This window comes from Platalea leucorodia (genome assembly GCF_965183815.1).
Source record: "Platalea leucorodia genome assembly, chromosome: 4".
In the NCBI taxonomy this organism is placed as follows: Eukaryota; Metazoa; Chordata; class Aves; order Pelecaniformes; family Threskiornithidae; genus Platalea; species Platalea leucorodia.
In genome coordinates this window covers 111,708,171-111,821,124 of record NC_138826.1, presented here as the reverse complement: position 1 = coordinate 111,821,124, position 112,954 = coordinate 111,708,171, and the positions used below count along the sequence as shown (strand labels likewise).

The 112,954-nt window shown below is 39.7% G+C and overlaps 2 protein-coding genes across 3 annotated transcripts; one reads left to right on the top strand and one right to left on the bottom strand.

Moving 5' to 3' along the window:
• The first annotated feature begins 3,243 nt into the window (after nucleotides 1–3,243).
• On the top strand, nucleotides 3,244–28,563 carry ERGIC2 (ERGIC and golgi 2). Its single transcript, XM_082310618.1, has 14 exons — nucleotides 3,244–3,348; nucleotides 5,740–5,885; nucleotides 8,818–8,926; nucleotides 10,916–10,962; nucleotides 12,166–12,236; nucleotides 15,521–15,561; nucleotides 16,299–16,400; nucleotides 17,922–18,017; nucleotides 19,736–19,791; nucleotides 20,781–20,879; nucleotides 22,086–22,183; nucleotides 25,829–25,991; nucleotides 26,948–27,027; nucleotides 27,570–28,563. The coding sequence occupies exons 2-14, from the start codon at nucleotides 5,780–5,782 to the stop codon at nucleotides 27,633–27,635; spliced, it is 1,134 nt and encodes a 377-aa protein (XP_082166744.1). The 5' UTR covers nucleotides 3,244–3,348; nucleotides 5,740–5,779; the 3' UTR covers nucleotides 27,636–28,563.
• A 10,838-nt stretch (nucleotides 28,564–39,401) lies between these two features.
• Nucleotides 39,402–110,931, bottom strand: LRRK2 (leucine rich repeat kinase 2; the record flags this gene model as incomplete). Of its 2 annotated transcripts, XM_082310133.1 has the most annotated exons (51): nucleotides 39,402–41,019; nucleotides 42,962–43,036; nucleotides 46,311–46,519; nucleotides 47,284–47,436; nucleotides 48,838–49,022; nucleotides 49,854–49,926; nucleotides 50,218–50,411; nucleotides 51,442–51,636; nucleotides 52,290–52,390; nucleotides 54,258–54,428; nucleotides 55,241–55,401; nucleotides 56,076–56,266; nucleotides 56,441–56,541; nucleotides 56,871–57,017; nucleotides 57,744–57,935; nucleotides 58,089–58,235; nucleotides 59,268–59,422; nucleotides 60,352–60,539; nucleotides 61,521–61,609; nucleotides 62,233–62,434; nucleotides 64,668–64,886; nucleotides 66,145–66,272; nucleotides 67,305–67,534; nucleotides 68,066–68,247; nucleotides 68,634–68,820; nucleotides 70,691–70,784; nucleotides 71,749–71,897; nucleotides 73,152–73,402; nucleotides 73,916–74,136; nucleotides 74,599–74,668; nucleotides 75,461–75,582; nucleotides 77,047–77,235; nucleotides 77,462–77,717; nucleotides 79,454–79,624; nucleotides 79,711–79,839; nucleotides 81,268–81,407; nucleotides 81,713–81,857; nucleotides 83,500–83,633; nucleotides 85,283–85,407; nucleotides 86,571–86,700; nucleotides 88,378–88,484; nucleotides 89,268–89,347; nucleotides 89,916–90,040; nucleotides 91,218–91,337; nucleotides 94,216–94,347; nucleotides 99,216–99,350; nucleotides 100,912–101,046; nucleotides 102,543–102,631; nucleotides 106,126–106,232; nucleotides 110,590–110,675; nucleotides 110,772–110,931. In XM_082310133.1, 51 exons carry the CDS (start codon nucleotides 110,929–110,931, stop codon nucleotides 40,898–40,900), a joined length of 7,599 nt encoding a protein of 2,532 aa, XP_082166259.1. In that variant the 3' UTR covers nucleotides 39,402–40,897. The 2 variants fall into 2 exon arrangements, with proteins under 2 accessions (XP_082166259.1, XP_082166260.1); XM_082310134.1 differs by lacking the exons at nucleotides 39,402–41,019; nucleotides 42,962–43,036; nucleotides 46,311–46,519; nucleotides 47,284–47,436; nucleotides 48,838–49,022 and adding an exon at nucleotides 49,258–49,340.
• Between the last annotated feature and the right edge of the window lie 2,023 nt (nucleotides 110,932–112,954).

Genomic DNA, 112,954 nt, shown 5'->3' with positions numbered 1-112,954 from the left:
GCTGTCCCATCTGCGTCCTCCAGCCCTTACCGCTCGGCCCCCGGGACTGATTTTCCTCCCCTCCACCCCCTTTGCGGCCACTCCCACCCCCTCATCTCCATATTCGCCTTTGTGCACCTGTGTTTCCTCCTCCTGCTCCTGCCTAAATGCTACCTCGATGCCTCCGCGTTCCGGTAAAGCGGCTGCTCTCCTCCCCCCCCACCCCCGCCTGGCCTCGTCCCCTCCGCGCTGCTTCCACCCCCTCCCCGCCGCCTCCGGGCCCCCCGCGCCGGGCGGCGGCCGATCCCCGGTCGCTCCCGCTGCCGGCCCGTTTCTCTCTCGCTAACGGGTTCAAAGCGCCTTTTCAGCCGTCGTGAACCACCTGTGCCGGCGGCAGGAGCAAACGGTGGGGGCTTGGGTTTAGTCTCGAAATGCTTTAGCCAGGTTTTTAATTTCGTGTATCTTGCATACGTTTTCCAGCGTGGTAACACTGAAGCGTTGATATGCGGGTGGGGAATCGGTGCGTGTTTACATTTGGTCCTCTTGTTTGGTGTACCGGCTTCTCTGTTACGGACTTTGATATCAATGTGCTTCACAGCCTAATATTCCTGGGGTTCTTTTTTTTTCTGTCCTGCTTCATTTGTGGTTTGCTAAACTGTACCGCTTCGAGGCATCTTATGTGGTTTCCCCTCTTTGCACACATCAAGGGACTTCGTAAATCACCAGTGTTAAGAAGTGCTGGGTTTTTTGGCGAGGCAGTTGTATTTTTACATAGATGACTGCACTCAAGTCTCAGGGTGCTTTGGGATCTTGTTAAATACCGTAGTGAAACAAATGTGCATAAGGCGGCAGCTGAGGGGCAGCCCCTTGGCTCGCCGGCGGGGCTTGCAGTTGACAGCTGGATTTCTTCCTCCTTGCCTGCTCCCTTCAGGCTCCCGAAGGTAATCTGGCAGGGGCTCATAGGCTGCCACCACTGAGGTGCGATCAGGAGAGCGTAAAACAAACGCGCAGGGGCATAAGGAAAGGAGCACAGTTTGAATTAGGATGGTCTGGTACTTGATGGATGCAGTATGATCACTGTTACGTTGCTTTAGCACAGCACAGTCAAATATATAGTGTCAGTGTAAGGCACCGTGTTATCACTATATAATTTTTTCCATTTTTCTCAAATTCTGAAAAACGTTTACTGTGTTTTCCCTCATAAAATCCTATGGAGACATCAGTAGTTAGAAATATGACCATAATAGTGCAAAGCTGCAAGCAGTTTGGTCCCATGCCACTTCTCCTCTATAAGAGGCATCTCAATGTGGCGTTGAGCACTAATGCCAACACTGTTCTTGTCTGTGAGCAGATTGGATTGCTTTAGTTCATAGCCTGTGAGGATGTCTGAGCATCTCTGATGCACGGCTAATAACCAGATCTATCGGTTGCTCTTTCCAGGCCTCAGTGCTGAGAGCATTTCAAGAGAAAATAGGGCTTAGCCAGCAAAATTCCTGGCTGCTGAATTATAACCTATGACCACCGACATGTCAATACAAGAGCTTTAAGTGCTTATAGCTAAAGCTGTCTGCTGTTTCCAAGATGAGGGAACGAATGTACAGATAAACGTATTTTCAGCCTGGTTATTTATCTCTTGTAGTATCGTTCTACCATCCCATTTTCTTTCTGACTCTCTGATCCAGTTGTTGTTATAGTTCCCAAAAGGATCAAAACAGACTGAGGAGAATTCAGTGAGAAATCGGCGTGTTGCTGTATCTTCCTTCCTTGAAACCCACTGCCTGCCTATCCCTGAAAAGCAAAAAATACTCTTTGAATCTGTTCGTACTGCTTTCTCATTTCCAGGTTCCTTTTGTTCTCAAATGCTGTAGATACCCAGACAAACAGTTGTTTTATTCAAATTGGGTATAGTTCGGCATGCTACTTGAGACTCTTGTCACGGATCTACTTTTTCCTCTAAACCACTAAAAATAGTAAATCTGTATGAATGCTGTAAAACTCATAACTTTCTGTGTTTCTGGGGTGTGGGTTTTATTTTCTTGCCTCATTATCGAAAAATACTGGACTCTTCCATCTCTCTCCTTTCTGATCTATGAATATAAATGTTTGGCATAATCTTTTTTTTTATTATTTTTAAAAAATCTTACATGGAGCACTTTTCCTTGAATAATTATGATGTCACCTAAGACGTTAGTACTTCCCAAAAGATATCGGAGAGCTCCCCTTTTGGCTGTAGGAAGATGTCTAGGTTGGGTCAGCTACTTGCGAACGTGCAGGCACAGTAGCAGTAGCATAATGTAAGCCCACGATAATTCATTTTGTGAATCTGTTTTGGTGGCAGCACAGCTGTAAAGACTACAGGGGACACTGGCATAGAGAATGAATTGCTGCAATTGTAAGGAAAAATCTGGAGGTGAACTGTTACTAACGGGGCGAGGTTTGTGGTGAGGAGCAGTGCCTTTTTATTAGCTCCACCAACACAGGGAAAAGAGCAGAGATTTGGGGCATAAATGAGTCCTCTTACTTTTTTCACTTCAGGTCTGAAGACAGGCTTGTGAGCTTAAAAATCTGTCTTTCCCCACTATTATAGCCCACTGTCTTAAAGCCTTTTCCCTCATAGTTAACCTAAGAGAAGGTATTGCCTCTTTTCAAACGTTGCCTGTTTTATGTCCATAGCATCTAGAACAGTAGTAGCACTGTAAGCCAGGTTATGGTGCTTTTCCAGTTTGCTTTTGAAGCTACTTGATATACGCCACTTCACACGATCACTCGGTAACTCGCAGCTCCACAGACCCTTCCTGGTACCTGTTTTCCCCTCTTCGGAGCACGATGTTCCCTCTGTTTGAGCAGCACCGTGCTGGTGGCTTAGGACCCCGGCGCTGCAGGAGGCTGCCGTTCTCGGCAGCCCCGGGCCCTGGAGGCCCTGCTGCGGGTCTGCGCCCCGGGCTCTGCAGAGCCGCCGAGCTGCAGCCCGTAACCTGCGACGGCTGGAGGGCGCAGACCGGGCCGTTCCCGGCTCCGCTCTGCAGCCGGGGCTGGCAGCGAGGGGCAGCGCGCCGCTCCCCGCCGCCGCGCCTCCCGCCGGCCCGGCCCTGGCCCCTCCTCCCCAGCAGCCCCGCCGCCCCGGGCCGCGGCGGGCGGCGCATGCCCGAGGGGCGGCGAGCATGCGCGCGGGCGGGGCGCCGCCGCCGCCGCTCCCGTCCGCCCGCGCCTGCCGTACCTGCCGCCGCCGGGCGTCGGTGGCGGAGCCAGCCCGCCGCGGGCCGGGCGCGCTGCCATGGTCAGCGAGGCGGGCGCCGAGCAGGGCGTTGCGGCTCCCCAACTCGCTCCGGCCTCGCCCGCGGCGCTGGGTAACGGCGAGAGAAGCAAGAGGTAGGGGAGGGCGGGGGCGAGGCGGCCGGCGCGGCCCGTCCCGTCCCGTCCCGCGGCTGCCCGGTGCCCGGCCGCGGGCCTGCGCCCGCCTCAGCGCGGTGGCGGCGCGGAGCGCCCGCGGCCCGCCCAGGCGTGTGGGCTCCGAGCCGGCGGCCGGCCCCCGGGGCCTCCGTCGGCGTGGGCAGCCGGGCGGGGGTCGGGCAGCCGGCCGGCGCTGGGTGCCAGGCCGCCGGGGGGGATTCAGGCGTGGGTCCGCTCCGCGGGTGGGGGGGTGGGTGTTCAGACGCGCACCGGCTCTGGTAACGGCTTCGCTTCCACGTTGACCGGGTAAGGGAAAGCTCCCGAGCCCCTCAGGTGGGTCTGGTTGCAGGTCGCTTCGAGCGGGCGCGCTGGTCTCGAGAAACGTTTGCGCTATGTTTTTTCCTTTTTTTTTTTTTTTTGGCTTGTAATAACAATATTTTCTTAACGCAGTTGGCTCTTGGATTCATAATATGTTACTTTTGTAGCAACGGATTCCAAATTTTATACTTGGTGTTTTTGAGGGAGGTGTGCTGAGATGGGCCGGGGGGAAGGTATCAGACATCTGTCTCAGTTTGTACCAGAAAGTGAGTCTGTATATGTGGGATTAAAGAAACGAATGAACTAATTGGGTATTCTAGCTAGATAACAAAAATCCACATACTCACTGATGCAGGATGATTTAGAAAGTTTTTAGTAAAGTGCTCTCAGATTCTCTAGGTTTATCTTTTGCCGCTTTGCGGTGTGCTCCCACATGTGTCGTAGCAGAGAAGACACGGGGAAGATGAAGCGGTGCTCAGCTGACTTCAGTGCTGTCTGTGTAGGATAGCAGGCAGCCCCGTCCGGTGTTTCCTCTGTGCTAACCAATGTGATGGCTCCAGTCGCTGTGTCCAAGCAGCTGCTTTGCCTTACCTGTGCTCCTAAGTTTTCCAGCTTTTCCTTACGCTGCTCTGAGTGGAGTTGAGATAATACTTTAAAACACACTTACGTAGTGTAGTAAGGACAGGACCTTGCTTCCCTGATTTTTTTTTGGGGGGGGACGCTGTATAACTGAAATTCTGTTCCAGCCCCCATCTTCTCAGCCCACTTTAACTCTGGTTTCTTTGAATCCTCTGCAACACACACAGTATCATTTTGTTGGTCTCTGCAGGCTGACTTGACTGATGCTCCCGCCAAGTGCAGAGTCTGTATCTCCTTACTAAGGTCTGAAGCGAATTTGTGTAGTGAGGAAACTGCAGGCATAGATCGTGATTCTTCATGCGTGAACTTCCATTTCCAGTAAAGCCTATTACTTCGTCATGGCACAGTACGAAGCCTGCTCAGCACCAGGGAGGGGCAGAGCAGGGAATAGCTCTTGAGTAATTTCACTAGGACATGCTGGAGACTTGATGTGCTCTTGCAAGAGGGAAGATGAGCTAAGAGATTTTTCTGCAAGATGATGAGGACCATCTCACATGTTGGCAGTGTAGGTTAGCTTGCCTGCCTTGGTGTCTTTAAATGGGGACGATAATATGATGCATTCTCAGAATACAGTAAATGCAAGATGGTTTTCATAGCTTCAGAAATTCTGGGCAAAGTGCAGCATTTCCTCAGAAGGAAAACAGCAGTGCCAACTTGTTAAAACACGCAGCATATTGGCAGGACTGGATTGTGAGCGTATTTGCATGATTTGGAAACAGTTTAAGACAGTATTTCCTGGGCAGGCTGCTTCTCTCAGCATCCTGCTGCTTAACGTATCAACGACTCCAAGCGGAGCAGAGAGCATCTCGGGGACAAAAAGGATTCTGAAGGATGGAGCTAGAATTTGATAGTTAATTTCCTTTGGGGGGCATTTTTATAGAGGAAAAAAATGCTAATTTTATTATGACCATAATATTCTACAGCTATAAAGATATGAAATGCACTTTTTTTTTTCCTTTACCATATAGTATACAGCCATGTTGGCTGAATATAGGAGCCCAGAGCAGTTTGACATCCTCCCGAGTTTATGTAGCCTATTAGATATTCCCTGCTAAGTCAGTGACTTCCATGCCTTGTCAGGTCTGTGTAGCAAGCTTACTTCAGGACTGAGTTTGTTTTTTTAATTTAAAATTTGGTATATCCAATACCAATAAGAATTTAATCGAGAAAGAAATTAGTCATAGTAATTAAATGGTGAACGTGCTGGATGGGGCTGGAATGTAAGCAGCAGTGTCCAGGGCAATTTTAACAGTTTTCTTGAAGCAAGAGTGACCATCCAGTTGTCTAGCATCTCTTTCTTGAAAACATATTTCTTAATTTTTAATTGCCTTATTATTGCTTTATAATTATAGCCAGTTGGTTTGAGCAATATTGCTTGTGTCTTTTAATCACAATAATTTATTCTCAAATCAGAAGGAATATATGAAGGAGAAAGTGGAGGAGTGTGCTGAAGATGAGGCGACTGAATCGGAAGAAGACCTTGAATTTGATGAAAGAATTGGATGCCTTTCCAAAGGTTCCCGAAAGCTATGTGGAGACGTCAGCGAGCGGAGGCACAGGTAGGCCTTATTGAGATGCTGACGTGATTCACGTTGGCTGTTAGCTCAGTCTAGCATGCTCTGTGAATAGAAACTTCAACAGGAGGAAGACGGGCATCTGTGTTCATTTGAAACTAGCCAAAATTGGTTTCTTGATTTCTTCTGTGGACTGACAGAGCTCATCTCCTTCAAGTAAAGACAACAGTATCTTATCCAAATAGATGCATTCATCGCTCATCTCAAGGGAGATTTTTGCATAAAACTGGTGAGACTCAAACCAGTGTAAAGGTTCACTGTAAAAACTTCTAACCAGTTACAACTGGAAGTGCGCTGTGCTGAGGCCATAATAAAGCTTTATCATTTGTTGTCTCACTAAGCCGTTTTCTCTGTGTCAGGTTTCTGGGTGAGACTGTGTCGCATGAGCTGAAATGTAGGTTGGATTCAGCTCTATGCTTTCATAAAAGAGGAAAAACATTCTCCAGAGGCGTCTAAGAGCTGGCTAAGTTAAGCATCAGGATGAAGAGCAGCTTTCTAAAGCTTTTTTGTCTTGAAGGTGTAGTTGATTTTAAGAGTAAGGAAAGCCCTTTGAAGAACTAAACGCTTTACTCCAGGGCATGAGCTTGTACTGTCCTTATTAGTCACTTGAGCTTCTCTCAAAAAGCTGTAGCTGTAAGAAGTACCTTTTCTATATGTATCTGAACAGAGAATTGTGCCTGTAAGTTGCGTTGGGTTAGAGGTAGCCTGATCTGGAAATCGTGACTTCATCTGTTGGAGTGTTGGAATTGTTCGCAGTTAGATAGGAAACTGCTAGCAGTCAGTTTGAAACGGAGGACAAAAATCTCTCTCGTGTGTGATTGTCTGAAACTCAGTTGAATAAAAAGTACAAGAAGCAATTGCAATCTACAGATAAGCCTTTGAAGTCATTACGCCATTTGTGTAGCAGTAAGTATCGCAAGGATCTGTATTACTTTGCTGTGTTTCCTGAATTGCAGTGTTAATAATTAAAGGATTATTGTATATAAAGTAATCTCTAAGAGCTGATTAAATAACTCTTTGTTAATGTTAGTCCCAGTTCCTGAGAAAGCAAGTGAGGTTTTTTTTATGTTGTAATTATTAGAAAAACAATAAATACTTAAAAATTCCTTTTTTTGTAGTATAGCACCATCTTTCATGAGAACTTCACATTGGTGAAGGGTATCTTAAGGATTTCTCAACACCAGAAGTTACTATAGCGTTCGCAGTATACTATCGCAGTAACCTTATAAATGACAATATAGGATTGTCTTATTCTATGCCATTGTAAAATTTTAATATAGTATTCCTGTTTCATTGAGGATTAAAGTGCCAGCTTACTTTCTGGTGTGACAGGGATGCAAAACATACCAAGACACTATTCTCAGACTTCCGGTGCCTTAAAAACCATTGTAAAAATACTGCTGGTCTCTCAAATGGGCTGGAACTCCAGCGCTGGGGCTGGGAGAGCCTTCAGAAAAGAGGGTCTGTCTTTGGAAATTCTACAAGACTTTATTTTCCTGTTCAGATCCACAAATACCTTTGCTTAGAATTACCCAGAAAGCAGCTATGGCTCTAATTGTTTCCTTGTGTTTGGACAGACAGCATGGCTCCAGCTTTCCTATGGCATAGCTGGGGTGAGTCTGGCCTACTGGGCTCCAAAGGGAAATTGATAGCCAGAATAATTAACTGATAAGTGCATCTGCCTTCACAGTGTGCATTGACATGAAGGTTTTCCTATATATAATCGTTACATAGCTTCAGCTGAAAGCCAGAACTTGAAATGTTGCTGATCAATGCAACAGTCAATGCTGCAGCCAGTGGTTTCTTTTCTGAACCTGCAGGACAGTGCCTTTATGTCTCGGCTGCCGCCTCTGTAGACCACTGTGTCGTGAACTGAAGCCTGTCAACAGCAGCCTTGTTTTTTCTCAAGTTGCCCTTCACAGACTCCATAGAAATACTCCACAAAAGGCAGATGGAAAACATATACTGTCAATAAGCTGTACAAATCACTCCTGTGCTCCATAACGGAAGTTTTTTTCAACTTTACAAAAGCCATGATTTAATAAAAAAGGGCATAGCAGGTGCTTCTGTGCATCTGCTACTATGTTTCTGACTATGTGCAGCAGGATGATCTTCCCTTTGCGTTGTCCAACTTTGCAAGTGCGATGAATAGGCTGCTTTGGAGATAAGTGAGGCACATATACCATTAAAATATACCGATTAGTTTTCTTCCTAACAATAATTTCAAAACAGTTATTCACTTATTTAGCTGTTGGTAGAGTGGATAGCTACGTGTTGCTTTCTGCCAGAGGGAGAATTTTTTGAAATATTGGGATGGGAGTCCTGACTGTGCAGCTATACACAAGTAATATAATCGAAGCACCTTTTTCTAACTGGACAGTGCATATAATGCATATTATTTCTCTTGTCTGCTAGCTTCTTGGCTCTAAAACTAGATATAAAAAAAATTGTTGTAAAAACTTAGGTTGTAGACAAGTGGAGGCTTGAAGGGACTTCAAGGTGCACCTTCTCCTTTCATGCTTGAATGTAGGATTGAGTTTACCTAGACCATCCCTGACAGTGATTTGTGGGCATTTTGTTTTATGTGCAGAGGGGGATCTAGCCTGTTCTTAAATTTTCCATATAGTGATTTCACAATCTCCCCATCATTCTAGTATTTGGCTGTACTTAATGTAAAAAGTTCTTTCTTGGTGCAAAGGTAGGACTTGTTCTTTTCCCCTCCTATGTAAAAGCAAATACCGTGGATATGAAAAGATTTTTCTAAGAGCAGCATATGGGTTTATAAATCAATAATACCAGTATTGTACTGCTCAGATTCTGGAATGTTAGAATTTTGTTCTGCTTATGTTTCTGAAGAATGTTTCTCACAATCTAAATGTCTTTTTTTTTTTTTTTTTTCCTTCTTTTGACCACTCAGTTTCTCTGATAGCATTTACAACAATAGCTTTCCTGACTATAATGGAGTTCACGGTGTATCGTGACACATGGATGAAATATGAATATGAAGTAGACAAGGATTTTACTAGGTAATTTTTACTCATTATAATTGCTTTTAAAATTTAATTTGTCTGCATTTCAGGACAGAATAGATTTAAAATGTTCGTGTGACTTGCAAGCAACTTATGATTGAAATTAAAAATGAAATACTAGAGGGACTTGATTTTTCTTCTGTTGATTGAATTGGGTTTGTTCTTTTCGGGAATCTATGAAGAAGAGAAATTGAGGTTTCTGCAATGAAGAAGTCAAAATAGCGTAGGTTTGTTGGTGGAGTCCCCTGAGGAATTATTTGCTAACAATTCAGAGGACATTGTAACATGTAACTTCACATCAGCTATGTAAACGCACCAGATTCGCATGATGCTTACTCTAGTTTATACAGTTAGTATATTGTGTTGCTGGAGGTGAACCTTAAGCACTCAGAACTTTGACTACGTTATCTAGAGATTGCTACTGATCTTGTCTCCAGTTACGGCCTCCAAGATCGGCTGAAGATGCATTTGCTGTTGGTTTCATGTGCTTGTCTGGACCGTGTTTGCCTTTCTTCCTGAGGTGGTCAGGCACCCATGAGTCCGTGTGAAGTTAATGGAGATTTTGTGCACTGAACACCTTTAAATATCATGCGTCTGGAACTGAAATAACTTAAAAAGCTATTTGGCTAGTTGCTGTGGTAACAAGCTAAAGTTACATATATTAATTGGATGTCTCGTATGTTAGAAATACCAAAGGTTTCTGTAATGGAAACATAAAAATATGAGAAATTTAAGGGAGATGCATCAAAAACTCGAGTTAGACTAAACCCGTTCAGACAGATGGGAGTTTCACATTTAGGTCTTTGCTAAAGTAGGTTATTTCCCTAGTGAAGCTATCACATGGGAAGCATAGTCTAGCAGTTAAGAGACTGTTAAGAGACTTGGGAGATGTCTTGCTGCAGATTTTCCAGTTTGATTGTGGGCTAATCACTCAGCCTGCGGTTCTGTGACAATTTAAACCAATGGAGCTTGGTATCACTTTAACTGCTTTTCTCCTGTCTGCTGACCGTGTCAGATCCCAAGTTGAGCCAATGTTGAATTCCTTGCTTAAGTGATTTGTTTGTGGTCACCTAAGTTCCCAGAAGCAGCTCCGTGGAAGTGATAGGACCATATGACTATAGTGAGGGGATTTAGTCATTATACTTTAAATGACTTTTGTGAAACTAACACAAAAACCAATAGAAAATGCCCAGAATATTGGGGAATGTCACACAATCAGACTTTGGTGTTTTTTGGAGTGTTGGTTTTGTGTTGGTTTTGGTTCGGTTTTTTTTCCCTGATGGGAATAACTGTGCTTCACCTCCCCTTGTTATGGGAACATCCAGGATACAAGGCATTTTGCTATTACAATATGGGAGCATTTTTGAGAAAAGAGCTTTTTCCAGAAGCAGTGCTAGCAAAACCAATGATCCTTATGATATGGCAGCATTTTCTGGGAACTGGTTTTAGTAACTTCTCAGCCTGATCCTGCATGTGACTGTCCTGAGGAATTCTGATTAGGGTTGGAAATACAATGGCCTGTCTTAAGGACAAAACAGGAGGAAGGTGCTCAGATACTTACTCAGTTTTAGATTTGTAACTCCTACATTGTCCTGATCCACTGCATTCTGTGGTATTTATTGCACTGTTGTAGTTGTGTGGAAAAAAAAAAAAAGGTTTAAAATATTGAAAGCTATATATTCTTAATAAGAGTCTGACAAACTCTTGGGCCAGTAATATTTCCAAAAAATCTGTTAGGAGTTTCATAGTAAAATTCAACAGGGAAATCTGATGCTTTTTAAGTTACAAGTGGTCATCAGTGCTTTAATAATTAAAAGTACGTCTTGGTTCACCAAGACTTTAAACAGCTTAAGTTTATATTTATTGGTGTAAATTTCGTTATTTGACTGTATTTCTGCAAGTAATCTGAGAATTTTAGCAATATATCTCTTGATACTTGTACTCAATGTTACTTATTAGCTTTTTGCCTTTTTTTTTTCTTTCCAGTAAGTTAAGAATCAATATTGATATTACAGTTGCCATGAGGTGTCAATGTAAGTATTCCATCAGTGAAAGTTTTGAAACACTTTAAAGGGTCTTTAAAGTGTGCATTTGCTTGCAATATAGTTGGATATTGTTCAAAATATTCTAACAGTGAGATTTCTTCTGATCTCGATGGTGTGTAGTGATCGTGATGGCATTTGACTCACTGAAAGAATTGGTAGGAGATGTGAAGAAAAGTATTTATGCCATCTCACTTGCAGCTTGCAGAACTTTGTTTTGTCTGTCAGCAAAAAAAGGATCTGATGTTCCAGTCTCTTTCTAGCTGGTATTCTAAAAGCTCATTGTGAGACACAGCTCAGCAGCAGGAATTTTTCACAACTTTTATTTATTTATGAACTTGGCAAATATTAACCTGGTCTATTGTTTAACAATACTGGAACCATCAGGTAATTTCATCCTCCTGATGAACACATGGATGCCTTCCCATTTAAAGGCAATGCTTACTATTCTTTTGACATCATTTAGGTAATGAATCATTATGTGTATGGACTGGTTTTGGTTGTCCTGGACTGAGAAAGAGAGAGAATACTACTTCTACCAGGAATGCAAGCAAATCTTCAAGACTCATTTTTTTGGCTGGATTAAACCTTGCACTAATTGTATGGTGCATCAGTATCATACAATTCGTGTTTGTCTCACAAGTAGTAATGCACAAGTCATCCCTTCTTACTCTTAAAATTTATTTTTATCTTTTTCAGTTATTTTCCAGTTAACATAATTTTGAAAATTCTGATTGACATTTTTTTTCTTTTAATTTGGGAAATAAACAAAACTTTATCCTCTGTTTTGACTAGTCTTGCTTTGGATTTGGTGCTTATGAAACAGGAAAAAATATTTATGCATAGCAGATTCTAGGCAGCTTGTGTATGTGGTTCATACGACATCTCTGAACATCAGTGAGAAAATACTGCAAATCTGAAGAGTTTGTTTCTGGTCACTGTGCATCAGTTGATGATACTGTGCTATGATAGGTTGAAAAGTAGGATTCTGTGGTTTCCCCCTACCTCCCAGTAATCCGCTTCTTGCCAGATTTGTTTTTCTTTTGGTTTGGACTTCGTTAACAAGGAACAGTAAATTATACTGAAAGTTTACCCCTGTACTGTGAAACTTCATTTCAACTTGAACTTTTTGTTTGTTTGTTTGTTTATGATCATCTGCATGACTCTCAGTATTTTTCTCCCTGTTTAAAATAGATGTGGGGGCTGATGTTCTGGATTTAGCAGAAACAATGGTCGCCTCTGCAGATGGGCTAACCTATGAACCAGTAAGTTGATTCCTACCTTTTTATTTAAAAAGGAAATTGCTCTTTACTTGATGCGGAGCACTGCTGGGTTGGCTTGCTTGCTTGTATGTTTTTTCCCCCACAATTGGGCTGCACAGAACATCCCCAAGTATTGTCTGATCCTTGAATGAGGTCTGCAATGCTTACCCCAGGAATCTGCTAGGGAAAAGGGCTAATACTGGGATTTCTGCATGTTCATTCTCTGCAAATACAGCAGATCTGAATGCAGCAGACTCCCAGATCAGCGCTTCTTAACAAGCTAGTGATTTCTACAGCTAGTTGTTTTCACATGTGCAAATTCTAGGGATAAATGCTGACAGTGTGATATGGAAGGAAAACTATCAGAGCTCTCATATAAAAAGAGAATTGATGTAACTGCTTTTTAACTAGAAGAATACTCTGATTCTAAAAAGGGGTAGAAACTCACCGTGATATCCTTATAATATGGAATGGCATTAAAGATTGTAAATTGGGTTAGTATCCTTTTAATTTCTGTATTGTGAACTGAAGGCTCTGGAACTGTGTAAGCCTATGCTCTTAAAGTCATTTTGCTTGCATAATACAATAAGCTTTGAAGTAATTATGCTGTGTGAAAGTAATTTATCGTTTACAGAAAACCTATTAGAGAATGCAACTTTCTGCTGTAATTATTACATTCTCTGATAACTGAACCATATTCCAAATTATAACAGTTTTGTCCAAATTCCTACTCGTGTGTGAGCAGGAGGAGATGGCTCGGGGAGGGGAAGGAGCTTGGTTTTGTTTGTGTGCTCTCCTTGGAATGTTTCCTCTTTTCATCTGGACAGTCATCTCTGCGCTGCTGTAGCTGCTGCATGCTAGCAGTTGCCCCAATGGTTATAATCTTAGAAAGAGGAAACTTCCTGTACTTGATCTCTTTTGGCCATAGCTCTGGGTAGGTTTGAGCATTAATTGCAATTGAATTTACTGTCTGGAGTACATCAGTGTTAACACACAGATTTGAATTTGGTGCACAGGTGTTACTGGTAATATTCTTGCGGTGATTGAAGTATAGCAGGTCTGGTAGCTTGTCTTAAAGAAATGCTCAGTGTGGGATGACCCTAGAAATAGTCTGCACCCGGATCCTTGTCTTTCAAAGATTGCTCGTCTGCTTGTTTCATTGCTGTTTGCATCAAAACCACGCATGTCGGTTATATCACTTAGAATTCAGTTGCCACTCACTGCTGCTTCTAGCCCACGTTAGTCAAAGGCTAGAAGGGCAGAGATTGCTGACTCAACTTATGAGAGCTTTAGGAAAAGATGCTGAAGTTATAAATGCAAACACAGGAATAATTCAGGGGCAGGAAAGGGACAGAAATTTCCATACTTGAACACTAAATGTATTATTTAAAGTGCAAAGTCCTTTCATAAACTCCAGTCTGTGGTACCAAGTGTGAAGTTAAGGAAAGCGTACCCCCTCTGATGAGCAGTAGTGGCGAGCTGGTAACAACAGACGAGGAGAAGGCTGAGGTACTCAACAAATTTTTCGCCTCAGTCTTCACTGGCAATCTCTCTCCTCACACCTCCTGAGTCAATGGGCCATTTGATGGGGATCTGGCGGGCAGAGGTCCTCCCACTGTAAGAGAAGATCAGGTTCGCAACCACCTGAGGAACCTGAACGTACATAAGTCTATGGGTCCCAATGAGATGCATCCTGGAGTCCTGAGGGAATTGGCTGATGTAGTTGCTAAGCCACTCTCCATGATATTTGAAAAGTCATGGCAGTCAGGTGAAGTCTCTGGGGACTGGAAAAAGGGAAATATTGCAGCCATTTTTAAAAAGGATAAAAAGGAGGACCCTGGAAACTACTGACCTGTCAAGCCTCACCTCTGTGCCTGGGAAGATCATGGAACAGATCCTCCTAGAATCTACGCTAAGGCACATGGAGGACAGGGAGGTGATTCAGGACAGCCAGCGTGGCTTCACCAAGGGCAAGTCCTGCCTGACCAACCTAGTGGCCTTCTATGATGGAGTAACTACACCAGTGGACGAGGGAAGATCAACGGATGTCATCTGTCTGGACTTCTGTAAGGCCTTTGACACAGTCCCGCACAATATCCTCCTCTCTAAATTGGAAGGATATGGATTTGATGGGTGGACTGTTGGGTGGATAAGGAATTGGCTGGATGGTCGCATCCAGAGGTAGTGGTCAATGGCTCGATGTTCAGATGGAGAAGAGTGATGAGTGGTGTCCCTCAGGGGTCCGTACTGGGGCCAGTGCTGTTCAATATCTTCATCAATGACATAGAGAGCAGGATTGAGTGCACCCTCAGCAAGTTTGCAGATGACACCAAGCTGAGTGGTGCAGTTGACATGCCTGGGGGATGGGATGCCATCCAGAGGGACCTGGACAGGCTGGAGAGGTGGGCCCGTGTGAACCTCATGAGGTTCAACAAGGACAAGTGCAAGGTCCTGCACTTGGGTCGGGGCAATCCCTGGTATCAATACAGGCTGGGGGATGAAGGGATTGAGTGCAGCCCTGCCGAGAAGGACCTGGGGGTACTGAGAGACAAAAAGCTGGACATGAGCTGGCAACATGCTCTCGCGGCCCAGAAAGCCAACCGTATCCTGGGCTGCGTCACAAGGAGCGTGGCCAGCAGGTCGAGGGAGGTGATTCTGCCCCTCCACTCTGCTCTGGTGAGACCCCACCTGCAGTACTGCGTCCAGCTGCGGGGTCCTCAGCACAGGAAGGACATGGACCTGTTGGAGAGGGTCCAGAGGAGGGCCACAAAGATGATCAGAGGGGTGGAACACCTCTCATGAGGAAAGGCTGAGAGAGCTGGGGTTGTTCAGCCTGGAGAAGAGAAGGCTGAGGCGAGACCTTATTGCAGCCTTTCAGTACTTAACAGGGGGCTTATAAGAAAGATGGGGTCAGACTTTTTTTAGCAGGCCCTGTTGTGATAGGACAAGGGGTAATGGTTTTAAACTAAAAGAGGGTAGATTCAGACTAGGTATAAGGAAGAAATTTTTTACGATGAGGGTAGTGAAACACTGGAACAGGTTGCCCAGAGAAGTGGTAGATGCCCCATCCCTGGAAACATTCAAGGCCAGGCTGGATGGGGCTCTGAGCAACCTGATCTGGTTGAAGATGTCCCTGGCAATTGCAGGGGGGGTGGACTATATGACCCTTCCATCCCAAAGCATTCTATGATTCCACCCCTTCCCACACCCCAGTTCTCTTCTGGGTTTCATGGATGGGACTTCAGTGCTTCCTGCATGTTTTATTAGATGTGTTATTTTTGTTTCAGGTAGTATTTGATCTCAGCCCACAACAAAAAGAATGGCAAAGGTAAAGCACTGCGATGCATGCCTATGGTTTGTATTATTTGTACTGGAAGTGACTTTCAGGTACACCAGAGTCACATGACAGAACTATGTCTTGGGTCTAACAGCTCCTGCTTGTAATTTAAGAGTGCAAACCTGTGAAAAGATCTTAATTTACTTTGCTCTTCTCATGATTTGAGATCTCTGTTATGGAAAAAATTGGCTTTGGACCTATTTGTGGAATTGGGTCATGCAGTTGCAAGCCAAGATGTATGGACTCACTCAACTTAGATCTCCAAATGAATGCTTGGTAGCACAAGTTTTAATTATGGGTTCAGATGCGTAACACAGATAGCTTGATATCTAAATGTCAAAGCTGAACCATAGTAACAAATTGGCACGTTTTTGCGAAAGCAAATGAGTTTGAGTCTTTCATATAACTGAATTGACACGCTGTTTATCATTTAAATTGGAACAGCTTGGTTATGTGTGTGATCGCTATACTGATAGTCTTGTAATAGAACCTGAAGCTTATTTGGGAGTCTGGCTAGTTTTGGTATTTTGGTAACACATTGCTGTGAACACCAGAGCTTTAAGCTCTGTATAAAATACCATTCTCAAAATTTATTGTAACACTTTAATACTGACAAGAACCTTGCTAGCTTCTCGATTTATAACCTGCAACTGAAGCCGATAATTAATTGTGAAGTTATTTGTTGTTTTACTGTTGCATGCTTTCATACTTGTCTGTGTAATCTTTAGGATGCTGCAGCTAATTCAGAGTAGGCTTCAGGAAGAACATTCTCTTCAAGATGTGATATTCAAAAGTGCTTTTAAAAGTGCTTCTACAGCACTGCCGCCACGGTAAGAAAAATTGTGATGTTGTGTCATCATTCCCCTCTCCCCTGCCCTGTTTAATTAGGCTTCATATTTTACTGTGGTTATGATTTTTTTTTTTTTCCCAGAAGATAAGGTTGAAAGAAAAGAAGACCTTACTGCTTTTTACTGCATTTTAAAATAGTGTACTTGATACTTGCTTTGGAGAGCTCTTGTTTTATGAAAACCTCTGGGGTTTCCAACCTGGAGAGGGTTTCCAGGTTTTGTGTGCGTATTTGTAAGTGTGTATATATGTACATAATACACACACACAAATATGCACACACACCTTTTTAGTCCATTTTATCCGATGCTTCCTTTTTAATGTGAATTAGTAATGACGAAGCAATACTAAATGAGTCTTTTTTTTTTTTTTTTTAAATGAAAGAATATCTTTCTGTCCAGCAACTTTTGAAAAAAGTCCTGCTGTTAGCTGTGACTTGATACTTCATGGTTTTAAAAGAATAAACCTTCAAATAAAAAATGTGTTTTGTTAGTAAATGCCCTGGTCTAAGATAGCACTGTTAAAATTGCGTGGAGAAGCCTTGCTGTTTACACTTTATTCCAGCTCCCCACAAAATGCTGAGGGACTAATGCATAGAAGGCTTGGTCTGCCTGAATCTAGATGCCATGTGATTTCCACCACACACCCCCCTGCCCAGGGGAAAACGCTTTGTACATAAAAGCTGAAATTCCTTTCCTCTTAAAAGCAAACAAACAAACAAAACCCACACAAGCAAGCCATAAATAAAGCAAAACAAACACCAACAATGCTATATGCACTTTCCATGTTGTAATCTCCCTGTCTGAGGGCTAAATACACCCTTTCTTCCTAAGGCAAGGCTAAAGAGGGCTCAAAAAATCTTTTTTCTCATTTAGTTCATGTCTTCAGATTTATTAAGTCCTTCTGTGTCTCTATGATACTTGTTAGTGCAGTATTTGAGATGGTATTTATGCTTCAGATGTGTTTAAAAAAAATTTTTTTTTTCATCTTCCTCTAAGGAGCAGATTTGGAAATACATTCCGAGTTGTGGACATCCCAACAAGTGTGGGAAGAGGAAGGTTTCGTAAAATATAAATGTTGAAAGCTGTTCTTGCTACAATGTTGTTAATGTGAATAATATATTTTGTTATGTTCATTGTAGCATTAGAACTTCCCCAGCAAACCATTTTTGGTAGAAGTAATTGGGGGGAAAAAAAATCCCCAGGGCAGCAAGATATGCTTACAGTCTTATGTTTTCTGTTCACATGTTCAGGTATCATAAGTTAGCTTTCTAGGCCAGATCTCTGAACAGAAGTACGAACGAAAGCTTACTGGTTTCATCAGACTGACCTTTGTTGGATTCCTTCCTTTCCACCATCCCTGCTATAATTCCAGAAGAATACTGTAAGGAGAGATAGATGATAGTGCTATGTCTTTATGCTAGGAAAAAGAAATCTAACTGTACTGCTGTTACTTCTGTTAGTGAATATTCTCAAGTACTCTTTATGTTGTTTTTGTTTAAACAGGGAAGATAATTCATTACAGTCTCCAGATGCATGCAGAATTCATGGTCATCTCTATGTCAATAAAGTGGCAGGGAACTTTCACATAACTGTGGGCAAGTATGTTCTGTTCAATTCCTGAAAATAAAAAAAAAAAAAGAATTGCCTTCTACATTATATGTAGTGCATGCACGTATATGTGTGTGTATGCTTTTACACTTTTGAGTTAATGACTGGCTTTTATTAGCCTTCCCATACACATGCTTGGTATTATTTTCCATGCGGTATCTTTTCTTGCACAGTTAAAACCAAATTTCTTCGTAAGTTACTAAAGCAGTGCAGTGCAGTGTTGCATGCAGCGTAGTGGTTATGAATTCCACTGTCTTACAGGATGAAAACTCTTGAAAATAGGTCCTCTAAGTGTGTGACATGGAGTGGACTGCTTGTACTTGGCTCCATTCTTTGGCTTGTCCAAACTTCTCCTTTCTGTTAGTGTGCAGTTCGCTAACGTGGATGAAGTGTAGATATGTGCCATTTCAGTGCTGAGGGAACCTAGTTATAGAACCATAGTTAGGGAGCTAAATGCCAGTTCATCTTGATTTGAGGAGAGACTTTCTGATATGCTTCGCCAATGGTATTAACTGCATACAAACTTGCGTTTACTTGTCTCTGTGTTCTCCAGCTCTGCTGTCCTCACTTGTCTTCCTGCCACCTCTGTCACCAGAGATCTTGCCATGCAATCTGTACTCTCTAATTTATCCACATGTAATTCCAGCTGCTGTCTTTGTGTGGATGTTTCTCCAAATGTCACTTCTCTCTGCTCTTATACCAGATTTGCCCCTAGATGTCCAACTTCTTAAGCCCTGAGCTTCAGAGCTGATCACTTCATCCTTTCATCTGTACTGCCATCACTTCTCTCTTCCTGTCTCTAGTTCTACAACTGTGAATAATCTTTTCCTTTCCTTTGCTTCCTTTTGCTCATCACTACATTTGTACTTCTGCTAAGTTGCTCTTTGTCTTCTCGTAGGTTTCATTTTTTTATGGCTTTTCTCACTGGCCACCTTCGTACCTTCTTGCCTGGTTATTTATTGTAGTCCTGTCTTGACTGTTCCCATTGTCTTTCTCCACCTTCTGTTTGTCCTAAACTTACATGCATTTGGTAATGATTTAACTTAAGCTAAGTAGGGAAAGTTTCCTGCATTATTGGCTGGACTGGTAGGGATGAAGTGTGGCTGAGAGACTTTTGCTTTCCAGGCAGAGTTGCACTTTTTCCCCGCCTCTTCGCACTGTTACCAGCCTCTGCGTTGTACTTTCTTTGCAGGTCTACAGACAAGTGTCCAGACCTGAGGTTAGCTTGCTTAGTCAGGGAGCAAATAGAGAGCATAGTTAACTTGTCCCATGACTTGGCAAGTACAGTAAAGTTTTCATTAGTCACTTGAACAGTTCTGCAGCTTTTCACGTGGTAGGCCTTGGTGGCTCTTCTAGTAGCCTAGTGACTTGAAGTGTTTTTGACATTTCTAAAAATGCAAGACGCTAATTTTGCGTAAGAGGGTTTTCACGAGTCTAGTGTTCCTGTACCTTGTTATTCAGGCTGTCTGTACTTGGCAGTAATAAAAGTGTCTTTTTTTTTTTTTATATATAGATACACACAATTTTTATATATATAAAAGTTTGTAAAACATATATATGTAATATATATGCACATTTTTAATATATATATATGAAGTATTTATTGAAATAGAGCGGGAGAGGTAATTTTTCTGCATAGTCCTGTTTAGCAAAACTGTGTCTTTTGTGTGGATTCATTAAACAAATTTTTCATGTATTGCTTTCTTTAGGGCAATACCACACCCTCGAGGCCATGCACACTTGGCAGCCCTTGTAAGCCACGAGTGTAAGTTCTTTCTATCATCTCCATACGAACGAGTGTCATTTCGTTCAGACTGGTGTCTCCTAATTCATATGTTAACGTAGGTTGCTGTTGTAAAGATGTTCTAGCTGGGCAATTGCATTGTACAAGAAAGTGAAGGATATTCTTTGCAATGTTATGACTCAGTAGTGACTTACTTTTCATGTGTTTAACACTATTAGTATTATCTTTAGGTTGCTTCTACAGTAGTGATAACACCAGAATCTCAGATGTATTTTGTTGTAACACAGTTACCATACGAAGTTCCTGTATTTCAGTGCAAACTACCCATATTCTGCAAAATCTGTTTTTCTAAGGTTAAAAATTTCTGACCTTAGTCCTTAGAAACTTCATTTTTAGGTTATGAGTCTAGATACTAAACATGTGTTGCTGCCGTACTTAATGTGAGGCAAGGGTGACTTATTGTGAAAAATGAACTTGGTGTTGGTTAAACTTCCAAATGTCTGCCCATGAATTTATGTCAACACAAGTGTATAATATTACAAAGCTTAAATACCTTTGCAAAATCAGGCAATGTGGTAACTTGGTAGTTGCCTTATGCTTCCTCTGTACATTTCATTTATGAAATTTTAGTCTTTTTAATACCATTACATACAAGAACCTGAACCGTAGAATAACTTCAGTATTTGGCCAACTAAAAATTTCCTGTCATGAAATTTTAACTCTCTTCAGCTCCAGGGTTGACTCAGATAGAGTTATAATTTGTTTCAGATCTTTTCTAGCGAAATTGAATTTCTTTGTTAAATATTTTGTATTTGAGTTTTGTTTGAAACACGTACGTAGATGTATTGGTATAGTCACAGGCACAAATTCAATGAAATGCACACCAGTGTTTGAAATACTCTAACTATTGCATTTTCCAGTGTGAGAAATAGGTGCATCTTCTTCTCTGAGAAGAGTACAGAATCTCATGGTTTAAAAATGTTGTTTCATTCCTCTGTATTGTCTTTCAGCCTATAACTTCTCTCATAGAATAGACCATTTGTCATTTGGAGAGCTTATTCCAGGAATTATTAATCCTTTGGATGGAACAGAAAAAATAGCATCAGATCGTAAGTGTTGGGTGTTTAAATAAAATCGTGTTTTCTATATTTTCCCAATAATTACATCTAAAATATTATCATGTTTCATGAATGGTGTGATTTACAAACAGCATGTCCTGCTAAATTTGGTAACAAGCAATGCACTGTTCAGTTATCTACATGGCATCTTAAATGGACGATTTCTTTTTCATATCAGTTATCACTGTACTTTGCTGTTTTGCTGAAGTTGATTTGCAGTTTCTTCCAGATCTGTGTTACGTTGAAGTTACAGTATGTCTGAACATATTGCAAAGACTTTTGCGGCTGTGTGCTACAGTGGAGATTCATAGATCTGACTGTTGTCGTAACTGGGAAAAATAAGTCTGATTTGGTTTAAAAAAAATAGCATCAGGAATCTTGGACTCTATTCCTGTATTTGGTTTGTCACTTCCAGGGTGTATTTTGTGCGGCTACTACAGGAAGGGTTTGTGTATCACTTTGTTTCCTCACGTATAAATAAAGGAGTATAGTAACCTACTTTACAGAGCTACCTGTCTCATCCTCTGACTTGTGTTTCTCACGAGAGTGATCCCCAGAACCTCTAAAGCTGCTGTTGTCTGAGAGTCAGTCAGTCTGTTGGCTGTTCCAGCCAGAATGGTTTAGGGTAGTTGAAACAAATTGTTTTCGTCTATCAGTGTGTGTTCTCTTAGGGAACTGCACGAAGACAGAGCAATCATAAATACGTAAGCATGATGATTGCTCTAGAAGAATTCTCTAGAAGTTTGACTAATCAAGAGAAAAACTGTAACCAGTTTAGAAGGGCTTCCAGCATTGCGTAGACAATTCAATGGCTAAAACTATTCAAACCACTGTTGAGATGTACGTATCATGCAAAATGTGACTGTGAAACTTGTTCAGTTCTGGTGTCCTGGAAAACACAATCTGTGCATTTCATTTGAAGCTTTGAGTGGCCTGACCTTAATGAATCTCTTCATTACATGGGTAAAATGTAAATTTCTCTAAGTATAAATGTGACATAGGCCTTTCCCATGGAAACTAACTTGGTTCATGCAGATGCTGCTGAAGTAGTTTTGGCAATGCTAGGACTCCTTGAAGAATGTCCCTAGTGTAAATGGCTTTGGTGATTATTTTAGGTATTATTTGATTTATTTGCGAATGTCTCTGATGGTCTTTGACTCTGTACTTAATTCAACAGTGAGATTTGTTTTCTTCTAGACAACCAGATGTTCCAATATTTTATCACAGTTGTGCCAACCAAACTCCATACGTATAAAATTTCAGCAGAAACTCATCAGTTTTCAGTGACAGAAAGGGTAAGTTGAAGTAAAAGAAAACCATGCAGAGAAAAATCTAACAGTGATTGTTCTTAACAGAAGCTCAAATGTGAAAACGGAGACTTTGTTGTACCGTGGTTTTGAAAACTCCTCTAGCGCGAAGAGGCTCATGTTCCAAGTGCACTAGATTTATCTGTAAATAATGTAATGCTGATGGTAAAATATATGTGCTTGGTGACACATGCTAACTTCTTGTGTCAGTGTTTTGCATCTGTAGATTTGGAGTCTGATATTAGAATTAGTGATAGATCATTTGCACTTCACTGGATGCTAATAGTGGTGGTGGTGGGGAAATCCTGTAAGTTTTAGGTCTGTATTCTTGTGTGTAGCTTTACAAATATTTAATCCACCTTTAGTTTTTTATCCATGTGGCAAGCAAACCAAAAAAGGCAGCTCACTTGAATGTCATGAACTTGGTTGTGGAGTGTTAGAAATGGAAACAAAGGTAGTTTGTATGAAAAACTAATCACACAGAAAGCATCTCTGTCTCTCAGCTGTCTTGTTTAACCTTTGTTGAACCACCAACTTTAATTATTCTCCAGACTAGAGAGCTTCTACTTCTGGGCTTGGAGAGGGTTTTAATTCTGAATCCCTAAAGAAAGTAGTTATTGCAGCATAGTACATGGGCAACTCACAAGGTACTAATTTTAAAGACTGCTGTAAATAAGAAAAAGACCTTATGTGTACCAGTTACAGGTCTCATTTCCAGACACTGATCTCTGTTTTGATCTTTTATTCAAAAGCCAAAGAAAAAAATCTTTGTTCAATAAAAAATTATAGGTAAAGCAAGAGGTAAGAAGGAAGCCTTGGGTTGAAAGGAAATTCAAAGATTAGGATGGCAGTTCACTGTAATACAGTTTGTGGTGTTCTCCAAGGGAGAAAAATCTTTATTTCCTCACAATTCCGTGTTCTGCTTCTGAAAAATATATAGCTAGGGGAAGTAGGATAGAGGTGATGTCTTGGGGTTCGACTTGGGACATGCAGACCGCTGAAGGGAAAGGCTCGCTCTAAAACTCGTGAAAGCTGGAGTAAAGAGAGGAATGAAGAGGAATTTCGTAATGCAATATACTCCCATCTCCTGCTGGTCTAGCAATCTGCTTCTTGTTTTCTCTGCAACAACTAAGGCACTCCTTAAACTTCTGGACATCAGTCAACTGCTTATCTTACCCCTTATTGCATTTTTTTTGTCTTGTATTAAATTTTTCTCTGCTTCTGGTGTAAAGATGCTTTCTGTCAATTAACTGTGCAGTCTTAGTTAGCTCTTTAATTTTTTTGTGTGGATTTATTTTTTATGAAAGTTGCAACACAGTCACAGGTGGCTTAGGAGAAAACCTTGTGAATAGTGGAGGTAAAGTGGCGTTACATACTTGCTTGCTCTCGCTGTCTCAGTACGTAGCCCTGTTGCCTGTAAAGCTTGTTTGTGTTTATCTTTGGAAACCAAATACCCTTAGCAGATGAGCTGGGAAAGGCTATTAAGAGCAGTCAACACTGAACAACTTAGTGCATTTATTTTATAAAAGTAGGCACATATGCAGACCTGGAAAAAGACGGTCAGCTAGCCATGGCTAAAACTTGAATATATTGAAGTTTAATTGCCAGTGGTGAACAGACTGGGAAGCAGAGTTTGAAAGGTGTGGGCAGAATCGTCTCCACTATTGTTGGTGTTTGAGGTACTGTGTTTATGTATGTTAAAAAGATCTAATTCTAGCAAGGCTTCACTGGTATCTGAGGTATCTGATGCAGGGCTAGTTATTTTCATTAGGTTTTAGCAACCAGCTCTTAAATCTGCAGCAGTAGAAGCTAGAAGCAGACCAAAATGGTTTGCGGAAAAAGAATTATGTATCTTTTGAGGGTGGAGGTTTGGGCGTTCTGTTTAACTTTGTATTCTTTTGTCACTATTTGACCTCAAAAGACCAATAAGGCTTATGGAAATAATAGAGGAAAAGCAAACAAAAAATATTTTTCTTTTGTCCCTTGTCAGTGGCAAGGTTCTGTTTAACTGCATTCAGTCTTCTCTTCCTTCTTAGTATGCCTGATCATCCATCCTCTAAAGCTGAATGTTGTTATACTCTGGAAATATAGAAAGCATTCTGTACTGTTTTGGTTTTTGGTTTTGTTTTTTGTTGTGGTTTTTTTTTTTTAACCATTGCAAACTTTCTGTGACCTGTTATCACAACTGATACATTATTTTGGCATCCTTTTTACTTTGGTTCGGTAGCAAAAGAAGCAATATGGTTTATGTCAACGTTAGCTGACTAGAGAAGTTGCCTAGTCTGTATTTTCCAAAGTGATAGTCTGTTTTTTGCTTTGTACTGTGTTCTGCATGTTTTTTGAGCACAGACTGTTAAATCTACAGGTGAAATGGAGCTGTGATATATTGCTTTTCTGTTCAGTCTTGCTTGTCTGTCTTCTCTACTCTTATTAGCCTAGACATGGCTGACTTTGTCTTCAGTCAGTTATGTTCTCTTCTGCTGCCCTTGTATATTTTCAGCCAGACTTACCTGTGATGCATTTATCAGCACCTTTCACTAACAACAAAATGATAGCAAACTTTTGAAAGAAACTTAAGATTGTGTTGAGGTTTTTTTCTCCTGAAACTTTCTTGAAAAAGTAGAGATCTATAGTGGCCACACTCACCTCTTTGGGGTCTTTGGTTTAAGAATTTGGGCAAATGAGTAGAAACTGTAGAATTTCTTAGATTAGGACTGAGGCATCTGATCTGTTTAGAGTAGCCATGGCAAGTTAGTTACTGTTTTTATCAAGGTGTATTTCTTGCTGTGTGACTGTTGTCTGAAATGACCTGACTGACAAAAATTTTGAAACAAGGCTTGATACTGGTTTTCAGTTTTCAGACCCCAGAAATTTTGAAATTCTGATCTTTTTCCTTCCCCCCCCCCCAAAGTAATGGATTGTGGCATATGTGTAAGTGTGGACTGAGGGGAAAAAAAAACAGCAGTGGTCTAATTTAACTTAAGCTTCTGATTTTCCATTGTGGTATACTCTAGTTTAGGGTCTTCCTTGATACTTCTAAGAACCAGCAATTAAATCCTCTGTGGCGTGTGAATCTAGAGATGTGCTCCAAGGAAGAAGGAGGATGAAGCCTGATGAGTCTTAGATGCAGTATGTAGATTTATATACACCCTCTGGGAAAACTGCCGTAGCTAAGGCTGTTCAGCAATTTAGATGTCTCCTGAACGTCTCATCCTGATTTAAGTGATTAATAGTAGCGCATAAAGTAGGAAGAGTTGGGGCGCTGTATTATACCAGTGCACTCACTTGAGTTCACAGGTAGACCAAGACGGTGGCACTTATCCTTATAGGTACCAAAAGCAACCTAGTTATAAACATCCTTGTTTAAAGGACCATGTAAGCAAATCTTGAGAGTAGTACCAGAGCCTGATAGTGAACATTGATATGCAGCACAGAAGACCAGTGACCAGGAAAGTAAATTGTTATTTAATGATGTTTGACTTCTAGAAGGTACTGGCCAAAGTTATCTTGATGTTCCCTGGTCTTCTGTTGATTGCTAACTCTGATTAAGTAGCTCTTTGTCATCACATCTATTAAGATTGTTTTCCTTGTGACTAATAAGTGACTAACTTGTGTTTCTCTCTCTTCTTTCAGGAAAGAGTAATTAACCATGCAGCTGGCAGCCATGGGGTGTCAGGAATATTCATGAAATATGATATCAGTTCACTTATGGTGACGGTGACAGAAGAACACATGCCTTTTTGGCAGTTCTTAGTGAGGCTCTGTGGCATTATTGGAGGAATTTTTTCAACTACAGGTAAGTATCAATACTTTCCCTCTTAAGTTCTACCAGAATTTTTATTTGGTTATGGTGATTATGCTATGGATAAATTACAGGGGAGCCCTGAAGCTCTAGCAGATTTAAGACAGTGTCCATTTGTGTGCACTGAAATGTGCAATGAAAGCTACTCATTTTTGGTCTCCTAGTATGAAGTTTCTGCTGTTTCCTTTTTGGTGACTATAGCATAGTTTATTCTGGAAGAGCAAGGAGATACATATATATATATATGTATATATATACATATAGATATATAGGTTTTTGTAAAATAAATGGAGAGCAATATATGGATATCCATATATATATATGGATAGCTATATATATCTTAGACACACACACACACACATCCACACACTGTGACTTCTGATATTCTGTGTATTTCCTATAGTTGGGATCCAGTGCTAAATCAGTGCCAAGAGTTGAGATAAAATTTCCATCTGAAGTAATTGGGAGGATTTTCCTTGCATAACTTGTCAATGTACTGCAAGATTTGCTCCTTCAAAGAAAATAAACTAAGTTGAAAAGACACGATTCACTTATTGGTCAAGACACGATAGGGTATCTTGATTACAAGTGATTTCTTTTGTTGGCTTTCACTTGAAGACAGCATAGTAAAGAGACCTTGAACTGAAAAGCTCTCTTTTCAAAGTAGCTATTTTTGTCCCAGAGAATGTATTTTCACCCATGAAAGCCAGGCACAGGGAATTACATTTGCTTGGATAGCTTTGGTTTTGCTTTTATTGATGCATTTCAGAATGTTAGAATTCCCCCTGCCCTTGATGTTTCCTTTTTTTTATGTTGATTTCTCAGTGTTTTACATACCGGTTTACTGCACTGTATCCCGTTTAAGTATTGTGTAGAGTTTTGTTGTCATACTTCTGTAAATACTACAGTGTTACTACTTGTGACAATTTAAATCTTGTTTGACATTGCAGGAATTTTACATGGCTTTGGAAGATTTGTAGCGGAAGTTATTTTTTGCCGTTTCAGACTGGGCTCTTACAGATCCACATCGGTAAGAAAAACTTTCTCTAAGTATTAAATAAGTGGTACAGCTGCCTGAGGATGGATGATAAGGACAGCTCTGGGACTCAGTCCCAGCAGAATTTAAGATGCTTGCGATAAATCCTCCCCTTGACATGCATACAAGCGTGCTGCAGAGGTTCAGTGTTGCTACTGCCGAGGCTGCAGGCTACTGCCAAGCAGTGTGAAAGAGCTGAGCAGTCTTTACCTTTCCCTTCATTGGGCATCAGTAGGATTGCTCCTTTAGCAACTGCTTGATTTTATTTTACTTTTATTTTTCCCATTTAAGCCTGTAGGTGGCCTGTAAGTCTTCTGCCTTTCTCTCAAATTTGGTGCAAGTTTGCCAGCTGGCAAGGTTATGTGAGTGGGGGGAGAGGAGGGAACACCAGCAGATTTGTACCATTTTTGTTTGGGAGAGCAAGCAAAAGGCACACAAGAAATGCCCAAGAATAAAGAAGTGTGTGTTTTGGGGGAGGGAGGGGAGATTCTGTTTCTGGACAAGCCATTAATAACACTTTGTTTTTGTTTGACTAGGTCCCACTTCCTGATGGCCACACAAGCAACCACTTACCTCTAATTACAGACAATAGTACGCATTAGCCTCCTGAGAAAACTGTCTTTCTTCCTGCCTAATACAGATGACATTTTTTTATAATAAAGAAAACATTGTGCAATATGCTGAGACAGTGCTGATGGGCAGCAAAAAATGAAGCCTTTCCAAAAAAACCAAAACAAAAACAAAACAATTTGTGTAATTTTTGTCTTTCTGAGTGCACATGGAGTCATAGGAGGTTGTGAGACCAGTGAGGTGGACCATCTTCTGGAGATTAAAGGAGCGTTGTTGCCAATACAGTATTCACGGTCGAGCTGAACGTCTTTGTGATGACTGCCATTGACCACTGAAGCATCTTAGTGGTCTTGGTTGTGTGCCTGGGAAGGCCAGCAGGCTCCACGGAGAAACGAGTACAAGCGGGATGCGTGGAAGGGCCGGGCAGCAGGCAGAGGGACAGTAATGGAGCCAGGGTTTCTCTTAGGTGTACAAACTGGGGTTTGGCTTTTCTTGTTCTATTGTAATGGTGGGGCCGGGGGCTAAGATGCTATTCTTATAGGTAGGGAGTGATCCTAGAAAATCCTGAAGAAGAGGGAGACGAGAGAGAACTCGGGGAGTAAGGTGGAGCCCAAGCCATAATGTTGGTCATAGCCACTGCCTTTCTGTAGTCCCACCATTCCTTAGGGGAAGAAACGTAATGCAGAGGAGAGGAATTCCTCTGTGTTTTCACGCAGCCGCTTTGCCAACAGTGAGAATATGGCTTCTGGTGTTGATGTGGAAGTGCCCACAGACCCTGGGAATGGGCTCCAGTGTGCACAGGTTTTTGGCTTGGAATAAGAAGCCTTTTAAATAAGGCATTTGACTGTAGTTTTGATAAAAGGCAAGCCTCCCTAGCAAAAGATCAGGAAATCTTTGTACGCCTCTTTACTGGTAAAGAAATTGCTTTGACGGAACCTTCGTTGTACCCCTGCTGCTCGTATGTAAGCCATGGTGTGTAAATCCTGGAGACAGGGAGGAAAAAGAGCAAGAAGCTGCCTTGCTTTGGTTCAGCTAAGCACTGCAGAAGGTGGAATTCAGGGCGGGTGGGAGGTCTGCTAGCCCAGGCAGGGAGCGGTGGCGTTCGTAGTAGGTGACTTCAGGGAATCTGAATCATTTTGCTGCAGACGGGTGATGAGAAGGGATCTGCAGAATCAATCCTTATTGTTCATGAAGGTTTTTGTAGAATAAATGGAGAGCAATATCAGTTTTATATTGTAAATATGCTACTGAGAATGAATGTTGTTAATGCAGATGGTGCTTTGAGAAACTGAACATCCTCTTGCTGCTGAACTACTGGCATACACCTGTGGTTAAACAGTTACTCCACCAGGGTAAAAAATTAATAATATGATTTCTTCTCAGCAAAACTGATTTAACAATATATTAGGAGATGATGCCGAGCCTGGCCTTACCATGGAATGAATATTATAATTGAGAGGACTAATTACGGAAAAATGAAAATCTCTGTGGCGCTGTCAGATTTTGCTGACTTCCATTAATGTACTTTACAGGGCACTTGGATCTTGGTGATGAGCACGGTGTAAATAATGTAGCTGATTTGCTATGCAAAGCAAAGGGCTTCCTAAACTGAGAAATTATATGAAATAAAATGTGGGAAATGAGGAAAGACCTTTGTTCGATTCAACGTTTGAGAAAGACAGATGTTCAAGGAAGCCAGGTCCTTGGGTTTGACAGCCAGGTTTGGGGTTTTCTCTTTTGTGTTTGGGTTTGTTTTTTTTTAAACACTGATGAAAACTCCAGCAACTCGAGATTGTCCTCGGTCAGCAAGAAAATCAAAAGCTGTAAATTTTTGGTTCCCATTTCTCTTTGGCATTTCCCTCTGAGGTTTCTTCCCTACTTCTGCTCGGACTGGTTCTGCTTCGGGCTTTGTCCTAACACTTGTTTCTTATCTGCCTGGAACAGACTGTACTGGTGGGAGATACTGATCTCAGTTGACTTTCTGTACCAGAACATAAATGTTATTTTCTATTCTCACATAAAAGAGCCAAGCGGCTTGTGTGTCTTAAATCCTTGTGTGGCGTATTTGTGTTGTTCTGTCTAGAACAAAGCTTGTGTGATGGCTGGTTGCTAATGGAAGAAAATTGGGAATTGACTTCCAGATGTGAGACGCTGCATTGCAGAGTGAATACAGGATCAGCTGAACCTGTGTTGCTGTGCTGTTTGCTTTCTCTCCGCAAAGGGTTTGGTTGTTACAGCTAGTACCACTTACCCTTCTACCGCACGTTGTCTTTAGCTTAACCAGCATGTGCAACGGTGTTCCAGAGAAAATAGTAGTTTATTGCAGTGACTTTTTTCAGTCACGTTTATTTACGTTGTGTAAAAGTGAGTGTAGTATGGAAAAATGAAAGGAACGGGTGTCCCAAGGGAAGCAGAAACCCTGATGTTGATGTGATGTGTATTTTCTGAAAGGAGGGGTAGTAGATGAAAAACAGCATTTTCTGGGTCAGGAAAGATGGTCAAAATTACTTATTTTTACCTTTGGCTCTTGGACGATGCTGAAGAGAGAACGCATGGGAAGAAATGTTTAACCTTCATAAGGTGCGTTGATAGCACGCCATTTGCAGACTGCTCTGGCTCCCCTGTCCCCCGCAGCTGCCTTTCTGGGCAAAAAGCCTTCCCCGCTTCCAGCTGGCGCGGTTTGGGTTTTGCTCCGCTGCTGCCGTGCTCTCACGGGGTGTAGGCTGTGTTAGCAGGAGCACGGCCCCCTTGGCTGCCTCCGGGGCCTGGAGTGCTGCGCCTGGTGCGGGCGTCCCCCGGCTCCCCCGAGCTGCGCTGCGGAAGCCGGCGCCAGCCCCAAGCGGTGGCGAGGGGATGGGAGCGGATATTTCTCAAGTAACTCTGGTTTTTTAGGGCTCAAGAGAAAACACCAAGCTGGGTTTTTAACAGGACAGACCACCTTCGGCCCTGCTGCCTGCGAGCCAGAATCACGCAGCATTGACAAGCAGTGGCTGTAAAATGTCCGACTTAAGATGACACACTTCACTACTGTGTTTCTGGATGTATTTTGCAGAAGATTTCTAATTAGCGAAAGAAAAAGGCGAGGACGTAGCCAGCCCTGGCAGCTGCAGGAGTTCAGTAAGGGCGCTTGCTTGCTTTACGGTCCAGCAGAATATGGGGCGAGATGTTTCGGTGGGCAGGGGACCCTGCAGGGCAGGTGCCCGCTCTGCGGAGGAGGCGGCAAAAGCAAGCTGGCAGGGTGAAAACTGAAGGTGTGACCAAAACCCGCAGGCATGAGAGAGAATTCTTGGGGGGGAAACCTGTGAGCTGACATAAGGAGTAAATTCATGTCATTTATAATAATGCTGTCTTCTAGGCGAGTGATGTGCTGTGCTCGAGTCGTGTGAGATGTGCTGTGGTGGGTGTAGGTGAGCAGCGTGACGGGGGAGGCTGTGGAAGTCAGGCTGTGACGGATCCTACTGTACGTTGTGGCTACTGTCTTCGTGCTGTGTGTTGCTCTGCCTTTCTTACCACCTTCCCTGGTGTGTGTATTGGTGCCTATTGCAGGGCAGACCACGAGAAGGGGGTGAAGTGGGTGTAGGAATGGAAATTTCCCTGCTTCAGGCTCTTTTCGTTCTCCCCCCTGGCTTCTAGCAGATGTTTTGGGGCTCTTGCTGGCAGGGAGGTGAGGAAGAAATGCATGTGTGTCTGTAGCAGGAGAGGGGCTGGGTTAGCTGACGTAGCAGACTTTCTTTAAAAAAAGCAAACCCAAGCTGCTCCTCACTCCCTGAAATTCTCATCCTAGAAACGGGTGAATAATTTGAAAGAAAATTCAGCTCTTCCCATCTCAGAAGCACCCTGGCGGGGGCCTGCACTGAGGGCGCGGTGCCCGGCCTCCCTGCAGCTGCCGCTCTGCCCTGGGTGGTGGTTGGTGTCCTGGGCGGTCCTCGGCAGGACAGGGAGATGTGCCGGTGGAGTCGTCCTGCACGGAGCTGGGCAAGGACTCGCCCTCCTCTGCCTTGCCCTGCACGAGATCCTCTTAAGCTTCTCGGGGACCGATTTGACAAACCAAGCCCTAGGCAGCCAGCATAGTTGCTTAGGAACGGTCAGAGGCAGATATATATTTGGTATAAATGCGGCTGTGATTAACTGTACAGACAAAACCAAGGTCAGGGAGGCAGCTGTTGCCTCATCCTTTCGCTATCCCGTTCTCTGTGAGAAGATCCGGCACTAAGGATGTCCTGCGCAGCCTGTTACTGATGCAGTAACATTGGAGCAGGAGGGATGTGATCACCTTGGGCGCATCTCTGGTGCCACTGGTGATACCAAAACTCCCAGCTCTCTCTCTTCAGAGGTAACCAAGCACCACAGCTTTTTTCTGGGGAGATGGGAAATGAGAACAGCTCATTTGGGGATACTTGCAGAGATCTCCGTCTGATTTTAAAAGGCACCCCAGAAGGCGGGGGTGTGGGAGGATGCATCTACTATACACATCACTGGGATTGGTGCTTAGTTGCAAAGTTACTTCTCATAAAGACACTTTTCTTTTCCTACCAACACTCAGTTAATGCAAATCGTGTCTCGTTATTTGGCCTTGGCGGCGGTCTGCTGTTTAGAGAAAATATCCTTGCCTGCATATATAGTTAATGAGTAATAGTTAATGCTTCAAGAAGCCTTAAGGGACTCTGCCTGCTGCCTTTGGTGCCCTGGCAAAGGATTGGCGTTGTAGGTCTGTCCACCTTCTCCCCTTGCACACCTCGCTAGAGCACTGCCGTGCAATTCAGCTGGCTTAGTTAAAATGATATGAAATGCTTCGTTTTTTTCTTCTGCCATGGCTTAGTGTCCTTTCCAAAGCATTTCTGGTTGCTGCTGGCCCAGGAGCAAGGCAGTGTCACCTTTTCCTGTCTTCCAAAAGAGTTTTCTGAGAGCTGGTCCATAAATTCATTAAAGCAGAAACTTTTAAAGTGGGCGGTGCAGCGTGGTTTCTACGGGGGAGAACTGAAGGCACGCTTTGTGAATGTAAGCCTCTCCCTTCGACGTACCAGAATTCAAGCAAGATCTCATTGTGGCCTGTTTGTTTTCCTCTTTTTGTTTTGTACATGTAAATAGAAATGTTCAGAGTCCCAGGACCAGCAACCTGAGGTGTGAAAAACGGAAAGCCAGGCTGGGTTGAGTTCAGGAGGACCCCGGTGTGGTGTGGGGGCAAGAGGCGATTGCAAAGAGGTGCCGGGCAGGCTCGCGGCAAGCAGAGCTCCTCCAGGCTGCCGTGCCCGTGCCTCTGCCTGCGCCACCGCAGACTGGAGGTGTCACGGAGTGCTCCTCCGAGCGAGGGCCCTGCACTCCCCTGCCTGTACCAAGCCCAAAAGCCCTTCCCCAGAGAGCCCCGTGGGTGGGCTGGAGCCACGGGCAGCCTGTGGCTACTGTGCAGGACCCTCACCGTGGGCAAAGTGAGCCGGCTGCGTGTCGCTGGGCTGTGGGACCACGCTGCCCCATGCCACGTGGGTCTGCAAGAGCTTCTGCTGGAGCGGGAGAGCTCCCAGCTTTTGTCCTGTGGCTTCTCCAGGGCGGAGAATGACAGGTCGTCGGATGAAAGCAGGACGCTGGTATTTCCATCTTTCAGCTGAGTAGCAACAGCAATTTTACGCTTTGCTCTCCTGATGTCTTGGAGATGCCTGCGTGGAAGGGGAGCGGTGCTGCTCAAAGCTGACATGGTCAAAGCCCAAAGGGCTTTTAAACTAAACAGCAAAGTTTATCCAGGATAGAGCCTTTGACTGAAGAAACATGGCCAGGTGAGGTGGAGCAGAACTAGAACTAGTTCCCTGCTTGTGGGCCCTCATCTCCAGGCCTGGATTTAGGCAAGCTGGTGGCTCTCTGACCTCCCTCAGGAAGGACCGTCCCTGCTCCTCTCTGGGGCCAAGGCCACCAGCACCCTCCCAGCAGGAGCCTCCCCCGCACCCATCTGCCTGTGCCTCTCCACCTGCTCCTCCCGGCCCCGGCGTGAGCCGCACCGAGGGGCGGCGCGTCTTGCAGAGCCACCCAGCCCGGGCACCCGTGGGCTGGGAGCTTGCAGAGGCAGGGCTGCGCGGGCCCTTGGTATCTGGCGCCGGTTTTATTGGAACTGCAGATGCTGAATATTGATTTTTCTTCCCCCCCCCCCCCGTTCCCTCAGCTCCAGCAATGGGGATTTCAGACTCTTCCAGCAGGACGGATTGCTCTGCACCAGCTACTTCTGAGCCCCTGCAGAGCCCAGGTGTTTGTGTCCCTTCCTGGGTTTGGCTGTAATAGCTGTAAATACAGGAAATTTAATGTTTTTGGAGGTTTTTTTCCTTGCAAACTTTCCTGTAATTACAAGGTGGGAGCGTGTTTTGCCATGGGATTTTCCAGTTGCAGAGTGCTCAGCACATACTATTATTTTGGAGGAGGAAAAAAAAAAAGGGGGGGAGGTGAGTTTTGACACATGGATAATATTTGAAAATTACTGTTTACCGAAGCTTAATTACCTGGCTGCTAGGTAGCTATTAAAAGTGAGTATGAACAACCGTGGTGTTTAAAGTGAGGACGGCTGCCGAGCAGGGCCGGGCAGCCCGGGCCTCCGGCTCTGGGCCCGTTAGGGGCTGCTGTTGCTCTGCTTCAGCCGGGAGCGTGGGCTCTAGCAGGGGACTCTAAAGAAAAATACTGAAATTCACTTCTCAGATTTTGAACTTTTTTGCTGTAATAGGAAACCCATTCAACTTTTACTTGTGCGCGTGTGATTCAACAGCATTCTTTGAGTTTTGCCTAAACCTGACAGTGTTAGACTGATGCAAAAGAGTTGTCGCCGTAGCAGTCTGTGGAGCCGCGCGGAGAGGGGGAACGTCTTCCTTTGGGTGGCCGGCATCGCTGCAGGGGCAGCAGGCGGGCTTTTGGTCCTCTGTCAGCAGCACTCGGGGAGGCCTGGCTGGGGTGGAGGAGGTGTCAGCCCTGTCGCGTGGATGGTTTCCCCACAGAGAGGAGGGCTGGGGGACATGTCTGAGCCCTGGTGGCCTGTCCCAGCACCCGAGGTGGCCTCCCTTTAGTCCTGGAAGATGAACCACGGGTGCAAGTGGAGCACCTCTGCTTTGCAAGCTGCAAACGTTGCAGCCGCTCGTCCAAGGGCTCACAGCTCTGAAGCTTTTTTTTTTTTTTTTTCTTTTTTTTAATTTATTTATTGTGACCTCTGATGGTAACAGTGTGAAGCTGACATTTCTGAGCCTCAGCCTTAGCTCGGTTGGTTTAAATTCCAAATGGCAGAGCCGAGGAGCCCGGTGGGTGGTGGTGGGGGCGGATGGTTCTTGCTGCCTCCCAGAGAACAGATGTTTTCAAGGCAACCGCCGAGATGTCAAGGCAAGAAAAAGCAGAACTGAGCATCAATGAACTAAAGTTAATGTATTTGCAGTGCAAAGAGCTGGGTGCTTCCACTACCGCCGTATGATTTTTCTGTCTACGAGATAAAGGCTTGTCCTGCCGTGCTGTGCCGATGGTCCTGCACGGGCTGGGCTCTGGGGGAGCCGATGAAACTTGGAGCAGGGGAAGAGGTGGCGACGCTGGAGGTGTGTGACCCTGTGAGCTGAGCCACTGCGCTCCTGCCACCGTGTCGGGCTGACCCGGGCTCTGCAGGGGAGCCCAAGGCCTCTCCTTTCCCTCTGTGACTGGTTCTGCCTTGTCCTTCCCTTGAGAAACGACTTAAAATGGGAGCTTGTCACAAAATATTTTTTTCCCTTTTGCAGCCTCATGACTAAACAGGCCTAGGCAGAAAAAAGATGGTGCAAAGAGGCAGCCTGGCCTCGGGGTGCTCCTTGGCCGGAGCTGTGGCCTGCGGAGCCTTCCCCTGGGTGTGGCAGCCCCCGTGCCCCACACCAGCACCCAGCGGGCGCTGGTCCCTGAGCCCTTCCTCCCTGGGCGGGTGGTTTTACTCTTGAGCAGTGCAATAAACTACCTCCAACCACACGCGAGTTGGCTGGTTTGCTGCCCGGTGGGGAACCAAAGCTGATTTATGCTTTTTTTTGGGGGGGAAACATCCCCTGGGGCTGTGACTGGGGAGCGCTGCCTCAGCGGGTGCAGCCCCGAGGATCACCCACCGCCATGACGGCGCCCTGCGGGCAGGGCCGGGCCCTGGAGGGGCGTTTGCTGGGCAGCCCTGTGCCCCCAGCCCGCTCCCCTCCCCGCCTTGGTGCCTTTCCGAAGGAAGGCAGAGCCCCGGCTCCATCGGGCGCTGCACAGCCACGTTTTCTTCCCTGCTGGGCGTGGGATTCGTGGGGTCTCAATGGCAGCACCGAAGTGGGGCACCCGGCCCCCGCAGTGGGAAGGGTGCCGGGCTGGGCTGGCAGCGGACTGTGCTCTTCAGCACTGTCTTCTTTCTTTTTTTTTTTCTTTTTTTTTTCTTTTCCTTTTCTTCCCGCCCTGCCCCAGACTGCAAAATGGTTTCTGTGCTTCTCGGCTGGATGGGAGCGGGATCAGAGCCCAGCACAGCCAAGGAGGCAGCGCCAAGCGGTGGCACGGGAAAAGCACGGCAGAAGGCTGAGATTTCTCTCTCAGAAAAGGAAAAACACTGCAATTGCCACAGGAGGAGATTTTAATTTCTTTCCCCTTTTCTATCCACTTTTAACTTTTCAGGTCATTGCCGCTAATGGGCTGTGGTGGAAGTGAAGTAAATAATTACATACGCCAGAGACACAGCATTGATTTTTAAGTCTCTTTGTGCTAATTAGTGACAGCGTTTGTGGGGAGCGACGGCAAGGCCTATCAAACCTGACGGCGCCCGCCTGCTGCCTTCTCAGGCTGCGAGAAAACTCAAAGCAGCGCAGGAGAAAAGGAAAAAAGAAAAAGCCTTAACTTGCTTTTACTTTCATTTTGGTTTTAGCAGAATTGTCTTAGGCTAGTTTTAAAAAATTCGGGTTTTTTTTGTTGACATATGGGTGTATTGTAATTTTAAATACCCTCTTAAAAATAATTCCAGTTTACTGCTCAGTCCAAATAAACCATGTAAATGGTAGGTACCAGTCAGCATAAGGTCACTGCAGGGAAAAAAAGTTGTTTCACAATTCGATCATTCTTGTCATTTTGATACTTAATTGAACAGGACCTAGGGTAAGTACTGAGGAGTCCCTGGGGTAAGTAAGTACTGAGGAGTCCTGCCGAGGTGTCTGCAGCTACAGGAGCTGCGGTCTTCATCCAGAACCCGCACAGCTCACAAATACGGCAAAGAGCCTTCCTGAAGGTGGAGGCTGGAAATTTCACTTGCATTGGCTTCTAAATTTTTGCTAAACTAGGTTTCCCTTTGCTAATACAACAATAATACATCTTGCGGGTTGGTGTTTTCCCCCTCTTAAAATCATGAATTTTAAAATACAGATCTGCAATAAGTATGATTCTCAGCTCTCATGTGATTATGCCACTCCGTATTTATAAACTAATAAAATTGTTATAAAGATGCATGCCTATGTAACAAATAAAAAAAAAGATTTGGAAAAGTTAACAAAACGGTACACTGGCCAGCCGATAAATGTAGTTTTTATTTATACTTGTTCAAAGGCCTTGACGAAGCGCCTGGGCAGGTCAGGACAGTCCTGGGATGAGTTCAGAATACGGATGAAGAATTGATTCAGGCAGAAAAAACAGAACAACTGCTAGTTCTGGTCAGAAAATTTGGTTCTCTTTAGACAGGTAATGGGAGCTGGGTTTAGCTTTCTTAATGACTGACTTAAAGGCCAGAAAATAAGTGAGAAGAGGAATTGTTCATACGCTTTTCTACTTGAGAGACTGATGATAGAAAAATATGAATGTTGTTGTTGACTTTTCCTCGTGCACTGAGCCTCATTCTTTTCCCTTTTACTGCTTTCTCGTGTCGCTGGTATCTGAAGAATTCATCATAAAGTGGATTATTTGTCGTGCTGGCTCCAGGTAGATGGGTGCGGTTGTGAAGTGGCAGTAATGACAAATGCCCGTGCTTGGGGACCAACTCGCGTCCAGGAGGCCTCATTCTCTCTCCTCCATTCCACGTCCCAGTTTTGCCCCAAAGTGGTACATAAAGAAGTGGTAGGATAATAATAAGGGACACAAGAGGACGTACGAGATTTCAGAGTAAGAGGAATGCCAGCATATAATACAGAAAGTACACGAAATCGGGCTGTATAACTTGTTTACAGTGGGGTTAACCAGGCGCTGCTTGTAAAAGAAATAAGGTTAAAATTAATGTACAGATGAACCAGCTCCGTGTCAGAGCAAGCAACCAATAAAAAGAATGACCCTAATTAAACTCAGTAGCACAGGAGGGGAAGGATACTTAAAAAAAATAAAATCAATAGCGAGTCAAGCATTCAGCTCACGCTGTGGAGTTTATTTCTTTGTCTTTAGGTCTAAACCCCAGCATCCTTTAGCTGCACAGGTCTGAGAACGTGGAGTTAATGACGTGTTCCAGCTCGGGTGTTAAACCACAGCCAAACCTTGCTGCTTGTTTCCCATGAGCAAAGAGGCTCCTTTTTGAAGTAAGGGTTGTCCGTCTGTTTTCGGGTGCTGGAGGTTACCCTAAGTATCCAGGAAGCATTGCATCTGGTAGAGCTTATACTCTTAGCTGATCACAGCCTACTGGTTTCCAAACAGCTCCACTGAAACCAGAGGGAACACAAAGTCATGGATCTTCTTTTTCCCCTCTTTCCTTATAGTTTGTCAGTAGAGACGTTTCTGGGAAAAGGTTTCCTAATGGAAAGGTTTAAATGGTTGTCGTACGGAAGCGCTGTTCTTCCCCTTGGTGCCATGTCCCAGCTGGGAAGCGGATGCCAGTCCCTGAGCGCTTCTAAATCAGGCCTGCACACTTACTGCCTGCCAGCTTCTGGCCAAAGAGTTTTGCAGCCACCTCCTTCCCCAGCTTTCCCACACTCAGGAAAGAGACGGATGCTGAGGGCTGTCCACCTCGTTTGACAGGCTATGCCCTGTCACTACGCTCTCCAAGGAATGCCACCCTCGGCAGACAGGCAGCTGTGCAGCGTGAGCTGAGCAGGGCTGAAGGTGGCCAGAGATGCGCTGCTGGACTCCATCACATGGAAAAGAACAACAAGAGGCACCAGCGCAGGATCTTCTCCAAATCCTTTCTTACAGTACTGGAAAGTATTCGGGGGGGACGCAGCTGGATCGCGGTGCTCCGTAGGAACGAGTGCTAAGCAGTCACAGTGGGTTACCGCTGTTGCAGAATTTTACCCTCTCACCAGGGATGATTCAGCAGTGGCCAATTGAGTCAGGTTTGTAACGACCTCCTGTCTTTCATTTGGTCGCTATCATCTCTTTCGTTCTTCGCTATCCCTGTAATACCTGCCATGCAGGCTGGATGCAATCTATGGATCATTCTTTTCCAGAGGCTCTGGGAAGAGGTGCCTAATGACCGCAAGGACAGTACTGCTTACGGTCACCTCCCAGCTCTGGGAAAGGCTGCAAGGAACACGAAGCAGAAAACAAACTGGGGAATGGAAAAGGGCTCAAGACGTGCGCTATGGGACAGAGAAAAGTGGGAATGCAGCTGAGTCAAAGCAACCCACAAACTGGGATCTTGCGTCACGCTGGTGTAAGGGATTAAGCTCCACAAAAGCTCCTCCTTGGAAATTCAGCGATCAGAAAGTAGACTATGTTATTAACAAAGCACAGTTTTAATAAAAAGGTTTAAGGCTTACATCTCAAAATGACTTATAAACAAACATAATCACAATACATATACTCTATTTTTTTAAAAAAAGTATTCATTATAAGATAATATATATTTTCTGAGTTATAAAATCCCATATAAATAGCAAATTATTCTCAGTATGCAGATTACAAGAATACATAAAAACTGGGGTGCATATCTGAAAGAAATCCTGAGTACGCACTCAACAAATGGCAGAAACTAGAACAAGGATACGGCTGGACACAATCAATGCTGTTGTCCTAGTATGTAATTTCTCCAAAACTGTAAAAATGGGACTGAGAACTTTTTGGTTGCTCAACCTTGTTCAGCTCCATGGACTCAGGAATGGCTCTGGATACTCCACTCCTTGAGATTTCAGGAGCGCCCTATGGATTCTTTTGGTATCAAAAAAAGAAAATGACATCCGTCTTCTGATGGAGAGAAGTAAGGCATGCACTTAGAGCCGGTCAGTGCAGGCGGTAAGCAGCAGCTTGGACTTATAGCCAGAGAGCAGCAAAAGGCATCTCTTTAGTGAAGATGTTTGGCAACAAATTCTGGTAGTTATATGCAAGAGGTAGCCAATTCTTACACCCCTCAAGGTTCCCCTGCTTACCCTCAAAATAACAACACAAATTAAAACAAGAATAAGTGGAAACTTTGCACATTAGAAACATCAAAGTGAAAGTTCCCTTTTTTTTTAAGATTGAGCTCAGCAAACCAGCAAGTTGGACTACGAACCAGCAGTCTGGCTACAGCAGCGTGCTGCCACCTTTGCGGTACAAGTTGTAGCAGCATCTGGGTCAGAGCTTTCACTCTGTGTTTTCTCTTGGCTTTTCAAAGTGAGCTGTACAACAGATAGAGGTGATTGCTAATGTTCATAGTGATGGGACTACGTCTCCTAGGACAAGGCAGACTGCAGTACTGCAAGGGGACACCAACTTGCAAAAGCCTGTCGGTGCATTTAAATTCTGAATTCTGAGCTATTTTATTGTAGCACAACTTTTTTTTTCTGATCATAACGAAAAAATGTCAATTATTCAAGGAAGAAATAAAGACTATTCTGCCTGTTGTTTTCAAGGAGTAATGTAGTCATTACATGTTCCTTTAAACACTGCTATTATATAAAATAGAATGTTTTCTTTCATATACTCAGGGTCATGAGCTCTGACTTATTACTAAATCATGAATCATCAGAGCAAACTCATACATGCAAACCGCAATACACATAGAGGCTTGCATTTTGCTTCTTATTACAGCGTCCACTCAGTAGAGATAATGAAGTAAATAAGAACCATTTATAGTCTCCTGGTTATTCCCAATTTAACTGGGACCAAGAACCGGATGAACAATGTTACACTGAAGTTGAGCCACAGTTGCTGAGAGCAGAACTTCACAAGTAAACAACAGATGCATGATAACACTTTAGATTCAGAAATTCTCAATAGTTTCGTGTCCTTTCAAATATTTATTACAAATAACTTATCCTTCTTTTTTCTTGATATCCTGTGAATACCAACTGCCTCTCTCATGGCAATTTTCTTCCTGGTTTTTGGTTAAAGACCTCAGCGACAAGAAGTCGTACATATTGCACAGTAAGTTAGGATGGAAGACTAGAAAAGAGAAGGGCACTTGCAGGGTGACTTTTCAGTCCAAAGAAAAGCTCTTCATTTTTTCTGCTAATTCCTGTCTCATTTCTATATGTTTTTTCAGGTTTTGCACTTCATGAGGCAGGTTAATGTCCCACACTGACACGCAGGATTGTAATTCTGGAAAAAAAAAAAAAAAGAATTGAAAACTACAACAAAACAACAAGAGAAGAATTATTGAACAATTAGAAGTGGTTTTGCTTATCTGCTTATTTTTTAATTACTCGTAAATTGCCTCAATGAAGCATGATGCTTAGGACCTGGAAGACAAGTTATATGACACTTAATGCGTGAGGTAGTGCAGTTACGGGTTACAAGCTGTTTGTACTTGCACAATGATTTGTATTCCAGTTCCTAAACTTAAAGTACACCATTTAAAAGCACTTGAAAAACCATTTCTTGCGCCTGTGGGCCATAAGGTACTGATCTGAGCTACAGATAATGCTAGTACTGAGGTGCCTGCATAAAATTTAATCTCTATTTTCCCCAGCAGATATACCCTAAATGCTTACAAGACTCAAAACCCATTCACTGTAAACTAAAAATGAAAACTGATTTTGTAAGGTAGTGAGTATACTAGGGAGCAGTCACTTCTTCAGTCTCCCTGCATGCAAGCAACTCTATTCATGGAGAATTCACATTGCTTTTAGTGGAATAAGGATAATTGAGAACACTTGCATGAGTAGGGGCTCACAAACTAAGGCCCCAAGGTTTCTGGGAGTCTCAGATTCCTCTCTGTATAATTAATGGCACTCTTAAATACAGTAAAAAGGCTAAAAAGACAAGAGGTGTTCTTATGGTAACAATCAGGGACTATCAGAATATAAAAACCATTGCTGTAAGTTTGATTCTTATTTTACTCCAAACAGTCAGCTCATGTACACTTGCCACCCTTAACTTTATACTGTCATTGCCACATTTTTAGGAGTCATTGAAACTGGGATAAGATAAAGGTGAAGAAGGGCATTGACTGGAGCACCAACTGTAACTGTTCTTAGAAAAACCCGCAGATGGAGATTTTCTGTCTTCCTATTCCAGCACTTCACTATCCTAATTGTCAGGAAGTTTTTCCTGATGCCTGACCTAAATCTCCCTTGCTGTAGCAGAAACTGGTTAGTCCTTATCCTACCCACAGGGAATACATAGAAGTCTTTATTCCCCTCCTCTTTATTTACGTATTTGAAGCCTATTATCATGTCCTCTCTAAGCTTTATTTATATTGAGCAACTTAACTTCCTGCAACATTTCCTCACAGGCTATATTTCTCTCCTCTGGACTATTCCTTAGTCCAGATCATTCAGGAATGTCCCAAATGGAGACGCTCCTCCAGCAGAGGCCGTTCAGCCCTCAGCAGAGTGTAAGAATTAGCTCATGTCTCACAGACACTGCTTTTCGACTGGTGTGAGAATGGTGTTTGCCTCTTCTGCAGCAACGTGACACGGTTGACTCATGTTCAGCCTGCAATCAATTATAACCCTTTTTCTGCAGCACTGCTGTTTAAGCTGATCATTTCCTCATGTTGGTACAACGGATCATTCCTAATTAAGTAAAAGGTCTTGCATTTGTCCTTACTGAATTGTATCCTATTTCCTTCCAGACGATTTGTTCTATTCGTCAAGGTCATTTTGAATTCTAATCCTGCCCTCCAGTGTGCTTGTGGCTTTGTCTTAGCTGAGAATTGTCTGCAAATCTGAAAAGCACATTCACTATTCCTTCATCCACATCATTCAGGAACACGTTGAGGATTCCTGGCCTAACACAGACCCCTCTGGAAATCCATTTGATACATTCTCCAATTAGACAATGACACTTACTCTCCAAATACAGTTTTCCAGCAAATTATAATAGTGGCTTCAAATAGTGGCTTCCTCTGATCCATTTTTGGAAGTTACTGTTAGTTTGTATGGAGCCCAGAAATGCAACAGACAACAAAAACTAATAATGATGTTTCAATAAAATTATATCAAATGATGATCATCAACTCTCCACTCTCAGTGGGTAGTCAAGCATAATAGCATCTGCTCCACTAATAATACAAATTAATAAAACACAGCTCACGTACCTTTGTGATATTTGTTGTCTTCGGTGTCGCTTTTATAGCAATATCCCAAAACCAGGACTGCATTCTTGAGACTCCCTTTTTCAAAGAAATAAAATGTCAAATTTTAATTTTACCGGGAACTTTGTAATTTAAGGACAGAAGGAGTAGATGACATCATGCCACTAAGAGGACAGAAAGCAGAGTTCAGTCAACCGGACCCTTTATTCAAAATCATTAACCATGAAAAACCCAGCCATGAAAACAACATAGTTCACATCTCCATTTAACGCAGGGGTTTACCAGGGTTCAAAGGCATGAGCACGGGATCGGCTGGCCAGCCTGCTGAACAAGCCCAGGAACAAAGCACCCCATTATATGCCACCAGCAGAGGTGGTAGAATCCCAGGAAACAGATGTCCCAGCGAAGGGACAGGCTGCAAATGAAGTCCCAGTGCACAGCAGAAAAAAGAAAGTGCCAGTCATCAGTTTGGTTATGAAAAAACCAAGCCAACCAAATATGATACAAACTAATGAAAAGTGTTCTGAACTAACGATGGCAGGTAGGTAGGAAAGGAGAGTTAGCAGGGAAGTAGAAATAAGGGATGGATCATAGGAAGGTGCCTACTGAATAATGCAAAAAAAGACGAGGAAGACAGGAGTGGCTGGATCACAGAGGTATAAGGTGAATGTGCCAGTGTTTCAATACCAACTTCCTGCTTATTCCCAACAAGATATATTAATAAATGTCTTGCAAGACAGATGGAAGCTGTGACGTGTTCTCCTGCCACGGCAGCACCCTGCCGTACTGGCAGCACAACGAGGGCAGCGAGCCCTTAGCTGTACGCTGGCAGAGGAACCCAGGAGCCAGCCTACGTACCTGGGTCGCGGATCAGGCCAGGGAAGGAACAGCCCCTCCGTGTGAAGACACCCCAGCTGCAGCACTGCGCCCCACACCTCCCCACACCTCTTCATACATGAAGTCTTACCCACTCCCCCAGAGAAAAGATGAGGAGGGGTCAGTTTCTGGGATATAAATAGACAGGAGTACGGCTTACTGTGAAAGCCACAGTCTTGGAAGTTTTGTGTGACCACACTTGAGTGTTCCCCTCACGATACGTTCCTTCTGAGTCGGCAAACATTTCTAGTGGGTCCCCCAGGCAAGGTCGAGAGAGATTTTTCGTGCCCTGTGGAGATCTGCAGTATATTCTCCTTTGATATTGATGTAAATCTGCTTACGGTAGGTGAGGGCTGGTGGAAACCCTACACATCTTTCATGCTCAGATTTTTCAACGCTTTTGTTTTTTCTGGCAACCAGTCCTACCCATACTCCATAAAAAAGTGACTGGAACTTATGTATAATGTTTCTTATTCAGGCTAGGCTCCCTTCTTACTGTATAGAAGTTTAAATTTTCACTTGCAAAATGAACTAGAGATTTACATATAAATCATTCTCTGTGATGTCTCATGTCTATTGTACGTCAATGTGTTAAGTGAGAGAATTAGAAAAAGACATTACATTTCCATATTCATAGATGAGCTACAGATAAAATTGATGTCTCAAAGTCTGGCAATCTCTTTTCCCTGAAATATTTACATCTGATTGACATTATATATTTTAATCTTAAACTATTTAATATAAAAATATTTCCCTCTATCTTCTCTCATTTCACACAAGCAATGCATTACTATTGCAGAATTGCTCAGCAGCCTCAGTGCCATCTTCATGGATTCTGTGAAAATCCCAGTAAAAACAAAGTCTTTGAATTTAGGAAAAAACCCAACCCTTATAAATAATTGCTGGGAAAAAATGATCAAAAGAAAAAAAGTACATATCAGACTGCCTGTATCAACCTTACTTGCCATTCTTGAGATTTGTGCAAATGCAGCTAAACTCAGTTTCTCCTGAAGTATTAGCTTTTCTGTACATAATATTCTGATTAAAAATGTTGAAATGACTAGAAACAAAGAATATGAGACTCAAGGCTTTTTAAATCACACTGTATTATTCTATACAATATACTTTCCCTATTGATGACAGTAATAGGTGAGGCAGAAATTTTGTTTTCATAGTGAGTATTCTTTACAAAATCCTAAAAATAAAACGTCCCTTTATAGTTCTAATGTTGTAGCTATCAGGACTAGAAGGACTGAAAATGCTGTGCTAGTGAATCTGGACTCTATAGCTGGCACTCTTTAACAGCTGAGGACTGAACAGACTGTACAAACTTGCTGTCTCAGGCAAAGGCAAGTCAGAGGAAGATGGAGCTTTTTTGACTCATACAACACTGTCAGCACTATGAGCTAACTGTAGTCTATGGATATTTCTGGTGCCAGAAAGGAAAAAAACAGCGCCCAAATTAAGTTCATGATGGTAATGAGAAAACATCCACAGCCTGCAACTATGAAGTTTGCTAGCAGGATTACAGTGTGTTTCTGAGTCCACAACAACAGCTTCAGAGTCTTTTTTTGACAGCAAACACACTTTAAATCACACTGACAAGGGAACTCCAGAGTCTTTTTCAAAACACAGTGGAAGGTGATGGGAATCCACGTGTTGTGCCACGGAGTACTTTTTGAAGTGATGTGTATTTTAAGTGTACCCACCACTGCAGTACAATGAACTCTTGAGTTGGTATGGCCTTTATCACTTTTGGGAGAGACGCAGGAAAGTGTACAGGTGAAGGAAGTTACAACAGCCAAGAAGTGCCCCATACTCAATTATGCTCCTCTGGCTGTTTGTAATTACCACTGAAAACCCACAACTAGTGTCTGCCTACAGCAGCTGGAAACAACTGGCCCTGGTGACAGCAACAGCACATATGTGCAAGTCTGCACCCTGAGTCCAAGTGTGCAGCACTTTCCCAGCTTTGCTGTGATCTGCCTGTGACTCAAACCTAAAAGAACTATTCCTGAATAAGGATGGGAGAAGAAAACTAGGCAATAAGCAATTAAGGAAAAATTATTAAAACCTAGCAAGCTCCACAGAGAGAGAAGTCAGAAGCATAAAACTTAAGATGGAGAAAGAACACAGGCAGACACAGATCAAGATGAAGACGACCTGACAGAAGACGGTGAGCGCTGTGCTGAGTTATGGCATGAGGACGCAGTGAAGGTGGGGTGTGTTCGTGTGCTGATCAGTGACAAGCCAGGGAAGAGCTGTTGTTTTACGTGGGCACAGGTATGACAGCCTGCTGTATTCAGCCAACACCGGAGTGTCTGGCCTTGACTGAAGATGACAGCAGTGGAATAGAATGAATGAACAAAACACGGAAAATGCTAATCTGTTCCTGGAACACCATGCCAAACAGGAGACAGCAATCCTAAACTTGGCACTGATTTCAAAGTACTCATCATTTGATGGTTTTACTTACCTAGCTGAGCTGTTATCATGACTCTAACAGAATCACAAAAGTTGTGTATAACTTGTACAGGACGACGTGTTGATAAATCAAGCAGCAAGATATGTCCTCCTCCTGTCCCTATCCACAGTGCAGTATTTTTCTGGAGGCAAATTGTCTTCACTCTTCCAGAATAAGCCAGTTTATGTTTTGATTCCTTATTTAGTTTTTCCACTTCGTCCCTATGAGTATGGAGAGAATTTGTATTAAAATCTTATGGCACACTATTCCGCAACTGCTAAAATGACTCTCTCAATACCAGCCTTTTAAACAATCATTCATCAAGACAAGCTGCAAAAATCTCATGCTGATCAGCTGATTGACTTGAAATGAACTGGGATGAAAACTACCGGACTTCTGAGACCCAACTGGTCTGCTTCAAAAGACCTTTAAATAGGAGGCAGGTATACTTCTCTGTTCTCTCCCGGTCTGCAGGAGAATAATGCCACTGCAAAGTGGGAGGAGCACACCTAGAGCTGCTCCTGACCTCACCATGAAAATGAAATGGACATGGCACATTAAGGGAGAGGAACAATTTAAATGCAAATGAAAATCACCGTCACTGTTAATAAAACTCTGATCTCCTACTGAATCTGTGCACTGGAGAGAGAAGACATTCTTATTCAGGGGATGCAGGAAGTAACTGGATGCAAAAGCATTAGTACCTGAAGGACAGTAAAAGACTTTCTTCTTTCTTGAGCAGAGTTAAATGAATCTTCTTGAAATCATAGACAAATTGTGAAATATAATAAGGGTCTTAAAAAATTGAGATTCTGTATGGGATATTCTGAAGTTCTGAGCCAAAAGAGAGGAAAAGAACTCCACATTTGCCCAAAGAATTGGGCAAATCCCTTACCTCCAGCAAGCTAAGGTACTATGCTAGAGAAGACAATCTGATATCCAGCTTTCGATGCATCAGGCCATCAATCTGAAATAAAACACTTACTTAAGAAAATGTGCACAGTCAATTAGTTCAGAAAGTTTTTCTGTCTTCTTGTCCCAGATTTCCACAAAATGGCTGTTTTTCTTTGCCAAGTAGATGGATTTGTCTATTGCTATTGAAATAATGTTTGCATCACTGTAAGCGTTATGACAGAACCTAGAAGAGAAAAGAACTCCAGTTAGATACACAGAAAATATCTAGTAGAAAAACTTGGGTATTATTAGTGGGGTTAGCTTCCCTCTAACTCTTACAGAGTCATTCAGCCTTAAAACTAAACTGGGCTAGGATACAACTGAAAGGGTTTGCTGTAATCTTCCTACAGTTCAACATAAATTCTCACAGTAATGGAGTTATGCTGATGATATCCCTGGAGGCACATTAATGCCCAAAAACCTATTAATAAATCTTTCCCATTTATCTGCTCAAATCACATATGCTCACATCACAGCAGGGCAAACTCCACCTTTCTCCTGCCACTCTTTCAATGTCTGGAGACACTCGATAGTTTTCACAGGGCCCACAAGACCACAAAGGGTCACTCAACACAAAGATGACTAAGCGTAAAAAGCAGCAGTGAGATTTAGTTCACCTTGCTCTGCTCTTGTTTCACTTCAGCTGACAGCCTTTTTGACTATTTTCCTCTACATACGAATTTGTCTGTCATGCCAGATCTGTGCCTGCATGTACCAAAATATTATTGGCCCTGCAATTTAACAGCATTAGCTTATTTCACTGACTCTTTAATTCATCTTGAAGAACAGCTCAAAATCACAGGTCCCTGACAGCAGACACTCAGTAATGTTACTTGCTTTTGACAACTTTAACTTCAAAACCATATACAGTTTTGTCTCCACAAAGCTCAAATTATTCCTGTGACATGTTTTGCATCTTGCCATTGAACTGCATTTTACTGAAGTTTTAGTTTCTTGCTTTATATTAACACATTATTTTCCAAAGCAAATTCATTTCCCAGAATAATGATCTCTACTAGCGTAAAATCAAACACTGCTTTCTCTGCTCAGGAAAAATTCCCCTTAACTTCAGAGCAGGATTTGCCCATGTGAGAATTAAATCAAACACTCCGAAAACTTCAGTCTCTAATCTAAATAACGAGAAGTCAGCAATCATACATGATTTAACTATATAGGGCAAAGATATGCACACATATCAAACTGACAAACACGTAAGGACAAATACTACGCTATTACGTGTGTATAATTCTAAATAAAGTAAACAGGGCCTGGACAAATGGAATTGGGGGAGAAAAACTCATCAGTTGCATTTATACATTTTCTGAATAGATACTGACTTCATAAATTCTTTATCTAGTAAAAATGCATATCCCTTGTTTAAAAGCAGCAATGAATACTTTAAACACTACTCACTGATCTTATTTTAATGCACATTGTATTCCACCTGTATTATGAAAGGAAAAGAACAGAAACAAGAGAACTGAAAGAACGAGCTCTAGAACAAGACATTACATCAAAGTACTGCCAGAAATCTTCAATGAAAATGATGAAAGAAACAATAACATAATTTCTTAAAAAAACTTACAGTTGACTTGTCTTTGTTTCAATGAGCTTTTGAACAGAGAAATCGCTAGTTAAGGCAATGATCTTTGTTCCACAGCCTCCCCAGATAATATTTTTTTCAGATAAGTATGAGGATTCGTTTAAGCACATCAGTGGTGTGCTAACATTTCCTATAGTTAGTATCTTCAAAGGTGTAGCACCCTTACACTGCAAGAAAAAAGATACTCTCCATTAGAAACATGGAGTATACAGACACTCAGAAACTGTTAAAACAAGGCCACACAGCCTGCTGAATTAAATTTACACAGCCAAATTTTCTGGTGTCTTACCAGAATGTTAGAGACTGAAAAGCACTATAGTCTCATGACAGATGTCTCATAGAAAACAGCCTGTGTGAGCGGAAACGGGACAGAGCTGGGACCGACACCTTCTGCAACCCCTGGTGCAGTTCACGAACTGGATGGAAAGTCACATCCATATCTTGGAGACATCCCACACTGGACCATATTCTAGTTCTGCAATGCACTGCAAATCCATAACTGCTCTAAATGGCATATGGTCAGGAGCTAACCCTCAGGAACCAGCTGATACAAACAACTCCCAGCACTTCTTTATCTTTACCTGTTCTGTGAGCAGAAGTCTGACCTACAGAAAATCTTAACAATATTGTCTTTTTTAAGACATCTGTTCTACGAAAAGTTAGTGTGAACGAAAAGAAAAAGGAGCTATGACAGCAATAAATAAAGGAGATTAAAACTCTTAGAATATTCTTAATAACAACCATTATTGTCACTCTCTAGTCAGTTTGCCAGGCCTTTCAAAGTCCTATAATGAGAAATAATTTCCCCCTCTTAACTCTATTGGTTAAAACAGATACTGTAAAACAGGTGCAGTTCCTCTAAGACTGTAGTAGAAAATTATTTTTAGTTTTAGAGAAGCAATTAAAAAATAAGCTGCATGAAATAAAGCTACTATTGGTAGTTGCTTTACATATTACTGAGAGTATTTTGTAGAACAAACAGCAAAGAACCAGTCTACCTTTACTGCTCTGTCTTCAAAAACTGCCAGTCTGCCATCAGCTGTGCCTACCAAGAAGAAATTCTTCTGTTTGCTGAAATAAAATAAAATAATGAATTCTAGAAATGCCTTAATCAGGTAAGAGGAATTTAAATGAGTAGCCTCTGGTATTTCGAGAGTTTCATTGAACACTAAAAGCAAATACAGCCACCTGTGGTCAAGAATGTAGTCTCCAGTTATGCTGGGTGCAAAATTAAGTGAAAGTACAGGCAAAATAAGCAGTTGTCTGAACAAAACTGCATGAGTGTACAGCTGTCATTTTCTGAACATCTCTGTTTAGTCATATTTTCAAAATGTAACCCAAAATATTTAAATTCATTTATACCTTTGCTTTGAAAGAGAATTACAGTATAAACAAGTGATGGAATCTGACATTTTCTGCAGACGATGCCTTCTTGTTTCATCTTCTGTGTTAAGTGCCCACAGAGAACCAGACTGGGTTCCTGCTACAATCCAGTTTTCTTTCTCAGTAGGAAGGGTCACTAAGGCTAAACTTAAGATTTTACTATCTGTGATATCCTGAGTCAGAAAAAAAAGGAAAAACAACCTGGTTATGATTTCAGTAAGGGTAAATGCTAGTAAATTGCTGGCAATAAAAATAAAGTACAATCCTCTCAGACCCTGGACTGGCCTAACCTCCCCATTAACAAATTTAATTTCCTATTAGCAGAATACATCTTCAACTGTACCATCTATCTTCAAAGTGCTCGTAAGGACCCTTCAAACAGTACACAGGAAAATCTCTAAGCTGAATGCTGAAAAAAAAGTTCTCTCTCTCTATTCTAATGAAGGTCTCAAAGCCATCAGAGAATTAAGCAAATAGAACTACCCTGCAATCTACATTCAGTTTAATTGCTAACAATAAAAGTACTGGTCTAATACTTCTTCTTCTCATTTTAGTTTTAGAAAAATAAGCCATATAGTTTATACCAAAGCTACAAATTCAAATGTATCACGGTCAACAGATGGCAGATGGAAATATAACTTAAACAACTTTGACGATGAATCACACTCAGTTCTGGCACACATGTTCATCACAGCACATCAGGCCTGGGTAAAACCTCTTCCTTTTTCTGATGGCACGGGACTGAGATGTACAAAAAGCAAATGAAAAGAACTGGAGGGTATCAGCCAAAGTGGCACAAGGAGGTGGCATCCATGGGAAGAGAGGAACTGTTAAGAGAGTAACTGGATTGTTAAGGGAGGCAGAGATAGGAAGGGCTGTATAACTGTTACTCCTTGTTCTAGCCTCTGTGCTAGAAATAGCTTCCATCTGAGGGGAAGAAAGGAACCCAGCAGTGGAAAGACATTATTACGAGAAAGTTCAGGCTGGATGGCAGGAAGAGAGGAAAAAGTGACTGCGTTTCTGCTTCATTTCTGCGTTTCTGCTTCATTTCATGGATACAATGATGACTCACTTATGAGCAATCTTTGTTCTCTCAAAGCTTAGCTTGCCAGAAGTAATATCCTAATGTTAAAATGCAATTAATACTTCTGAAATACATCTGGGTGCCAAAAAATTAGAATAAATGGCAACTTTCCCACATACCTCACAAGTATGTCCATCTGTATTTAGGTTAACAAAGGAAAGTTGTGCTTTTTCTGTGTTCCCATTGCCTATCCAGACTCCTGCCTTCTTGCAGCTTTGATTGGCAGCTACCATGCACTCTGCTGTGGACGTGCTGGGTATTGAAACATACCTCATCAAACAGAGAAGCTCTGCAGAATTCAGGATCTCATAAACCTACAAAGCAAGCCACAACATGCACATGGTAATAACAATGGCTTCTACAGTGATAAATAAATAACAAGCAGTGGATAACAATGTTTTCTGGAACATGGACATAGTATCCCAGCAGGTCTGCTCATTCGTATTACCACTATTAATGAGCAGTCTTTGTACACTGAGCACCTTTACGTTGACTCTTATTTTTCTGTTAAAATTTCAGGACGCCAATGGGGTTAAGACATGTTTGAAAATTTCACCCGTTTCAAAGATCAATGCGACGTGTGATACCAGACAGTAGGTTTCAGATCCAGACTGCTGTTCCCCCTCTCACATGCGTGGAGCGGTATAGGCTAACCACACTGGTACTGTATAACAAAGTCCTTTTTGCATAGCTCTAGTAAGACCATGAAGTTATCCAAATCCTGTTTTGCTACAATCACTATACAGCAACACAGGGAAAAACAGCAGGCTAGAATACATGGTTGGTAGATACAGTTTATCCCGGATGGCGAGAGCCGGCGATATTCCATGGCTGTTTCGCTTCCAGAAAAGAACAGAAAAAACCCTGCGCCTCTTACTAACTGAAATGTCCCATTCCTTTTTAGAAAGCACGCCAACTGAATTGTATCATCTACCACAAAAATACAAATAAATACACTAAGTAATACCTGTGAAGATGTTGGCCGTTCCTGAGGATTTTCCTTCAAACACTTTTTAATTAAATTTTCAACTTTAGGCCAGGGGGCACATCCATATTCTTTGACAGGATCTAAAACGTAAAATTAGACAACTTCTTAACTGGCCTTTACCATAGTTCAGAAATGAGAGTTCTGAATAACTTTCTTCTTATTTTAAGAATCCATCTAATTTCTTACAGAGCTGCTCTAAGAAATGTCATACTTTTAGGTAAAATGCCAGCATGAACAGCTTGGAATTGCTCATCTGCCATTAAATGCTAGAGCATGAAATGCTAGAGCTAGAGTCCTTTTCATTAAAAGCAGTTAAAGCAAATGGATTTTGCTTTAACTTTTTTTTAATGTCCCTGTAGCTGGGACTGAATCACAGATATGAGTGAGTTGATTTGATTAATGCTGACCATTCAAGGGCATGTCATTTCAGTCTGTAGTTTTTTCAATTCCTGTGAACATTTTTCTCTTCTGTGTTTGGGCAGAGTATAGGGAATACAGATGAACTTCCAATAAAATGTATAGTAATTTAGATTAACAACTCCATATAGTATTTATGAGATATGGAAGTTTAAACTCTCATTTAGTGCTTTGAATATGTATCTCATGACTATAGGTGCTGACCTGTCTAAGAACAAATCACTCATGAATAATGGTGCCTTTATTGCTTTTCCTTTTAGTTCATCATAATCCACAGCAGATATTCCACTCCTACGTTAGACAGAGGTAACATTAATGATAAATACCTGCAAATGAACATATTCTGTTCAGCAAATGATAGGCAGTGTTTACTTGTGAGGTCAGCCAGCCCCTTTTTTTGGTGGAAATATGAAAATGATGAGCATGTGCACTGATGGAACTGTACTATCTCCAGAAACTAATACTTCCGATTATTTCATAGGGCTCATAGTACATAAAACGGCTAAATGGACAGCTGCACTTAAGAGATAGTCATCAGTTCTTGGGATGGCCTCTTTAGGGAGGGGGTTTAAACTGTCTGAGCTATGAATTGGACTATTCTCCTTAACGAGTAGAAAATGTATGAAGTCTCTATCTCTCCTAATGGAGAAGCCATGCCAGATTAACTGGTACAGTTACTGCCCTTTCCTAGATGGACTGAGTTTCCAGTCTTAAAGAATGCTTCATGAGTACATCTGCTATTGCAGGGCAAAAAACAAGAACGCCACGCATTAAGCTTGAAGTACTAAAAACTTCCAACAGCTCTTTACACAGAAGTTGCCAAATACTGAGTTACACTGTCCAGCTGACTACGTCATGTCCAGCCTGACAGCCTGTCTAATCTCCCTTCCAGCAGCCAACAATTACATCTTGTAATGCAGATGGAATATGAAGAACGTTATGTAGCTGGGCAGGGACTTCACACTCTTGACAAGTTAAAAGGGAATTCCTATTTAAAACCTTTAGGGGTGGCTGCTCTTTTAAGGTAGTGGCACTTTTTTAAAATAAGATTTCAAGGGATTTTTAAAAGTTTTTAAGATATGCAGCTTCTCAATAATGGATTTTTTTAATGTCATGTATCACGATGAAAGAACAGAAGTGGAATTGTGTTTATCTTAGTGCATGATATGCATCACCACAGTAATAAGTAAGGGTCAAGTCCAGACATGCTATTAGAAGGTACCTTCAGCAACATCCATTTTAGCTAGGTCTGGATAAAGTCCCAAGTACACAAAACCTCTATTTCTTTAGAAAGTGAACCAGCTAGATCCCTTGAAACTGCAATGAAATGATAACCAACGTGATGTTGAATAGATGCCTGTTTCTCACTATTTCAGAACCGTGTGAAATTAGGAGAAGCTTCTAAAAATTGCTATTATGTAGTCTCCTCCTCTGATCACTGTCAGATACAACATAAAATATGAGAGGTCTTATTTTGGAGAAGGCAGGACAAACGGTCTGCTTTCATGTTAAAACTTTAACAAGGCATACCTGGTAACTTTCCTTGTATCGCTAATTCATCAAATTCATTTGGAAACTTCAAGCCTTCCATTATTCTGCCTCCTCCTGTTAAAATGTCATAAAGCAGCAAGCCAAATGAATAAACATCAGCTTGCTGATTGTAAATAACATTTCCTCTGGCAACCTCCGGTGCTCGAAATCCTGCAAATAAATCATTCATTAATAGTTATGATTCATACCAAGCTGAAGCCATCTTTATCCTTGTAAGAGCAAACACTTACTGATAAAAATGTCACAGGAAGTAAACCAGAAATGGCACACTATTTCTGGGCTGGCAATAGTTTGCATGTGGCAGACCTCCAAAAATATCAGCGATCAGTATAAAGGAAGGGGACAGTACATCAGTTACAGAGCTCCTGCACCATTACACGTAAAATAATTCATTTTGCAATGAATACTGAAAATGCAGGGCAAGTCTGCAGTCTTTACTGAAGGCCTAACATTTAACACTTGAAGTCACACCCTCATGGACAATTTCCAAGACCAAAAGGCACTTCTCAAAGTTGTTGAATTGTTCTGTGCTGTAAAATGGGTGCTAATATGTTCTCTCTAAAGTCAGGGAACAGTGCAGGTAATTGTTGCCTTTAAAAAAAATTAAGACCTACCTATGTATTACTGAAAGTTGAAACAACAAATAATTTTAGCAGTATAATTGCAATATCACAATAACCATACTAAAACAAGACAGCAAAACATCATCATGAATGCATGTAATTTGTTCTCTTTTTAAACCTTTAGTGCACTCCTTGATTCTTCTAAAAGGAGTTAAAACATGAATAGGAAGAAAGGCCGAGAGGTCTAAATCTGGTATCACAACTTGTAATATGATTAGGACTACATTTTGTGATTTTGACTAGAGTATAGATTTGAGTTACTTCTTACAGACTAAATAAAAAAACCATATTAGCTATTTTTTGACACAATGCACTGTAAAACAAAGCATTTTTCCATACCTGGTGTGCCTTCAGAGGTTTTTATTCCCATTCGGCAACAATACTGGGCAATGCCATAGTCAGCTATTTTTGCAATAACAGCTGAATTGGGATATAGGGTAAAGAGCAACACATTGTGAGGCTTTAAATCGCGGTAGATGATCATTGCTGAATGCAGGTACCTGTTAATCAAAAAGTATTTATTGAAAGCATTCATAATTCAGGGATGCATCTATACACACACATTGCATGCCTTATTCCCACAACAGTAAATCGTGCTTTCAAATGTTAAATATTGTGTTAAAAAAAGTCAAACATAACTAACATTGACACCGCCTTGCTGGATACTGACGTTAGAATTGTTCTGAAATACTATTTACTGGCATATAAACATTGCAGTATTTTAGTACCAAGTCTTATCTGAAGTGTCACTGGCAGGTTTGAAAACTGAATCTTAGAAGTTTAAGCTTCATTAAGGTCCCTCAGCTCCTTTGCAGGTTTTGTCATTTTACAATCACACTTCAGTAGCTCCTGAGGACCTTCATGGACTTTCAGAACTTTAAAAACGCACTAAATTAATTTCTTTGACATTTTAATAAGAAATCAACAGCCACATAGAAATTCCACCCAGAGCTCTTGCTATTTCTCTACTTATATGAGTGCCACTTGTTAGCAGAAAAAAATAGGTAACAAAAGTTTTTGTTATATATCAGCTAATCAATCATAAAAATACAAGCATTTGTCTGACCCAGGGAATATTCTGCTTGAGTTATAAGAAAATATAAGCTTTTCATTTGCAGTATATCCTACTTGCAGCTGTATCCTGTTTTTACAGGAATGTAGAAGTCACATTTACCTTAAGCCATCAGCTACATGTAGAGCTATCCTGTGCTGAAGTGTTCTAGTTAAACTTGCATTGTCTTGTTGAAGCAAACGATCAAGAGATCCTTTAAGGGCTAATTCCATCACCAGCATCCGGGGACGGATTGCAGCAGCCAGCAGAGACACTAAACTGGGGTGATGGAGGTGACAAAGCACTGCAAGCTCCTGTAAATTGTAAAATCAGATGAAATACTGCAAATAGCATAACCTCTGTAGCTCTGAAGTAAACTTAGAAATGTTTTGGAGTGAAGTCTTGCTCTTTATTTAAGCTTTTTAAGCTCTTCACTAGGGTTGGTATTCCAAGAGCAGCACTACAGAAAAAAAGGCAATATTTCTTACTTGTCTTAGGAGCCTGAGGGAAGTATGTTTATTGAAAATCTTTACGGCAACCTCTTCTCCACCATAGGATGCACGGTACACAGATCCAAACCCACCATCACCTTTTCAAAGATAAAATTGAAAAGAATATTAAAAACAAAGGGATATCAACCATTTCTCAAAAAAATAGCTGAAAAGGTCCAATTTTAAAACGTGTGGATCATCTACTGTGTTAAGCTTCATGATCAGTAATATAAACACATAAAAAACGGTGTCCTAGCATACAAGTTAATGGAAAATTGCAGCCTTAATAACTTGTAATTCAGAATACCTTAAAAAATTCATTTCCACAAAAAAGAAATATCTAAAATGTTTTCTGTATGTTGCAGAACTGACTTCAATATATTTGTTTACATAAGCTCTGTAAAAAACCCTACAAAATAACGCTTACCCAAGAGAAATTCAGGAGCTTTGTCAAATTCCAGGTCATCGTTGTTCAACATAATATTTCTAGGCAAATCAGCCAATATCAGATCAGGAGCAATCTGAGCTATTGGAATGGTATGTCTTGGTTGGTCGGGATTTACCAAAAGGTCACCTAAGAAAAATAAATGAGGCAATTAAAAAAAACAAGTAGTCATCATTCAAGAGGCACTGAAAGGTACATGGATCTCTGTGAGTGCATATGATCAATGTACCTAAATTTAAATTCCTGTGTGTGCGTGTGTATACATATACACACGCACACACAGACAAACATACATACATATCTATATATGGAACAGAACACTAATTAAGTTTGCCATTCAACTTAATGTATCTTACATGTTTAAGTATTTTCAAGTATTGTGATAGCAACTGTTGCTACATAACACCACCAAACTGACCAAGAGATTATTTTTCTGTCTATAAAAAGAAAGAATTCTGTTAGTATGTAGAATGTCATCATGAATATTGCCTTTTAAATTACTGTTGTATGTGGTCGAACCAAAAGATCTAGTATCAGTTTTACTATGTGCTGGATTCAATTCCATGAATGAAGCTGCATTATCGGTATCATGACGAAACGATTCTTTTCATTATTGCTTTTTATACATGACTATACAGAGTAGCTGTAATCTGTCCCATATTCTATATGTATACAGACAGCACTTACATAAAAAACCAGAACAAGTTGCTTTTGACTTACACTGTAATTATTTCTTACAGAAATGAAACATTTTTAAATGACATGAAGTACCCAAATGTTGTAAAGGGGATGTTGGATAATATTTATCTATATACAGGTATACCTCTATATACCTCAAATGGCATAAATATATACCTTCTTCAGCTTTTTTAAGTAAGTCATCAAGTAGTATTTTTTGGTGTTCTTCACCATCCTGAAAGCTGTACAGAGCCCATTTCTTCAACAGTGTTTCCCCTTCACCACATACATCTATATCCAGCAAACCTGGAAACCATTCTTCCATAAGAGAATCTATGTGATCCACAACTTGCCCCAAAATGATGCACCCTTTAAGAAACAAAAAGAGGGAAATTATAGCCTCAATCTGCCATACTTGTAATTACAAAGCTAAACCGTACATTCCAAAGGCAAAAGCACAACAAACCAAAATGCCAAGCTGCAATCGAACTAGAGCAAAAACCAGGCTCAGGAATAATTAACCTTTTCTGCAAGAAGGTGCCGTAATTTTCAAAAAACTGTCTGGACTGTTGTCAAATACTGCTGATTCCACTAGACAATAAGCTTCAGGAGACCAATTCAAGTAGATGCCTTGTCTCCAATACATTCTATTAGGACGAAGAGCTCGCTCTAGAAAATACAAAATTAGATTAAAAATCTCATCTCCAATATGAATGTCATATTTTAAAATATTCAGAATAATTCATGGTACTTTAAATATTTAATTATGATTGTAGCCTTATGCCTACCCAAATAACAAAACAAAATAAAGGCTTCAACTTTGCAGACAGAATAGCATCATAAAAGCTGAATATATGTCAACCAGTGTTCAGTTATATAAGGCATGTCCACAAACTAAATATTTAATCAGATGGTAAGTCATGTAGCAGGTGATGCATGTAGGGATTACAGAAATGCTTAGGTACATTCAGGTTCAAACACAGAATATCTTAGGCAACATATGAAAAAAAGTCAGTGATTTACATTTTCCCTCTATCACACACTCATGCAATAGCAAGATGTGACTGGAAATCTATGCTGAGGAGGAAACTGAATGCCAGGAGAGCAGGCAGTTATAAATCATGTTTGTAGAGCATTAGCAATGCGTATTTTTCATACTTTACTTGTCAACAGTATTCACAAATCACACATTAAAAAACCAAAGATGAATGAAATTGCAAAGTTCAGCAGATGATAGATCTCATGTCAAAGGATGGAATTATTGGAAAAAAAATTAAAGCCCCCCCCCGCCCTTCTGATAAAAGCAACGTTTTTAGACTTTCATAAAGGGAGAATCAATGAACCTGAAGAAAAGCAGTTTGTTTTTCTGTGTGGGAGACATATCCTTTCCTGTATTCTTTGTAGAAATGAATGGCAATATAGCATAAGTATAAGGATTTCCTCCATCTCGAGCATGTGAAGGAGAGAAATAGGCTGCTTACAACCTTCACTTTCTTTTGCACACCACTGTAAAGATCAGGCACTATCTGTTCCTGGATATTTCTAAGTTACAAAAATGACCACTGTTCTTTTTCTCACATTTGTGAAGTGGCCAAAAATTAGCTAAAGCAAAACAATGTTGGGGATTAGAGCTTTAACATGCAGGTGTTGGCATTCAAAGCAAACATGCTCACTACTGCTTTTGAAGATAAAGATTTGTACCTCTTCCTGACAGCATGTAAGGTGATATTTCAAGCAACCTGTTGATCAGCCTGGACCAAAATCCCATAGGAAAGTATGGCATCTCATAAAGCCTGACGATAATTTCTGAATTTTCACAGTGAGGAAGCTCTATAACAGGTCTGTGATCAGACAAACTGAAAGAATAAAAATATCAGCAGTATTTGATGATGTACTTCAGCCAAACTGACTAATGACATACATTATTTATTATGTAAAATGTATTATTTATTAATGTATGAATGATTCAAATGATCAGGGAGCAGACAGATAGTGTTTTTGCTTATTCTGCTTGCTTGTGCTGAAGTGATGTTCTGCTGTAATTTAAACCCAACAGAACCTCACTAACAATCATTAGATATCAAATGTAAATGTGAGAAAAACCTGAGACACATATAAGGCAGGTAAGACATTCAGATAAAGTCTTCTTATCCCAGGACTTTGAAGAACGTAGAAACTCTAATCAATGCAACCATACAACACTCTCTCCATTAAGCAAAATAAGTATTATTAAACACATTAGGGAAATCTGTAACTGAAGCAGAGAAACTGTGTTACCTGCTTCAGAGAAAGGAAAAAGATTGCATTCAAATTCATAACACTTCTTTGTCACCGCATTTAATAACTAGACTGTTTGGAGGAGATACTGCTGCTGCTAACTTGACTGTGATACTCACTCCAAGCAAATAGGCTGTAGAAATTCATGGTTATCTTTTATATTGCAATAAATATCGGTAATGGTGGCACACCGCAATGTAAAGCTAAATTATAATCTGCTGTAGTCTCAAAGCACGGTAACTGTAAAAGAAGTATTATCCTCATAAAGCATTTTATCATTTATACATTCTATTTACGCACCATGTTAATATGATGTAAGCTTTATCTGCTACAAGGTAAGCTTAACATGTATGTGAAAGCATTTACTAAAATGTAGTGTACTAAGTATATACCATGCTTTCATATACCAAATTGCTTTGATGATCAGTTAAACTAATTAGCCTGATGGGAGGTTTTTAGTTTGATTGATCTCTATGGCTCTCATTTGTGGGTTTAGCTCTTTGCTTACCTGCTTGGGATTAGTAGTTGATCCTCTCCTAATGGCAAAGCAATCTGAAACTTTTCCAGAAGCTTAAAGTATTGTGACATGTAGATCTTAGGAAACTTGCTCTTCTTTAAAAGGAATTTTTCCACATCTGAGCGCTTTACAATTCCCTTAGGATATTTAGAAAAGCCTTCCACTTTCACTGTCAGAATCTTTCAAAAAAAGTAAAACAATTTCAGGTGTACAGTCATCATTAGATTGTATTTTCCTGACAAACTTTGTTCCTTGAAATATTTGGTAGCCTATATTTTAGGGGGAAAAAATGGACTCTATTTCACAGTGAAACCAAACATTTTCATAATGCTAGCCAGCAAGAAGACAGCAATGAAAAAATTTAACCTGTCCAAGCCACTAGTGTGCTACCTTTCTTCAGTAGCTTTCACTGTACCATATTATATGGAAATTTATCCTACAAGTTAATTTGTGAAAGTGTTCTCTGAAAGGAGCCTATGTACAGTGATTTTTCATATCACTACTTCACACAAGCATATTGGTAGTGACAACATGATCTTCTAGGTCTTTTCTCACTCCTAATCTCACCAGCTTTAAAGGCTCAAACTTACATTTTTGCCATCCCATTTCCTGCACTCAATGAAAGGTAAAGTTTCAGAGGTTGGGAAATCTGAATATATACAAAAAATTTTGAGTGTTTCTAGATCAACATATCAATGATGGTTTCACTTAAGCAGTCAGTCTGCTACCCTCCCGTCCCAACATGTGAATCCATGTCACTCACTTTCCTCTGCCATCAGTACCAAGCATACAATGACCCTTCTTTCCCCATTCTTATGGCTTTAATCCAAAGTTCCACCTTTTGCCTCAACCTATCACAACATATTGCAGGATTACTTTGCATCCCCGGCGTTTTTCTATCCTACACGCATTTTTGTGTCCGGTGTAGTTTAAATGATATTGGACATTACAGTGTAAGCACATAGAACCACTGAGACAGACAGTTGTCTAGAAAGCAAAGGAAACAGAAAGAGCCAAGTAAACCAATCTGGGCCTTGAGAAAATTCTAGACCATGAAACAGTAAAGAAATGGTGAAGAAGAATCACTGATAAGTTACAGTGGTTTGGGACAGGGGAAAAATTTCCATGAATGTAGATACAAAAAGTAATCAGAGTCTAACCTGTGCCATGATTTCACATAGCCACTTAGGATCTACAAAATACAGATCTCTTAGCTGTAGGGCTGGGTCTTGAAAATGAAGGAGTACACCTGCGCAAAGAATATTGTAATTAGCAATGCATTTCTCAATCTCCATATTAAGCAAAATAAACACCCCACTCTGGGCTGTTTTTCTTATGTGACTTGATATAAGCAATATGAACAATAAATACAGCTATTGAATTTACATCACTATCTCAGGAGAGTAGAATGCAAACATGGTTTGTTCAGCTTTACCTTTATTTTCAGATGTTTTGTTAAGATTTGTAATCTGACTTGCTTTTTTGCCAAGCAGCTATGCTCTGTGTGGTTTATTATTTAATCTTATGAAGTCTGTACGGCACTGAGATAAACTGTTACATATATTCACCTAACCACTATTCTATTCAAGCTATTATAGCAATTGCATCTTTCTTCAGAAACTGTGCTGTCTAACCAGCAGCTATGACGTTTTCAAGGAGGGGTAAGATATATAAATTGTTACAGTAGCAATCCTTTATATCATGGAATTCCTTTATGACATAGCAACCTGTATTATCAAACTAACGTTGCTTAAGCATTTCAGATCAACATTTAGTGGCAACCTTGTGCGAGATTTAAAAATGCATACAGGTCTGTCTGCTGCAGATTTGCAACGAAGTGCTTACAAACATACACTGAAGATAGTATTTCACCTGATTCATTCAGAAAGTGAATCGCATGAGGGAGTTCATTTTCATCCAATTGTAACTGGCTTTCTTGTACCAGTTCCAGTAAGCGTTTCTGATCAATCACAGGAAATTCAATTGGGACATTTTTACGTTCCAGCAAAATTCTCTTCTCCAGCTCCAGGTAGCTGTCAGGAATTAGCTGACCAACCACTGGTTGATCTCTGATCTGTATAGTTAGGAATAATAATCTTAAATGTATTAATTTATTAATGTGAAATGCAGACAATAAAACTAAGATGTAAGGTGGGTATGTATGTCCACTCAATAGTAGCAGCAAGAAGGATCAAGAACACTCATTTATTAACTAACATGGCTTCTGAAAAGTGGATGTAACTAATTCTTCTTTCAGAATTATAATATGAATGTCTTTCTATAAATGAATACTCAACGAAGAAAATATTTCCATATTACATGTACATAAAAAATAAAAAATGATGTCTTCTGAGAAGTTGAAAGAGCAGCTTTGATTTGAAGTAAAATGAAAATATTCACTGTATGAACAGATGATGTCACACATCTCAGGTTAACACAAGACAATAGGCAAATGAACAAAAAAACCCCGATGCCTCTTGTAATCTGTAATGTCTTTAGATAAACTGGGGGAAAAGGGCAGTAGCTCAATTAAAAGTCTCCACTGCTGATACTCAGTGGATGAGAGGCAAGAAAGAAATAAATTTAGCCAGGTTAATGACACTTAAGGGAAACAGTCGGGTGATTTGCCGCTGTTTCCTGAGCCCGAGTTCCTTCCTGGAGACATCCTTTGACCTTTGGTATTAGCTAACACCCAACCAGGTTTTTCATTCTCTGTGGGTGCTGAGCTAGTCATTTTTTTGAGGAAATGGGAAACAATTTTCCCAATATTTCCAAACTGGCTTCTTAGTTTGTAATCTTCCTCTCAAAGAAGTTGGACACCAATGCACTGTAGCATTTTTATGTGTCAAAAATGTAATTAGTACCTTGTGAAAATGTAATTAGTACTTTGTGTAATTTCAAAGACTCAGAGTACTTGATGACAATGTTGAATACTTAACTCGCTTTGTCTAACTTCTAAGCAGGTACCTTGTAACACTCCTTTCACAAAGTGCCTACATTATTTATGGAAACTATCTCCTTTCCTTCAGGCTACCTTATATTTGTGTAGCAGTTTAAACATCAGTTTAAGTCATAGTCACAAGAGACGTGGATGTTACAGGAACAATTTTTAGGTACCTAAGAGTGAAATGTTTTCAAAAAGCAGAACTTCTCCTGAGTGTTAAAGAAGTGTGGTGAGATATAGGGCTACATATACCTTTACAAACACCAGCTCTATTCATGCCTACTGGATGTATGAGAAGTGGAATTAATCCATTCTACCTGAACAGGCCACCTCACTGCCGCTTAGCACTCATTAGCTATTCCTTGAACTGTGGAATGAAGTTAGGCAGATTATGGATGTGGCTAAGCTGGTAGTTTCTGAGAGAGAAACAAGAGGTGTGCACACTCTTTCTCTTCTTTGTAACAACAACAGCGTGAGGCTGGTCATAAATACAGCATTTGCTTTATAAAATCTTCTGAGCAGTAATTCAGAAGAAATTTGGGCTCTGCTATGATTTATGAAGTTCTGCCATTGACTTCAGTAGCACAGGACATCACCTTTTCTCTTTAACATGTTGTGACACTACACATGATTGATACTGTATAAATAAAAAAATAAAAATATGTATATTCTTTTTGCTACAGATTGGATCCTGTCTTCCTATAAGCTCCATGCTTGGGCTAGTCTCTTCATACTTGTCATTCACACCTAGACAGGGCTTCATAGTGTGACTAAGGAGACAGCAGGGAATGAGTGGTAGGGATGACTTTGGAGACAACAGAACTATGAGTGCATATTCTCCAATTTAGGAGGATCATTCAGTCCGAGAGTTCTTCTTTTCCTGCTTTAATTCACTTTCCTCTTTGTAGGAATAGTTTCACACTATGTAAAAGGAAATCAGTATATGGAGAATTAGTCGGCTTTCAGAAACCACAAAAACTTATTTCCTGGTCCCCTGAAATCTTGCAATACTTATTATTGCATTTACATGTTGCCATCCAACAAAAAACAGTTTTTGATCAGATTTCTTTGCAAGAAAAAGATGGCCTATTTTTAATTAAATATTCTATTTATGGCTCTAGTGTTTGAAAACAAAACTTAGCTGAGATTTTTACTAAGTTGATTTTTTGGTAGAAAATGAAATTAAAACAGACCTGGTGATTTTCCTTCATTACTTTGCTGTGTGTAACATTTTATAGAAGACAAGATGAGTTTGGTATCACACTAAAAATGTATTTAATTATGTGTTTAATTAATGTTTAAAAATGTATTTACTTAACTAAAACTAGGATGTTTTCAACATTACGAACAGTACGCAGCTTACCTTGAAATGAAGACTCTCCTTTATTATGATTTTCCGAAGTCTGATAATGGAATCAGACTCTTCTGTAGCATTCACAAAGTGATAATCTTGGATTGCTGGGAAGCCTCGCTTATTCAATAGCTCTCTAGTAATTTTACTCATGCAGGCCTTACGTTGCATTTCATCAGAAACATCTAAATGAGTGCCAACGAGAATGACGGGGGATGTTGAAGCTCGAGCCTGTTAGTAAGATCCATACAGTCGATTAGCTCAATAGTGAATGTTGTTATTGCTTTACATCCACATAAAATGTGAGCAATTTAGTCAAAACAATCAATACAATGAAAAAAGCAACTGTTTATCCCTCTTTAAATACATCTCTTTCAAATAAGTTTGAAATCTGAAATACTGTTTCATGTCTTTATTCAGAGTAAGTTTAAACTGCAATCCCATATAACAGTCTTGACTGGATAAGGCAGTAAAAATGCATCAGCCTATAAATACGAAACTTATTTTTCAACATACAGAGAGCAGTCTATTTCAAAATAGAAATATTAAAAAATCAGCTATTTCTAAAAGAAAGCAGTGTAGATCTGGATTTCATACTTTGCAGATTAATAACATTGTCAGTAAAATAGAGGAACAACTGTATTTTTCATTAAAAGCACCCAACAAAATGGAAAAGGAAAGGGTTCTCTGCTAGTTGTCACCGGAAGAGTGCAGCAATGAAACACCAGCAAGTACTGCATAGTAAAGGAGAACACATCAGAAATGGTCTTCATCAACACTTAACTGACTGTAACCCTCTGTCCCGTACCACTGCTCAAGGTGAAAAGAGTGAAAAAGTCAAGTTTAACAAACAGGATCAGTGTACAAAATGTTTATGTAATTGCATTGCCCAGCCACAGCTAACCATCATACAAAAGGAAAAGACAAGTAACACTCGCCATGGGGTGATTCCATCAAATGAAAATGAAACACTTAGAGAAAAAGAAAAATATATAGGCAGATTCTCAGACCAATTTCCCTGCCATAGTCCTGGAATCATTCCAATTAACAATAGGATGCTAAGCATACACTTAACAGCATGATTTCAAACCTGCATCTAGTCTGTTTTAAATTAGTCAAATTCTGATTTCCCCAGAATTTACAATGGTGTAAAAGAAAAAAGCAGGTTTCACTCGTCATCCCTTTAATACCACCCCTTTCTTATTTTTATCAGTCAATTCAAAATATTGTCAGAACATACAAACTATTCTTCTGCACATCACTCTGTACCATTTTAAGTACAAAATGATGCTGATCATGTCTTTGTATGTCCACAAATATTTTCATATCCAATATATGATGTATTTCAGCTCTTGTTTCATCTTACTAGCTTTGTTTGCTGAACAGCTTCTTTCCTCTTCCCTTCTCTAAAAATATTTGTGGTTAATTTGCTGTTCACCAACAGCTCCCTGGAAAGTGGAATTCCATTCTGTACATATCTATGGCTTACCTTGATGTTAAAAAGCCATGGCTTCATAGCATCCACCTCTGCTTGTCCTTTGCTGAGATCATAAACAGCAAGATATAAAGCTCTTTGGGTCATAAAATGAGGATGGGTACTGTAGAACTCTTCTTGTCCTAATGATAAAAAATTTCCACTGTTTAGTACTTCCCTCGTTGAACATCTTCAGATCACAAAAAGGCAGCAGAACACTTATTCTCAGATCACCAACTCACAAATGAAATGAATGCTTACAGAAAATTATCTAAATTGACAGGAAACCTGTAATAACTACGAATTTTAGATAGGTACTCTGTGATAGCTCATTGACTGAAGTGTAGTGTTGAAATCTGTAAGCTAGTTTTAAATCAAGAAGTGTAAGATTTGACAACTTTGGATAAACATTGGTGCTGCAAAGATAACGTGAAAGGTCATGATTCTTTTAAAACTACAATATTGAATTTCTCCCTCACTCCTTCCTTCCCATCCTTCTTTCCTCCCTTTCTCCTATCCTTTCAGCAACTTCAAAATAAGACTCCTAAGTTCACTTGATTAAGCACTTAAAATCACAACTGAAGCTGGACATTCAGCTTGAATGCTGCCCTTCTGTGCTTATCCATTGTGATATAGACTGTATTTAAATGATCACAGACCAATGTTTAAAAATAACTTCTCTATAGCCTAAAATACCCCTGAATTTTAGAAATGCTTCTGGAGTCCCCCAAACTTAGAAAGTTTTCAAAAAGCCCAAAGTTCAAAGACTCTCCCTATGTCCTTTATTTTCTGTGACTTTATGGAACAGTGATACTGTAGACCCTAGAGAGACCCAGATTATAAAAGGGAGAAACAGAATTGCGTGGAAGATGATTCTTCTGGTGACTACAAGCAGTTTCTTACTATTCTGAAATGATAGTTCTAGAGTGCTATGGTTGAAACAAGTGGTCAGACCATATCTGGTGATGAGAAATTCCTGAGGCTATACTAAATTTGAGGGATTAGCTGTCAATTTACAGAATTCACTAATTTATAAGTGGTCACTTGACTTTTGGTGTAAGTTTGCATGATTCTACTGTCCACAATTTGAAATTTCACAGGCTGACTCTAAGAATAACTAATGCATTAATATGTTAGAAAAGACAATACTAAAGGACAATAAGCTCTTGAAATACCTCCAAAATCCCACACATTTAATATAAGCTCTTTCTTCATTTTGCCTTTCCCTTGAATGATCCAGTCTTTTACATCGATGCCTACTGTAGCTTTTGGAGAGCCCAATTCTGTTCGTTTGCATTTCATTAGTTGTTGTAGCAGGGTAGTTTTTCCACTGCCAGTATTTCCAACAATCATGAGCTTCATTCTGTTATAAGGTACAGCCTTCTTCAGTCGTTGTTGAAGAAATCTGGCATTAAAAAGTTTGCAGAAATCACAGAAATGTGTAACAAAGAAAAATACCAACAGAACTCAAGACCAAGGAAAAGTCTAAAACCATACCATTTTCTTCAAATTTTCAATATCTGTTTGATATTACTGGGATTTTAACAGTCTATTCTAATTTCTGATTTGAAAATTAAAGCTGAATTCAGAATGTGTCTATCTTTGTTTTGTAACTACCCAAAAAATGTGCTCTGTGCAACGCACTTGGGAACAGACAAAACATACTAGAAATAATTGGCAAGCACCATTTACTGCATGGTTTATAGAAGCACCAAATTCAAGAAGTAATGCTATTATATTCTGAATTACTATAATCTATTTTATGTGTGTGTGTGGATATGATGCGATATGATATAAGATCTTCCGTAGAGTAGCATGCTGGATATCATACAACAAACCAGCATGTCTTTTTAAGAGGATATGTTGTTTTCTTAATGCTTACTGCATATCCCAAGACAGCAAAGCAAGAATATTCAAGAACAATAGGTCAACAAACCTGATAATGTCTCTGGCTTTGCATCCCACATGTTTGAAGTCTAAATTAAGATGGAGTCCTTCCAAAGGAAGATCCCAGATTTTGGACAGTCTTCCCATTTCATCTGGAAAGAATCTCAAATCGGGATTATGACTTACATCCAGAGAAGTCAAGTTCTCTAGGAAGCCAATTTGAGGAGGAATCTAAATAAAAGAACATTTAATGGGCAATTAAATGTTAAAAAAAAGTATGAGCATGAACACATTAAATATTTAACAAAACTAGGTATTACTTTTACTGCTGTAGTTTAAGTTTTTTTAATAAACAGGTCTAATATCCCACACTAAGAGACAAAGGACCTCATAATGAAATCATTATACAAACTGATTATATGACACATTCCAGACAGAAAAGTTTAATAGAATATGGTGATTTTCATTCACAGGAAGTACTATTTGCATTTACATACCATTTTACTAATAGAATTTACCATAATATGAGAGGTGACATGAAAATCAAATGAACATCGAAAAACTGCATTCAATTGAAAAGTCATTTCATTTTCTTTAGGCGGAATCTTACACTTTACCTCCTTTAACTTGTTGTGGGACAGGTGTAGCTTTTCTAGCCTAGACCATGCACACGCCTTTTCACTCAAGTCCAAGACGTCTATTTGATTATGATTAAATAATAGCTCCCTTAAGTTTAATGATTTCCAGTGCATTGGTCCAGGCAGGCTTATGATCTTGTTTTGGCTTAAATCTACTGATCGCAAACTAAAAACATGAAAATAAAAAAGAGAAAAGTTAGCAAATGAAAAAAATAAAACTGAGATTAACTGGAACTGTATTAATTTTTAATAAATAAACAAATGGATTAGATATCAGAACAGACAGTTTTCCAACAGGAATGTAGATAGAAGAAGATAGAGAATTACTGCTACAAACAAAAGAATTATGATGACATTATAAGTAGGTCTTCATTACCTCAGAAAAAACTATAACTACATATGGTCCATTCAGTATAATGTTCATTCAATGTATTTGTCTGTGAAAATAAACATCCACACTGTACTGTGTGTATATGTTTCAGATAGTAAATTAAAGAGTCACTTTAAATAAGCGTACATATTGTGACAATAGTCCACCTCCTTCTTCTTTCTACAATTTGCAGACATGCATGGCTCTGTTCGCATTAGTAGAAGACATGTAAATATGATTCACACTCCTGTAGTGCAAATATTCAGTAATTCAGCTGTAAACAATATAGTTAATATACATTTATACCCAGGTAACAGAGAATAGAGTTTAGCTCAGGATTCCAGTTACAGGTGGGTGCAGGATCATGGAGTACAATGTTACATGCAATGTCTAACTTACTAGAATAAATGTATTTAAAAAGTTAATTGCAATCTAACATAATACTAATATGTATTTTCATGTGTTTTTTTTATAGATTTCAAATTAAAAAAGGGCAATAGGAAACTTCCTGGTATTATCAACTTTGTAGAACTCAAGATTCCACTTATAAACTATGGAGCATCACTAGGTGATCTAAACTGCTCTCTTTCTTGCTCCTAACTTAGGAAACTAACATCAGATGGTATGGATACATCACTCTTCTATCAGAATGTTTCTATGATTATATGTTTGTATATACATGTATATGCATAAATTATATAGTTCAACTCCACATGTGTTTAAGAACCACATAAAAAAGAACATTTCATTTCTATAAGTCATCTGTTGGACAAATACACTGTTTATGTTACTGTGGAACATGAAGCATGCAAAAAATCCATGCATGCAACTCCTTATTGACTTGTCTGGGCTGGGAGATGTATAACTTGAAAGCTGTACCTTTTTCAACACATCCATTAAATTTGCTGCTGTGAATATAAACATTAGCATGCTGAAACAGTGTAATATCATGCTAATAATGACGTGCTCTATGTAAATTTGATTAACCTAAGTTCACAAATCTGTGTGGATCTGCCCTCCCCATGGTGCCATCAGCACGCACGTCTACCCACACCTATCAGATACCCGATCTGACCTTCCCTTCCAGGCACTCCTTCCACAATCTGATTCTAGCGACCTGTTAAGGTCAGTAACTTCTATAAAAAAAAGCAGAAGTCTGATTTTCACATGAGTAATGTTTTGAAGGTATAAAAAAACAAATGTCACATGCATCTTTATCACAATTCCATCTAGAGGAAGTGTCATTCTTTGAGAATAAATATCTTGTGATATTGGGAAGTGAAAAACTAATCTTAGTAGCCTTGTGCAAATGTCTGCAGAACTTCTTGAAAAGGAAAAATTGCCAGTATCTGTTTACTGTGGGTTTCCAGAAAATAATGAATTCATTCTGGTCTTCTCAGCAAGAATTGTCAGCTTCAGCAGTCAAGCAATATATTTTCAATAACAATGATTTGAATCTGAGGAACAGAATTTCTCAAAATAATGACGAACATGTGACTGATCTATCTTCAGTTAAAAGCTACTAAGTTTTGGATATAACCTGTTAGAGAGGATTTCCTGAAAATCAGTAAAACATGCAGAATTTTCTGCTTAACAAAGGTCTTGCCATCAGATTTTCTTCATCAAGAACTTGACATTAACTTCAATAAATAAAACAATAACTTACTGTGGTAGAAGAAGAATTGCTTCTGGAACATTAATAAAACGATTTTGGGACAATTTTAAGCTTGTTATGCTGGATGACAAGTCAGGTATTATTTCTAGGGCAGAAAAAGAGGTTAATCCTATTACTTTTCAGAACTGTTTAAATTATTTTTAAGACTACAATTTTCTAAAATCAAAGATGGGTCAGTCTGTTATCTTCTATACACAGGTCTTTGTACAAGCTACCAAAACCAGAATCTGAATCTTTTTTTTTTTAAAGTTTATTTAAAACCAGACTTCCAAAATGAAAGAAGTTTAGAACCGAGTTAATGTACTGGCTTTTATCACATTACATACTATTATACTTCATCTCATATTGGCATTAAACACTGAAAAAATCTTACTTACACTTTACTGTATTGCCAGTAGACATAATATTTTCATAATTCACCCAGTGAGTGGTGGGTCTTATGCACATAAAAGTGACTCTAATGGTTCAGCTGTGTTTAATGCAGGTATTAAGAGCTACCTTCCGAAATACTGTGACAATAATTTCAAAATGGAAGATTTTCTGTCTTTAAGACAGAAATAAATTCTGACAGTAACTTATGAACTCCTGCAGTATCATTAAAATCTCATTTATGTAATTTGTATTTTTTCATAGGTAAATTAATTTTGACAGGATGCTATGTATGATATGTATTTCAGTACAGTATTAAACTTATATTAGTACTAGATTTGCAAGCTAACTTCGAACGATTTCCTCTGCCTTGAACCTTCCCCAACAGTATGTACAATCTCAAGTACACTCAACCATTTTTATAGCATCCACTACAAATATAAAAACAAGATGCAATATGCCAAGTCAGATCAAACATCCATCACGCCCCATTGGAAGTATACTGCTATATATCACCAACAGTGATCAAAAGCTGATGCTTAGGGAACTGTATAAACAAGGACAAGTGTACGCGGTATTCTCCTTTTCCGTTCTCCCAAGACCCCAAATGCTGGCGGCTGAGGAATTTTGTGACTTGGAATGGTTTCTAGAAGGTGAATCCTATTTTCACAGATACTTACCAAGATCATTTATCCTGGCGTTGAACTGCTCCAGTTTTGTACAGCCCATGAAGACATTCTCAGCAAGGGATGAAATATTGTTCTTACTAATGTTTAAAATTTTCAGTTCTTTCAAGCATACGGGTGAACATAAACATAAAATTTTGTTTCTATGATAACAAGAAGGAAAAAAAAAAATCCATGTTTGATTCAGAAACTATTAGCTAAAAAGTGAAGGTAAGGAGTATTGATCTGACAATGCTATTCTTACACTGGTAAACCAAAAATAAGACTTGTATCTATATACAGACTGACCAGTCAGCAAAAATACTAGTACATGTGGCAACATGGAATAACATGACTGATATTAAGACTGTTTTAATTAATTTGGAGAGCAAATGTCAGAATGTACTACAAGGTGTCATTTCCTGATTACGTACTGCAGCTCAATCCCACACAAAGAGGACTGTTGCATTTGTGAGTCGTTCTAAAGCAGTTTACTAAAGATATGTGTTTGCAGGATTATAATCACAGAATGACTATCAATCTAAAACAAAGAATGGAATTCCATATAGGGGATACAATTCAGGATGAGTATATAATGTTACAAACAATGTATTCTGGGAAGAACATCAGAAAGAGAAAGAGACAAGATCCCAAAAACCCAGAGATAAAAGAACCATGCAGCACTGTTTTGCAAGGGTGATATTGCTAATAAAGTTCAAAATAAAGCTAATGAAAAAATGCAACAGGATCTTGAATTTAAAATATTGCTTTTGTAAATTTGATTCACATATTTCGTACTGCTTGCTTTAGTTACCTAGGTTGCTATCCTTATTCTGTGTGAATTTCTGCGTAAAAAATACCACCACCTTATTTAAAATAAATTATGGAAGATGAATAAGACAGTATCTGCAGTTTACAGAGCTATCAATAATAGCATTCTTAAGAATTCCATATAGGTAAACAAAAAATTACATATTTTCTCTACTTCTGTCATTTAAAACATATCCATACCAATAAATGCAATTCCACAAATCATACTTCCAAAAAACCTTTGGCAAATATGAAATACAGTGGAAACTGTATTCTGTATGCAGAAAACCTAGTTGAGTATGTTAGACAACACAGACAGTCCTGTGGATGAATAGCATGGCAGTAGAAAAATGCTGAACTACAACATTTTTAGTATGTTACTGAAACTGCAATGCTATTAGATTCTATCAAGGCCCACAGATATTCTTATGTACTTCGTCATACAACACTGAAAATTGTAGCAATTTACACATTTGGAAGATAATGTCAGTGTTTCACTGCTGACTAAACAATCCGTTCCATGCTATAGCAGTCATCATTCTCGACGATAAATATATTATTTTCTGTTATGTTTGTTATGCTACAGTCCATTTACTAATGCTACTCACCCTTCTAGCAATAGCTGTTCCAGATTTTCAGCAACATTTGTAAGAAATTCAGGAATGCACACCAGCTGATTGTATGAAAGATTAAGTTGCTTTAGAGTTGGACATCTGAGGTATGGATCCAAAGCAAAGAAAGGTCCAATGTCATTTCGAGAGATATCAAGATTTGCAATACAATTCATTTTCAGTAAATAAGTCGGAAAAGAAGTAAATCGGTTACTGTGCAAATCCAAGTAAGTCAAGCATTTCAAGTTCTGAAAGAAAAGGATAATTTGTCTTTAAAAAGTTAAATGAAAATATGAATTTATAGGTTTTAAATTGAGGTATACTTTATACAATTTATTAATTTACTTATATTTCTCTCACTAGGAAAAATAACAGAAAATAGCAATCATACCAATGTAACCCATAATATTTCTATTACAGAATAAAATATAAAGCATTCTTCAAAATTAATTAGATCAGTTTCATAAAATTTAACAGATGTGAATTGCCTGCAGTTCTCAGTTCCATTTACGCTATTATGTTACTCAATATAACACATCCTAAAGCAGTTCTCTGCAGTAAATGACTTAAAACACTTCCATGAAAATACTTTTATTTCTAGCTGAACATAAATCCACTGAATGAAAATTGAGTGAATGTACGAAGCATACAAAAATAGACAGCCATATTCATGAGTAGTATTGTTATGGATACATTGGTAGAGACAAACTATTTATTTTAACTAATCACAACTTCTATTACATAAAATGATGCAGAATTACTTCACACAGTTGTTCTGGAATGTTTGTAAGAGCATTTTGGTGGAGCTCCAGTTTCTCAAGATGTTCCAGATGACTAGTTAAGCAGCTATTCTGGCTGATGGCATCAATGTTCTCCAGATCATTTGATGAAAGATCGAGTGATTTAATATATTCTTTCTCTGAGATCAATGAAGAAAGACTGTCTGATGGTCTTATATGTGGTGAAAATTTTGAGATGCCTTCTATTAAAACAAAAACATGGGAAAATTAGCATGATTTCATTTATCATGGAATTAAAATTAAGATCAATCACCTTTGGATCTAAAGATGCAGAAGACAGTGAATGTTTGGATATTGGCTAAGATGCAAATCCATGAAGACTTCTATTAAGAGACAGAAATTTATAAGACAGTAGGGAAGAGATGAATGCTTATGCGCTGCACAACTGAAGTAGCTTTTTAAAGCTAATAAGGGCAGTTATGAAATTTCACTACCTGCTTAATTCTACATAAATTATTTGTGAAGCCCAGGAAAAAAAAATTCCCTATAGCTGCATTATTTGTACTCCACTGTAGTGTTTCCAAAATGTATCCTCCTCTTTGTAAACAAATATATAATCTGACTAAAATCTTTGCATGCTATGCTTGTGAAAGCATTAAGGATGAAAAATCTGTTATATATGTTAAACTGCATAGTTTACTTACTGGGGGATTCATCCGATGGCAAGAATTTTCTTTTTTGTTTCATTAATGGTTCATAATCTGAGCCAGGTCCCTGGAAAATCCCAGAAAAGAACAAAAAACAGTTATGGACCTATGCAGATACCTGAAATGATCTGAATTCAGTAAATTTCTTTTTATTGTGGTTTCTTTTTACGAGAACTTCCAGGAGGAACACAAAGAAACTGTACATTTCAATTAAAAGTAACAATAGGTCACATCTTTCTAAAACTTACTGATCCATGCAATATGAAAGAATAGTAGATTTAAAGTGCAATGGAAGTAGTGCATGTTTTGGCAACCTAAAATGACTTTCACTAGGGTGGGATGATAGGATGGAGCAGGATATTACAAAAAATAACTTTCTCTAGGGAAGCCAGTCTCTCCAGTTTCCCTTTACAGTCAATGGAAAGAAACAAGCTCCTTTCAAAGGAACCTGACTTTGATTCCACCGATTAGTCCTCTTATGTCTTCTTATGGAATCGGTCTCTCTTCATTGATCACAGTAGCACTCTGAAGATTAGCTTCACTAAGCGGTAGTTAAGTCTTTGTGAATAGGCCCACAGTTTCTGTATCTGCATTTGAACATCAGACCGGAAATTTGAGCAATTCACAAGAATGTGTACTTTTTATTGATCATAAATTTTTGCTGAAATAAACTCTCATCTGTACCGTGATCTGGAGCACAGTAATTGCACCACAACAGAAGGAAATATTGAATGGCAACAGTGAGACAAGAGCCCATATGGTTACATGACCTTTCCTAACACTTGATTATTAACAATTTTGCAGTAGGCAACACAGATGGACTTGTAAGAAGCCTAGAATGACTAAGGATCTGACTTACCACAGAGTAGGAATGTCGTGGCAAAGTAGGAGAACCTCTTTGAAATGCCATTTCCCTACAATATAAGTCAGCAACTGCAATGGAATTGGACTTCTTTTTTGTAAAAAGTGAACCTTCACTTCCTAGTACAAAACAATAACACAAGAGGACAAAGAAGTAAGAAAATGTATTTAAAGATGAAGCTCAGAATTCAACTGTAATATAGATGCTGACATACACAGGAGAGAGACATTTCAAAAGCATCAATATTGGCACGATCTCACTGGTTAATTGTGTGCGCAATAGGCCAAGAATTTTGTCAACGTGTTTTAGAGTACATGGGCCATACTAACCTGACATGCTCCAAATGTGACCTGCAGCTTGTTACATTGATGCTTTACGATTTAAAATTTCCAACCGGTTGGGATTGTTGTACATTTTTCGTAACACATCTTTGTGCTACTGCAGTGTAAATAACTTTTTAAAATAGAAGAAGTTTGTATTTTTGTAGATGAATTTGCACTCCCACATTTATTGAGAATGAAACAAAATGCCACTCTGGCTTTGGTGATTTAGAGTTATCTGGACCCATTTAGTGTTCCTCTTCCCAAAGCTACTTTAAAACTCCTAAAATCACTCCTGTTAGCAAAGCCTCTATTTTTTTACCATAATTTACGTATGACTTAACTTTTCTATGTGGGACAACAAATAGTACTTATCAGTATTATATGTCTGTGCTACAGTCCTACAGAAATGAAGAATGGTGCTGAATGATGTAAAGAAAAAGAATAAAACAGAACCAAAAATATTCTTTAGGATTCTCTGATTCCAAAATTCAAATTCTTCACCTGTGATGATTTTAAGTATCCAACAGTTCTAAAACAACAGTGACATCTGAACAAACAAAAGGCATGTTGTAAATTAAGGCCACTTACTCTTATTAAGTTACTGATATTATAGACAGAAATGCTGCTTTTTGTAAGTTAAAGGCATTCAGATTTCCTGACATGGTTACCAAGAATGATGTTGGACTGAACATAGACTCATCATTTACACTTTCTGATCAATTAGATATTTTTGGGATAGGGCTTGCTTCACCTACTTTATTTGTTAATAATATAGTCCTCTATCCCAGACTTCATTGTGCGCACTTTCTTTACAGACAACTCGGGGAACAGGGATTTCTGGATCACCATACACCTGACTTCATGATGAGACAAACTGTGCTCTTGAAGCACTTGCTTTTTGCTATTGACTATAAAGGCAGCATATGAAAAAAGCTCAGAAACAGACATTAAAATAGTCAATATCTAAATTTGGTTGGATGAATCCCACTCTTTCTCTCTACAAGAAACTGAATGCATGGAGAACTAATTTTAAATGGATAACTGAATAAAATGCTTTAAGGTCCTAATTTTGTAGATAAAGCACATACTTAGTCATCATAAAGTATTTTCCAATGTTACCACAAACAGAATTTTAGATAAAAGTACTTTTTTCATGGGAAGTGTTTTATCTCAAATACAAACAACTGATTTATGGCTATGGTCTTGCCCTGGTACACTAGATTGGGATTATAAAAAGAAAAAAGAAAAGAAAACAATTACCTTCACTATCAATATCATCACTCAAAGGAAATACGCTGTCCGCTAATGGGTCAGAAATGAAATTCCAATCATAGTTTTTATCCACTCCGTCTTCAGAGGAGTTTAGATCAGAGGAGGCTCTTGATCTATTTTCTGAAATATTCTTCATCTGGAATTTAAGCACCATTCTTGCCAGTGCAGAACCTGCACCTGTATGTATAAGAAACCAAAAAGACAGCATATTCTCCAAGAAATCCAAAGAGCTTTAAAAAAACCCCAGAAATAACTTGATTTATTTTCAAGATTTGGCAGTCTTCTTATAACCAGCCGAATGCTGTGAAGAGATCCTCAACTGAAGGTCTTGATCTAAAACACTTACATAGTACCATCAAGAGATATTAACACATTTTGTATAGCAAATTCTATACATACTCACTTTGTTTTCTTAATGGAGTAAGTTTATCTGGGAACAAAGGAATGAGCCAGGACGGTTCTAGTCTCCCAATACCAAATCCTCCAAGACATATACTGCTGTTGGCGACATCAAGGCTAAGCTTCTTTAAGAGCAAGCTGATGATTTGGCTATCTCCTCTCTTTATACTGATGGTTAAAGCACTCCGAACATCCTGCTCTCGAGCACCATTGGCTAATAGCAATTCCACCAATTTAGGATTATTTCCTTTCTCACAAACCTAACAGAGAAAAGCAATTAACAAAAATTATGTGAGGCACTCAAACAACAGCTCAGACTACATTAAGAGACTTGTCTCAAATTCAGATTCATTGTATTTTTAGGGTCATGTCTCTTTTTCAATTACACAACTCCCTACTCCTCAGAGCATATGTCTGCCTAAGGCATCTGAGTACCAACTCCCATTTTCCTGAAGTCTTTGCCCAAAATGTAACAAATGCCTGAGTTCTGTAATTGTAATTTCTGCCATGAGTGCACACAATTTCCAGGCAAAAATGAATGGTAATTTATGTAGTTTGGTTATTGCATGCAGTCTATGGCAACTCCATTTATTTAACTGTTCAGTGGAAAAGACACTTAAGGGTTATTTTGCCACATCATCTGGATATCAGATGAACAGGTAACAATGGTGAGACTCAATGAGCCTTGCCTAGTGCTAGAGAGCTCAGGTCTACTGGCTTTAGTCAGCTTTATTCATTCCAGTCTCTCAGCCTGCATTGCTACACAGAGCAGTGTTGATTGTGAATATTACAAATATTTTTAGAAATACTTCCAGTTACTTCAATATTTCCACTGTGGTTCACTAACACTGATTTGCCTACCTCAGACTCCATGGATGGATGGTCGGTTCCAAACTCAGCTGTGCTTTATCACCCAGCCACCTCTGCCAGCAGAAGTGAAGGCCTCCTAATTCACTTCAGGCAGTACTGGTGGAGTTATCTCAGACAATTTAAAACTTCGACACTGAAGCAAAATCAAGAAGTGCTCATACACACTGTTTCTCAAAAAAATTTTTAAAGGCAGTCACATTTAGCAAGGAGCACTTATAAGCAGGTGGGAACAGCCTCTCCATTGGCATGGCTGAATCCAGATGGGATGTTTGCCTATGGCCTTATTTAAGAGACCAACATAGTTCAAATAGTTGATGTTCTGGATGTGGCCACTGTCTGGATAAAGCTCTTCACAGCTAGTGTGACTGCAGGCATTCCAAGACATTTTATTACTTTAGCTGTGTTGATAAAAAGTCAGAACTCTAATCAGAACAGTTAAATCAGCACAAAAACTGATGACTATTAATCTTCAATTACAACACAAAGTAAAAAAAAAAAATTTCCATTCCAAGGCAGGCATTTTGAGCAAAGTCTTCTTTGCAGGTCTAGAAGAGAGTGGGACTAAGCACACTGAAACCTATCTATGCACAGTGCTGCCTGCTAGTCCATCTGTACTTTGGCCTCACAGAGCTTGGAAAGAGCTGAATTTGGAATATCAGTTCATGGGCTGGGCTCTAATCGGCTTGATGCCATCTACGCCTCATTAGTTCAGAAAAAATGTCTGGGAGTTTGCCAATCTTGAGCTTAAGTCTTCTTCCTCAAAAACACTCCAAAGCTAAGGCTAAGTCAGTACTTGATTGAACCAAGGTTTGCATGTGAACAAGGTAAACAATCAGAAAGCATGGACTTTAAAGTGAACTTGCATCAGAACTGAACTGGCAGAGTGGGCACATTCTAGGCGACAGTGACCCTATGAGCTTCAATAAAGTAGAAGGGTGTTTCAATGAACATCAGACCAAGCCTGAAGTCACTGTAAGTAGCAATGGTTAACACCACTCAGGTCACAGTTAGATTGCACCGGGTATTGCTGCTGTGTTCTGCCAAATATATGTTTGCATGAAAAGAGAAAGGAACCGAAAAGCACAAATTTTAAAGCAACAGAACTATATATATTTCCATATATTACCTGATATATCAAAGAGTTTGTCTTTGTCTTCTTATTGATATCAGCTCCCAGTAGAAGTAAACATTCAGCCATAATACTATTGCACTCAATACATGCTTTTTCCAGCATTGTATTTTTTAGATCACCATTTTCAGCTATTTTAGCAAAACATTTACAACACAGGCTTTGAAACTGAATGGGAAGACAAACAATCAAAGTTAGGACAAAAAAAGCATGAAAATTTCTCAGCTGTGGAGCTGTCAAAAGAGGGAAGATACCTGTCGATCTCGCTGGTCAGTGAAACACATAGACATCTGGTAGAAAACGACTGTGTCAAATGATTCATGTACCAGCAGTTTTGCAAAACAAGGTGACAAACCAAGAATTGACAAGATTGCATGAAAACCCTAAGAAAACAACGAGAAGACTGAAATAAGTACAATGTTTAAAAGTGTCGCTTTTAAACATTGCATAAAATGTTCATGCAACAAAATCAAATTTCAACCAAAAGATATGTGCTTTAATTTTTTTTGTCTTGCTTTTTAAACATGCAATAATTCACAAATTGGAGAAGATCAGGAGAGAAGGCAGAAACACCTGGTGTCTCTGTGCTTATATAGCTGTAGTTTCTGGTGTCTCTGTGCTTATATAGCTGTAGTTTCTGGTGTCTCTGTGTTTATATAGCTGTAGTTTCATGCTTGTTTAGCTGACCCACTTAAACAGATATTAACTGACACTTTGAAAAGCCAAATTATGCACCATAATATCTGACAACATCCTGCCTGGCAATGACAAATGCACTCGTGATTTCCTGAAAATATAGAGAGGAAACAATCTCCTAAGGATATGGGATGAAGATGCATTCCCTGTCCCAATGTGTTGCTCTGTAATCCTTGAATTTGAAAAAAATACATAGGCTAAACAAAAAACAGGTGTATCAAAAAATTAAAAAGAAATGCAAAATTATCCCGTGATTCTGCAAGTAAAGTTCACTTAGAAGGGTGAACTGGGTAAATTATGGACTTTTTGCCCAAACCTAATTGAGACTAAATCACATTAAGTAATTTCCCTATTCCACCACATTATTTTGATTTCTCGCTACACTAGTTGCTAAACTAAGCTTGGAAGGGTTGGGGGAAAAACAGCAGTAAAGAAGGGAGGCTGTACTTATGATATTTTCATATTGATCTGAAACAAAAGTACAGAAACTCGCACAGGAAACTGATCTCACAGGCAACCTCCATTCTGCTAGAAAAATGGAACTGGCAACAAACAGGGAAAGCTTCCGAAGCAGAGGAAACTTTCACACACAGAGGACTGAACGTGTGTTTGCAGACAGAATAAGAACTCTCCTTACATATTCAGAAGTAGATCCAAAGTCTGACACAGTATTCCAGTAATATCTTTCTTAAATACAGCATTCCTACCCTAAGCTTATTGCTGGTGACGGGGCTGGGAACTAAGTTATTTTCTATTAATTTTCAAAGAAGGGCAATCAATACTATAATGACGGTTACTTCATTAAATGGTTATAGATCGACTGAATGATGGACCATGACTGAGAAATTTGTTCTAGTTTGCAGATCTCAGAAGTCTTAAATAAACACTTAAACCCACGCTTACATATTCTGGATTGAATATATGCCTCCAAGAAAATGGTCTTTACAGCAAACATATTGGTTTAATTATAAAGGCTTATACTAATCTAGTAATTGCAATAAAATAAAAATGAAGTAATTAAAATAAGGAATTATACTTCAAATATAACTACATTAAAATAATTTTCTAAGGTTTTGCCTTTCACTTTCATCTTTGTAAGCAGAAATAACACATACATGCATCTGGATTTCAGTGACGTCTTTAAATCGTCGCAGAGTAGAAACCAGAACTGTTGACAGGACATGCATAGTTGCAATACACAAACTCTTTCTTGTAATCAAAGAGCGTAGAAGACTCAAACCCAAACACTGTATGTCTATAAGAAAAACAGAAAGACTAATAATGTTTATTATTCAGACATTCTAAGTGGAATAAACCCGTGACCTAAGTAGTGTTATATTACTAATATTCCAGAAAGTTATTTGCATAAGCTATTACAGGGCCACGCATAACTACACAGTGGATGAACCTGAGGACTATGCAGTACTGCAGCCTTTTCTTGCCATGTAACCTACATCACATCCAGTAGTAAAGAGTGTAATAGATAGGTTACAGCTTCTATGGTTAATCAGCCCCTCCTACTACATCAGTCACATTCAATTAATAAAATACCTTTCCTACCTTGTTCGTCTGGATACATCTGTAGGGTGTGAAGCACAGTGTCAGTAGCTCCTTGCTGGGTTAAAATTTCTAGTGCACCAGTGCAGTCAGCTACAGAAGCAAGCAGTTTTAATCCACGCTTCTGAATGCTCGGATTTCCAATAAACTAATGGAGAAATGAATATAAAATCAGATCAAGCTTGTTCTGCTTAAAATGGCAACAGAAAAGTTGCTTGTTCTTAAAGTTGTTCTTTGAGAACAAGCGATTGTTTTTCTTAAAGTATGTGAAATTACAGCTGATGTGACAATAAATAACAAAAATCACAATTTCAAAAAGGTTTCCTTTTCAACCACCAGTTTCAACCGCTCATAACGTCCCCAGATTTTCACCTTTGATTCTGAAAATATTCCCTAGCTGGCTTTCTAATGGAGAGTGAGACGTTTTTCCCTCAAAGTTTCAGTACAACCATTCACAAGTTCACACCATTTTGCTAGGACAAGGAGAGTGAGAATATATACTTCCTTTGTGGTTAAAAAGGAACAAAAATGGGGTTCTTTGAGAACTGGCACAAGTGATAAATATTGGTGGCAATTGAAAAAAATATGAAAAGAAAAAGACATGAAGCAGCATACCTATTACCACACCCCATCAAGGTTTTAAAAGCTTTGGGTTTAGTTATATAACAATTCAATAGGTTATTTGTGATTATTTTTTCCAATTTTCCCCCACTTCTAGATGGAGGAAACCTAGATGAGGCCTAGATCTGAAAATGTGCATAGCTGTCACAATGACTTGCAAATCTGCAAAATTATTTCAGTGGGGTCTTGCCCATCTTCCTCCTTATTTCTTCGCTAGTTTTTCATTAAAATATGTTAATTTCTAGCCCTTTTGGTTGATATTGTAGTACCCCAAAACACAAACCAGCTGGGTCAGAAAAAGCAATCAGGATGGTCACAAAGCACTGGAGACTGTAATACATTCTGAAGTAAAAATTGTTTTGCCTCCCTTGTTAACTCCTATATCTTCAGGCCAAGAAATGGCCTTTAAACACTCTAGCACTCTTTTGCTGATACATTATTTGGTCTGACTTTTGTAATGAATGTAAGAGACACAAATTTCCTTGACTGAAGGTGTTTGGCAAGCCTAAAATTGTTGAGAGACTTCTAAAAATTGTGAATTGCTACATCCATTTTGATTGTGGTCATGTGAACCTTGTAAACCTTGTAGAGGTGGGATTCTTCTGAAGGCCATGAAGTTAAACCTTTCCTGTCACTAGGATTTAAGGTTAATTTGCTGTGCAAAGTGCCCAGCGCAGTCTGCTTCAGCCTTTCACTTTTCAGCTTCCCCTTCAAGGTACTGTGATCATTCTGTTTTCCAGTGGCTAGAAAAAGTTATGAACTTAACAGTGAAAACAACAGAGATGCTGTTCTGTTGAAAGCAAAGGAATATGTATCCATGAAAGCCATAGTAAAGAACCGCTCAGTGCTATGTGTAGTTGAGGTGTAGGTATGAGGACACTTTTTGTGTATAAACTAGTCCATTAAAAAATCACAAATAAATTGCATGCTTGAAAAAAAAATAGCCTTGTTTTTATAAATATCCTTCAGAGTTACTGTATAAAGGATCATCTAATACACTCCAGAACAGAAAGTAAAAAGAAACCCCAAACAATAAATGAAAGTCAGGAGTTAAGATTAATTCTATCAAATCAATAGGAAAATCAATGTGGAACTAAAACTTACAAATGATTCACCATTGCAAGTGTAAAATACTGACAAAATTCATTAGAAGAAAGCTTTAACTATACCCTGTTCAAAGCATTAAGCACCAATGAATGAGTTCCCTCCAACAGACACTGGCTTTTAATGACTTTTACTGTAAGTGCAAAAGCAGCATCTCCCACATCTCTGGAAGAACCATTCTGGTGTTCATTCTTTGTATCTGCAACAATGGAAAACAGCTTTCCTCAGAAGAACAGATTTAATATTCTCCCCAGTATTAACCCAATATTATTAACCCAATATTACAATCAAATTGAATGCACAGGTTTTAAGAACTGACTTAGAGGGCATATTTCAGATCTTACGACATTTTCAGAATGCTGTAGTTACAGCGACTGGAGTCCCTCCAGATTTACATTGTAGTGTGAGTATATTGTGTTTGAAATGACGATTTCACCATATGTTTGCTCACTGCTTACTCTGAAAACACAAAAATCATGCCAAAGAATTTTGCCTAAGATACATTGCAATATACTACTTTTTTGAGCTACGGAGTTTCTTGGTGTTCCTGATACCTACTTCAGAATGCCTCTTCCTTCTGGAAAGAAGACGCTATAGAGAAGCTATAAACTAGTTGCCCTTTCTCACTTGGCAGCACATGATAGGCCAAATTTTACCCACAGATGACATAAGTGGAAGGGTGAGTACAAATAAAAGAACAGAGAAAGGTCTTTCAGATTTACATTTCTTGTAGCTATTGGCACTTGCAGTCAAGTGGCACTACAGAAAGTACCAAGAAATCCTTTAAAAGTCACTTCAGCATTCATATTTGTTCCAATTACTATTTTCCCCATGAATTACTTTTTATTCCCTAATTAACCTGCAAGTTCCAACATTACACTTTAGAAGGGCCTCACTTCCAGGATACTGGCAAAAAAAGCGCCTTGCCTACATGTTAGAATACATATGTCCAGTCTTAATCCTGCTGTTTATTGAAAAAAAAAGGAATTATAATTATAGGATTATAATTCAAAGAATAGAAGGAAACTGAAAACCTGAAATCAGTCTGCATATTAGCCAAGTTACTAGTTTCAGAGTTATTGGTTTTGTAAATGTTCAACTAAAACTGCTGAGATACTTGCAAAAAGTTATTCTGAAAAAAATCAGTACCGCATGTCTGTACTCTCACACCTAATATCAGAGGAAACAAACAGGATATATAGCAGTGAACTGATAAGAAGAGTTAAAACTTTCCCAAAATTCTATTAAAGGCATAGAATTAACAAAGAACATATTTTTCCCACTGTAGATTACCTTTAAAGAGTTTTTTTTCTTTGAAAGGAATTTCTAAGCTAGTCAGTTTGGCTTCTCCTTTTATGTAGAAAATAGTATATAATTGTATATTTCATATCTTTAAATCACTGTCTCTATTCTTTGGTGTCAGAGGTCCAATTTTTATGTTCCTTCCAAGAGATACTATTAAAACAATTGCATTCTGTGGTACAACAATGTTGATGTCACTATCACTGTTTGCTCTCACTTGGATCTATGTTGAAAATACACAATCACAGTGATAGCTCCACACTCATTCCCTGAATTAATGGAGCTAACTCTTCACTGATGAAATCAAGGGGAAATCAGCAGTGATAATTTTGGACTGTTACCTTCAATACCTCAAAAGTTTTCCTCCATCTTGTATGTTCTTAAAGAGTTACAGCTGCTCTCGGCTATGTACAGAACTCCAGTAAATTTTCTGAAGTCCCGTTAATGGCTGTCTCATTAGAAAAGAAAGACTAAAACCCAGCTATCTAATTCTGTTCTCTGATTTGGTGTGTGATGCCACACCAATTATATTTTTGGATGACTTACCAGGCATCATAAAGTGTAAAAGGACTCGAAGTGCTTCCAGTTGTACAGAGAGTGATTTTTCATGTTTCCTCATGGCTTTTACAACTTCTGATGCAGCTACTGTCATTGTATCCAGATGAAGGAAACTGAAAATATTTTTTATAAAATAAATAAAAAGAACGCATTTCTAAATTTTACATACATTTGCCGCCTTAATTAACACTGTATGATATCCCTTTAGAACACTGTAAATCTGGTTTGAGCTACAAAATATAAATTAAACTATGGTACTTTTCTTCATCACAGGAAATATATTATTTTCATGTCATTCCATGAATTCAGTCTATGTAATTAATTCCACTCTAGACTACTGAGATGTAATTTTCGGTCCAGTCCAGAACAGTGATACACAGAAAGTATAGTATTGCATTCAGGGTGAGTGGTGGATTCAAATATTTCACTTTGATTCCAGTCCAGATATGTGAAAAGATGCATCTTCCTTAATCCAGTGCTCCACAATTGTCATAAAGTACTGATGAATTGTCAGATACTTGTAGAATAAACAGATAAATGTCAATCATGTTAGATTCTAATTTTGAAGAAAAAAAGTAATCTCAATGTCATTAGCATTCCTAGAAATGGCAGTATCCGAAGGCCACTAATTCACTTTTAAGGTTATTTTCCTCTTTCATTCTATAACATTTTTTATTCCTGTGAACTTGTTTATGGAAGTTTTGAGATTTTCTTGTTTATAAAATGAAATTATTCATAAGAAATTCTGTGACTATATCTTGACTCTTGTCATTTTTTCACAGAGAGCTTAGCATATAAAAAGGTTTCAGGGAAGGCTGGAAAAACTTGGCAAGACACTTGGAATCATGTTCCCACCCTGTATATCAGTATTTATGAGTCATAAGTTTGTTTTCCAGTCATGTTCTAGAGCATTTGCAAAAGCGAACACAAAAGTAATATTAACACAATGTTATTTTAATAATCAGAGTTAGTATTGTGGGAAATTTCTTAGCTTTCAATGGAATTCAGTGTGGCTAACAGGAGGGGAGACCACCTAGTGACAGTCTATTCAAACCTCACTGCTCAAGAACCATGAAGGGCAAGAACATGCAGCTCCCTACATATATCCACCTGGGCATCTGACCTAGGGCTTACAAAATTCCATGTCTTGAACAGGGCTGTCAGCCTGTGGTCAATTTTAATATCAGTGAAACAATAATTTAAATGTGATCAATTACAGGACTGAATCTCACAAACCTTCACTTTGGAAGTCGCTATGTATTTCTAAGTATATTACCTTCCTTCGAAAACACAATTGAGAATTCTGCAGGCACTTTCAGCCACTTCAGGATTATATGGATGTTTCCTCATTATATCCAAAACATTCATGTGTATTCCTTTAGCCAAAAGTGTCTTCCTAATATTTGCTACAACACAAAATTGCAAGCATCCTGTAAGTAAATCTCTCTCTCTTTACATATAGTTCTCAAAAACAACAGAACTGCTAACTTTCCCCCCACTTTTTTTGATTTTTTTTTTCCTCACCAAACACACATGTTATGGAAGTATAAATTAGAATGGGAAACAATTTGAGCTGAAGCTGCCTTCTGTCTGCACAGCTTAATCAAATGCATTATAATTCCTGAATGCCTAATAAGTTTAAATACTTCTGCTATTTTTACTTAGAGATAGTTAATTTAAGGGAAGGAGAATGTACAGCTTTACTTTTACTTTCAAAAATGTTTATCCTTAAACAATTTTTCCTCTTAATTGCACTCTCTGATCATGTAGGAAAGCTAGAATTTAAAACTTTCAAAAAACCTTCTAACTTCCAAAATAAGGCTTCAAAAATGAAATAATATTTATTCACTCTATTTACTTCATTAATTCTTTTTTTTTTTAAATTCAAATACCCAAGCACATGTTGTAGCTATAACTGTAACCAATACAGCTCAGAACACTTTAAAAATATTCTACATTACCGTGGTAGCTACCACCAATTCTTGTGATTCCCAGTTCAGTACATCCATTTCAAATGGTTAATTCAAGCAATATTGCATTGTGTCAGAGGGTTTTACTAAGATTCTTTATGTCTACCATTTCTGGTGTAAGCACATTTATTTAGGGGCAAAAAAAGAAGAAAAAAAAAAAGACAAAATAAAAATTTGCTTTAGATTTCCATTGAGAATCAGAGGCCCACTTGTCAGTAGCATGTTACGAAAGTACCTGGTATAATACATGATAATAGTATGCATACATTTATGAGATCTATTTCTTGATACAGATACATATTTATCTCATAAAGAACTATAAAACCTTTTGATTGTCAGGTTTTATGTACTTGGATGGCTCAGTAACCTAGTGATAAAACAATGCTTTCTCACCTAGAGAACGATAATTAACTGCTAGTCTTTATCTTCCTATCTAGCCAGTGGTTTTCAATGTGCAGTCTACAAACCACTTGAGGTCCATAACCATTTCAAAGGGTTCTGGGAAAGGTATCTAATAAAAGCAGGACAACTGTCAGTAGGTTTAAATGCTCTACCCAGGGGTCCACATCTCCACTGAAAAAATTTGAGGGGGTCTGCAAATTGAAAAAAGTTAGGAAACCATGTTAGGGACATAATCAGGACTAAAGCAATCTTGAAAACTGTTATGCACACGCTTAACTTCCTACACATGATTTGATTCACTGAAGTCAACAGGACTGCTCAAATGCCCTGTGTTAAGCAAGAAAATGGTATTTGTCAGGCTGTAATCCTTACGTGAGTTTCAACAAATGCTGCTCTTGATGAAATTCAAACATGTGATAAATATTTAAACAAGCACACAAAGAGAGCACACTCTTTCCACGTCTCCTGCTCCAAAAAATAGCAATTGCAACACATAAACTGGCAAAGAGCTCCTTACTTTCACTTACTCACTTGATACTAGCCAACGATGTCTTTTTCAAAGCAAGAAATAAACTTCCTACTAAACATAACTGCAGAACATTCTTATCACAGGGAATACTGTATTCATACAACAGCACACTAATTGTTCTTTAATATTACAACAATAAATTTCTGCTGAATTAGAAAGTGAAGATAATTAAATTCCCTTACCATTTTGTTGTGACAAAATTGCCAAGGTACTAGCAGCTGCCTGAAACACTTCTTTTGAAGAGGAGTGCATCAGCATGGAGAGCATCACTGCTCTGTCTATTGGGAACCTTTCACAGAGAGAAACAAATCACTGTACATTGATCATATTACAGCAGTTACTTCATAACTGTAGTTCAGTTTCGTAAAAAGGTATTAAGTGACATAATTAAATTTTCAGATGATTGTACTTGGCTTCTAATATTTTTCCAGAGAAACAGCTGACAGAAAGTCCTTTGCAAACTATGTGTATTAGCTTACTCTGAACCTCACTGAATTCACTTGGAAGCATGCTTCCCAAATAACCTGAGGTCCAGAAAGGGGTACAAAACAGGCTTACTAAAATTTGAATAATTAACATTTTAAGCAACTCTGAGAAATAGTTCAAGTAAAATGGAAGTTTGTGTCTTACCCATGCCTAGATTCTCCCTGATGAGGCATCACCCTCTCTACTATGCCCTTTCATCTGATTTGTGGGAAAATGAGCACTGCTTTTCCATCCTCCTTACATACTAGATATCTTAATCTTCTCTATTTTCCCTACTCTTACATTCTTTAATCCTCCCTATCCTTGTTGCAACTGAAGAAGAAATTCCTTGTGAACTGCAAAAATTAGCTCTGTTAGACTGTTCTGACCCTTTATTAAAACACCAGCAATTTTGCCTGAGTCAAGGTTAGCATACTTTTCAAGAAAGAAACTTTCCCAAGTGGTGTTGATCGCTATGCATTTCATCATATATTAGAAAACAAGAAAGAAAAATAAAAATAATTGAAACATGAGACCCCAAATGGCCTAATAGCAGGCTTTCATTTTTTTCATTTCCAAAAATACAGTTCAAGATATTAACACCGACTGATTATCTCCATCTCCAATCTTCTCATGAAGGTTGCGTTGATACAGAAACAGATTTTTCAAAGCCCAGCATGCAGCCTCCTAAATATAAACCAAGAGGAGACAAAAGGATTAAGAAAATACGCCTTTAGAATATCAAAAATATATGGAAATATTTAAATAGTTTGACTGTTTTTCAGTCCATGACAAAGGTACAAGGTGCTTTATGTAGAAATACAACAAAGTGTGGACTGTCCCATTCTTTATAGCTGGGAGAAGCCTGAGTTACAAATGTGTGCCACATTGCCACATTCTCATTATTTGTTTTGCATTTTGATACTTGTTTTAGGCTGAGATTAATTCTTCTGTTGATGGGCCTGTGTTTTGCTGCTGTATACAGAGGAGCTACGTAAACAACAATCTTTGGATGGCCCAAGTTTCAGGTAACAAGTCTCACCTTAACTACCTATATTTGATCTAAAGGAGTAACTGAAACCAGTTGAGGTGAACAAAGATAAGAAAGGCAAGAAAAGTAAGATTTATTCTAAATCTAATCCAGTCTTTAAGGCCTTGTTTGCTCAAGGATATATGGGAGAAAATGATGTTGCTAAACATTTTATTTAATGCATAATGCAGTCTTTCCATATCCCCATCATCCAGAAATTCTCACCAGTACATCTGTGTTTTTTCGGTGTAGTTCTAATGCTCTGTAACATGCTTCCAACCAGCATAATTTTTCTTCCTCCTCCTCTTCTTTTCTTTCCTCTAAGTCTCGGTTTAAGAATATTGTTTCAGCTTGAAATACAAAATATTTACCATAAATTCTTATTGTGAAAACAAAACAATTAAGTCAGCCCTCCTGTAGTCATGGAGGTGCTCACACTGCCCATGTGTGAAAATCAGTGGGAGGATTAGCCTGTTCTTGGAAGGGAGAAGTCTTTTGACATAAACTCTATGACAGATTTGAAAAATGTCTTTAAGGTTATAAAGGGATTAAAAAAACTTCATTGTAGCGTAGTAAATTAGGTACATAGTTACAGTTCAGTCAATGCTCAGGCTCTGAAAAGACCTGCACATACTTTTTTCTGTTGTGTATTTACATACAGAATACCACAGACATAAAATATAACTGTGATTCATTTGCATGTAACCGCTTATCACAGAGCCATCGACGCTATGAAGCAGTATCATTAAAAAACAAAATGCAAATTGCAGTTGCTAAGGGAGAAATATCTGGTCCCAGAAAGTACAACAGAATTTAAAAGAAATCATTTTATACCTGTGATTTTTCAGCATTTAAGGAAAAAAAGAAATGCATCAACACTGACCATAATATCTGAGGCTTACTGGAGTGTATACTGATTTCTATTCTTTGCTATTTTGAGGACTCTTAAACAGCATTTCTACTGACTTTTGTATGGAACAATTACTCAAAGACTAAGAGGACCAGATCCTTAGCTTTTTGCCGCCAGCTAACTAACTTCAGTTTCAAAATAATACCTGGATTGTACTCAAGGAAAAGTTTAAATCCTTTAACTGATTTCAGAACTCAAGTAGAAGCATTGATTTGGTGTTGCTATCAACTGCCACAATACAATGAGCACTGTCATACATGACAAACACAGCATCAAATTAGTGTTGTTATCTCTAGAGGTTTTATGTTAAGTAGGGATTATCCAATATTTGCCTATGAACAAATGGGTTGCTTTGTTAAGATCTGGCAACATAACTTACCAGCTCTGAACACTGTGAAGATGTTGGGCATATGATATCAACACAACCATGTCATAGTAAAACAACAAACTGTGAGCATGTAGGAAATGTAGCTCTGTCAAAGCTATCCTGCCTGAGGCTTTCATGTTAAAGAAATGGAGTTCGAAATGATTACAGGACATTACTAGTATAAACAAATTAACAAGTGGACAGATAAAAGAAATAATTTATTTATGTATTTAGGAAGAGATTTACTCACTTAGAAGAGCTAAACAACTCAGAGCTGCAGCTTGTAACTTTGCATTTTCAGGATATGTTTTAACAGCCTTCACAATGACTTCTGGAACCTTATGTAATACAAGGATATTGAAAAAATTTCCTGAAAATACATAAGATATTAAAGGAACATAAACACATATCTAGAGCTTTACATGCATTTAACATAAATTTCTCAGCACACAATGCCCAAACTTTGTCTGTAGCCAATGCTGGATTTCTGATTACAGAGCTTGACACAACAATGTTTTATTTGTGGAAAGAAGAGGTCAAGGATAAAAAAATATTGGGATTTAGGTTTTTTGTGTTTTTTTACAAAAGACTGAGCTTTAATGCAAAATGAAGTGCACACTGTCATCAAAATAAGAAAAATACAGTCAGTGTATCACTTGGAGACTTCCTGCCAGGAAGCAAATGCAGTCCTGGTCTTGAATTCCTGCAATGATTTGATTTATCCTATCAAGCAAGTGATTTACCCTTGTTTTGCCCTCTGTTTTTGCCCTCCTTATTAAATAGATCAAGGCCGGCATTATAAATACAGAATACATACATTCAGGAATAGCAGAAAGAACTACCTTTTGATGATAAATATATTTAAAGCACAACTTTTAGTGTAGGCTGTACAGTATTTTATATTAAAGGTTGAATATAAGGAATTCTGCAAAAAAGGAAGCAAATGAAAATAAATTCCCCGTTTGTTGTAAAAACAAGTATCATGCATAAAATAATACAGCAACACTCACTTTGTAAAGTATAGTTTCATAGCTATGGTTTCTATTTTGATATTCAATTTTGTTTAATTCTTGATTAGTAAAAATGAGAATCATACTAGCAATGTGAAAGGTCAGATTAAAATCTGTATCAATGTTTCTCAAACCCTTCAGATGAGGTACGAAATTACGAAGTCTCCCATACTTGAGCATCAAAAATATAATTACATACAGAAGAAAAGCTAACCTCATTTCTTTCCCTCAGTTCTGGTCCTGAGTCCTATAGGTGCTGACTACGTTCTAGATTTTTCACCAGAAGACAAGTACCTCTCCCAATGTTTTATGATTCAGTTCAATTAGACCAAGTTAACCAAACGCTTAAGAACAGACTTTATGGCAAGTCCTTTCCAGATTCATCATTCTAAAACCTTGGCCTTAACACCTATTGCAAGTGCAACTGGAAACAGTATTTTTCTTCTTACCCTGTAGTAGTGTGATCATGTTATCAGCATTGCCATTTCTTGCCATATTTTAATGGAAATCGTATCTTCGTGGAAATGCATTACTTACGCAATTAATAATCTTAGGCTATGTGATGAGTAATTATGTTTGACTTGTGGCTGGCCAAACAGGTATCAGTCAGTTAAAATTCTGATGACAGTCAAATCTAAGATAGTCATTACCAGGCTAGCAAGAATACGTGACAGTGATTTTGGAAGCTAGTAGATGCTGACTTTACCATTTCACTGCCAGTTAACATGGGTTTAGAAAGACAGTGTCCATCAAAATAATTTGGGAAGCCACACTGGCTATATGGAAGTCTTCCAGACCACTTCCAGGAGCACCTAGCAATTTCACATCTGTTTCCCTAACTGCGTGGTGCTGTGGACACCTCTTCCCATAACCCTCCTGAAGTGGCTCCTTGTTAAGATGAAGGGCATCTGTTATGCTGAAAGGAGAAATGGATCTTATGGCTGCTTTACTGCCACTATTACTTGTTGGTCAGCATACACACATGACAAATGTGTGACTGAAGCCAGGCTGGTTGCGCTTAGGGGAAGATCAAGGCATGTCAACAGTGCTGCTGTATCTCCACAAGTGCTTGGTTTCCCTACCTATCTTCAGTTAGCCTTGCACGGGAAACCATTCAAGGGTAACATCACCTCTTGCCAAAAAACTGCAAATACCACCTCAGTTGCCACCACATTTTCTTGAAATTTTTATTTGGCTTTCTGAAGGGGAACTGGAAGTTGCTCTGGGTTGCACTCGTTTGATCTGTATTTTCTACAATATCTGCATGAAGAAGTGGAAACAGATGGTGAAAGGATGGGACTGCCTTGATTAAGGGGAGTCATGCACTGGTACCAGCATCTGCAGTAGCTTCAGGACACCACCTGCAAGAATCGGGAAGTCCAACTCATGAGAAAGACCTTGGCTCAGTCCTTGATGAAGAAGCAGCTATGGAGTGGGGGCTGCTCGGGCAGCTACTCACAGTGTTTTTGTATGCAGCAGGGGGAAAACCATACTTATTTTCATTTGAACTTCCTATTACGTGGTCCTTGGCAACTGCTCAGACCAGCTTATTATAGTGGCAAGAGAGAGTACAAAGCTGCTAAGAGGCACAACAAATCCCTTTTTGACACTGAAATAATTTCTTTTGATGTGACACTAGCCCATGTAAGCCCAGACAACCAAAGTACTTTTGCCCAAGTCAAGGGAAGTCCAGGAACTAGTGGTTCTTTCACTGCTGCAGGACAGGGGGCCCCAAGACAGGCACCATAGCTGGGCAGGAATGCAGCACTGGTCTCTGAAGGTAAATGTATAGCAAGGAGGAAAAACAGTCCTGTAGAATAACTCCCGGGTAATTCAGTAGCACCAGCTGTTTCTCACACATTCAGCATTGCCACTTCAAAAAAGAAATCCAGAAGGAATTTTCTTCCTTTCTATAGTAACTTTATACAGAATGTGATCTATCCATCTCCCACTTTCATCTTGTGCTTCTCCCGCTCTTTTGCCTCATTTTGTTCCCCACTCTAGTCTTTCATGGGAGCTTCTGTCATTGTTACTAATGTTTAATGCAAAAGAATACCATATTGACTGTGACCAATGTTACCTCAGTATGTTTACATCATTAGAGACAGGGAGCTATACAACCACCCTCAGGATTAACTGGAATAGTAGTTCTCTCATTGCCTGTAACACTTGCTGTCAATTAACCCCAACTCTTACACAGTTGGAGTAAGCTGACTGTGAGCAACATTGTGAACTTACCCAATGTAAGCTTATGCAACAAACAGCAACTCACTTCCTGAACTGTTTCACTATTGGGGAAACTTTTCATCATTTCCACTATAACATTGTAGCAGCGAACATTTCCAGACATGAGCACTTCAACATTGCTGGCTAAAGGAAGAAACAGAAACAAAAATTGCTTTTAAGAAAAAAAATGTTATAGAATAGAATCATAGAATCATAGAATCATTTAGGTTGGAAAAGACCCTTAAGATCATTAAGTACAACTGTTAACCCATGTAGAGAACTGCTAGTGTAAAACAACAAGATGTCTCAAACAGCCTGGTGCTAAAACCACACTGCAGAGCGACCCAGGACCGGACGGTACCTGGAGTGAGGGCGAGGGAGGGAGCCCTGTGGGGACAGGACGGCCTTGCCTCGGCCCCATTCCCCATGGTCTGTGAAGCCTCTTATTCCCCTCCCCACACACCTACTGCCTGGGGGACGGTCCTGGTATCGCTCCTCTTGGTCTGACTGGTCGCTGATGTAATTTTCCAGTTAGCAAAATTTTCCAGTTAGCAAAACTACTAACCACTTGTGCCTTGGGAAAGGAATTTGGGAGGGAGCTAAAAGATAACAAACTGTGGAAAACTAACGGCTCTAACCTTGAAGAAGAGCTAACAGGCCGACAAAAGTGAACACCTTGGCAGCAAAGACTGGACAGTGGCCAGAGAAGATAAAACTGCAGAAAGCAGGTGAAAGGTGAACGTGGCGAGGGGAGATCACGACCACCGACTCAATTCAGGACCGAAGACTTGCCCCCCCACACCTGAAAGGAGCACGCGTGCTAATTAACATAGCAAGCGAGGCTAATTTAAATACAGTAAACCAATAGCATATGAAATGTTAATCACTAACCAATAAGTGTAAATTTAGGTGGGTTTATAGTAATCATGTAGCCTGATAAATGTGCTGTAGTTTGTTGTGTGTGTCGGTGCTCGTGTGTGTGCCGGTACTCGTGTTTACGTTCGTGCTCATGCTCGTGCGTGCGTGATTTGTGGAATTATTATCACCGAGCACCCTGCGCAGAATCAACATCTCTATAAGAACCTTCACTTCTCCTCACTCTTCTTCATCCCTCACCGAACACCCTTGTTGGCAGGACCAAAGCTGGATCCAGGACTGGTGATTCTCTTTTCTCTCTCTCTCTCTCTTTCACTTTTCCTAAGGTGATTAAGTTGTTCAAGTTGTTAAATTGAAGTCAAGTACTGCATGGCCTACCTTGACTTTCTGTAAAACCGCATAGCTGGGGTGAATATAACTGTGAGAGGGTTGGCGGGTATCGAATATTTGTACTCAATATTTGCCTCTATAGAAGCTTTCTATTAAAGCAGGTGTTCGTGTACGGACCTTGAGTGTTGGCCCACCTTAATCCACACCGAGAGGATTTGCGAATCTTTGTCACTCCTCCCCCCTCCTCCTCAGGTGGGACGTGACAACCCAACACTGCCAAGCCCTCCACTAAACCATGTCCCTAAGCACCACATCTACCCTTTTAAATACCTCCAGGGATGGGACTCCACCACTTCCCTGGGCAGCCTGTTCCAGTGCCTGACTGCCCTTTTGGTGAAGAAATTTTTCCTAATACCCAATCTAAACCCTCCCTGGCGCAACTTGAGGCCATTTCCTCATTGGGTTCTAATTCAGACTTTATTTAAATAGGTTTATTTAGGAAACTGGGCCTATGTTTCAGTTTTTGCCTTGCAACTTGAGAGAAGGGTGGCATTTTTTTCCTTGGTATTGTCATACAAGATACTAATGACTACCAACACTTGGAAATAATTCCTTAAGTTCAGAGGCCATGTAAACATTTACGGATTTGTTCCATTCTATATCAGGCCATGTAACAGGAACCTCCTCACAAGCCATTCTTATGTAACATTTTTCTTAAAGCTGAGCAAATTGTTTTATAAATATTAATTCAATCTTATAAGTGGTGTTTATAACATGATTGTGATCAGGTAAACATTTTACAGTACTTCAGTAATATTCTCAGGGGCATACAATTAAGAAACAATTTTTTCCTAATAAATGTAATTTATTTGATTTAGTCATGTTTTTCTAAGTTTTCCTTCTTTTTTTAGGGGGCAAGTTAGCAAGTTATTCTTTTAATTTAAATAAGTTCTACCATACGCCTATTGTGTACTGAGGGTACAGAAATGTTCATCTAATGCTCCTGCAATATTTTGAAATCCATTGCAAATTCTGTATTCCACAGCATCACAGAATGGTTGAGGTTGGAAGGGACCTCTGGAGGTCATCTTGTCCAACCCCCCTGCTCAAGCAGGGCCACCTAGAGCAGGTTGCCTGGGACCGCAGCCAGATGGCTTCTGAGTATCTCCAAGAATGGAGATTCCACAGCCCCTCTGGGCAACCTGTGCCACTGCTTGGTCACCCTCAACCTATTTACTGTTAATTACGCAGGCCAGATACAGAAACCAACAGGACATTCACATGAGCCAATAAAAAGACAGAATGCATCCTTTCCTACTGAGGACAGAGCGATCCCACATACAATACCTTAAGGCAAAACAGCAACATGGTATTTGAAACACAGTGTACGGAAGCACCCTTGTAGTATGTCTATCCAGGGTATAGAGACAGAATATGAACCCAAAAAATCTTGGACAAAATCCTGGCCCCAGTGAATGAAAGGGATTCCTGTCACTGACTCCAAGGGAGTTAGCATTACTCTGCTGAGGTCTATAAACTTTCTTAATCGTTCTTTCAACAGCTTGGCTTTCCTGTACACAATGTAAGAGGAATATTCACAACTGTATTACTAAAGATAATTAGTTTTTTGAAGTGTCAGGAGATCTTCAAAATAATATATCTCTGAATATTAAATAATGATACTCTGTAAGCTGAAAAAACAAGCTCTGAGTGGGAAGCATTTTTGAAGCATTCTATTTGATAGTGAAGGAAGGTACCTTTCACAATGCTTTAAGATGACAACAACTTAGTCATGTCATTCTCAACTGAAAACACCTTTTAAAAGGTACGTTCTACAAAATAGTACTGCATCACTTCACAGTGTTATCATTTCACAGGTGACAATTATAAACATATTAAAATATTCAGAAGATTCTAAAATTGTTTACTACAGAGAGAGCATAATTAACTGCATGTTTAAATCCTGCAAGAACCAAGCAATGGTACATTTGCAGGGAGCCACCATTTCCCAGAACAAGCTAGAGAAAAGGAGGTGGAATGGATCTCGTTTAATCTTAGCCGCCAAAACTTGGTCATCTAGGTTCTCACAACAATTGATGAAGAGATCTGAGCACTCTGTATAGTGATTCATCCCACGTGTAACAGATACCTCTCTTAGGTTTAGGTAAATTTCCTCTTAAGGTGCCTGTTTCTCTTCATTAAACAGAGGAGAAGCCTGGATGGATGGATGCCTATGACTACCATTTAGCTGGCTAAACCAAGGTTTAAAAAGGTTCTTGTACCTCATTGCAATAAACTCTTACCCTTCAATTTCTCATGACCTATGAGCTGGAACAAAGTCTACATACGTCTTAGTGAAAGAAGGCATAGTGAGGTACAAATCCTTGATGTAACTCATTTGGAATAGAGACTTGAACTTCAGACAAACATTTTACTACTGGATAAGCTAGAATGTGTACTTAACAGTGAACGATTTTCTCCATGGTGGCCTTAAAGGAATACATTTTCTTGCAGGTATTGTGGGATGTCACAGACCAAGAGTATGAATGCTGGCAAAAGGAGCCTAGCTTTGCACATTCGTGTGCATGCTATCTTTGCTTCTCTGACTATTTTCAATCTTTCATATCAGAAATGGGAGTGCTAACTCCAAAATAAACACCTGTTTTATTGCTGGTCTTTGTCATGCCCTTCTCTTGTTAAGCTTTGTGTAAGTATTTACTCTTTTAAAAAGCACTTAAAATCTGGCATCCTCTTAGAAAATGGCAATAACTTCTGGGGTACAGTAAAATTATTTCTGGCTCAAGGAATACTTAACTTTTTAAATACAAACTGGAACAGCAAGAAGTTTGAGAAACAGAAACTAAATAGCTTGGAGTCTGATGACATGTGGGACACTTCAGTCTAGTTCTTGTTTTGTGGCATACATGGGGCCAGCACGGTTCCTATAGAGCCAGACAGGATGTATGAGCAAGGCTTTGTGAGAAATCACGTCTGCAAGAGTACAACATTATGCACCTCATGGAAGACATGAAGAGCAGGACCCTGCTCTATGCTTGCCAAAATTGTGACTACCAGCAGGAAGCTGACAAGAGCTGCCTCTGTGTCAACAAGATCAAATTGCTGTCGACAAATTGACACAAATCATCAATCACATTTCTCAGGACCTGATTTTGCCCACAACAAGGGACTGCTGTTATCAGAAGACAAGATATAATGAAGACATTTTCTTCCCATCTTATTGCACAACACTTGAGGACACTGTAAGGCTCTATGATGTGTGCAGCGCTACCAGTGCTCCTCATTGCAGCCACCACTGAATCATCAGAGGGGGGTATCTGAGCCCAGATACCTTTTCTCAGCCCTGGACATTGGATTTGCGTGGGCGATTTTCCTCAGCCTCTGCCAACAGTATTCTTTAGCTGCTACCCAAACTCACTGAAGATTTATTTAGTCAAGAAATGTATCTTATTTTTCAAGTATTAAAAAAAGACAGGGCAGGGTCTTGAACTTTGACCCCTACAATCATGATGAGCACCTTCGTTATCACTTACTCCCAGCAGAAGAAAGTCTCTTTCTGTTCTTTATGAGAGATTTCAGCTTTATCAGAATTGCTGAATATGAAAATTTCCCATGAAAAACTACAAATCAGTATTTCCTAAAGAAAACAGAAAAGTGATTTGTCTGGCAACTTCTGACCAGTTCTCACTGATTTTTTACAATCACTGCAAGATTACTGCAAACTGATGTGAACTGATGCATCCTATGGGAGGTAAGGAATTGAAAATAACTTCCAATAATGCACTTACATGGACCAGCTAAGGAATGTAATGAATAAAGTGCAGGAAGAATCACCTCTTCTTTCTCTGGAAACTCTTCAAATACTTTCAGTATGATCATATGATCTTTGCTTTCAACAAATTCAGTCAGCTGTTCTTCCGGAACTAAATTGAAAAGCAAGAGAGATGTTTTCAGGAAATAGTTCATATCCTGGCACAAAAACAATTGTCTTTTCTCATGTTATCAAATCTCCTTATATTTACTTTCTATGTTTCACAGAAAGTAAGGTGCTCCCCATACACATCACCTTCCACAGACTCCTTTTACTAAAAACTGAGCCTTTCCTTCAGTTATATACTGTCTTGGTGAGGAATATCTGAAGTTCATTCTGTGAAAAAGGCTAAGCATACAGTGAAAGCAATTTGATGGAATGCCATTTTGCGTACTCCATGATTTTATTTCACTTCTCAACTTTTTTTGATAATGGAGTTCTTTCCATAAAGACTACAGCCATGCTTTAATAATATCTTACTTTCATTGTAATAACGGCTTAAGGTTTTTCCATCCCTGCCCCCTGTCATTTGTACTGACATAGCTGTGTGACCGTGCAATGAACCAGATAAGGGAACTGATCCAGGTTGAGAAAGAACGACACATTTCAAATTTCATAAGCAGAATAATTTTCTGAATCTGGTTCAAGCTAAGAGTAGGCAAACATTCACATTACAATAACTGACAAGGTGGCTCAGAGGCAGGAAAAAATAGCCAGGGGCAGCCTAGGAACTTGTTGCATTAGCACCACCATCAAGAAGAAGGTATGCAGGTCTGTACCTAGAGCAGTATGTAGGCCTGCAAAAATCAGGCACTTATAAAAAACATGCACAGAAAACCTAAGAAGATCAGACCTTTGTGGAAACTGAAGAGAAAATACAGCAGGACAAAAGTATTTAGGGAGAGTGAAAGAGGGAAAGGAACACGGAAGATAATTCCAGGCACACATGTGTGGGAGGAAGACACAGAAAAAGCAATACAAAACGGTGCCAGAAAGAACAAATCTGAAGAATTGGAGACTATCTTTGAAGCAAAGGAGTACAGTAGACTTGGTGGGAGTGCTAGTATTTCTCAACATTTATTTTGAAGCAAGAAACTCAAGGCAAAGCAAGGCTGCTACAACAATGGGACGTCTGGTCATTACACATGCAATTCCTGAAAATTTTGCAGAAATTCAGTACACGGTGACTTCATTTCTAAGAAGAAACACAGGAATATCATAAAGATACATACTCATCTTTTCGCATTGTCAGGATCAAAAGCAGAATCACATAATCAAAAGCAGAATCACAGAATCAGAATTGTTTACACGTTACTAAAATTTGCCAGTCTTTAAATAAACAATCCTGTTTTTTGAGAATTAAAATTAAATATCACTACTCTTTGTTCGAGTGTTACTGACTAATGTTGAATCCTAGCTTTTCAGTTAACTCTAGAGTCAGAAATGAAGAGACATTTTGATTTTTTGAAAATTTCATATTCATTGCTCTAATTTAGAAAATTTGTGATATTGCTTGGGAAACCTGTTTTGTGCTAACTCATTCAAAGAACAGATATAATATACAAAACAGAATGTGGAACGCAAGAATTCATTTATTGCAGTTAAATAAACATCTGCATTCCCCTCCCAACCTATACATTTTTCTAACTTAATAAACTACAAGATATAAATACCTTTCTCAAAAAGTTTGTGTAATGCTTTACATCCATGTTGCTGAATCTCTTCATTTTTAGGGAAGGTGTCCATGGCATTAAACACCAAGGAAAACACATCCACCTCTTCCTCCAAGAGCAGGAAAGCAATTACATCTGAATAGCAGAAGAGATTACATGTTGCACTGATTAGTTCTCAATGTTTTTATTGAAGCACTGTACTTAACCATTAAAATCCAAAATTCTTTAATACCATCCTTGAAATTTACTCTGATGGCTCAAATCCAGGTTTTTGTATAACACCTAAGGATGTTATCTCTATTTTACAATACAACTAAGATGTTGTAAAACATTACTGCCAAAAAGACAGTTTCCCCTCTCCACCCTTGCTCCCACCTTGCACTGCTTTGGTACTTGTCTGATCCCTCAATGAGCCAGTCCAACTCACTAAACTGGCAGAAAATTAACCCATCAAAAAACCCCCTTTTTGCAGTCATAGCAAGCTGAAAAGTTTCACTAAGAAGTAAGGTTGGTAGAAGAAAGAGGGCAGGACTACACTACCTGAGGAAAGCAAGAGAGGATTTGAAATGTACCTGCCAGCTACAATGAACCATGAAATCAGTTCATCTGTATCATGAAACCCTATTCTCACTCTCTCAGCCATTCACTCAGCCTGAAACTGAACTGAAAAGCCAATCTTACTGTTGCTCTTATGACATAAAAAAAAAAAATCTGAAAAAAAATATTACTCTATAGCATGTGTAGGCAAAAAGATTAATATTCATGACAATTTTTCAAGCTTACAGCAATAACAGAATTTATAACGCCTGTTCCAGTGTTTCAGCTGCAGCTGGGTTTTTTTGTGTTTGGTTTGTTTTTTTTTTTTTTAAGAGATCTTTCTATATGGCATTCACACTGGCCTATCAGCTCCAGCTATAGTGCAATTCAACTTTACAGACATATAGAAATAAAGAATACTAAGAGAATAAAAGTAAAGTAGTAAAGTACTCTTTACTAAGAGTAAAGAATACTGACAAGGTACAATTTAAAATATTTTTCTGAAGTAAGGTAGTTGAAATGAGAGTCAAGGGAAACATTCCTATTCTAACAATAATTTGTGCTAATACTATATGCTGGCTCGAATAAAACTAGCCGAATTTCTCCCTTAGGGTCTCTCTTTAATTTCAACAGAAGATCAAGAATCTCAGCACCATGAGAAAAGTTCTCAGTACCTGGTAAGATTAGGTCTCTGCAGAGCAGAATAACAGAAATGTCAGAGATGACTCACTGTTTTCAAAAGTACTAACCAGTACAAAAGGAAGCAAGTCAGAATGTCACCAAATTTATACTTTGTTAAGAAAAAATAAGCTCTTCACTAATTAACAGCAAGTATTTATGTCTATGCTAATAACAAGTTGGCAAAATTAATCAGCTGTGTTCTTCACAGCCTTGCAATCTGGAAAATCATTTCTACCTGGGTAAAAAATGTGCAAAATAGCACTCATTATTTTGTACACAAGTACAAATGACAAGTGACTTTACAGAGTAAAACAGAGAGAAAAATCAGGTCCGACGTGTACAGTCACACACTTCATACCACAGTTCTGTGTTTGAAAGGCTTAGACAAAGTAGGAAAGTAAAACACACAGTACCTGACATGAGGAGTAGATTTAATGCTTTCAGTCCTATTACTGAGAGATTTATATTTCCTTTGTGGACTGTAAGCATTTTAAGAATCTGCCTAAAAATAAAAAAAAAAAAAAAGAAAAAGAAAAAAGAGTTACGGCTAAAGAAATATTAACATACACAAAATTTTATCAAACATTTACTTTAAAAACAAAAATAGTTACAGAAATTAACAAAAGCTTAAAAACCTGATTAATTTTTTTTAAACTTTTATTTTGGTTTTTTTTCAAGTTAGCAATGAAATAATGTCGGTATTTTAACTATTATCATACTTCATTAAAATAATGATGTATAATTTATCAATTTTACTTTAGTTTTTAATTAATTGTAGATATTAATTCTACAGGGGACAAGTCTCATTCAGGATGGTGTTATTCTACAGAAAGCAGGGTTGTGGAGCACAGCAGACTGTGGACAGTATGGCACTGTTCTGTTTGCTGCAAGAGTTAAGTTACAGTGAACGATCAAGGGTTTGCTAGAAGAGAAGCAGCAGTTTCACAGCTAAAGAAGTTGGACAGCACCTTGAAGAACGCTACCCTAAGTTTCCACCATACAGCACTTATGCGCTGCTGGACAAATCACTAAAAACAAACATTTCATAGACTGCCAATTGTGCACTCCTTACTTTCTGGGCGGCCCAACTTGAGACCCATGGATATTAACCTCTGAAATGCTGCATCAGAGTCAACCAAAGTTGACTCTTTAAACAGAGAGCACCAAACAATGCTAAGTACTCTGAAAAATCCAGTGCATGTATCAAACCGGGCACCCAAAAGTCAGTTGATACTTTTAACATATTTTGCTCAAACTACCATCTGTAAAACAGTGACCACAAATCCGCAACACCTTCTCAATAAAGAAAATTTTAAAAGCTCTAGACAATACTAATGAAACTAAGAAAAGCTGAGAAGAAAATGAATAGGCCAGTTTTCACATAAGGTATCACTAATGTACAGTAAACAAAGCAGTGGGCCAAACATTGAATGATGTTGATGACAGAAAATAAATAAGCATTGATTTTGCACTGAATGAAGCATATCTCAATAGGGGGAAAAAAACAAACTGTGTAATTAAAAACTAAATAAGAATGGATAGGCTCATACAAAAAAAAACCTGAAGAAACCTTCATTTTTTAAATTTTCATTATTTTGGAGAGCTGGACTCTGCAATCTTAATAATCTTCAAATGTGAGTCTTTGTATATATAATATCTAATAAAAATGGATTATGCAGTAGTTTACAATACTTCAGTAGATATTCTTGACCTGTCTTGAAAAACAAAAAGCAGCACTTAAAGTTTCATCCAAATTTCATTCCTCAGCTCTAGCAATGATGTTGTTTGTCTTGCTAAAGTCTAACTTCATAAGCCAGCGTGAATGCATCACTGTTTAATCTCTTTTCCCTTCATACTATGATGTTGCTAGTTTCTCTCTCCTCTGTTGTAGCACTAGTGTCATAGCTATGATGACCAAAGCACGCATAAGAGGCAAAGTCTCGTGGGCAATATAATATCCGTTACCTTTTGCAAGATAGGAAATTATAACAGTATCAGTCCAATAAAAGATATATTGTCTGTTCATCCAAACCATGCCTTGCTTACACACTTACACTCTCATGAACACAAAACTGCTACTCAAATCTAAGGTTAGTCAGAATACTGTGTCGGATGACCTTAAGAATGGACAATAAAATCCAGTTAAATGCTGTTTGTTTTTTTTTTTCTTAAATTGAGAATAGATTGAAACTTCTGTATGCACACTTTGGACTTCTAAGTCTACAGACACGGATAGATGGTGGCATTTGGGTTTTCAGTCCTGAGGCAAATTCTTGTCCCAGCATACAGCCCACATGTATGGACTAAATAGTAGAGTGATGAATCAAGGAAAATGAAGAGCCACCCTAACCAAGCTGGTAGAGTAGCTAAACAGACTCCCTTAAATATGCTTTAACCTCCTGATTAAAGTGGTCTAGACTTAAGCATTCCTAATGCATTTTATTGTGTGGTTGCAAGTGTGTGTGCACATGCATACATGTGTAGAAACTGTACACGGGGTGAAGATTCCTTCACCTCTTCGCTCCATAAGTAGCTGTGGCTTAGACTTCCTTACTCCTTACACCCTGCATGAACGGAAAACCTTTTCTGGGACCCAAGAATGAACAACACCACCTCTAGCTCTCAGAATAAGTCTCAGTCAATTAATAAGCCTTTAAGCTGCCAAAGAAATCTTAACCAGCTTGTACAGTTTCAGTTCAGTTATTCCTCGCTCATGAAAAGCAACCAAAATCACTTTTGCTTTCTAACAAAAATTGCCAACACTTCTTTCAAGGGAGTTTATTCCCCTACTGACCAGGTACTCTAGCCACTGCAAAACAAACAAACAAACAACCCCCCACAAAACCAAAATGCATCACCGTGCAAATGATCTTACAATAGCAACCTTTCTAAGGAAAGGTATGGTGAAGACTATAAAGGCAGAGGCAGATTCACTAGGGGAATTACAAGGTTGTAGCTTCTTGCTGTCATTATCAGCCCTGAATGAGGCAATCTGTCCGAGTGAGAGTACACCAAACCAAGCCCTTCTCCCCTGTTTGTATTATACCTACATCTACAGCTAGCATTTGTGCTATGGAACAACTACAGAGCTAACCTATGTGGGTTTTCACCCCATCTAACCCCAGCCATCCAGAAACCAGTTGCTTAGACTCCCTCAACGGTTAATGTACAGAAATGAGCAAGTCCAAACCACAATTTGCTCCAGGATAACTTACTAAAAAGATGGAATGAACCATCCTCTCTGAAGGTAATTGTGTCCACTGACTTCACAGGTAGTTGAGGTGACCAGTTTAAATACTTAATTTTTAGAGACTAAGATTAGGTGTGACAAACCCCCTCTTCTGGACTTACACTACTTTAGGCTTGTGGATATAATTCCTCGCATTTGGAAAGAGCACCCACACAAACACAAGCAGATAATACTGCATCTGTCTACTAAAATGGAAAACCTTGATAACCACAGAACCCCAGCATCACTGAGACTGGCAGGGACCTGTGGAGGTCTCCTATTTCAACTCCCCTGCTCAAAGCAGGGTCAACTACAGCTGATTGCTCAGCGCCATGTCCAGTCAGGTTCTGAATATCTCTAAGGCTTGAGACTTCACAACCTCTCTGGGCAACTTGTTCCAGTGTTTGATCAACCTCACAACAAAAATTAGGAAAAAAAAAAAAGTTTGCTTGGTTTTTTTTTTTTAATGTTTAAGTGGAATTTTGTATATTTTGATTTGTGCCCACTGCTTCTCAACCTGTCACTGGGCGACACTGAGAAGAGCCTTGCTCAGTCTCCTTTACTTTCCCCATCAGGTATTTATATACACAGATAAGATCCCTGCTTGCGTGAGTCTCTCATTCTGAAGGCTGAAGAAACCCACAAAAATATTCAACCGTTTAGAAGCTGATGTAATAACTTTATCTAAATATATTTCATTGCATATATATATATGCTGCCATGATAACCAAGCATTTCGGAAGCCTCTTTGCATACAAAATACTTACTGGTGAACACCCAGTACTTCCCAGTCCTTCCCAACATCCTTAGGAGCTATGTTCTGTAGAGTACTTGGACAAATTTCTATTAATTTACAAAGAAGTGACCAACCCATCTGTAAAACAAAAATGTAGAAATTTTAGAACAGATACTCTGTTTGGAACTTCAATGTTGTCTTCCAATATTCTTGGCTTTTGAAGACGGATGTTCTGAAAAGTTACCTAGCTAAATCAATAAGGGAAAATCAATTAACACAGGAAAAATGACATAAAAAGTTAAAAGATGGAGGTAAAACAGATAGGCTAATGATTATGAAAGCATTGCTTGTAGGAACACATCACTCTCAATGTGCTTCATCACTGCTTGGGGATAAAGGACACGTAGTTAAAAGAGATGCTGACAGAGAGAAAAATGTGATGTGATCGACAGTATGTCATCATGGGCCAGGGAAGACCACTGCACTATTACAAGTAGTCCAGCTTTATTGAAGAACAGCTGTTCCCATAAGTGTTTGCCATTTAATTGCAAATTATAAGGAGAAAGGATAGGTTTTTAAAGGTGTCCAATGTTTCAAATGGGGATGAGATACCTAAACAATACTATATATTTCATATTCTTGACATCAATTCTCAATACTGTGTGCTTTCAAAACCTAATGAAGGCAGTGAAAGTTTTGAGATCATAAGGAATGAAAGATGAACTAAAAACAATATATTTGTTCTTAATAACTACCTGCTCTACGCTATGCAAATTCTTTGACTTTCAAACACCTCTAAATAATGCCAAAACTGAAAAATGTTCCTCTTCGGTCTTCCGTATTGGAGAAATCTGCGCTCTTATGAATGCCTGCAGGCCAATATGATTGAATGGGCTTTAGTGAGGACTCAATAAGCAAAATCTGTACAAAGAATTAACTGATGAGCAAGAAAACCCCGCTGTATTGAAAGAGAAGTGAACTGAGAAATGTCAAAGTCAAGATGAAACAGATTTTACAAAAAGGAATTAAAACAAGGCACAAAAGTTTCCGTGGTCGTATAAATAAAAAGAAAAAAAATGTGGAAGTAGACCTGTGTGCTTTAAGAATAGGGTCAAGACATAAGGTAATCTAAGTATGGCTCAAAACCTAAATGTGTAACTGGATCAGTTTTCGGCAGAAGAGTTATGTAAAGCAAAGGGGTCAAGACAGGACAGCCGACAACAGGAATGTAAATGGCTACCTCCACAGAGTTTCACTGTAAAGTTCATGGAACGTGCATGATGTCTAACCCTGCAGTCTGCAAGACTAGAGACAGCAAATTGCAAGTCTGGTAGTGCAGAGACACCCATAGGAACAGCATAGGCTTGAATCTAGACAGCTTTCACGACAGCTTTGGCGAATACGAAAAAGGTGACGTAGCTTCCTGGGAACTGGAATTCTGCTTTTACCTTTCACATACTTGGTTACATGGGCTATGTTCACACTATCTTCAGTAGTTTTGTTTTTGTTTCAATTTAGATTTGCAGACCCAAGTGTTTTAAGCCAATTGCAACCTTAATGTCTGCAGATTGAGCTTGACCACAAGCCAATTTCCATGGTCTTCTCTTGCTTGGATAGCAGGCTGGCTTGCTCTACATGAGACTGCAAACCAATTACTATGGACATTCAGGAGATCAGGCTGGTCTACGCAAATGAGTCCTGACTAAACATAAGTGCACAGAACAGTCTTAGCAATCCTCAGTCCTCCCCAAGATGAGGATATGTCATTACCTAACTTCCCATATTCCAAGCAAAACAGAGTTTATCAATGACAGTCAATCAGGTACAAATTTCAAATCTGCATGGCAAAGACATTGTAGAGGTGACCATTAACTCATACACTGTGTATTGCTTAGACAAGATTTTTATTTTAAAAGTCCCACCTCATGGCATCCTAACTGTTCTTGTAAAATTTAGAACCTGATGAAAATTAGCTTAATGTCTTTAGAAAATTCCTTTTTGTATTAAAACTGTTTCTAATGAAATTTATATTACTAAACATTTTCATTTGGATTGTTGTGACTCCAAGTATTGACAAACATTTATAAGAACTGTGGATCCCAAGAACACCAAAGGAAACATCTGACCTGCTAATATGTGGTCTATTTTACAATATTAAAATCACAACCAGAGATAACAGAGAGCTTATTATCTGTTTAGTAATTACATAAGAAAGTAAGAGTCTTTTACATAACAGAAATCCTAAAGGTTACAGGGAAAGAAAAAAAAAAGTAAACAAAGACGTTCTTATAAACACTTAAACGGGTCCCTGTACACAGAAACAGTCGGTGGCATGTTATTTTTAAATCAGACCCTTTTCATGTCTAGCATGCAATGAATTTGTGTTACATTAGGTCACACCTTCTACATGAGACAATAAAGCTCTGCTGACTGCTCTTTACTCAAGTGTAACATATTTTGCTCTTGGGTTTCTGAGCTGCTCCAATCATTGCCAGCCAGTAACTGCAGAAAGAAACTACCATACTGACTTAAAGACTTCTGTTTTACTTTAAGGCACTATCGACTTTCCAGCCCAGTACCTTCCTTCTTCTAAAGAAGCTTGCAGGGTTTATGCCTGTAGTCCGACTTGCACTGGTACTTGCAATATTAAGCAAATTTATTCTGTACAAGCCAGTGGAACAGCAGCACAACATGATGCTTTGTAACCAGTTAAGGAGGGGAGGGAAATAAAATCCTTACTCCAGATATGTCTCTTACTGTGTTTGTTCTCTTATGTGAGTCAATTTTATTACAATGCCAAAAGCAAAAGAGATTCATTAATCAATTTATTCAATGAAAATTCATTAGTAGTGTAAAGAAACTGCACTGAAATCAGGACTACATTACTTCACCGCTGCCATAAAATGAGAATTATGTATTCACAAACACTGTAAATGAATTGCAGTGAATGAAGCAAGAAGACAGAGCTCTACTAACATATTGTGGATGTTTGTAAATATCATAACCGAATGTGAAGGAAGAGCTGCCTACGACATTTTATGAGGAACAGGATTTGAGCTTTGTACTGGCTACGAATCTCACACTTTAATACAATGTAGTAATGCAACGGAGCTCCAAAACTTCTGAACTGAAACACTGTACAACTGCAAATGTAGGCAGAGAGAAGATTAAAACTCATTTTAAAATTCTATATTAAATCAAATAAGAGTGAGGTGTTTTAGCATGGTTAAAATGAAAATTAAGCAATCACTATCTTCCTCATGCACTTCTGAGAGTCTTGTGCTGTCATTTCAGACCTACCTCTGGTTGTGGTTGGATTTCATATTTTTTACTTCCTAGTCTAAACTTCTGGGCAGTGTTTTTGTAAATTGTTATACACACAACATGCTTTATCCTGAAAATAACTGCTGATTCATCCTTCTGTATTTCTTAATGACGTAACAATTGAACAGTACAACAAGTTAAAACTTCAGACTCTGCACAAGTATTTAGTGTTCAAAGAAAGCCTGAGATCACTGTTACTCCAGATTAATCGCTATGCAAGTACAATTCCATATTTTAATCTGAATTTTATGCTTTTGGCCTCTAGCTAAGGTCTACTAGACAAAAAAACCAAAACCTTAAAATATACTATTATTTAAGAGTCATTTGCAATATAATTTATGTTTCGCCCTCCAGTTGAATTTAAAAAAGTAAAAGATGCAAAAAATATTGTAACCGTACAAATGGGTTTAATAAAAGAAAAATCAAGTGAGTTGCACAGATACCTGGAGCTTATAAGCATCCTCTAAGCATAACAGAGTCAGAAATGTAATATATGCCTGCCAGGAAGGAGCTGTTTCATATGACAAGTCTGGCAGCTGTACAACATCAAATTGTGCAAGTGCCACACCTCATCTAAATGGGCCAATGTTAAGTCACAGAAGCAGCCAAGCATAACCTTAAATTGCAGAACCTACTCTTAGCTAAAAGATTCCCCCCCCCCCCCTTAAAAAACTAGGCTAGTACAACTCTCCTAGGATAGGGTTATATATGTATGAATTCATATTATACAATTTGCCTTTCAAAAGTTTGTTTCACCACGGCAAAATTTAATATCGACACGTCAAAAGTATATTAAATAACATTATTTGTAATTCAGAAGCCTATACCACACTGTGTTCACATGGCTTAATTTATATTTCCTACATGATCTTTTGCCGTTTAGAGATGCAACGAGCGGTGTCCGCAAAGAGCTGGAAGGCTTGGCCCTTTAAATGCAAGCGGAGGCAGCGCCCTTTTGCAGAGCAACAGCGCTTCATAAAGCGGCCCAGAAGAGAGCAAGTTAAAAAGAAATAAACAAGCCGAGCGGTAACTTTTATTCCGGGAAAGGACTGCGGTGCGCGGCTCATCCGAGGGAGCGACGCCGGAGCGGCGGGAACGCGGCCCGGCCCCGGCCCCGGCCCCGGCCCCGGCCCCGGCCCCCTGCCCTCGCCCGGCGCCGCGCCGCCCTTACCTGCTGCACGCCCGCCGCTGCCGGGTACAGGTCCACCACCAGCAGCAAGGGCACATGGACGTTTTTGCCGCTGAAGAGCCGGGGAGCTGGGGGGGACAGAGACAGGCCGCGTTAGCGACCGGCGGCGGGCGGGACCGGGCAGGGCAGGGCTGGGCAGGGCGGCCGGGCCGCCCGCGCCTTACCGCTCTGCCGGGCCGCCAGCTCCAGCAGGTCGCTCAGGGTCTGCACCAGCGTCTCCAGCCGCTTCCTCTCCTGGACGTTTTGGAGCCGGACGACCAGCTTCCTCAGGGCTTGTTCCTCCCTCGCCGCCGCCTCCCCCTCCTCAGGGCCGGCGCTGGCCATGGCCGACCCGCTGCCCTCCGCGCCGGGCGCCTCACCCCATCCGCCGGCCACCGCGGCCCGCGGGGACGAGGACTGGGCGGCGCGGGCCCGTCCCGCCGCCCCACTGGGCTGCGCTGCCGCAGCCGCCCGCCCGCCCGGCGTCACCCGGCTGTTTCGAGCCGCCCTCCCCGCCGCCTCCTGCCCCTCCCGCCGCGCCGGGGACAGGGCCGCGGCGAGGGACCAGCCCCCGCGGGCGGGCGGGCGCCGCCCACGGCCCCTAGGGGGCGCCCACGGCACCCGCGCAAGGGCCCGGCGGAGGGCCAGGCACGCGGGCAGCTCGCCCGTTTCCGGTGATTGACCACAGAGCTGTCCAATAGAGTCGCAGAGCTGAGCCTAGGTTCCGCCCCGTCGTGCTTTTCTACGCTATAAAAGGGTCCGGCGGCTGAGCCGCTGCCTGAGGCGAGGGTGGTGGGGTATAGGGGGGAGGGTGGTGTTGAGGAAGAAACTAGAAGTCTATAGTGCCCTGCTGGGTAGGGAAGGCGAGGGGAAGCAGCTGTAGCCAACGTGTGCGCTCACTGTGCAGCTCCCTGGGCAGGTGAGGTGCCTCCTTGCCTCCTGCGGTGTTTGGGGTTGCCAGGGAGGGAGGAGGGGAGCTGTGCTCTTAAGGCTGCTGTGTGGCAGCTGGGGTGAAGCTGTAGCTCACCTTGCCTGAGGGAGGCATGTGCTCCCGGGTGCTTTGGCCTCATGGACTCAGGTCTGTGGGTTTGTTTTAAAAAAAAAAAACCAAACCCTTTGTTGTACTCGCAAGCCAAATTTCCTTCCAAGCCTTGCAGTAAGAGATTGCTGTTTGGAGACAAGGTTCTCTTGCTGCGGGCGTGCATTGCTTCATTTGTGGTTGATGCAATCTCCCTGAGGTCTGGCAATATTTCTGGTACCTCTGCTGCCCCTCCAAGATAGTGCTGTGTGGGTAGAAGGCTAGAAATCACTTTTTAAAACAATCGTTGATTAGAAAGGTAGTATCAGTGGAATATGTTACATAAAGAACTCACGTATACCTCTTAAGTATAGAAGTATTGATTAAAGGAGTAAACTCCTCAGTTGAACTGGACTTTTGTTAGCCAAATATCTTGTGTTTTGGAGGATCATGTTGGGAGTATGGATTTACTTGAAGCTTTTGTTTAGATTGTAACGTTTGGTTGATAGAGACGCATAATGTTTGTTAAATAGCTGACTAACAGGTCACTAATTTATTTATCAAAATAAACTTTAAGGAACAGTGTTTAGTAATGCTGCTGAAGCTACACGGTCCTGGATAAACTGTCTTTGGTCTGTTGGTGTATTGATCTTGAGCTTGTACGTTGCTCTTGTCATCATTCAGTGTTTCTTAGGTTTTTGTGCACAAAGAAGCTGTTGTCTTGGCATCCCAATTATAGTCTGTTAACTAGGGCTACGCTTGTTAAATGGTGAGCTAGTTTCTCTCTCTCTGAAGCACTGGAAAACAAATATGAATGTGAGATAGCTTTATGAAATGGTGACTCATAGTTTGGGATGTGTGGAATGCATTACATCTGGACTAAAACAAAAATTAGTTGAAGAAAATGGATTAGTTTCACTAGAAAGGTATTTTTCCTTTCTGCAGAAGCAGTAATTCAAGCACAAAGAAAAACTTAAAAATTTATTTTCTAGATTTAGAGCCTCATTGCTGGCTTCCTGCAGTTTTGACAAGATTCTTTTATCTTGCAAATGGTATGAATGCAAATACTGTCTTTCAGGTTATATCAGTAATCAGCTTCCTCCAGTATCTGCAAAGGTGTAGCCATTACTAGACTTCAGCAAAAGATTTTTTTAAAGGTCAGTCTTCATAGTTTATACAGATCGGAAATGCCAGTTGTAAGTTACAACTACTGATATTGACAAAGTCATATTAATACAACTTTCAAATCCTGATCTTAAACTGAATTTGTGGCTGTTTAGTGCATTTAGCAGAGCAGCTGTGCTGCTGCTCTGGACTTCCTTGCATTGTGGTTTATATAAGAATGCACAA

Excerpts from the sequence above, each read along its gene's own strand:
- ERGIC2 (XM_082310618.1), top strand. The coding sequence starts at position 5,780 with ATGAGGCGACTGAATCGGAAGAAGACCTTGAATTTGATGAAAGAATTG. Across the intron at positions 10,963-12,165 it reads AGTTGCCATGAGGTGTCAAT|ATGTGGGGGCTGATGTTCTG; the intron begins GTAAGTATTCCA and ends TGTTTAAAATAG. Across the intron at positions 22,184-25,828 it reads AGTTTTCAGTGACAGAAAGG|GAAAGAGTAATTAACCATGC; the intron begins GTAAGTTGAAGT and ends CTCTTCTTTCAG.